General features: G+C 45.7%; 2 protein-coding genes across 6 annotated transcripts; one reads left to right on the plus strand and one right to left on the minus strand.

The window, feature by feature from the left end:
- The first annotated feature begins 7297 nt into the window (after positions 1-7297).
- On the plus strand, positions 7298-83714 carry ARHGEF25 (Rho guanine nucleotide exchange factor 25). 5 transcript variants are annotated; one of them, XM_080995459.1, is made up of 17 exons: positions 7298-7319; positions 12299-12443; positions 47744-48057; positions 52581-52658; positions 54052-54179; positions 54711-54777; positions 59808-59911; positions 60202-60271; positions 68752-68841; positions 69810-69917; positions 71186-71236; positions 72629-72706; positions 74100-74294; positions 75460-75640; positions 77508-77728; positions 80622-80726; positions 83208-83714. In XM_080995459.1, exons 2-17 carry the CDS (start codon positions 12335-12337, stop codon positions 83316-83318), a joined length of 2010 nt encoding a protein of 669 aa, XP_080851585.1. In that variant the 5' UTR covers positions 7298-7319; positions 12299-12334; the 3' UTR covers positions 83319-83714. The 5 variants fall into 5 exon arrangements, with proteins under 5 accessions (XP_080851585.1, XP_080851582.1, XP_080851584.1 ...); XM_080995456.1 differs by having other exon boundaries at positions 7317-7436; XM_080995458.1 differs by lacking the exon at positions 7298-7319 and adding an exon at positions 8275-8372.
- Positions 83715-88122: 4408 nt separating this feature from the next.
- LOC308470301 (transcription factor Sp5-like) lies at positions 88123-97097 on the minus strand. Its single transcript, XM_080993453.1, has 2 exons — positions 96931-97097; positions 88123-89877 (listed from the first exon to the last, which is right to left on the minus strand). Exon 2 carries the CDS (start codon positions 89752-89754, stop codon positions 88945-88947), a length of 810 nt encoding a protein of 269 aa, XP_080849579.1. The 5' UTR covers positions 89755-89877; positions 96931-97097; the 3' UTR covers positions 88123-88944.
- Positions 97098-130306: the final 33209 nt, after the last annotated feature.

The following is a 130306-nucleotide window of genomic DNA, read 5'->3' on the forward strand; positions in this document are numbered from 1 at the left end:
GGGAGGTTAAACTAACCCCTTTCTAGCCCCAGGAGGAGGGCAGGGATTGTTTGCACGACACACCTGCACACTGCAGCTGACACACTAATGTGTCACAGCACAGAGTTCGAGAGCACAGGAGCTGAATTAACTTTGTGGCTAAAAGGCTATGAGCAATGAATCAGAAAGTCCCTGGTTTGAATCCTCCCTTGGACATAAACTCACTTGCTGGCCTTAAGCAAACCACCTTCTCAGCCCCATCCGCTCCAACCTTACTGGGTTGTTGTAAAGCTGACATGACGTGTCAAAGTTTGAACATTAAGGGAGCCTACGACTTATTGCAACAGCTCAACTGCTACTGGTGTATTTCCTGGCGCAATTCAAAGTTATGGTTAGGCTTTATAAAGTCCTTAGGTCCAAGCTATCTGAAAGACTGTATTCCCTCATATGAACCTGCCCAGGTTTTGAGACCTTCGCAGGAGGCCCTTCTCTCCGTCCCACCACCCTCACTGGCACCCTTGGTAGGAGAACAGGAGAGGGCCTTCTCGGTGGCTGCTCCCAGATGTTGGAACTCCCTCCCTGGAGAAGCTAGACTGGCTCCCTCCTGCCCTTCCACTGGCCCTTGAAGACTTTCTTGTTCCAACAGGCTTTGGGGGACCAACTGCTCTTAATGAAAGGGCTGATGCTTGTGGTAATTATTGGTTTAGCTTTAATAGATCATACACATTTACATAGTTTTAATCAATGTCTTAACTGTTTTTGAGTTGTTGTTTTCCCCCTATGTTTTTAGCTGTTCTTAATTGTTGTCTGTAAGCTCCTTTGAGTCTCTGTCAGGGAAAAAGGCGGGATATAGATAAATAAAATCATCATCATAACCATAACAAACCTGGCAACCTCTCTTACATCCGGGATGTTGGCTCATATGATGGATGTGTGCGACCTGTATAGGTTTCACTGGTACTGTTGCTGCAGGTTTTCTCCTCGCCTGGGCTACGAAAGCCTGAGCCGCCGTCGGGAAGAGGCGCCGCTTTCCGGCCCCCGGGGTCTCACCGCCCCGTTTTGAGGCGGAACTTGAGAGGCCCGTCAGCTCAGCTGCGCTGCAGCCCCGTCCCGTCTGGAGACGCGCACCGACCGGCGGCGGAGCTGGCTGGCCGCGGCGCCTCCGGGGGACCGGGACGCGGCCGGGGCGCGCAGGGAGCCAAGCGGCGGGCAGCGCCTCCCACCCCCGCAGGCCGCCCGCCGAGGGGCGCAAGGACGTCTCCGGGCATCCTGCGCGAAGGCTCTCGGCTCCTGTTTGAGCCGGCCAGAGTTCCGTTTGAGTTGGCGGGGGAGGCCTCTTGAACCTTTCCAGCTCAGCTCCAGGTAGACAGGTAATCAAGAAGCGAGGGCGCTCCAGAGCACGTGCAGACTGCATTCCGAGTAAGGCAGCTCCCAGCTGACTTGAAAGTAAGGGCCGGGCCTTTCAGTCGGTAGGAAAAAAGAAATTCAGTACCTTAGAGGCAGAAGCTTTCCCCCCTCCCTCGAATGTCATGTGGTGGAATATTAGAGGGCGCCGAGCGTGACCATAATAGCCCCCCCCCCCCCCATTTTGCAACCCTAGTCCGAAGACAGCTTCCTTGTGGAAATGTGATATTCCAGCATAGATGTGAACTCCATCTCCCTTTTGAGATATTATCCACAGTTTTCACGCCTGGAGGAGGGTGAAATACATGTTCTTTCTCAAGACATTTCTTATAATCTGGAGTTTCAGTTAAGTGGTCTTAGGAGAGTGCATTTGCAGTTGTTGCTTTAATATATTTAGACGGTAAAGCCACTGCTGCAAATGTCTAATTGTTCAGAACATTTCAGGATTCAGAACTGTTTATGGGTTTGGGAAAATACAGAGTAGAGGATTCTTCCAAAGAAAAGCACAAAAACTCCACCATTAATTACATTCTTGAAAACCACCTCCACACCTCTGGCTTGGAAGAGTTGGCAGTGGTTACTCAGTGGCCAAGCAAAAGCACTCTACACATGCTCAGAAAGGGCATCCTAAGATTTATTGCTCTAAACGCAGCAAGCCATTGGAAAATTGCTTCGGCCTCTGCCTAGGAAGCACAAAACAAGCAGAAAATCTCTCGGACCTGTTTTTTCTGGGCACAGGACAAGAGGAAGCCTTCAGTGACCAGACTACTCAACTAGGTGCCCCAGAGATGATTATAAGGCATCTTCCTGTGCTCCTAGTAATGATTGATTGATTATATTTCTGTGCTGCTTTTCATTCAAATGAATCCCAAAGCAGCTTACAAACAGTAAATAACAATAACTTGATAAAACGTAGTAGAAAAAGATGTTATGTGAGATGCACTCTGCAGAAGCAAACTCAACTGGTTTAACACCAGGTATGCAAAGAGGACAGACACAAGGGACCTTGCGCAGGAGAGGGGAGAGATCAGTAGATTTATATTGTAGTCATCCCAGAACAGAAAGGACCAATTTGGATGGCTCTGAAAGAGGCTCAGACATAATTATGAAGGAGAAGGATCTCAATGGCTACTCAACTTTGCTCAATTATGTAGACCTGAACCTGGTATTTCAATATATTTAATGTATTAGTAGATCACTTTAATAAGGGACACAGGCTGATAGGACTTGCCGATCAGAAGGTTGGCAGTTCGAATCCCCGCGACGGGGTGAGCTCCCATTGCTCAGTCCCAGCTCCTGCCAACCTAGCAGTTTGAAAGCATGTCAAAGTGCAAGTAGATAAATAGGAACCACTCTGGCGGGAAGGTAAACGGTGTTTCCGTGCGCTGCTCTGGTTTGCCAGAAGCGGCTTAGTCATGCTGGACACATGACCTGGAAGCTGTCTGCAGACAAACGCCAGCTCCCTTGGCCTATAGAGCGAGATGAACACCGCAACCCCAGAGTTGGTCACAACTGGACCTAATGGTCAGGGGTCCCTTTACCTTTACCTTTTAGATCACTTTAATGCAGGTTACTTATGCCTTAGCTGTTAGAGTGATCCCGTAAGGCTGAATGCAGCCCACTCCTGCCTTAGAAGGTGCTCTCAATCTCAGCTCTTTAGGGTGGCATATTCAGAATAAAGTTGCTGGGTGGTGGTACACCCTGCTTAGAAGGAAAATGAGATGGGGCAGTTACCTGTGGAGAAGCAGGATATGCATTGGGGTGAAAAGACACCAGGGAGCTGTGCATGTGATGCACCTCCCATACCCTTTTCCTGCAGCTCAATCAGGCTCTTGCACAGAGGCAGTAATCTGGCCTCGCCAATCCTCTGCCTGAAATCTGACACTGCATAGATAGCTGTTCCTTCTGCAGGGCAAGCTATCTGCATTTGTAATTTCCCCAAAGTTGGAACATGGCCACTGCTGAAGCTGGTGCTGCGTTGCAGCTCTGGAGAATTTTAAAGGATCCCTTACTTAGGAAGCAGGATCCTTGCAAAGGATGCTGCTGTAAAATGTCTCCTGCGGCAGCACACTTACCATAACTGAGATCCTGTATGTCCACAACATCTCAAGGGCACTTGGCTGGAGAAAGCTGGCATAAAATACTGTACTGGATCAGAAAAGGTGGGGAATAGCGGTGTGTGGCCTTCTAAATCTTGTAGGACTGCAACTCCCAGATGCCCTGACAATGGTCAGGGATGATGGGAATTGTAGTCTAGCAACTTCTGGAGGGCTACAGGTTTACCAGCCTGGCCTTAGGGTAAGGTAAAGGTAAAGGGACCCCTGACCATTAGGTCCAGTCGTGGCCGACTCTGTTTTTTTTTTTTTTTAATGATATTTATTGAGATTTCAAAAACATAAAATTACATAAAAGACAATGAAAAATATAGGGAAAAAAATAAAAAAGAGAAAAAACATACAAAATGCAAAGTATATATAAAAAATATATAGAAAGAACACTTAGAAACAAATTTATCCTTTCGTATCTTACATTTCATTTCCTTGCTTTCCTGACCTCCTCTCACCTCCCTTTTTTGTATTCCGGTTCAATTGGTTAATTCAGCAATTCCTTTCCCTCTTTGTTTTTGTCTTAGTCCTTTAACTTAATATATTATAGCTTTAAATTCTCACCTATTAACCAGCCATTTTTTCATACACCTTTATGACATTGCTGCTAGAACCACTGAATATCATTCTAACATTCATTAATTTTACAATTTTTCTGTAAGTAGTCTTTAAATTTCTTCCAATCTTCTTCCACCGACTCTTCACCCTGGTCTCGGATTCTGCCAGTCATTTCCGCCACAGTCGTGGCCGACTCTGGGGTTGCGGTGCACATCTCGCTTTATTGGCTGAGGGAGCCGGCATACAGCTTCCGGGTCATGTGGCCAGCATGACTAAGCCGCTTCTGGCGAACCATAGCAGCGCAAGGAAACGCCGTTTACCTTCCCGCTGGAGCAGTACCTATTTATCTACTTGCACTGTGTGCTTTTGAACTGCTAGGTTGGCAGGAGCTGGGACTGAGCAACAGAAGCTCACCCCATTGCAGGGATTCGAACCACCAATCTTCTGATCGGCAAGCCCAGGACGTAAATAAGAATATGTGAGAGAGGGGTGCTGTTTTTGTGTTATTATGGTATATATCAAATTGTAAACCGCCCTCTGATCTTCAAATGAAGGGTGGTATAGAAATAATAATAATAATTAATTAATCAATCAATCAATCAATCAAATTAAGAATCCCCCCACGTGCTGGTGGCTGCAAAGGCAAGCCTGATGATTGTGGGCATCAGCCCTGCTGGATGGCTAATCCTGGGAAGCGACTGTTGTTGTCAGCAAGTGCTGTTGTTACAGGGAGAAGAGCTGGTTACTGAAGGGGGGGAAGGGGGGCAGTCTTTGTGTATTTAGCACAAGAGGCAGGCTTGGGGGTTCAGAACTGGAATGGGAGCCTTAAGGCAGGACCCGAGCTGGGCAGGGGAGAGAGGCTGCCCAGAGAGCCTTGCATGGCTGGCTGGGGTGGGGTCAGGACTTAGTGGCTGCGTGGCAAGGGAGTGGGAGAGGGTACTGCTGCTCCCATCCCTCCAGGCTCCCCCCCCCCCACTCATGGCTCATGCTCTGCATTTTGGCTCCAGAAATGTGTTTTGTCTCTCTGGAAAGTGGGAATGAAAAACTACAGGAAATGAACATCCCGCAAGGGAGGGGGGAATGGCGGGGGAGCCTCATTACCGTATTTGCAGGGCTATAGTGGGCAACAGAGGAAGGAAGCAGTACCGTAATTGCATTGCAGATGCAAAGAGGCAGGGCAGTTGCAGAAGCTGCGCCTTAGAGAGTATAGAAAAGAGAACTTTGGGTGACTTTGCACAGCGGTGAGGGCGCCCTGAGGAGGTGGGGAGGTAGGGCAAACTCCCAAAATGAGAAAAGACCACAAGAGGCAATCATTGCCATTATTAAAACCCTTTAAAGGACATCAGCAAAGAAGGCATAGTGGCCCCGATATGATAATGCTAGGGAACAGGGTGGGGTGGGGATGTGGCATATAGGTCATACATTTAAAGCACGTGCCCCACAAACAATGCTGGGAACTGTAGTTTGTTTGGGTGCTGGGAATTGTAGCTCTGTGAAGGGGTAAACTGCGGTTCCCAGAATTCTTGGTGGGCAGTGGGACGTGTTTTAAATATATGGTGTGTACACAGCCTAAATATTCCTTCTCTCTGAATGTAACACTGAGCTGAAGTTCTATGCATACTTACTTGGACCAAGCCCCATTAGCCCCTGTTGGATTTACTCCTGAGTAAACATGCACATAGATTAAAAAGAGCAACAGGGAACAAAGTGACCTACGTAATCTTGGCTGTCGCTATTCTGATGATGCAATAAATGCCCCCTGAACATAGCTGGCCCTTTTGGGTGTCATGCATCCAAGAGGTGATGTAATACATAGCATAAGGTGGTATTCTGGATGCGGGTGGAGAAAACAGATGCTTCCCACCCCCTGAAGCACATCTCAGGCTGCTCAATAGTGCACCACATCTTCTTTGCCAATCCCTTCTTGTTCTGTGCGATGGCCACCCTGAAGCTGTCGGATTGGCCTGATCTAGAAGAAAGAGAAGAGGAGACTCTTGGTCTAGACTCCTGCAATCCAGTTTGGTTTGTAGGTAGTGGATCCAGCAATTTGTTGGGCTGCTGCGAAATTGCTCTTCCATTGATTCTGGCAGAGGGGGTTTAAATGGCTGTCTGGGGCCCAACTGCAGTGCTATTTGGTGGAGGAAGTCATGGCGGACTACAATGGCTCGCTTTCCTTTCTGGGCTATACAACAGGGGAGAGGAACCTGTGGCCCAGCAGACATTGTGAGGCCCCTACTCCTAACAGCCTCAGCCAGTGATCAGGCATGATGGAGCTGTAGCCCAGCATCTTCAGGGGGGCCTCAAGTTCTCCAGGCTTGTTGTAAAAGAATGATTGCTCAGCTGCATGTGGCAACCAGCTACGTGGCCACCTGTTCTCCTGGACACATGCCCCTTGTGTCCAACGACAGGACTGAGAAGCAGCAAGACAATGCTGAGTGCATGGGTCTCAGTGCAACCTGGGCTGAATCATTAAATGCCTGGTTTTACCACCTTCTTTTTCCTCCCACCTCTGCTGCGACCCCCAATAAGCTTCATTAAATACAAACCCCCAAATTTGGGATCCCTTCCAAACCCTTCGTAGGGTTTTGTATTCAGATTGTAGGTTTTTGTAGGGTGAGCCCCATGTTTTCTGGGGCTTCCCAAACTGAGTAATTGATACTTCAAACCAGGGTTTTGTAGTTAACACCCAGAAAGCAACAATTGTCTGATTCACTTCAAACCTGTGCCAGTGTTTTGCACAAAACGGTTACAAGACCCAGAAAAGGTTTGGAGGGGATCCAAAATGTCAGGGTTTATAGTTAACTAAGCTTCCTCTGTGTTTTATTTAAGCCAGTCCCTGTGTGAGAGTCCTGTAGTTTCCTAGGGCTAGCTGGTTTGCCCCTTCTGCTGCTCCTTCCTCTACCACAGCGCTATCGATTTTTTCCCATATATAGACTGAGCTTCCAGCCATGGCTGTGCAGTCAGGCTTTGTCCATAGTGTCCTCTCTGCCCCTCCCTGTCCCTAATCCATTGCTATCTAGGAGGCTGGATCTTCCCAGTGTAAATAAGGATGATGTTAAAGAGATAAAGGACTTAGAGTCCAGGCAGGGAGGGGTGCGGCTGGAAAGCAGCAGATTGTAGCAGGGAAGTTATGGTAGCTGGAAGCGGGCTGGCTGGGAACTGGTCTTTACTTGGCTGTCCCAGCACCAGCACACAGGCAGGGTGCCCAGTCTCCTCCCAGTCTCTGTCTCCCTTCCATGCCTCTGGCTCTGAAGCCAAGGGCGGTGGGAGAAGGTGAGCGGGACCCGCTGCATCATGAAAACCCCACCACGGGCAGGGGGGCGCACGGACCAGATGCTGGGGGCAATGGGGGATATCCTGACATCGCTGGCGCTACCCAGCCAACAGTGGGTAAGGGGGAAAGAAGACTTGGCCAAGGCAGCGAGGCAAGGAAAGGGGCAGACCTGACTGCAGAGCGGAGGATGTTTGGGAGAGGCGGGAGAGGCAGGAGTTGTTTGTGGGCCAGCTCTGTTGTTGGTTGCCGTCTGCCCAGGAAGGAGTGCCGTGCTTGAGAGGCGGTTCTGCTGCCATGCTTTGACTGTGCATTTGAGGAAAGGTGGGGGGGTGGCAGGGATGGAAAACAGCTCCCCAGCAAAGCAGGCTGGTCCTGTCAGAAACCCTTTGCTCCGCACCAGACCCAGTGTGGAAGAGACTGAAACTAATATGTTGCATCTGGCCTTTTGTACAGCACCTAGCACACAGACATCCCCAAAGGAACATTCTCTACTGATCCCTTGGCTGAGGCATGTCAGGGTGCCTTGTGCTGCAGATAGACACTTCTGTTTGTTTGCTTGTTTTGAAAGTCTGCCGTTGGCCCCAGATCAAAGGTTTCCCAATCCTGCCTGCCTAGGGCCCTTTCTCAATCCTCCAGGCACCTCCAGCCCTGAGGACGAGGGAGCGAGAGCCTCTCTCTGCCTTCTGTTCTCCTTGCTTCTGACTAAGCTGAGATCCCTAGGCATTGGGGTGAGTTTTCCCATTCCCCCCCCCCCCTGTTATTTAATGATTCTTACTGGCCCCTGTGATGTGGCAATGTTCTCTCTGGGGATTTCTGTTCTGATCTTTTGCTCCAGGCTGGAGCTGTGCCTCCCCCACCCCCAGCGCTGATATCCTCAGTCTGGGATGGAAAAGTCAGCTTGTGGGGTGTGGGGTGGAGCAGTGCTGCAGGGTGGGGCAAGCACAGCTCGAGTGGAAAAGTAAAGCTTGGAAGGCTGGGCTTAAAAATATATATATTCTCTTTGGAAATCTCCAGTCTTTGCATAACTAAATGGGCTGCATTGGACGAGGCTGGTAAGTTACTGGGAGGGCTTTTCACAGCAGAGGACAGTGTTCTGTGGCCCCTGTGGGTTTTGTGCAGTACAGTGGGGTTTTTGTAGGGTTTTTCTGAATCAGTGGTGGATGGCGCTTGTTGGGCTGGAAGGTTGGGAGCCCAGCAGTTAAGTGGGGCCAGAGCCAATGGCAAGCAGTGCCAACCCATTCTTGTTTTGACCCCATTGTCCTCCCTGCTGAGTTCTACAAGGGCAATGCAGAGACTAAGGAGAAGGAAGATGTCAGGAAAGGGCCCTCCTGGTTGCAAGGAGGAAGGCAGGCAGGTGGCGGCTTAGCTGAGGGCAGACTGAGGTTGTTGGGGCACTGCCCCCTTTGCCCTGAGGGACCGGCCTCCCCTGTTCTGAACTGTCTATAGTGGGGGTTTTGGCGTTATACTGGCTGGAGAGCCCTTTAGATGTTGGGGGGGCGGTGTCACTGGGGTACTCCAGTTTCTTGGTAGATCACACTTCATGGGCATCTTGACCCATTTTTATTAATGAGGCTTTTTAAAGGGGGGAAAACCCATGCCTGTCATTGAGACATTGTTTCTTCATTGACTAAAATGTATTCTCAGTTTCAAATTGACTCTCTTTCACTTTCTGATTCACATTAATGACAGTAGCCCATGGCGTGCAGATGTCGAGCAAGAGATCACATCTATGTAATACTTTCGAAGCACCATTATACCACTCTAGCCATCCTGGAGAATCCTGGAGATTGTAGTTTGTTAGAGAGTGAGAGGTCAACGCCCTTCGAAACAAAACAGTGCCCCCTGTGGTTCTCAGGACTCCCCATTACTGTTGAAGTGATATAATCGTGATTTCAGTGCATGGTGTGGATGTGACCAGGGAGAGAGAGGAAGAAAGGAAGTACAGTAAATTCTGAAAGAGAAAAGTGCTTTCCAGTTGGCCAAGGTGATAGCTCTGGCTTCTCATTTGTGATGCAGTTTGAATAGGTAAGAAACTGCTGGTCCAGGGGTCTTCTCCAGGGACTGAGAGGGACCTCTCCTGTTCTTACATTCTCCACATACTGCAATGTTCAGGGGAAGGAGCAGCAATTACAGATTATGTCTGGCCAGTAAGCCAAGCCAACAGCTGAGGACACCTGCCCAAAGGCCCTTTCTGTATCAACAGGTGGGGGAGAACATCCTTGAAATCCACTGAGTTACTGAAGGCCACCCCCCTTAGTGGACTGCATCTTGCATGGTAGCACTTTACTAGCTCACAGAAATCTTTCCTAGCCTATTTGCACAGCCACGTCTTCCAGGTGCACTTTTGAAAATCCTTGCTGTCGCAGATGAACACACACTGGCCCATCCCCAGAGTTTATCACCATGGAATCTGTAGCGTTTTGCTGGCCAGAAAGAGAAAAGAAGTCAACTTTCTCCCCCAGGTAGTCACCTATAGGAGAACTTTTACTCACTGTGGATAACCAGATTGTGGGGAGGGGCTATTTGCAAGCCTGATGTGATGATGCAGGTGGGTGTCTTCTAGCACCTGAGTTTTGCTGGATGGGACAGTGACCCTTCAGCATGGAACATGGGGTGGAGCACATGCTTCTCTAAGGGCACGGTTGCTTTATATAGGCTTACTCACATGCCAGAACCCTGATGCCTCTCCAGCATCTTCCGCCTGAGGTGCTCACATCCACTCTGCCTAATGGTAGGGCCAGCTCAGGCTACATGGAGTAGGGTGGCAAGAAACAAAGGAGCTTCTGTAACTTTTAACAGGTGTGCAAGCATACTAACTTGTTATGCCACAGTGCTGAGAGAAACTGTATCTCCTGGGATACTTTTTCTCCACACCTCTAAAAGATAGAGGAGTCCTGTCCTCCTTCGGATCTGGTCATTCTAATCTGGAGGTGTTTGAAGGAGATGTCAAATCCCAAGAAAGAGGCCACAACAGTGAAAGGGGTACCACAGAGTCAAGTGATTAGCAATAGACTGCAGGACAGACAGAATAAACTATTCCTCCCCCCCCCCCCCCGCCCACCATGCACATTTAACTTATTGGAACTCTCTGCCACAAGGTGTGATGGCTGCTGGCTTAGATTGTCATGAATTCATAGGTGATGCAACTGTTGATGGATGTTAGCTGCAGCTTAGGGATGTGGCCTTTCAGTTGTCTTGGACTACAATTCCCAGCATCCCTGACTACTGACCACACTGGCTGGGTCCGATGGGAGTTGGAGTCCAACAAATTGGAGCCATTCCTCTCATGTTTGCACTGCTTTCACTTGAGGTTTCCACACATATTTGAGGCGAGTTAGGTGGCTGCCAGGCAGGGCCTTCTTAGTGATGGCACCTCAGTTGTGAAATTAACACTCCAGAGAGGTCCACTGGTGCTTACTTTGCTGTCCTTTTGGCACCAGGCAAAGACCTTTCCATTCTTCTAAGCCTTTTATAGATTCAGTTTTTATCCTGCTCACTGTTTAATGAAAAATATAATAAAATATTTTTGGCTGAAATCTATTTGCTCTCCTTTTACCCTCTTGTTTCTGCTCTCCTCTTATCTACCTGTAAAAACCTCTTGTATCTTCCCAGTATCTACACACCATCTTCCAGTTGCTTAGTCAAAAACCTACTCTAGGGCTCTGACTTCCTTCTCTCACTCCAAAGAGCATTATAAAACACGGAAGCCTCAGATCTGCGATTACAAACTACCCAGTCATGCCAAAAGTCCATTTTGCCTGTAAGATAAGGCTATCAATGGATGCTGGTCATTGTAGCTACGGTATATATTACCTCCAGGCAGGAGTGCCAACTTGAATAAAAGATGGGGAGGGAGGGCAGGTAAGCCCTGCCCCATATAATATAGCACAAGACACGGCACACACACACACACACACACACACACACACACACACACCATTTGAATGGTAATGCCCATCACCTTTGAGGAGAGACCCACTCAACTATTTTATTGGGGAGACCTCTGTTTGTAGGAGTTGGCTCCTGTGCCTCCAGGCTTCAGAGGACATCTGCCTCCCCCTACCAGTTGCTAGAGACTACAGGCAGGAGAGTGCTGTTGCCCTCAGGTCCTGCTTGTGGGCTTCTGGTTGGCCCTTGGGGTGTCAGAATGCCAGACCAGATGGACCAGGCCAGCTAGGTTCCAGTTCAACAGTGCTTCCTAAAGTGGCCAGATGAATGCGTCCAGGACACCCAAAAGCAGGAGTTGAAGGTAATGGCGTGCCCTTGTTGTTTATCGTCAACATTTGGTATTCAGAAGTATATTTTCTCAAAACTTGGGTGTGCCTTTTAACTTTCAAGTTAATAGCTACTGATAGGCCTCTCTCATTCAGTGGGAAAAGAGAGTTCATTCTTAATCTCTGTGGGGCAAGACCTCTTTCTCAGCTCCCCTTCCCCACTCTCATCCCAATTGGGACCATCTGCATAATGTAAAATATGGACTGGACGCCTCCTTTTGCAAGGCTCTGAGAATCCCAGCTTCCTTGTCTGCTCTGATTCTCTTAAATGTAAGATTCTAGTCCTCACAGCTGAAGATGCTTGAAAATGAGTTGGCCACAAAATAAGAAGTAGAAAAGAAATGAGACCGTCATATTTTTCAGCTGCCATTATGTCTAAAGCTGTGTAAGTTTCTCCCCTCCCCTTCCCCAGGCTCTCAGATTTTTCTCATTTGTGGGAAACAACAAACAACTTGAATAAGAATATGGTGTGATGAGTGCAATATGTCTGCCAACTGTAGCTCTGGCATCCTCTGTGCTAATGAAAATGATCTGCAGACGATGCTAATTGCCTGCATCTAAAATATGCCCATTAGTGGCTGCTCTCCAGCTTGTGATCTATATCCCAGGACCTAGGCTGATCCTCCCCATAACAAACAGCTTGCACGCATCCACCCCTAAAAACCTGAACTGTTTTCCCCCTCCCGGCCTGTGCTTAATTGCAGCTGCCAGACATCTGCTCCCAAAAGGAGGGAGCTGAGATGCAGCCCCAGGCCAGCAGCAGCGCTGAGGCATCCTCCAAGGACGACAGGGAACAGCAGCCTGTGGAAGTACAGCATGCGGCCCCTGAAGCCCAAGCCACAGAAGGAGGTGAGCATCATTGTCTCATGAATATGCTTTGTCCCGTGTTAAGCTGGCTCCCCAGCCTTTCCAGGGCTGCTGAGGGAAGGAGACAGCTTGGCCATTTCCTTTTCTCTTACCATAAGGTTGCCAGATTTTTGTCAATGAATCCGGGGACACCTTTCAACTTTAATGGATTTTGTATGGGGACTGATTTGTAAATCCGGGGACCGTCCCTGGGAAACGGGGACGTCTGGTAACCTTATCTTACCGTGCTCCAAGCCCCCGTTTATTGTGCGTTCAATACAGTTTACTGGGACGGACCTAAGCCTTCCTTTCCAATAAATGTGTGTCCCGTAGCTTGCTGCTGAAATCCTGTAAGGTTTCAAGGCGCAAATGCTTCTGCGGTTTCTTTCTTTCTTTCCACCGTGCTTGGGTTGTGCTGTGGTGCAAAAGTGCCCCTCCAGACAGCAATAACATGGTAGCACTGAGGAGGCATCACACAGCATCTAATAAAGCGGAGTGGTGCATGGACCATCCAGTGACGCACCTTCCACTAATGCACTGTGATTACATCAATGACACGTTGCTGAATACACCTGTGAAAGACCACCACTCTGGAGGGGCCTCAAGGCATGTTCCCTCATCCCAGAGCCACCAGCACTGGCGGAGGAAGGGGGGTGCGGTGGGTGCGGCCCACCCCGGGTGTCATCCCTGAGGGGGGTGACATTGGCCCCTGGGATGCTTGCCCCACCCCCGGGTGCACAGCATGTGTGCTGCTCCAGGCTTCCCTGGGGAGCTTCCTCCATGAGTGGGCCTTAATAGCAGCTGTGCATTCATTGCCATTAGCCTAGCGCTGTCTATTGTGCCTATAGCAGTGGTTCCCCAAGGCTCTTTCTAGCCCCCCTGCCTGAGCTCCTTTAAAAGGAGGTGCTGGTCTCTGACTTTTTGCAAGCATGGTGTCACAGTCTCCATCACTGGAATCAGACCCTTCCAGCCTGGTCCATCTAGCCCAGTATTGTCCACCGCGACTGACGGTCGCTCTCCAGGGTTCCAGACAGGGAATATTCCCAGCCCTTCCTGGAGGTTTGAACCTGGGAATTGGCACTGAACTGCAGCACCCCCCAAACAGATTCTTTCTGGTGGGATGCCAGATCTAAAGCTGGTCCTAGGATGGTGGGGTAACCACTCACGAAAGAGTGGTTCTTCCCTTGACATTTAGAGGATCAAGCAGAAAACCACTTGGACCCATGTTTTCTAGGCAGGGTGCAAGCGGAAGTGTGAAGGAACCCTCTCAGCCAGAGCAGGACCTTTCCTGTGTTTTGCAAACCTTGGGCCTCGTTGATCTGCAAACCTTGAGCCTAACTGGCAGGAAGGGTGGGGTATAAACCGAATGAATGAATGAATGCTAAATAAGCTGCTATTTATTGTTTGTTTGTTTTTGGTCTGAAGGGTGAGGTAAAAATGCTTGAAATAAATAGATACATGCAAGCAGCTCTTTCTGTTGGAGAAAAGCAGCTCTGGGGAGGGCAGTTTGAAGCTAAGAAGCACAAGCTGGGTGATAACTTTCCCCCTGGCTGCTTTTTCCAGAGCAGTTATTTCCCCAAAGGTCCTTTTCCCAAAAAAGGCTCCAGGCTCATGGTTATGGTAGGGGACCTGCTTTGCACCCAGAAGGTCATAGAATTAATTCCTGATCTTTTCAGGTAGGGTAAGCTCCTGTCTGAAACCTGGAAGAGCTGCTACCAGCCAGTGTGAAGCAGGGATGGGGAACCTGTGGCTCTCTGGTTGTTGCTGAACTCCCAGCTCAAGGATGGTGGGAGTTGTGGACTAACAGTATTTGGAGGGCCACAGCCCCTCCAACTCTGGTGCAGATTTCTGAGCTAGATGGGCAAATGGCTTTGATTCTGCACAAGGCATCTTCCTATGTCTTTGCAAACCGACATTTGGAATACTGCCAGGCAATAAGTGGTGGAGGTAGGGGATATCTTTCAGTTGGAAATGGCCAGCAAAGCATCCATTCAAAGCATCTGCCTCCCCAGGTTGCTTTTAAGTTCAAAGCAAAACTGATGGGCTGTTATAGACAGGTATACATATATGTAGTTTGCCACTATGGTCCAAACAAAACATGACAGTGGGAGATCTGTGCAGAAAGGAAGATTTAATATTTATTTCCCTAGTTTACAAAAACCCTCATCTCTGCTAATTGCCCTGTGGTCTAGTTGTACCCTAAATCATGTATGAATGATATTGCAGTGCATTCATCCGACTCTCAGAGCATCATTTTGGAGATTGTCTTCAAGGGATTTCCCCACATTTGTGTCTTCATAGCCTAAAAGCTACACTGTTTCCATGCTGTGGCATAAATACATGTTTTGTCAGCTTGTCCCAAGTGACCAGTCGTAATGGAAGTATGAATAAGAAAAATAATCATAGAAGTTGGCTGCAGGCTGCCCCTGGGCCAAAACTGTCTCAGTAAAGGTAACTGATCATCCTGGCAATCCAAATCCCCCTCCTGGGTCATCTGCTATGCTGTGCTGTGTTGCCTGAAATGGTTGGTACTCCTGAAAATGTAGCAAACACCATCATATTGGCAAGGGGCTTGTTGTGTGTCATGCGTTGCCATTGTGTTATTGTTGCTTTCCTATTGACTGAAGGCTAATTGAGATGATATATCGGGGAGGATTTTTATGCATCTTTTACATGCTGTGTACCACTTGAGACTGTGGAAAGAACAAATCAACAACATGGAACTGGGAAGAGGAAATGGGGACGGAGAGGAACTGGTGGCAGTGAAATGGGCAGCATGGAAGTGCAAGTGAGTTGTTCTTCCTGATAAGTGGGTGAGCCCTTATTGTAGGGATGGGGGGAAACTGTGACCCTCCTAATGTTGCTGGACTCCCTCCTCCTTGACTATTGGCCATGCTGCCTGGAGCTTATGGGAGTTGTAGTTCAATAGCATCTGAATATCCACAGGCTTCCCATTACTGCTGTGGGGTCACCAGATATAGAGTTACTCTAACCTAAAAGTTACAGAGCATAGACAACCGAGGTGAAGTTATCCCTTTCCAGATAGGGTCATAGCTGGGCCATCAGAGGAGGCTGATGGAAGGCACTCCATGCCACCAAGGCCACTTTCCTCAAGTGACAGAAGTGGAGTGTAACCCCATCCAGAACAGGTTGAGCTCCACCCAACTAGTTAGTGGCTCAGTTTTATCTGTTGGCCAGTCCATTTGTTGATCAAGATGGGGGTCTTAAGAGGCTCTTAAGCACAATCAAATGAATTCCCATACCCTGTGAACCACGGATGCATGAGGAGCAAGTCTCTGTCCTTCAACCTTGGTCCAAGAGACACAGCACAATACATGCAAGTAGAATTCGAGTGGAAGTTTGTTTGTTTGTTTGTTTGTTTGTTTGTTTGTTTGTTTGTTTGTTTGTTTAGAGTAAATCATAGGAGTGAGAGCCGATCTGGATGAGGACTGCAGTGGGGGCAGGCAAGGAACCAAAGCCTACTTATCCCTCACCGGGGTGTGATCCAGACTGGGGTCTCGTGTCTGCTGTGTACTCTTGCAAAACAACATTTCATGAACACTGACTTGTCTAGAATGGCAAAATTAGTGAACCACCTTGTGGGGGCAATTGTGTGGATGAAGCGGGTAAGCAATATAAAGGAGTTGGCATTCAAGGTCTATTGCCGTCAAGAAGTTGTTGCTGTTGTCCTTTCTATGGGACCTCTATAAACCAAGCAGCACACATAAAACAAAGTAAAAAGACACAGCAGGCTCTGCCCTCAGGATTACATTCTGAGTAAAACATCTTGTATGAGGGGGATGTTGGGAAAAGGGCAAGTTTAGAGGAAGATGAAGGGAAGAAACCATTTATTTTTTTAATGGGATTTTGTACAGTGGAAGGAACCAGACACATGCCAGAAGGGGAGAGGATGTTCTAATGGTGGCAAGCAGCAAGGGAGACAGTGTGCAGTCAAGGAATCGGGGATTTGATTCTGCCTTTATGGGGCCCAAGACTTCCAAAGGATGGAGAAGGGGCATAGAAAAATATATATTTTTTGGCCGGCTGGGGGGGATAGCTCAGCCAGTGGGAACAAGGGAATGAAGATAGAAAGAGGGAGACAAATTCAGGAAAGAGTAACTTGATCATAGCAACGAGCAGAACAAATTAGGCGAGTGGAATAATTAAAAACAGAAGCAAAAGGATTGATGGAAAAGGCAGGAAGACCAAGCAAGAGAGCAGCTGCAAGAGTCAGTTCAAGAAGGAATGGGGAGAAGGAGCGAAAGCTTCAGCTGGCTGTGGAATATTTGTTCTTAGAATAACTAGCAGCTTGCAGGATGGTTTCCATGAACAACAGGCAGGAAGGGAAAACAAGCTAGGAATACTCCAGACCCATTTACATCTCTTTAGTGATGTCTTATGTGCAGAGATGAAAATAGGAAGCTGCCTTCTGCTGAGCCATAGGCTATGGGTGAAATTCAGTGCAGCACTATGTGGGTTATGCACTCTGGGAGCAAGGTCTGCTTGTGCAACAGGATCCCCCCCCCCCCGTCCTCTTCCTCCCCACACCCTCCCAGCTCAGTATTATCTGCACTGACTGACAGTGGCTCTATGATCTCAGAAAGGGGTCTCTCCCCCAGGCCCACCTTGAGATGCCAGGGGTGTAACCTGGAACCGTTGCATGCAGAGCAGATGCTCCACCCACTTGGTTACGGACCTTCCCCAAAGTGGGTGGAGGTGGAGGCAGGCACCCTGCCTGTTCCATCTGCTTGGCAGTCAGAGAGGTGGGAACATGAGTGTTTTGCCTTCCTTGGTTCTCCAGTAAATGCCAAGTCTTACTGCTATTAACAAGTTTCTCCTCACATCTAGGGTGCCAGGGGAGGGGGGGCAGGGAAGGAAGTTCTTGTAATCCATGTGCCCTGCACATGAACCCCCAGCTAGCACAGCTGATGGTCAGGGATGATGGGGTTCGGAGTCCAACCACATCTGGAAGGTATCACATTGGCTACCCATTCACTGTTGTATGAAGTAAGCCAGACTCCAACAACCTGGATCTGGAAGAGGGCTGGTGGCCTCCAACTCTGTATTAGGGTCTTGGGGAGGAATGTTTTGTTCTGCCAAGAGCTGGGCTGGTGGCTCTGTTTCTCATCCAGAAGCAACCTTAATTGACCATTTCTGTGGCCTAAACAAGAACAAGAGTAGCCCTGCTGGCCTTAACATCCTGTTCTCACAGTGGCCAACCAGATGTCTCTATGGGAAGTCTGCAAGCAGGACATGACTGCAACAGCCCTCTGGCATTCAGAGGCAGGATGCCACAGAAACTGAAGGTAGTTCACAGCCAGCATGGCTAGTAGCCATTGATAGCCTTAACCACCTCCCTCTTTTGAAGCTATCCAAGCAGGTGGCCATCGCTTTGGGATAGCAAAGCTGCCGCCTGCTGTATTTCCAGTGAATCCATTATCTGCGGCTTTTTCTCACCCCTTCAGAAGGTTTTTGTCAAGTGGGAAGTAGAATAGCCAGCTAATTAAAAGGGCAAAGCTGAGATATTCTAATCCACTTGAGCAATAGTGATCATAGGATGATCAGAGGATGATCCCAACCCAGTCAGATGGGCAGCAAACAAATAATTGTTAATATTAGTATTAGTACATGGCAGGGTTGTTTCCACCCCCTCCCAATGTTTCAAATCTCATTTGCAGGTCTGCCTACACATCTGTGTGGTTGGATGTCCCCTGTCTGTCCACACCAGAGGGTTGAGAAGGGGTGTGGATATCTTCATATGGCTTATGTTTTCAAATCAGATCAAAGACGGTTTGTGGTAGAGGGGAAAACATATAAAAATGCAGTATTTTTCAAGAAACTACAGGATAGATGTGGATTGGGTCTAACGCCATGAGTTCACGGCTCAGTGGGAGCATGCTGGACACAGATTAAACAGGAGTGTCTGCACAGCATAAGGGTGTGATGGCATGTGTGTGGCTCAGTCCCTTTCCCCAAGGATATTCTCCTGCACCCCCAGCTTAGTATTGCTACAAACTGATTGGACTCTGTTTTCCCCATTTACCAATGCTAACCCGGTGGGCATTTTAGAAGAAAAGTGTCTTGACATATGTCCATGAAAGATTGCCACTCTCCTTCCTGCCCTGCCTCCACAGCAGATGTACCATCCACACACACACTGCTGCTCTGCTTCTTGTTTCTGCCACTCTTCTGTGCTCTTTTTATCTACTCTTCCCCAGTTGTTGCTGGACTACAGTTCCTATCATCCCTGACCATTGCTATGCTGACTGGGGCTGATGGGAGTTGGAGTCCAACAACATTTGGCAAGCAGCAGGTTGGGGAAAGCTGCCCTCTGTCTAAGCTGATTTGCCATCAGATCTTACCGTGTGTGAGAGATCCAGATCTGCAAACATTCAGCCATTCTCCTGTTCCAGTGGCATTCTGGCTGCAGCCTGGTCCTCTCCCTTGCCTCCCTCCTTTCCCTAATTAATTTAACATCCACCCAATTAATTTAACATTCATTTCCTCCTGGGAATTGTAGTTTGGAAGGGGAAGGAGGGAGATGAATAAAGCTTCTGAACAGATCATTCTTAGCACCTTCCAAGAAACCATGGCAGCTTATGTAATACAAAACCAAAATAAGTTTATGATCAGGGACATAGCATTACTAACATATAGAAGGCTTGAGGAGTGACGACTGATGAGCATATAATAAGCTCTTTGAGAATTGGAGTTTATTCACGAATCATTAGCATATAAAACCTCAGGATGGTGTATGGCTATATGTATTATATTTATATAAATCACCTGCCATATACTGTGTTAATCTTAAGGGCATATGAACATTAGAAAACTGTTTTGCTCTCTGGTTCCCCTTTCTGTTTGCTCTTACTCTCCTTTGTATCATTTATCAAAAAATATTGTTGACAATTGTAAACTTGTCTATTGATAGTGAATTGCCTTTAATTCTTTTCTGGATGTTTATATTGGAAATTAATCTTTTGCACTATTTTTTGTTGCTGCTACTGCAAATATAAACCTTGCAAATGTGGCTACAAGGTGAGGCAAGTACCTAAGACTGTCAGGGTGCTTATATCCAGAATTATAATTTATTTAACTGCATCTATACCCCACCCCATTGCCAAAAAGGCTCTCAGAGCAGCTAACAAAAATCAGTACTGAGAATGCCAACAGGCTCACAGTCTAAAAAGGCATGACACACAAGGAAAAAAGAATGGGAGGAAGGAGAGGAAAGCAAGTTCAAGCACAAGTTCATAGTTGCAGCTGAGGTCAGTGGCTGCTCTGGTTGTCTTGCCTTTCGCCAGTATCGATAGCAGTAAGAAGCAACCGTTCCTGAGATCTTAAAACCAAAGAGCCAGGCTTTGAGCTGTGCCTGAAAGCAATGCTCACAAGAAGCCTGTCCTTGTCTCCCCCAATATTTTTGGATTTACTGTGACAGAAAAGGGCCCTGGCATGCTGAGTTGGTAGAGTAGATTGTACCACATCAAATTGCAGGTGAAGGATGTCCTTTCTGAAGGCTTCCTTATCTAAGGAATTTTATCCCTGCAAGTAAAATGCACAAGGGGGGAAAGGTTCTGTCCAGACCTATTTCCTCATTTGACTGCTTGTGTAAACCAGCCCAACAAATGTGAAATTGAGTTGGGCAGGTTCAAAGTGCCCCTGGGAAGAGATTTAGCCTCTGGGCACCCCATTCTCTCAAGGCCAACACTAGCCATTGCATTGTGCTGATTCTAAGAAGCTAGGAAATGTCTTCAGGTGAATACTCAAGCAATATAAGGGCTATATGCTTCAGCTAAACTCTCTAAGGCAGGGAGAGGGAACTGGTGGACTTCAGATGTAGATGGACTATGGCTCCCATCATCCTTGACTCTTGACTAAGTTAGCTAGGGCTGATGGGATTTGGAGTCCATCCTTGGTAATGAGGGAAGTAGAATTCTGTTCCCCATACATGTTGTTAGGGGAGGGTGGTTCAGTGCATGTGGCAGGGAATGAGCTCTCACACACCCCTCTGTGTGAAAGCATGGACATGGTGGCCAAAGATGAATGAGGTTCTGTGTCTTCATATAATGAAAAGAAGAATTAACAGACCCTGCACTGGACTGGGACTGCTTTATAACGCAGCCAACATTTCAGACACTCACCAAGCACTTTTGTGCCACATTGTGGCATACACACACACTGTCATTTTAACTTCACAACAAGCCTGCAAGGTAGGTTAAGAGTTAGTGACATGCTTCCTGCTTAAGCAAGGATTTGAAGCTGGATTTTCCCAGTCTTAGTTAACAGTCTTAACCACCACCCTGACTTGGCCAATCGCCACATGTATCTGCTTCACTTGAACCTGGGGCTCATAAACGCAGCACTCCTGATTTGTGCACATCACAAAACGAATGTGTGTGTGTGTGTGTGTGTGATTGTCATGTGACTGTTTCCACATGCATTCTGTTTTCCTGCGTGGAATTGCTTTCTGCGTAGGAAACGTGGAACATTTGCAAGCAGCCCTGAGCTCCTACCCAGCACCCAATCACCCACCCTTGCGCACTGGGGACAGGAAATAGCTGCGCAAGGAGGCCACCTCAATATGGGATAGATCCTGGGGGTGGGAGTAGGTCTGCCTGGCTCTTCCCACACCTATTTATGGAACCCAGATTCTGTGTGTGTGTGTGTGTGTGTGTGTCCCCGTCTGCACGCGGAAACAAAATGCAACGGGGCTGAACCCCCGCAGCCGAAAGGCAGGAGTTGTTTGTTGCCCATTCCTGGGCATTCCCTAACTTTGTGCTTTCTGAATAGTCGCCCCCCCCCCTTTTCCCTTGTACGTGCGGAACCCCGCTTCTGATCTGTTCCTTCTCTCCTCTCTCCCCCACGCGGGCACGATCGTGGCTGCCAGCTCCTGACCCCGGCGCTGCGCCCACGGAGTCTTCCTCTCCCATCTCTGCCCCCCGCCTCCCGCTCGTCCTTACCCTTCGCTCGCCTCCAGGGTGGCGGGGGACGCAGAGAGCTCTGCCGCCCCCCGCTCGCCCGCCGTGCCCGCTGCAGGCTCCACTGCTGCAATGGCTCCGCGGGCGGGGGGTGGAGGCGGCGGCGGCGGCGGCGGTCTGGCTCTGGGAAGCTCTGGAGATCTCGGCGAAGACAGAAGGAGGGAGGCAGAGATGCTGGGGGTGGCGGCGGCGGGAGAGAAGCTGCAGAGGCTCCTCCCCGCCCTGGGCAGTTCCAGCCCAGCCCTGTTGTTCTGTCACTGAGCGCAGGGCTGCGGTGGCGGGAGTCGCCCCCTCCCGCGGGCCCCCTTCCCCGCCCGGCCCGCCGCCGCCGCGCTGCCCCTGCTCCATGGCTGGCACAGCGGGTGACAGAGCCCAGCGCGGCCGGGCGGCACCATGAGGGGCGGGAGCCAGCAAGGCTGCGCCTGCCCCCACTTGTTCCGCAAAGTCCTGGCCAAGTGCAGCTGCTGCCCCTCCCGGGCGCGAGGTGAGTGGGGTGGGGCGGGTGGTCCTGGCAGCGACGCTGCTCCCCTCCCTCTCCCTCTCCCCCGTCCACTTTCTCTGGCACGGTCAGGGCCCTGATTCTGCCCTTCCGCCTGCAGAATGCGAGCCCGCTCTCCCCTGCCCACCCCCTGGGTGGGTGCCACCTGCCGGATAACCCAGCGCTGCTTCCTGAAGTGGGCATCAGCATCAAGCAGCAGGGCATGGGCGTTGTCCTTCCTCCCTGCTGGGCAGCCTCACCTGGTGGTCCTGGCTGCTGCCATCTCTTTGGAGCCACTCTCAGGCCCCTGTGGCTGGGGCATCTTCATCTCCTGCTAGCCCCTGGCACTAAAGGGCATTTGCTTTCTATGCTGGGCATCTCTGCGGTTCATCCCTCTGCCCAGGCTCTGAGGGATGACTTTCCCCTCGTGGTGTCTCTCGTTGACATCACCCCCCCCCCTTTATACCAGCCTTCCACTTTTTGCTTCCAGTTTCTTTGCTTTCAAGCAAGGAATGGCACAACACAATGTCTGTGCGTTTGCCAAGCTCATCTTAGAGGTGCCACTCCCTTGTGGCCAGAGTTGATGGGTGCTCACAGGAAGATGGAGTGAGGTGGGGGTGGGTGGGGAGGTGCTGGGAAAAGTTTCTGGCAAGAATCAGGAACGTTTGGAAAATGGGTGGTCCTATGTCTTAGCTGCCAAATTGGGGGTTGGTGGGGATGGAGGTGAGAGAAAAAGTGAAGGGTGTTTGTGCATTCTGTGGCTTCTGGTCCTTGTTTCTGTACACAAGTGTTATTTTTAGCATATATGAATATGCATACATCATGCAGAAGAGAGCATCCCTGCTTCTGTGTGTGCATGATTGTGATTGTGTGTGCACCAAAACAGTGTATTTAGAGTTGCAGAGGTATTTGTGAATTAGAACTCTTCACGCATCTCTTTAGGAGCTGTGTGTGCATCTCTGTGTACATAGGTCTGTCTCTGTGTTCTACCATGCTTGTGGGAGGCTGTGTGCACACTGATGATGTGTGTGCATGGGTGAGAGAGTGTATGTGTGTGTGTGAGGGAGAAGAGAGATACACACACTATATGTGTGGGGGGGAGGCTGTTTGCATGTGTGTAGAAAAAGCTGAGCAGGAGGAAGGTGTGTATGTGTGTTTGTTTGTCCTTTGTGCCTGCGAATGCACATCTAACAGGCTGTGAATGGATTGGCTCCGATACCCTTTTGGTGTGCCATGCTCTGTGTGCAGGCTGGAGAGAGTGTACAGCACACTGTGCATGGACACGTTTTAAAAACAGGAGCGACGCAGATTACAAAGCACTTGGTATGTGGAGATGCCAAGCCAGCCTTCCAGGAGTTGCTGAGCAGAAGGGGGGGGGGTTATGGTGTGCTTCAGGAGCTGGCTGTTGGGTGCTGTTACTTCCCCACTGCTTGCTACTGCCTCTGTTTCCATCTGGACTTCATTGCCCAGAAAGTCTAGGTTAGGTTTGAAAGCCATTAAGATTGGTGATGGGGAAATGAAAGGGTTATGACCTGAGGAGCTGTAGTGGGGATGGAGGTGGTGTAGAGCCAGGAGCTGTATCCCTGGCATTCTAAGAGTTAAAGCTGATCTTGTATGTGTAGGTATAGAATCATGGGACTGTAGAGGTGGAAGTGACCATAGATGTCATCTAGTCCAACCCCATGCGATGCAGGAATCTTTTACCCAACGTGACCCTGAGGTTAAGGGTCTCGTGCAGTACTGAAGATAACCACAATCTCTTCTTATACATAGCTCCTTTGCTGATCCTTATGCAGAGGCATAGCTATGGGGGGCATAGCTGGGTTTTTTGCCCCGGGTAAAGCCTCCAGAGGGGCGCCATTGAGGTTCCCAGATAGTGTGTACGCAAATGCACTGGTTATGGCACTGGTTGTATCTGTGGGTTTTTTTATTTCAGTGAATCCTTTCCCCATTGATTCTCTGCTTGTGAGCATGGGCGTAGCCAGGATTTATGTTGGGGGGGCAGGACTTCAGTTAAGTATTTTTATTTATTTACTTGATTTAGGCGGAGGGCAGCTGCTCCCCTGCCCCCTCTTGGATACACCCATGCTTGCAAGTGTGGGTGGAGGATAAGCACCATCTCTTCTTACACATAACTCCTTTGCTGACCGTTATGTCTAGAAGTCCCTTCTAAAGGCTTGCAGCCTGCCATGTGGAACCTCAGGAAGTTGCAGAGGTTCTGGGCCATGTGCTTGGAAGCAGTGCAGTGCCCTGTCCATGTAGGGTCCTGTCCAGGCCTGTAAGGTCCCTCTGGATGAGAGTGCACCCCACAGCACACCTGATACTCCTCCCTTGCAAAGGAAGCTCCAGCAAAAAACCCCGCATCTGGGCCCAGTGGCAAAGGGCATCTGCTTTGCATGCAGAAGTTCCCAGGATCAGTCCCCTGCATCTCCAGGTACATTTTGGAGAGAATCCATCTAAAACCCTGGAGAGCCACTGGCACTTAGTGAGCTTGGTGGACAAATGATCTGGCACGGTATAAAGCAGCTACCTTTGTTTCTGTGAAGCTTGCCTCATGGAGAATCCTCTGAAATAATACAATTTGAACACTGGGCTTATTTTTGTGTGGAACAGAGCAAGATGCACAGTTGTATATCCATATTATATATGAATGTAAAGGTTCTGTGTCTGTGTGAATTGTGATCCTATACTTGGCTCCAGGGAGTCTTCTCATGTCTTCTGCCCAGGAAGTTCAGCGAGGTGTACATGGTTCTTCTCTCTCCCAACTTTATCCTTCCAACAGTCCTGTGAGGTAGATTAGGCAGAGAGACATAGACTTGCTCAAGCTCATTTGGTGAGCTTTGTGGCCAAGTCAGGATTTGAACCCTGGTCCCTCGGATCCTAATCCAGCACTCTTATCCATTGCACCAAAGTGGAACTTAAGTAGAATCTTATTCTGGATGCTCTTCTCCTTGGGTGTTGACTCTTGATGGGGTTGCTCCCCTCCAAAGGTAACAATGTGTGGGGAAGACAGACTAATTCTGGCACCAGTGACTTATTTGGGGGGAGTCCCACCTTAATTCTATTGTTATGCTCAGACTCTAACAGATAAACATTTGGTTGGTATTAAATGATAGTATTAAATAACTCCCAGAGAGAGGTGTGGATTTTTATTTTTTTAAGAGTGTTATATATGCTGGTAAAAGGGACCCCTGACCGCTAAGTCCAGTTGCGGACAACTCAGGGGTTGCGGCGCTCAGATCGCTTTACTGGCCAAGGGAGCTGGCGTTTGTCTGCAGACAGCTTCCGGGTCATGTGGCCAGCATGACTAAGCCGCTTCTGGCGAACCAGAGCAGTGCACGGAAACGCTGTTTACCTTCCCGCCGGAGTGGTACCTCCTATTTATCTACTTGCACTTTGATGTGCTTTCGAACTGCTAGGTTGGCAGGAGCAGGGACTGAACAACGGGAGCTCACCCCGTTGCGGGGATTCGAACCACCAAGCTTCTGGTTGGCAAGCCCAAGGCTCTGTGGTTTAGACCACAGCACCACCCGCATCCATACATGCTGATATAGTGCACCTACACCTGTAAGTAGCACTGTGATTCTTCTTATCCCAAATGTTGGGTTTGTATCTTTTCATTCATTCCCAGACGTTCTGTGGGTTTTCCTTTTCAAGTTCTCTGCTCCATTTCCACTGGCCCTCCAAGCGTTCCCAAAATTGGTTGCTGCCCGATTTCTTTGATTTGATGGGATTGGAATTGGGCCTCTTGGGTCTGATGAGCAGCTGTAATGATGGTGGCTGTGGCCCTTAGTGAAACTGGAACAGAAGCTGCGGGATCCAGGAAGCCTGACTTCTGTTCCCATCTCTGAGAGAGCAGTTGGGACTTGTGGAGAAGCAGCTGGTATTAATTTCCTCTTCCTGATTCAGAGATCAGAGATGGTTGTCCATGTCCTTTTCCCACAGTCAACTGGCAGAAGTGTCCATTGCTTCCACATTCCCAAGCCCCCTAACCATGGTAACAGATCAAGTGAGAGGCAAGCTAAGCTTCCATTGAGGAAAAAGGGGGCACTCTTATCTAGGAGCCCCCCCCCACATTTAGACCTCCTAGTATCGTTGTTGTTAAAATTTCAGAGAGAGGAGCTCTGTGTTGGGAGTGCAGGTTTGAGGAAAGAGTGCCTTTAAGCATGTGCAGTATGTCTTCTCTCAAACCTTGGGGTGATTGCAGCCAATTCCGGTGCATGTCGTGGGATCAGGGGCAAACGTGTCTGCCACAAAGACACATTTCAGCTGCACCCCTTACTTTAGAAATTAAGCGTTGTGGAAGGATGAGGGTGAGTAGGCGGGACAGACCAGCTCCTCTTGCCTGCTCCACGCCACAGGATGTTCCTTGAGAATCTGACCCTGGAATAAATCCTGGCCCCGGCCCAGGCTTCCGTGACTCACCATTCACGCTGCAGCTGGCTGCTCCGGTTACCAACAACTCCCCCAGTTTAGATATGGCTGGAGCTGCTCCCAGATTGGGCGGTGGGGAGGGGAGCACTTGATATACACTGCCCCCTTCTTTTTCTCCCCACCTCCCTGCTCCCTCACCCATGGCCTCAGCAAACATGGCATGGAAACATTTCCTGTGGTGAACGCTACAAAACGGGTGGAAAATCTGTGTGGCCTAGTGTGAGGAGGCTTCTTGGCTTGAGCCAAGCCAGGTATCGCCAGGGCTTAGATCCGGGAATTGGTCTCATGAAGAAGGCAGGGACTCTGAGCTTGTGCAGAACGTCTTTTCCTCCACATTAAGACAGCTACATGATCTGAAATAGAAGGAAGAGTTTCCAAGTCAGACAGTATCAGGTTTTTGGCAGGCCCGAGGCTTGGCATTTCTCGTTTTAGAAACTCCATTCTGGGGTGGGGTGTGTGCCTGTGTGTTTCTTCTGTCAACCCTAAATAGAGAAAGAAAAGGAACATCATTAATCAAATAATTGCGTTTTTATACCACCACCTTTCTGCCAAGGCAGCCAACATGGTCCGGCTGGATTGCAGTGAATTATCAGTCAGCACTTCTCTCTACCTCTGTGGAGTTTAATGCGTTAGAATTCAGGTTATGAGAGAACAGAAGAAGAGCCCTGCTGAATCAGGCCAAAGGCCTCTCTAGTGCATCTTTCTGCAAGAGAACAGCAGCACTCGTGTGATTTCTAGCATATTGCCTCTGGAGGTAATATAGTCACAATGACTAGTAACTATTGATAACCTTATCCTCCAGGGATTTGTTTAATCCCTTTTAAAAGGTAAAGGTACCCCTGCCCGTATGGGCCAGTCTTGCCAGACTCTAGGGTTGTGCGCTCATCTCACTCTATAGGCCGGGAGCCAGCGCTGTCCGCAGACACTTCCGGGTCACGTGGCCAGCGTGACAAGCTGCATCTGGCGAGCCAGCGCAGCACACGGAACGCCGTTTACCTTCCCGCTGGTAAGCGGTCCCTATTTATCTACTTGCACCCGGGGGGTGCTTTCGAACTGCTAAGCCATCCAAATTGGTGGCCATCACCACAGCCTGTGAATTCTTTAGTTTATGTTTGTGGTGTGAAGAAGTACTTCATTTTGTCCGTCCTGAACTTCCAAACATTTGGCTTTCCTATATTATGAGAGAGGGAGGAAAAACTTCTCCATATCTGCTTACTTCACACCATGCATAATTGTTCACCTCTATCACTCAACTTTTCCCCTTCAACTAAATAGTCCCAAATCTTATAACATTACCCCTTAGGAGAGTTGCGCCAACCACTTTATTCACTTTTGGCTGTTCTTTTCAGCTAGTATTTATTGGTTTTACTTATCTCTGGGGAAGGAGCATTGAATTGAAGTATCAGAATTGGAGTATAACTCCCTTTGCATTTTGCCAGCGAGGAGCAGACTGCCTGAGCAGGATGAAAATTCCTACTGGGCAAAGATCTGCTGATTGGAGCCAGGAGCACCTAATACTTTCTACCCAATACCACTCCTGTTTGCTCTGTGTTAACGGATTCAGAATATAACTCCCACTCACTAAGTGCCATACCTGCTGCCACAAACATGGATTAGAATCCTTACTTTGCCCCTAAGCATGCAGTGAAAATCTGGGAGAATATCCAACCCTTCCACCAGTTCTTTAGCCACTTTGAGGGTGAGTGCTGCAAGGTGGTTGCAAGGTGATAGATAACATGTTAACTAAACCTTAGTAAAGGCATAGCCAGGCTGTCACTGTTTTCAGGTGAGATTAAATCACATGCCACCCAAATTCATGCTGCACAAGTATGGTTGGTTAGGAAGTCTAGCACAGCAAACCTGTTTCCCCCAAGATCAGACTTTCTGTGATATGGAAAGTGATGGGAAAATGCGGTGGAAAATGTGATAACGCTTTCTTTGATGCAATGTCATTTAACTTTCCTGTGAACAAATCAGAATGAAAGCTCCTTAATTAGCCAAAGTTGTCTAATCTCACTAAAAAATCAGGATGAAGGCTCAATAAACACGCCATCTAGAAGCACCTTGATCTTGAGCATATGATGGCCAAGTAATCTCATTATAGGCATTTGTATCTCTCTTCCCCCTTGAACCTGTTTGTCAGGTTCAGAATCGGCCTTACTCTGTCTCCTCTCTCTACTCTGGTGGGTATCCTCCTGCCAGGCGCCCAGAAGCTTCTATAGTTCCTGTCCCAGACAAGAGTGGAGTTGGATGCTATTAGCAGTCTGGATGAAATGGAAGCAGCTCTGCTTATTACCCCACATTCCAGCCTTCCAAAACTATTGCTGTAAACAGTAAATAATTCAGGACGCTGGTCCCTTTATTTCATAGTATAAAGCAGGCTTCCTCAACCTTGGCCCTCCAGATGTTTTTGGCCTACAACTCCCATGATCCCTACCTAGCAGGACCACTGGTCAGGGATGATGGGAATTGTTGTCTCAAAACATCTGGAGGGCCGAGGTTGAGGAAGCCTGGTATAAAGGAATAACCCAGCAAAAGCTGCCATGTAATAAGGATTAATGCACAAGACCCCATTTTGCAACAGCCATCTATTTGGGTCATCATGCTGATTGTATAGTTTGTCTGATGAGTAGAAACCGCCATTTGGATTGCCACAGTGAACATGGAACTGCGATGTGATGAAGAAAGAAAGTAGCTGTAGCAAGCAGACCAGCTGTGCAATATCAGTCCTAATAAATGAAATAATAATAAATGTACCAAGTCAGACCATTGGTCCATTTAGCTCAGTATTGTATAAACTGACTGACAGCTCTCCAGGGTTTCAGACAGGACAGTCCCAACCTAACCTGGAAATGCCAGGAATTGAAACTGGGAACTTTACATACAAACCTCTCCTTCACTGGAGGTTTTTAAGCAGAGGTTGGATGGTCATCTGTCATAGATGCTTTAGTTGAGATTCCTGTTTTGCAGGAGGGATTAGACTAGATGACCCTCAGGGTTCCCTTCCAACTCTACGATTTTATGATTCTCCTGATGATCCATAGCCCTTTCCCAACCTATTTTGGTGAAGGATGGGCAAGCTTTTGAGTTTTGCTGAGCTTTGTCTAGAAGAATAGAAAGGTGACCTGTGTGTGTGTGGTTACTTCTAGCATTACTTTTTCCTTCCCTGTATTCTGAAGAGGTGTCTAGAGATCAACACAGATGAATAGGCTTTTTAAACCAGAAAATGATCTCTGAGGATGTGACTCAGGTTCGTGTCTGCCTGCCATCCTTTCAGATGGTTTGTGATACATAAGAACTGCCTTGCTCAATGAAACCAAGATCCATCTAGCCTGCTCCAAAATTCATTAGGCAGACATGTTAGGCAGATACACAAATTCTAAAGCCCCTATGAGTTGCTTTCCTTATGTGCATCTTGACCAGAATGTGAAATGCTGGTCTAACACATGGTTCTATGGAGAGAAAAAGGGTTCTTGCTAAAGCAGATTTTATAGCCATTTGAAGTTGAGAGTGCTTGAAGTTGCTCTGCCTCAAGGTAACTTACCTGGCGACCTACTCTAAACCACGAGATTCAGTGTGTGCAACTTCTGGTCTTTAACAACCTGATAGGAGCTGAGGTCTGTGGAGCATCCTTTGGACCTGGGAAGGCAGGGCTATTCTGACATGAAGGTAGAGTAGTCTACTGGTGAAGGTCCAAACTAGACATGATGTTAAATGCATAGTTGCATTTAAAATACCTAGTTCTTTCTTCTCCATCGCCCATGCAGGTGGTGTTCCTTAGTTCATTAACTAGTTTGGTTACCTTAGGGAAGCCACACTTCGTCAGACACTGCCTGCTAATCTGCAATGTGAATTGGTGCATGGTTTTTGAAACTTGAAGGCACTATATGCTGTATAAATACTAACTGTATAAATAAATTATAGTGCTGTATAAATACTAACTGTGGTTACAATAAACAGCAGGAATGGCTTTGTTTGCTGGATTTCTTTTTGCCCAGTTACTTTTCAAGATACAGGAGTGGGGCCAGTAAAATCAGGTGGCAACCCTATCAGTCTTTCCAAAGGGGCCACATATAACTATCCTGGTTTATTTCCCAGATGCCCAGGGATGATTCTGTACTGGGCAGATGAGGTCACATTAGGCTTTGGTCACAGTATGAACCAGCCAATAATCTGCACTGTAGGGGTGAAGGCTTATGTTTCCCTGAGGTCAACATTCCCCTACATTGATGCCGATGCAGCATCTGCCAGTTGACACAACTGCAAAGCAGTGTTGAAGCTGGGAAAGAGGAGAAGGAGTCAATTATGGCAGGAAAACAGATATGGCTTCAAGAAGGAAGAGGAGGAGGGCCTTAAAGTGCAACAACAAATTCTGCGGATGCATCTCAGACCCAGTTCTGATTTACAACTCCCTGAATCTTGTTGACTGTGTTTGAGTTATCCAGGAACGTGTATTGCTTCTCTGCTGATTGTGACTTATTTGAGGGGGGGTGCATGTCCCACCCCTGAGAAGATCAAGGCTGTTGAAGTTCTGAGTGGCTTTATCAGAGTATTCTGGGCATGCGTTTGTTGAATTGCAGTCTGCTCATTGGGCATTCCCTCCACCTGCAGGTAAGGCTTAAGACAGCTGTTACTTCCCTTGGGGTTTGTAATGCGGATGCAAAACCTGTGCTACCCAGAGTCCTTGTTCACATTGCAAATACCTTTAATTTGTTTTCACTTCTGTTTGAATGCTAACAGAAATAGTGCAAAAGAGGCTCCGGGGTGGTGTAATGGTTCGAGTGTTGGAATGTAACCTAGGAAACCAGGGTTTGAATCTCTTCTCAGCCATGAAGCTCACTCACTGGGTGACCTTGAGCCAGTCGCTGTCTCTCAGCCTAACCTACTTCACGGGATTGTTGTGAGGATAAACTGGGGATGAGAACACTTTGGGAGAAGAGGTGGTATATAAATGTAATAAGCAAGCAAGCAAGCAAGTACCGTATTTTTCGCTCTATAACACGCACCCGACCATAACACGCACATAGTTTTTAGAGGAGGAAAATCCATAGGCATGCCACCCGTAGGCATTTCCTCCATAACACGCACAGACATTTCCCCTTACTTTCTAGGAGGAAAAAAGTGAGTGTTATGGTGCAAAAAATATGGTAAGTTTGCTTTCATGACTAACCTGACCATAAACCATAGAGAATTCATTACCTCACACAATGTATTGTGGGCAGGGTGGGGAGCAATTTAAAGGGAAACTTGTACCATTTTGGTGGCACCTACAGTATGGGAAAGAAGGAAGGAGCCGGATCACACAACTTTAGTGAGAGGAAAATGAGCAGATGAAGAACCTACCCATTTGACACTGACATAAAAACCCCATACATACGCTATGCAGAAGAAGGAAAATCATTACCCCGCTTCTCTCTCCTCACCTCTTTCTTCCCCCCTCAACCTCACAATGCCTATGATAGCAATGTCTCCCCCCAAATGTAACTGACCTATAGATAGGACTCTACGAACTGAAAACAGAGATGTTACAAGCAGTGCTATTTTCCTAGAAAAAGAAGTGCCAGAATTCACTATGAACGGCTCCCTTGTTCTTTTGTAATGGCAATGGCATTGGTGCCCACCAGAGAGGTGCCGGAATGGAGTTATGCTAAATTCTAGCTGAAAAAAAGCTCTGGTTATATGTACCTTTGTTATCCATGAAAATCTTTCAATCAAAACAATTTTTAAAAATATTTAGTGAGGGGATTGGGCCTGCTGTTTTCTCTTATAATCATTAGGGATAAGGGCACTTCCAGACTGTTGCTATTTTCAGGTGAGATTCAATTACATACTGGCAAATTCAAGCTGCACAATTATAGTTAATTGGGAGGTCTACTTCAGCCCCCCAATTTTGCAATAAGGAAAGTGATGGGGAAATGTACTGTAAAATGTGGGATAACACTTGCTTTTGACACAACCTCAAGCTTATCCGCATCAGAACAAAATGTGGACCCAATGTCATCCTGGACGTTTCTCCTTTTAAATGCAGGGCTTTTCCTATTCTGACTTTACAGTGATTCAGTAAAAACATATTTAAAGTGTGGGAAGGTCTGGGGGAAAATTGAGATGGGGAGGATATTGTGTGGATGCCTCTTCATTAATGGGGAGACAGTTCAGTATGAATAAACATCTTCCCAAAGTACTTACAGTCTGTGCACATGTATTTGAAATACATCATGCACATCAGATTGGCACGACACTCTACCTATGAGTGTCATTCTGTTGCCTACTCATATGGGCCTTCTGTGCAGGAAATGAAGTGGCCCTCTAAGGGGACTGAAGGGATTATTCACACCGCCATTGGGTTGTTTTCTTTTGTTTTGCTGCCTGGATCCAGCTGCACTCATGGTAAATGGGTTTTCTGACCTTGATCAGAATCTACACTGCCTCAAACCTTCAAAAATGGGTTGAATGGGGCACAGGGACACAACTCCACTTGTAGCAAGTTATTCAGATACCATATTTGTGAGGAAATTGGTTTCATTCTGGCAAAAACTCTCTCTCACTCACTCTCTCTCACACACTCCAGAGTAAAGTGGTTTAATGCAAGCAGAACAATTGTGTAAATTATAACCTGTGACCCGCAAGATGTTCTGACTACCATAATCCCTGACTATGCCCATCAGGGCAGGGGCTGATGGGGGAGTTGGAGTTCAGCAAGAAGAAGATGATGATGATTAAATTAAATTTATATACTGCACTTCATCTGAGAATCACATGGCAGTTTACACTATTTAAAATGATGGGGTGGCTAAAGGATGTCAGAATATGTAATTGACATTACGCAGCCATGAGTCGGCTCTTTTACTCTTGCTTGGTTGCTTCTACCGAGAAACAATTATTATTGCCTCTCTAGCCCTATTAGTCATGGTGGAGGGCTGGCTTGCTTTTTCTTTTTAAAAGATGGACACCTGTGGGGTTTCATGGAGTTGTGGGGTATTTGCATCTTATGCGTTCTGTGTCTTTAAAAAGCTTTCCTATTCACATTTGTGATACTTGGTAGAGCGAGGGCACCTGGTGTGACTCTGAAGCTGACCTTTGTGCGCTGTTAGTGGTAATACTCTGAAGGCACATCTCCCCTGAAACTACAGTTCTCCTTACTCCTTGCTGCAATAGTAAAAGGCTTGAAACTATTGTTCAATCCATGGTGGTGGTCATGCTGCTATTATTATCAACGGATTACACAGTGCTTTGTATGTGCAAAGAATTTTGCAGTCTTCATCTGTTTTGCCTTCTCAACATATTTGCGAGGTGAGTTGCAATTATTCCCAGATGGAAAAAACTGAGGTTTGGGGACAGGGGGGTGGGGCAGGAGCGTCTTTGCCAAAGGCTGCTTAGCTGGTCTGTGACTGAGCAGGGATTTGAGCGGGTGTCTTTATTCCTCCTCCCTAACCACTAGACCACACAGGTTTTTTGCCTACTACTCTGTGGCTGTGACTTTCAACCTTTCCATATGTAGGAGTGTCAGCATGGGGTCTTCTCTCAGTTCTTTTTTTTATATTCTTCCCTGCTCTATCTGAAATTATAAATCTTTGCTGTTTCCATCTTTCCCCTTCCCACCACCTTATTTTCTCCCTTTCTGCCCCACTATTTCCTTTTTGTATCTGTGGCCAATGGCACATTGGTCAGGTCACAAAACTCCACAGCTGAAGATCAGTGTCCTATGAGATCCCATAGATACAGAGGATATCTATTCTATTCTGAGTTTTCATCCCTCTCTGAGGAGAAAAAGGGCTACTGCTGATTATGCATTTTAATTCATTTAAATGCATGCAAATTTAAAATGACACACTGTTTTGCAAGGAGGCAGAGCTGAAAAGAATGGTTTTTTAAAAATCCTTGCTTAGTAACTCCCTAATTCTGTGGGTGGGTTGTCTAGTCTATGTAGTGCAATGGATTAAGGATATTCTGATTTAAAGACGGCTGACAATCTTATAGTGAAATTTTGGCATATATGGTGAAGACAGACACAATAGAAAACAAAGACTTGTGAATTCCTCAGCTGTGGGGGCAAGTCCAGCTTCCACCAGGCTTTACAATTTGAACTATTGTATAAAAGATATATATCATTATAACAATTGCTGTTTCAGCCATCTATCTATCCCCCCTTCCATTTATATGTTCATCTGTAATTTCATACTTAAACATCATATTTCTGTGATAGTATTCAAATTGATATGTCAAAAACAATTGTACTAAATTACTATAAACCAGGCATAGTGAACAAGGGGTGTTTTGTGATATTGTAGGTCAATCAGTACAATCCACAGCTGGCTTCTGCTGTAAAAACTTGCTCCCCTTGAGTTTAGAACTTAATGTGCTGAGCCTGCTTGAAAATTGGTTCCATTGCTGTGCAAATGTTACACCTATAGAACAGTTATTGTTTCACTTGCTGAAGGTGTGTCCAAAACAGCATAGTCTGCAGCAAAAGAAGGAAAAATGAATTGCAGGTGAATCCACATCATACCTTTTGATCTATTTGAATGCCACTTCCTTTTGTTATTGTTGTTTACGCATTTATTTATTTTTGTACAGTTAACCTGGGAAGAATGGTAACACTCTTCTCTCCCCCCCCCCCGGTCATTTTCCATCCCTCTCTTCGGTGATCAGAGTGTTCTTCTATTTATTTATTTTTAAGAGATGATTGCACCCATTCAGTGCCAGATCCACTTTTTTGTGTGTGTTTGCTTTGGCAAGATGCTCTTCTGAGGCTCCCTTCCAACAGAGAGAGGATGTGTAGGAAATGTGGATTTGTACTGGTACACTGAGAGAACACCTCCACTACAGACTTAATTAACGAGATTTAAAAGAAATTCCCTAGGAAGTAAATTTGTGAGTGGGACTAGGAATCTCAGTAGCATCACTAAAATACAGTTCCCAGGATTCTTGGGGGGAAGCCCAAGATGCTTAAAATGCTATACAACTAATAAATTTTTTTAAAGTAAATATGTTCTGAGGGACAAAAGGGACATGAAACAGGGCAGGTGGGGTGGGTTTGGATGCACCCCAAGGAGTTATACGCCTGACCCTTTACTCTCAAGAGGTTGCCTCAAACTGAGTCACACCAATAGTCCATCTGGCCCAGTATTGTCTGCTCTGACTGGTAATCCCTGTCAAGATTTCAGACAAGGAGGTTTTCCCAGCCCTGTCTTCTGGGGATTGAAGTTGCCTGTGAAGATGCTGTTCCACTGAGCTGCCTCTCACATTGCTAGGCTTGTCATACCAGTTTTTACCACACACCTTCATACACGGTTTCCCCTATCCTCACAGCTACTCTTGCTGTTTGACACATGACCATAGCTCAGTGTAACGGCTCATCCAGACTTCCTTTTGTGTCATGTTTATAGGCACAGGTCTGCACTTTAAAGCTCAGTGTCTGAGCCCTAGACCCCCCCTCCTTTTTGCCACGAAACAATTCTGCGGTAAAACCTGAACGGCCATTTGTTCAAATTCAGCATTAAAGGTAAAGGTAAAGGACCCCTGATGGTTAAGTCCAGTCGCAGACGACTTTGGGGTTGCGGCACTCATCTCACTTTACAGGCCGAGAGAGCCAGAGTTTGTCCAGGTCATGTGGCCAGCATGACTAAGCCGCTTCTGGCGCAATGGAACACCAAAACCAGAGCAGCTCATGGAAACGCCGTTTACCTTCCCGCTGGAGCGGTACCTATTTATTTACTTGCACGTTTTGTCATGCTTTTGAACTACTAGGTTGGCAGGAGCAGGGACTGAGCAACGGGAGCTCACCCCTTCTGATCGGCAAGCCCAAGAGGCTCAGTGGTTTAGACCACAGCGCCACCCGCGTCCCGGATCAGTGTTAAAGAGCAAAGAAAAAAGCACTTTGACACTGACCAGGAGAGCCCAGTGTGAGGCAAAAGATAAATGTGGGTGAGCCCATGGAGAATGTGCTGTGCAAACAGAAGGTCCAATTGCTGGCATCTTCATTTTAAGAGAATTTCAGGCAGCAGAACTTGGAAATGCCCTCCTCTGCCCAAGAGCTTGGAGAAGAATCTGCGTCTGAAAGACATACTGGACTAGACAGGCCAAAGGTCTGACTCAGGGGTCTTCCAGATGGGTCTTTGTTGCAGGGTCAGTGCTGCTCATGCATGCAGGGTGGTGATGGTGAAGTTGGAGTCTTTGTTGGTAGCATCCACACAATACAAACAACATCAAACGCCAGCCTGTAATCTCCTGCTCTCTAATTTAATATGGATTTACCCTTTCTGTGGAAATTCCAGCAAATTTTTAATAAATCAGTTGCCAGCTACATGTTTCCAACATCTGTTTATAATATTAAGTTCCTGTCCAGAAACACCAACACTCTGTAAGTTCTGTAAGTGGGTCTCTTTTTGGGGCCTAATTCTTAGGTTGTCCCTGCAAATATCTAACCCGCTTGTCTATTTTTCACTGTAATAATGCAAGATATTCCCTCCACCTCATTAAAATAAACATATCTAATGAGGAAAGTGATGATGGCATGGTCCTGCTGGCTGTGGGAGGGACCTTATGTTAATCTCTCCACTGTTTTCCCTGGAGTGAATCTTCAGACTTAGAGTTCCCTTTTAGTATCCTCCTGCTATCCTGGCTCTAGTGTGTGGCCTTGCCATCCATCCTTGCTGGGTTGTGTCTTCTCTCCTCACAACCCCTTTGCCCCTTTGATATAAGAGTCTAGAGGGGGTGGGGAAGAATCTGTTTACCTGAGTTTCTTTTCACTTCTGGGGTATAAACGATTTTTTTCTGGCCATATTGCCTTTGGAGCATAGTTTGGGGTGAGGCCTTGTCTTGGAGGTTCACACAGATCATATAATTGTAAGGGACCATGAGGGCTAGTCCAGCTTTGCTGCTCTTCAATTTTAATTGAAATTTGATGAAGATTGTAAACAAAATTAATGATTCTTTGTATTTTTATTTACTTCATGAGCCACCCTGGGTTCTCTGGGAAGGACAGCGATCCATCAGATTTCTTAAGGGGTTACTTGGAGAGGAACAGGAGTTTCTGGCCTGCAACTAGATTGATTGTTGCCCATGATCATTCATCACTTCTCCTCTCAGAAATGGCCCATGTGCCTGAGGCAGACAATCCAAATTATTCCCCACCCAGTGGTAAAAAAACAAAACAACCGACAATTGACAATTTGCTTTTCTTTTATTGGTAGCTTAAAGTCTTCTGCCTGAGGCAAGTTGCCTCATTCTGTCTTATTTATATATGCTGTTTATATAGTAACATTTCAGGCTGACCTCTCAAAGAATTGTACATAAAATCATAGGATTGTAGAGTTGGAAGGGATCTTGAGGGTCATCCAGTTCAACCCCCTGCAATGCAGGAATCTGAGTGGAAGCATCCATGACAGATGGACATCTAGGCTCTGCTAAGAACCTCCAAGGAAGGAAAGTCCACTGCCTTCTGAGGGAGTCTGTCCCCCTGTCGAACCGCTCTTATCATCAGAAAATAAAATTATTTACAGTGATGAGCATCAACTAAAAATGTATACATACATTAAAACCAAAAAGGCAAAGGATTGCTTGCCTCAAATAAGCTATATCTGCTTTTTCTTCCCTCGGGGCAAGATAATGGTGAGAGTTAACATATATGAGGTAGGGTTGGCCTTTACCACTTCAACTCATGCTGTTTTTATAATTGCTATTTATTTGTTTGTTTACTGTTTTTACAGTGCAATTCTCTACATGTTTACTAAGAAGTAAGACCCATTGAGTTTCATGGGATTTAGAGTGGCCAGGTGTCCTACTTTATGAAAGCCAGTCCTCTATTTTGAAGACCTCTCTTTAAAGGTGTCTTCTGTTTGAGGGCTGCCCAACCAAGTCTGTTTTACAGATAAAGAGCCATAACAAGGGAGAGCAGGGGCGCTGAAGTTGCCCATCAACAGCATCACCTGGTCAGCAGACTCAGAAGCTGAACGGATCACCTGGTGTCTTCCTCACTATGGTGAGATGTTCTGAACTCTATTGAAATTTTAGCAATTATTTCAAAATTTGCACCTGTACATAGAACCATGTGCAAATTTTATGTAAAATGATGCCCTCTTTCCCCCTCTTTTTTTTGGGGTGATGCAAATTTTTTTTGGGGGGGGGGGACTTCCTCTCAGGTAGGTGTGTATAGGGCTGCAGCCTTGGAGACTGAGGATCTCTCACTGTAGCTGTTCAGCCAGAGTTCTTGCACAGCATCTTAAGATACAGGAAGGAAAAGCTTTGCAAAACCAACAAGCCTGTTCCCTCCTCCCCCTACACCAGTAGCAATTCTTGACAATGATCTTGTGAATCCCTCCCCCCCCCCCATGGGCATAGTCAAGGAGGGGTGGGGGACAGCTGCCCCCCATCAAGTAAATCAGTAAAAAATACTTAACTAACTGAGGTCCCTGCCCCATAAAGTCTGCCCCCTAACATAAATCCTGGCTACACCCATGCCCCCCTTTCCTTTTTGATATTGGGTGCACACATCTCTTTTCCATGTTCAGTAACAGAAATAAAAGAAGGGGGAACTCTAAAGGCAATTTCCCTGCTACCCTGGCAGCAGAAGCCTTGCAGCAAGACTGGCCACACACACACACACACACACACACACACACCTTCCCCATTGTATAGGACTGGATCTGGACACTGTTACTCCAGTCTTTAGAATGAAATACATTTCTTTCATGATCTGAGTAGAAACACCTTATGGTGGCAAGGAGATTAAAGAGCTTTACGAATATACCAGTCTGCACAATGTCTTCTTGAGTACGCAGCCTTGGCGAACGCTTTCAAGAGGTTGTAGGAAGGAGGAGGATGGAGCATACAGTGAGAGCTTGAGATAAAATAATTATTCTTGATTTCATTACTGGGGGGAAAGGGCACAATCCACATGGCACTCCTTCTGTATGCCTATGCATTTCCGTGAACTTCCACAGCAGAACCTCCCAGTGAATTGGGCCCTGCATTAAACTGCAAACCTGTATACTTCAGGGGGGATATGGTTTAGAAAATACGAGTCTGCCTGCCATTAATGCTACAGTTTCCCAGAGGCATAAAGTTGACATTTTGTGGTTTTTAAGAATTTTAAGATAAAAATCTCATATCTTAATCATAATGTTTTCAGCAGTCTGGGATTGATGATCTAAGAGCTGGCTGGATAGCTACATTCATGTTGCCAGATGTCCCTCATATTAGATTAATGCCTCTTATTCTTGAATACAGTGGTACCTTGGTTTTCGAACGTCTCCGTTGACAAACGTTTCGGTTTTCGAACGCCGTAAACCCAGAAGTAAATGCTTTGGTTTCTGAACATGCTTTGGAAGTCGAACCAGAAATGCGGCTTCTGTATTGAGTTTTCCGTATTACATTTTCCATTTTGAGGCTTCCATACTGAGATTTCTGTTTTTGAACGTTTCATAACTCAAGCGGTCTTCCGGAATGGATTACATTTGAAAACCAAGGTACCACTGTATTATAATCCCCTGGAACAAAATGGAAGTGCCTTAACATTTGTCCAGAAAGTAGCGATAGAATCTCTTGTCACCATTCACCATTCATCTAGTGCTCTTGGTTTACTGCTGTATCTTACAAACTGGAATGGAGGAAAGTGTCCTGTGGAAAGGGGGTGCATTTCCCCTTGGAATCTCCCATCTCCAATAGAAACCCTGTAGTACTGTTGTTGTTGTTTAGTCATTTAGTCGTGTCCGACTCTTCTTGACCCCATGGACCAGAGCATGCCAGGCACTCCTGTCTTCCCTGTAGTACTACCTTCTAAGCTACTTAAACCTTTGTGGGTCAGGCAGTTCCCAGCTTGGAGATGCTTTGATAAGGCGGTGAAAGCACATATTTGAATGGCTGAGGCTCATGAAGCTAATGTCAGAGCCATGTCAGAGCAGGCCAAAGGCCCATCTTGTCCAGCACTCTGTTCTCGCAGTGGCCAACCAGATGGCCGTGGGAAGCTCACAAGCAGAATCTGAGCACATCACCACTCTTCCCACTTGTGGTTCCTAGCAACACAGGTACTCAGAGGCTGTATAGAATCACAAAATTGTAGAGTTGGAAGGAAGCACGTGGGTCATGTAGTCTAACCTCCTGCAATGCAGGAATTTTTTTTGCCCAACATAGGGCTCAAACCCACAACCCTGAGATTAAGAGTCTTGTGCTGTACCAACTGAACATACTGCCTCCAGCACTGGCTAGTAGCCACTGATAGCTTTCTCTTCCACAAATTTGTCTAGAGGCAAAGGAACTTCTCTCTGTAAAATGTGGCAAATGTATTTAATGGGTCCTGCATCCTCTTCCCACAGTGGCATCCAGATACCTTTGGGAAACCCAGAACCGAGCAGGGCATGAGCCCAAAGCCCTCTCCTGATGTTCTTCTCCAGCACACTGCCTCCGATACTAGTCTAGTACACAGCCATTGTGGCTAGCATCCATGAACAGCTTCAGCCACCAATGAATTTGTCAAAGATTCATGGAGGAGTTCTCAAGTCCATAAGTTATTTTGTCCTATAAGACAGACGCTCAGTCCTGCTTGGAAAGCACACCCAATAAGTAAGAAGGCCCTGCTGTCCAATCCCAGTTATGGTCTTGGTTTGTTATGGAGCAGGCGAAAGGAGAGACAGAAAGACCCTTTCCACATGCTTACGAGTTTTTCTGTTCCATTATTTCCCATGTTCTAGGGGCTGAGCCTGATGCTGAAAAATGGGCTCTGGAGCCCTGCCATAGTCAGCTCTGGGCTCAGATTAAGCCCATCTCAGAACCCTCCCTGGGTGCCGTTTTTGATACTGACTGAAAATAGAATGTGGAAAAATTTCCCTGCTGGGTGGTTGTACCGCCTGAGGGAACTGTTGTCTTTAGAAATCCCTGAAAAATTGGTGCTGAATAGAGGGAGAAAATGTCTTTTTAAAATAATAATAAAAAAGCCTTTGAGTTCTGAGGCTCTCCTTCCCCCCACGTGGCTGCACCCACCAGTACATTCAACTCATGAAAAACAGATGGTGGATGGCGCAGCCACAGCTACGCAGCCCTTGCCAAGGAACGTGCCGTGCACATTCCTCCTCCGCCAATATTAGGCTGTTGCCCCATCGGCGCCCATGGAACTAGGGGGTGGAGGTGGGGAGGGAAAGCAGCAGAGGGACATTAGCTTGGTTAGCGTGCAGCTAAGGGCGGCCTTCTCTTGTGGCACAAATCTTGTCTGAACGTGGCCATTTACCCCTTGTTTGCTATATTTCAGAGTGTGTGGTGCTCCTGTGATACTTCTAGCCAATTTTTTTTTAGAGAGGCCAGTAAGAATCAGATTGCAGGAGATGGTGCATTTACAGACAACTTGTACAAACAGTTGTGACTTGTCGAGCTCAGCACCCGCTTTACACACACTAGTCACATATTGTGCCCAAATATGTAGCAACTTGTTCTTTTTTATATAATGCTAGGCCTGGTCAAGGTTAGTGCTGGCATTAGACAGGGTAAGCCTAAGGTGGGGAGCTATTTAATGGTGAAAAAGCAGCTAATGTTGTTGATGATTTAGTGTACAGTGGTATCTCGGGTTACATACGCTTCAGGTTACATACGCTTCAGATTACAGACTCCGCTAACCCAGAAATAGTGCTTCATTTTTTAAATTTTTTTTTTAAATAAAGTTTTTTATTGATACAACTAGAAAAAAGGGGAAAAAACACAAATACCAAATTACACACAAGAATAACCATAGACACATAATTTTCTTGGCAAACAATAAAACATCTATTGGTCTTAACACTAAAGACCCAACCTCCCGTCTATTCCATATTTCAAATTCATATTACTTATTGCCATTACACACTTTAATCATAATTAAACTTATTCTTAATAAATCTAATTTCTTATATCTACCTTGCAACTATTACTGAAGTTCCTCGAATGCTGCAACAGAATTTAAACTACTATATTTATTTTTCCGATATTCTTTGAAAACCTCCCATTTTGAAACAAATTCCTGTTTTGATTTATTCTTTATTTTTTCTGATAAACCATCTAAATCGGCATATTCTGTCAGCTTTTGAATCCAATCTTGTATAGAGAAATAGTGCTTCAGGTTAAGAACTTTGCTTCAGGATGAGAACAGAAATCGTGCTCTGGTGGCGCGGCGACAGCAGGAGGCCCCATTAGCTAAAGTGGTGCTTCAGGTTAAGAATAGTTTCAGGTTAAGAACGGACCTTCGGAATGAATTAAGTACTTAACCTGAGGTACCACTGTATTATTTATTTTTATCACAGTGCAGAGTGCCATTTGGACTTTCTGCCTCAGGCACCAAAATATCTTGGGCTGATGCTGCTTAGTGAGCTTCTGGAGGACTGCCTTTGGCTTGATGAGCTCCTGAAGTTCTGCAAGCCTGAATAACCGTTGCCCCAAGGTCACTGGGTGTCTCAAGGTGCTAGCTGTAAACAAAGCTCTCTTATAGTTGTGGACTGGACTCGCACAGGAATCTTAGGGATAGCGTCCTCCACTGCACCTGAGAGCAGCAGACACAGCTCTGGCCTCTGACGAAAGAGTACTCTCAGGTGGCTGACACCAATGCCTGGAGCATCTTCTACCTGAGATGGTCAGCTCTGTCTGCCTAATGGTAGGGCTGGTCTTCCCACATCCTGTGGTCCCACACTGCCTAATCCACCCCGGTAATTAAAAACAAATGAAGAAAAAGCATAGGCATATCTGTGCAGTGCAACTTTTGACCTGGTTTTTATGTAATGCTGAGCTGAATTATGGTGTACTATGAGTGCAATAAAATAAAAAAATTCCTTCCAGTTGCATCTTAGAGACCAATAAGTTTGTTATTGCTATGAGCTTTCGTGTGCATGCACACTTACTGGAAGGAATTTTTTTTATTTTGTTTCGACTACGGCAGACCAACACCTACCTGTCACTATGAGTGCAATAGTGTGCAGATGCTCAGAGAGAAGATGGCAGCTAATTTACTCTTCCTCCAGTCTTTCTGTTGCAGTGCTGCTGTGACCTAAGCCATGGTTTGGCTTGCTGTAGTTTTCAATCCCCAGCTCAGTGTTTGTCCCACAAGCTGTAACTGTTTGTTTGTTTGTTTGCTTGCTTGCTTGTTTGCTTGCTTGCTTGCTTGCTTGCTTGCTTGCCTACCCATCTGACTGGGTTACCCCAGCCACTCTAGGCGGTCTCCAACAAATTAAAACACAATAGGACACCAAACATTAAAAACTTCCCTGGATGAAGGTTTGTTCTATGGCTTACTGCTCACGGTTTGTCTTGAAGAGACAAACCACGAGCCCCAATTCAGAAAACACACTAAATCATGGCTTCACTCATAGCAGCAAGAGTACCAGAGGGAGGAGCAACACGGCAGCGATCTCACTGGGAGGCTACACAGTTTAAACTAAGCCATGGGTTGGCTGGGTGTTATGTGCAAACTGGGCCCATGTATAACGTGTAGTTTGACCCTTTGTTTGGGGGCTTTGTTTTCTATTGTGTTTTTACTATTTTTTGTTGGGAGCTGCCCAACGTCACCGGGGCAACCCAGTCAGATGGGAAGAATTGTTTGTTTGTTTGTACCTCCTCCAAAATACTGCATGTGCTACACTCCAACATGAGCTGTGAATTAAGTTTAGCTGTGATAGATCCAATTTTGAGAAAGAAGTAGTTAAACCTAGTGCTCTAGTTGAGAGTACAGAGAGTGGCTACACATACTCTTTCCAGGTGTCATTTTAGACTGCCGGCATGCTTGGGTCTTGTGTTAGCTAGTCTTTTTGATATTTTCTTAAAGAGCCTGGAACTAGAAATTGTGTGCTTGTAATAAACAAGCAGGATGAGGCTGGGTGGAGGTCTAGAGTCCCATCCCTACTCAGGTGGCTGGTCTGTTTCTGGGCTGACCTGCTACAGATTGCAGATGGGGAGTTTTGGGTGACTGAATGTTCCTGCAGACAAAATAATTCTCTCTACATAGATTTTTTTTTAAAAAAAACCCACTATCTCCACATAGAAATTTAGAGTGTTGGAGTGGTGTTGGTGATGGAGACTAGCTTTCTGTGTGGTGGGAATTTTTTATGTGGAGGAGTATTCAGTCTAAAGCACTTTAGCCCAGATGCAGGTTTGCCACCTGAGTGGGAAGTTGGCCTAAGACTTTGGGAGAATGAGGTAGCAGGCTGCAGAGAAGGCATTGTTTGCTGCACTTTGCAGGTGCTAATTGGTTATTTTTAAGCCTAGCAATTGGTCCTAGCAATGTCATAGACATATGTACTGCTGGCCAGTTGCCATAGCGACATCCCTCACACTGTCATGTCAGTTTCCAAGGTGGGGTCAGGTGCCTGTGGCTTGACACATCTTGGGTTCCTGATGCAGGCAGTTATTTCAGGAGGAGGTGTCATCCCGCTGCATTGCATTATTGCCTCCTGCCGGGCGCTTGCTAGGCTGTTCCTGCAGAGTTCCTCTGGGGGAGCATGGCTGCCCTTTCCTCACCCATGCCTGCTGCCTGCTTCGCTTACGCGGACATCTTTCTGCACTTGCCCACCTGCATGCATCCATGCCCATCTTTCTAGGCACATGGGGCCACTTCACAAGACCATACAGAAAATAGGCTAAAGGCAAACTTCTGCTGTTGAAGTTAAGCAGATCTGGCCCTCTTAAGTTAGTTAGATGGGACACTGACTTGGACCCACATCTGAGCCACTACTACATATGATAAGAGGGTTAGTTTGCATCTTCCTGTTGATCATTTCATGACTGCAACATCAAGTTGTTGATTTGCATGTGCAAACAGGCAATCTCAGACCCATCAGAACATTACTGGCAACATTCATGGAAGTTCATTCACAAATTTGGTACGGTTAAGTGAGAGAGTCTCTGAGTAGGACCAGGGAGACCCGGGTTCAGATCTTTCCTTGGCCACGCAGCCCACTGGGTGATCTCCTCTCTCAGCCTGACCTATCTCAACAAGGTTGTTGTGAGGCTAAGATGGAAAGAAGAGAAGTGTATACAGAAGTATATGCACTCCTGGTGGCAGGATGGGATCAAAGTGTAATAAATGGATTAAGCTGCCAGTCATCAGTGCCTGGGTTGTGTGTGTGCGTGTGTGCGCGTGCGCAACACTCATTTTTCTTAAATCTGATGACTGGTAGCTGAATGTGGGAACTGATTCTGTATAAAAGCCTTGCATTGTGAGATGATGTTGTGAAATGAAAGTTTCATCTGTGGATAGTGTATCTGTGACGGTCCCATTCACAAGTAGCTCGTTGATGGGGCAACTGCCAAATAATTACTAAATTGTACCCCAAGCATATAATAATGAAGTGTAGAGAAATGCCAAGTGGGGCACATGCATATGTGAAGTAGGTATAACCTCTTTGGAGGAAGAGCAAAGTGTCTGCATGATGTTAAACCGTAAGTAGGTATCTTGAGATGTGAGCTGCTTGAATCTGCTGTCATAGATCTTTATGCCTGTGTTGTGTTTCTCCAGCTTACACCGCCATTTTCTAATACAACTGCTTTCCTCTCACCAAATTTTTAAGGCCATTTGCTATGTTTATCACAGCTTTCAAGTGAACATAACCCTGCAATTTCCAGCTTTTCATTCTAAATGTTGAGATTGGGCATTACCATTTTCTAACAGCGCCTGAGTGACACTAATATATGCTTTTGACCACTTCCAAACTGTGTTGACGTTGTTCCAACTGAGTTTGCAAAGGAGATGGATGCAGAGCTGACCTCGTAACCTGATCAGGCATCATGTGTATAAGAACCCAAAAGGTCATGCCCCGTAACAGTGCAGGTGTGGAGCTTAGCAAAGTTTAGCGATGTTCAGTTGCAACAAGGGGAGTGCAAGGTGATGTCTTCTTAATAAAGTGTTAATGGCTCTGAAGGAGGTAAGCTTAGCTGCTGAAGGAGCCATGTGGGGTTTTGCCCTGTGAATAGTGGTGAATTGAGAGAAGCAGAAACCACCCACCTACTTCCCATGTGCATTCCAATAGGTCTCTACAAAGTGGAGAAATTCATTTTAGCAGGGTGGAGGGTGGGAACCATCAAAAGTGATGTAATTCTGTTCACTTCTGTACTCACTTTGAATGCTCACACTGATAGGGCAGAGGCTGTAAGCTCCAGCAGCTATTTGAAAACGCAGAGCAGGTCTCACAGGCCAGGGCTATGATCTGGAGAGGCACACAGTACAGCAATCTTGGGGGGGGGGGGTGTATTGGATTGTTTGCTTGATTTTGTTCTAGTTTTTATCATGTATTTGTGCTTTTATATTGTATTTATTTGTTTGTTGTGAACTGCTCCGAGATCTGTGGATGAAGGGCAGTATGCATATTTAATAAATAATAATTTGCTGAAGCTAAGGGGGTCTGGGTCTGATCAGTGCCTTGATTTAGAAATACCAGGGGCTTGAATCTGGGAGTTTCTGCCTGCAAATAATGTCATCACTGAGCTCTGGCCTGCTCCTTCTAACACCTTGGATTTCAGGTGGAGCAGTTCAGGTCAATGGGGCCCTCCAAGCCTCTCTAATGCAGCCCTCAGGACTCCCCCCAGGTCACACTTGCCCCATGTCCTCCTATGGACCCTCTTCAGTTGCTTTTGCATGTCCAGAATTGTCAGGATGCTGTCAGCGGCTCCCAGCTGGTTGCCCAGGAAAGTATAAGATAAGAAAAAGTTTCTTACATTCCTTTTTTATTTCAGTCTTTACAGAGAGAGGCTATAGAACCCAGCTCTTGGTTAATGGCATTGTCCCTAGTGAATGAGGTGTCCTCATTCATCATGCTCATCATCTCCTCTACGGGTGCTGCTACCTGCCCTCTGTCTTTGAGCTCTTTGCTCTCCTACTTTTAAGGCTCAGCGGGTTCTGGGAGATGGAGGGTCTGGAATGTTTTCGATGATATGTCAGCCAGGTGTTGCTCTGGCTCTCCCATGGTTTCCCAGCTTTCCCCCTCATCTGCCTCTGAGCTGTGACCTCCCTCAAACCCCTGTCTATCTTGTCTTCCTCCTCCTCCATGGAAGGGTCAGGATGGGGAGGTCACCTCCACCATTCCTCCTCCGCCCAGTCCCTGACAGAATGTGCCATTGAACTGTAATGACAACCAGGCTTGCCTGGTTGGAGTGAGATGGGTATGGAGAGTGTAGCTTACTGTGCAAGGTTAAGAGTTGCATCCATTCCTCTACCCAGGTTTTGCCTCTTGCACGTGGCCCTTGAGGGCTGCAAAGTGTTCCGTTCCCCTGCCTTGTGCATGCATTTGAGTGACCTTTTCTTAAATTGGGAGGAAGGGTTTCCAGACCAAAGGGTGTGCCTTCCTCCCGGAAGGCCTCTTTCCCCTTTAGGAAGCAAGCACGGCCTCTGTGCCTCCAGATTTGTGTGTGCTTTGAGAACGTCACAAAATCAGTCCATGTACTCACTGGTTGTGCCTGTCCTCTCCCTGCAGATCCTTACTCCATCGCAGGCAGCGATGGCAGCATCTCTGCCTCCGTGGCTTCCATCCAGCCGCAGGCATCCAGCAGCTCAGCTCCCAGCTCCCCTGCCTCCCGCCACTCGGTCAGCACCCTCAAGAAATGGCTGACCAACCCCGTGCGCAAGCTAAGTGCCGGCGGGCTACCTCGGGGCGAACGCCCACTCAGGAAACAAGAGGGCCGGGCTCGGCGGCACGGGCGCCAGGAAGATCGCAAGAGCATTGACTTGGGCCTTCTGGGGCAAGCAGAGGGGCCCTTTGCTGTCCCGCTGCAGGAGTCGGTAGGCACGGTGAGAGCAGAGAAATGCCTGTCTTGCCATGAGCTAGAAGCTGTCTTGTTTTCCCTTCTGGACTAGCTAGCCACAAGCCCCCTGCAGATGAGTTTAGGCAACTGAGACAGAAACATGCCAGAAGCAGGGGGGCTAACATCCTACGCAGGTATGCCCATAGAGCAGTGTCCATCAGCTTCCACCAAACTAGCCATGCTGTCTGATGGGAGTGGCAGGCAAAAACATCTGGAGGGTGTGCTAGGTTGGCAGAGGCTGTTGCAAAGCAAACAGAGCACCTCTCTGTGGTGCAGTGGGTCAGTGTCTCTGGCCATTAAGCAGAAGGTTTGTGGTTCAAGCCCACCCGGGGCTGTGGGCAGGTTTCCTGCATTGCAGGGCGCTGGGCCAGAGGACCTTTGTGCTGCCTTCCAGCTCTGCAATTCTATGATATCAGTTGGACAAGTAAGCCAAGCCATGTGATGTAAGAGAAGACCACCAACAACCCCCCTCCATAATCTGCCCAGGGGAGCAGGGGGGAGGAAAATTGCAAATCCAAATGTGGTCATTGGTGAAATCCTGAACACGAGCAGAACTCATTGACGACACCCATCACTGAATTGTCCCAAGGAATATGTAAAATGACAGATCTCTGTGCCATCCAGCATTCTTGCTTCATTGCGGCTTTTCTTTATGTCCGCAAGAGGTTTGGAAAAATAAACCTCTAATATATTGTGTATGTGTGAGTGAAGGAGAAGGTGTGGGTTTCTCCTTTCTCATCCTAGCAGGTAACTACTGAAGCACCAGAGCTAAAGTACTTTCCCCTGCATGAATCTCCCCTGGTTACTAATTCTCCTCTGCAATTTCAATCTGTACCGGTTCTCTTCACCCCTCTCCTGCAGAGAGGTCGCTGAATTTCATTTTAATATGGAACCAGGCTGGGGAATGTGGAGGTCTGTCCTGTGAAGCTTGGTTGGCACTGTGTACCTGGCAGCAGCACTTAGCTCTGGCACTGCAAATCAGGGGTTGTCAACTTGGTGCCCCCCAGATAATGGGAGTTGTACCGCACAACATCTGGATGGCACCACGTTGACTAGCCCTGCTGTAGACGGAGTTGTAGGGGGAACAGGAGGGGGAGCCAAAGGTCCATAGTGCCGATAAGACCCTTTGCTGTTTGTGGGCTGAAAAAACAATCTCTCTTCCTCTCCCCCATTTTGTAAGTTGCTCATCTCTGTGCTGTGATAGAGCATATGGGTGTCCTCTGACATACTGTATCTTTGAAGCACACCCTTTCCCCCAAAGAATTCTGGGCAGTGTAGTTTGCCTCTTGCAGAGTTGCAGTTCCCAGCAACCCTGAGCAACCTACAGTTTTGAGGGAAAGAACGTGCTTCAAATATAAAGGGTTTGTGTGTGTCGCAGCCACAGCCTGATTTCTTTCCTGACACCAGATGGGGGAAAAACAAAAAATGTTTCTGGGCCCATCTGAAAGTGCTTTCTAGTGATATCCTCATCCAAAACAATAAATTAATCCAAAGGATTGCCTTTTCTAATACGAGCCTACCAGTTTAAGGAGATCTTAAACGGAAGCCAACAGTCCCTGAAATATCTGGTTGGAAGCAAGGTGAGGGCCTTTCTGGTAGCTGCACCCAAGCTTTGGAAATTCCTAAGGGAAGCCTGCCTGAACACCTTATTTTGTCTCCCCCTCCCAGTATAAATTCCATTTTTAACCCTTTTGTTAAGGGTTTTAATTTTGTTGGAAGCTGGTTGTTTTTATCAGGTTCCTTTGGGTGACATTTAGAAATCTCTGCTTCTGTTGGGGTTTTCTTTGGGGGGGGGGTGTAGATTTTCAAGGTGTTGGTTTTTTATTTCATTGTTTTACCTGATAGTTATTGGACTCTTTTTGAGCAAAGTGAGGATATAAATCAGAACACCCATATGCAAACCCGAAACACCCTATTTTTTCCGTTTTTGACAAAAATTGTCTAAGTTTACATGACTGGTGCCTGTTCCATTTCCTTGTTCTCACCCCCCATTGTGCCTTTTTGCTTTAAAACCAAACACCATTGAGATACTTAAAATCCCAAATAATGGAAAGAGAATAGATGGTGCATAATTAAGCAGTTGCACTTGATTTACATAATTCTGATTGAAGGATTTAAGTATCCCAGTGGGAAATTTTGGATTTTTAAAGAATACTGGAGGAGGCAGAATAAACAGTCCTGATTACTCTTAAAGGCTAATATTGCTTTATTCTTGCTGCATTAGGGTCAAACTACCCAAGGGGAGGGTTTAACCCCTCCCATGCTTCTGCCAGGACATTTTGCCCCTCTGCAGGGCTTACTTCAAGCTGTCAAACACAGTGGGGGGTGGGAAAAAATTAAAAATGGTCAGGGAGGGGCATTTACAGGGGTTAATTGGTGGGTAGGGGGAAACATGCCTTGCCCACCCACCAGCCGTCCCCTGCCAATTTCCCTACCCCTGTATATAGGCAAAGGAAAACACTGAATAATAATAATAATAATAATAATAATAATAATATTTATACCCCGCCTTTCTGGCTGGGTTTCCCCAGACACTCTGAGTGGCTTTCAACAAAATATTAAAATACAATAGTCTTTCAAACATTAAAAGCTTCCCTGAACATGGCTGCCTTCATATGTCTTCTAAAAGTCTAGTAGTTGTTTTTCTCTTTGACATCTGGTGGGAGGGCGTTCCACAGGGCGGGTGCTACTACTGAGAAGGCCCTCTGCTTGGTTCCCTGAAACTTGGCTTCTCACAACAAGGGAACCGCCAGAAGGCCCTCAGCGCTGGACCTCAGTGTCCGGGCAAAACGATGGGGGTGGAGACGCTCCTTCAGGTATACTGGACCGAGACCATTTAGGGCTTTAAAGGTCAGCACCAATACTTAGAATTGTGCTTGGAAACTTACTGGGAGCCAGTGTAGGTCTTTCAAAACCGGTGTTATGTGGTCTCGGCGACCGCTCCCAGTCACCAGTCTAGCTGCCGCATTCTGGATTAGTTGTAGTTTCCGGGTCACCTTCAAAGGTAGCCCCACATAGAGTGCATTGCAGTAGTCCTAGCAAGAGATAACTAGAGCATGCATCACTCTGGCGAGACAGTCCACGGGCAGGTAGGGTCTCATCCTGCAAACCAGATGGAGCTGGTAAACAGCTGCCCTGGACACAGAATTGACCTGCACCTCCATGGATAGCTGCACAATTAGGATCCTTGTGCACTGGCCTTCAGAAGGCGAGGGGCTGTTCAAATTTTGCTATACACATTTGTGGAAAGGTGCTAACAGAGGGAACACTAGTTTGATTTGTAAGTAGTACGGACTGGCAAATGCTTGCAGTGGTGGCTGGTCCAGCAGAGCGGGAGAGTCACTGCTGCACCAACCTCACTTTGCTCCTAGCACTTGTCTGCCTTTTTACTTCTTCCAAAGAGTGGCACTGGCTGTTAGCTTCCTCCTCCTTAGGGCTCATCCAGACTTCCCTTCTTGCTAGGCTTCTACGTCTGAGCTTCAAAGTTCCATATCCGAGCAGTTTTTGTTGTTGTCGTCGTTCTGGTCCTTTCCCTGGGAAAACCCATGTTTACCACTGAATCAGAGCAAACAACAATCATAGTTTGCTCTGATTCAGCGGTAAAATGGATTCCCGGGTTTTCTCCGGGAAAGCGCAGGGTAAAAATAAAAAAAAGCTGCTCAGAAATGGATCTTTGAAGCAGAGACCTGTGCCTGGATAAAGTAAAGGTAAAGGGACCCCTGACCATTAGGTCCAGTCGTGGCCGACTCTGGGGTTGCAGCACTCATTTCGCTTTATTGGCCGAGGCAGCTGGCGTACAGCTTCCGGGTCATGTGGCCAGCATGACTAAGCCGCTTCTGGCGAACCAGAGCAGCGTGCAGAAATGCCGTTTACCTTCCTGCTGGAGCAGTACCTATTTAGCTACTTGCACTTTGAAGTGTTTTCGAACTGCTAGGTTGGCAGGAGTTGGGACCAAGCAACGGGAGCTCACCCTGTCGCGGGGATTCGAACCGCCGACCTTCTGATCGGCAAGTCCTAGGCTCTGTGGTTTAACCCACAGCACCACCCACGTCTGGCACAAAAGAAAGTGCCACACTCCCGTTTGCCCCTTGCCTAGAGCAGGTCCAAGGGGTTTTCCGCTTGACCCACACTTTCTAGGAACAGGTCTGAGTGACTCTCCGCCCCCCCCGCCCCCCAAACAGCAGGACCTGAGGAAGCATGGATGAGCCCCTGGTCCCAGTATTGGTTCCTGCACAACTGAGCAAGAGAGAAGAATGGGGAGAAAATGAGAATTATGTAGTTGGCTCTGCCTGTCATTGGCTCTGGCACCTCCCACTGTTGGCTTCCATGCCTTCTGCCCTAACAGTACGAACAGGGAATTTGTATGGCAGGTTCTAGCAATGCAGTTCTCATAGGATGACTGATGATTTGGACAGGGATGGCGGGGGGGGGGGGGGGAGAATCCCTGTGGCCCCCAGAAGGCTGAGCTGCGCTGCCACTCTTGTCTAACATTCTTCCCTTGCATTACAGGATAGCACTGCTCATCTCCCAGACCTTTCCCTGTTCTCCAGCCAGCTAGAAGGGGATGGCTCAGGAAAACGCACCCAGGTGAGCTTCAGGGTGATGGATGGGAGCAAAGTAAGAGGCAACGTTGTCTTGCACCAGGTTGAGGGGGCAACAATCCCCCCTCTTCTCCATGGGACCCCAGAGAGGCCTACAGTAGCTATGTGTCCTACTTTACAGAGAACAGTCCTCTATTTTGAAGGTGGGGGGCAGTCCTATATTTGAAAATGTTCTCTTTCTGAGGGCTTCCCAGTCCATGTCTAATTTAAGGGCAAAAGACCATAAAAGGGGCGAAAGTAGAGGCCTTGAAGTTGCTCATCAAATGTTATCAGCTCCTGGTCAGCAGACTTCAGCAGACACAACCAACGATTTTGCTCTTGCCCCACTTCTTTCCCAGGCAAATGCCAGACCAGAAAAATCCCAAATTGCTGTTTGCTGTGGTTGAATGCTAAAGAGTGGTTTTGGGGGGTGGGGGTGGGGAGAGCAGCAAACAAGAGGAAGTGTGGAGAGGGGCACACAAGTCACTTTATGTCTTCCCTGCCGTGGTGAGATGGACTGTATTTCCACAAACAATTTCATGCAGATTGGTGTCCCTTTTTTGTGACGCAAATCATTTGGGGGGCTGGGCTGTGTCTGTGCAATGCATAGCTGGCCATCCTAGAACATGCCCGTCAAAGCACCAGATTGTTTTAATGCCAGCAAAAATAGCAAGATGGAAAATGCTTCAGGTTCCAACAGAAACTGATTAGAAATAAAACAACTGTGGAATGTGGTGCAGTTAATGAAAATGACTTTTTTGAGTATGACTCGGAAAAGAGGATGATATCAAGTAAATATGAAAACAAATGGCATGTGTTTATAAATTTTTGGAATTGATTTTAGGATTATGAAGACACATTGCTTGGTTCCTTCACGGTTCTGTAAATGAATTTGAATGGTTTGTTTCTTTCCAATGTAGAGGCAGTATATAGGGCTACATAGCTGTCATAGATAGATAGATAGATAGATAGATAGATAGATAGATAGATATAGGCATTTTGAATTAAAAAAAAAACCAATGAGAATATGTTTAGGTGAATGTCATTTGATTTGTGGTTTATTTGAAATGTTTTCCTCCAAAATTAGTTTTCAGCTCTATTTCAGCACTTACCGGTAATCAGTCACTCATTTCCAAAAGCAGGGTATCTGCTCCAAATTGGAGAAGTGTTCCAGAATCTATGATGGACATTCTTTCCTTCCCCTGGTCTTTCAGAGCCTGATGTGTTGTGAGTGAGCTTAGGGGAAATAGAAGATCCTGCTACACCTTCTTGGCCCACACAATATATTTTGTGTCTCATCATGGGTCCCCAGTGCCCCTTTCCCCAGTTAATCCACCCAATGTGATATGTTGTAAGATGTTATGGGCTCTTCTCCCCCCCCCCCCTTTCTCTCACGGCAGGGCCCTGACTCTTCTCTGCTCCTTGGTGACCCTCCAAACCCCGAGCCCACTTCACAACCTCCTATGCCACCCCCAGCCTCTGAGGAAGAGGAAGAGGAGGAGAGGCTCAGTGCCTTAGAAAAGAGTATGTAAGTGATTTCTCTTGTGCACCGACTTCCAGGCAGCAGTGGGAAGGGCAGGGGGAGGAGCAGCCTCTGCTGGGGAGAGCAGATGCACAGACCTGGTGGGTACCAAAACCCACCCACAAACGCAGGCACTATTTCACAAGTTTAGCAGATTCAGGGCCTTGGCGGCAAGTATGTTGAACACATGCCCCATAAAAGGTAGGCAGCTGTGTGCCTCATTTTTCCACTGCACACATTCTGTCTTTGTGGAGTGGCCCCTGGCTGTCTGCATATTCATGCCTAAAAATGTATTGAGTATGAAGGGTGAACCATGGCTGCGTAATGTTGTTCTGGTGGTATGCCTGCTGCCTCTGTAACATGTTGAGCAGCTTGCTGGCAGGGGCCTTCCTGTGGGTCATGCATGGGCCTGTGTTGAGGAGGCTGGCAGCGCGCCTGTGGCATTGAAAAGGGAGATTGGAGGGGGAAATGGAGGGGAAGGGGGTCACACAGTGAGGTTCCTTCCCCTTAGACATTGCTACTTCCTCTCCCCTGCAGGTTTGTTCTCAGGGAGTTGATTGAGACTGAGAAGATGTACGTGGAGGACCTGGGCCAGATTGTGGAGGTGCCAACATCCACTCCATTTTAGGCACTGATTCCCCTCTGTCCACCAACGGGGCCGTCTCCAGATTTTTGTGGGACCTTGGGCAAGAACCTGCTTGTCTTCCAGTGAGAGAGCACACTGCTTGCTGCTCACCTCTGTGTTTCTTGATCCGACCTCCCTGTTGTTGTCCTAGGAACCTAGGAAGGAAAGGTGGATAAAGAATCAGGCTCAGTCCCAAGAGCCCACAGTGGGCTTCCCATGGACCCAAGGCCCCTAGGCTGCTGGCTCTTGCCACATCCCACCAGTCTGTTCCATATGCTGGTATTTTAGTAGTTTTATGCCCCACCCTGTCAGAAAGAAATAAGAGTGTTTCCACCCCTGCCCACACAGTGTTCCTTCTGGTATCCAAAACCACTGCCTTCTGTGAGCAGAAATCTCCCCGCTTTTCACACACTGCTGCCCGAATGACTTTTGCCTGGCAGCAACATTGACCACAGACAATGTTAAGCAGGGTTTAATCTGAAAAAAGTACCAGTATTTGGACCCCAGTAAGGATCTCAGGCTTCTTGTTCTTCCTTTTTTGTTTTAAAAACAAGGGAAGATCAGTGTGGCATTTAACTAAGTTTTCTTCAGTGTATACTAAGGGGACCTAACTAAGGGCTCATCCACACTCAATTTTGTCTCATGATTTCTAGTCACAAATTGTAGAAATTATTTCCATAACTTGATTTTACATGGATAAATAGCCCCCCTTATTTGAGCTGAACTTGCTGTCAATCAATAACAATGATGAAAGATAAAATATTTTTATTGAAAGATGTTCCAGTAGCACCTTAAAGACCAACTAAGTATAAGCTTTCTAGGTATGAGCTTTCGTGTGTATACACACTTCTTCAGATACTCTGAAGCAGACGTCTCTTCAACCTTATAACTGTTGATGACTGTTAATGATGGCAGTTGATTCCACAGTGAAGGGCAAGGGATTTTTTAAAGGGATAGATGACCAAAATTAGCTTTAGCATGTATAATGGGACATGAATCCCATATCTCTACTCAGACCAGGTCTTTCCATAGTTTTTAGTATGGTAATGAGTTGTAATTCAGCAACTTCTCTTTCAAGTGTATGTCTAAAATTCTTTTGCAATAAGACAGCTACTTTGAGATCTTGTCTAGAATGTCCTGGGAGACTGAAGTGTTATCCTATTGTTTTCTCTGTTTTATGATTCCTGGTGTCAGAAAAAATGGAAAAACAAAAAAGTTCTAATCTTTACAATCTGACACCAGGAATAATAAAACAGAGAAGTTTGACTCATTATGTGTAGCTAAACACACAAGAGGAAGCTATCAGCAGGTTGGAAGAACTGCAGGGTTTGCAAGAAGTTCAAAAAATATTCAGGGAGAAGAAACTTAGAGAGGGGGTTGTAAAAAAAAAAAAGATGAATGAGGACTGGACATACTCTTTGGGCATTGAATATTGACTGGCTGACAGTTGGGGTAAGACGGCAAACTGATGGGGAAACAGGAATGGAATATCCCTAGAAGTGGCCTGGCCGGCTGGCACCCTAAACATCCCATTGCACATCCCACTTGTGAATTCAAATACTGAACTAGCTCTTTCATTGCTTCGGCTAACTAAACTAGTCAGCTTTCTGTTCTGACTTCAAGATCTCTTTCCTAGGTGGCTTCAATCAATTTAGACCTCATTTCTGTATGGGTTTTAGGTTCTTCATAATTTTTCAGCTTCTTAAATTGCATTTTCGTTTGTTGCCGAGTTTCTTTCAGAACTTTCCAAAATTGCTTTGGAGTTCACTATCCTTAACAATTTTCCACCTAGGCCGCTTAACTCTTTACCCCCCAGTGCCACAGAAGTTTAAAACAAGACATCAGCTCTGGTTCTTATACGGATCTTTTGGACACTCCTCTGTTTCCATCACTCTATTGTGACAACTGTTCCTACATCTATTCCTGGTGATTGCCTTTTAATCAGTTACCAACCCATAGAAGGGTCCATCCATCTTGACTGCTAAATATCCTTAAAAACCTTTGATAAAAGTATTTGCCCAATCTCTTTCTGAAAAGCCAAAGATACAAATCTCCACTGGCCTACCTGTATATACAGAGAATGAGAGAGATGTTTGCTGATGATTTCATAGAATTCCAAAAGATTGGTGAGGCAAAACTTCCCCTTGCAAAAGCCCTGTTTATACTTCATTTCCTAAATTTTTATTTACTCATTCGTTTTAAAAACTGGATGAGGAGAGAAGCAGGGAAACCTCTCCAAGAAAGAGTGTGAGACTCCTTAATGTGCTTTTGGGGTGGGGTGGGAGGGGGGAGGTTGTCCTCAGTCCAGGCTTATGATCAGTTGGGGGTCTGGGGTCCAAGGGCAGGAGCCTAGTGTTCTGGAGGAGGCTGTGAATGCTCTGAGGATTAAAGGTGGGGGGTGACTTCCTTAGCAAGCATTGGTCTTATGTTCACAGTGTTGTGTGAACCGGGGTCCTCTAATGCAACAGAACCCCCTCTTCTTTTCCCACATCCCTCCAAAATCTGCTTCGGAAGGCCCTCCAACCCTCTGGAGCAGATTTTGAAGGGGCTGCAGGGAAAAGGAGGGGGAAGTTGCATTGTCCAAGTGGAAGTCTTGTTATGCAAGCAGAAAGTAGCATTGGAGACACCCTCTGTATTTCACTGTTCTAGCCTTAGTCGAATCCCTGCGACGGGGTGAGCTCCCATTGTTCAGTCCCAGCTCCTGCCCACCTAGCAGTTCAAAAGCACGTCAAAGTGCAAGTAGATAAATAGGTACCGCTCCGGCGGGAAGGTAAACAGTGTTTCCGTGCGCTGCTCTGGTTCGCCAGAAGTGGCTTAGTCCTGCTGGCCACATGACCCGGAAGCTGTACGCCGGCTGCCTCGGCCAATAAAGCGAAATGAGCGCCGCAACCCCAGAGTCGGCCACGACTGGACTTAACGGTCAGGGGTACCTTTAGCCTTAATAACGCTTTCCAGCAGTGTACCTGGGACAGGGCTGCCGTTTCCTGCATCTTCCCTTCCTCCCTAGTTCCTTTTTAAAAAACTAGAAAGATATTGACAGCCTTCCAAGTCCTCTCTGTAAGGAGGCTAATATAATAGTTCAGCAGTTCTTCATCTGTTCTTTAAGAACTATTGGATGAATGCCACCTGGCCGGAAAACCTTGTTCCTTCTTAATGTTTTCACTTGGTTCTAAGACAGACTGATTCAGCCTTGATAACCCTTCCAGCATGTTTTGAAGACTGAAGCAAACAATTCCTTCTGTTTCTCTGCAATTTCTCCGTCTTCCGAAAAGGTCTTGTTTTGCTTCCTTGCCATATAAAGGTCCCCCTGCCTCTTTCTGGTTTTCTGCTTCTGACACCTTTAAAGAAATAATGTATTGATATCTTCAGCAGTTTGTGCTTGAAGTTCCTTTTTGTCTCTTGCCACATTGTACATCTATGTCTTGGTTTGCTCATTTGTGCTCCTCCTTCATCTGGGCAACTGTTCCTCCTTTAATGAAAATAGTTTTGCCTTTTATAGTCTCTTTGGCTCTGCTGTTTGACTGTGTTGGATTACTGTTGAGCTTGTTTGTGCTTTTTTGCTCATCCGTGGTACATATTTTATTTGAGCCTTTATTGTTACATATTTAATATGACTTGCTATGTCAACCTTATTTTTCCATTTTGAGCATGCCTGTTCTCAAAATCAGGCCACCAGCCATTTCAACCATTTCTGCCACCTAGTTAAGGTCCTGGTTAAGCCATCTCAAATTATGCAAAAACTCAAGATTCCCCACCCCCAGCCTGTAAGCAAAAACATAGTGGTGCTAAGACGGGGGGGGGGGGAGGGGGGAGGAACCAATGCCAGTCAATGTGAAATGGGGAGAATAACTACTGCACTCTAGTACATTGATTTAGATTAAAATAATTTGTTGCAAGCTCATTCTAATTCAATTGCCAAAATAAATGCAACGTGCCAACCACAATGTCCACGAGACAGAAAAATTAATGCCCTGTGCTCACCAATTTGTTCTCAAGCTAGGAAAATCAGAGTCCAACTCGCCAGCATAGGAAATACATGCAACCACGGTCAACTGGAGCAAAATTACTGCTTTAACTGAAAAGTGAAGAAATACTGGCTGCCCATTGGTCAGTACAAGGAGATGGGGGAAAGGTAGCAGGACGGCACTGCTTCCCTGGCTTGTCAATCATCCCAGCACTTTTTTTCTTTCTAGAGTTGGCCAAAATACTGGAAGGCAGGAGCAGTTTTGCTTTTTACTCACCACGTTGGTAGAATTCTGCCTCCACTCTTTCCCCTATATCTCCATAAATAAAAGGGCTGGAGACTTTTTTAAAAAAAGAGGGGGAAGATGCTGAAAATTCAGGGAAGAGCCCTTGGATAGGGCTCATCCACACAGGAGCATAATGTTGCTAAGGACCTGAGATACTGGGGTTCAGAACAAATAATGCAAATTGAGCAGCTTTAAATTGGATTTCCCTAATACATCTTGGGTGCCAATTTGGGATTCAATTGCATCTAATGCAGTGGCCCTCTTTTCAGCTCTGCAAGGCAGTGGTTTTTCAAGTGTTCAACTTTTTTGTGGTCAGACACCTGATGGGGTTGCAGAAGAGTTGGGAGGGTGTGTTCTAGGCTAGGCTCTCTGTGCAGGGTGCTGCTCCATCACCCTTTCTTGTGGACTGGATGCACCAAAGGTCTTCTGCAGCTGTTCAGGTCAGGTGGGAAATCTGGTTAATGGCAAGCTGTCTGTTGGGGAAGCCTATCTGCCATTTCTGTGGTGCTCCTTGAGGAATCCCTGATCAGCTTCTGAAGAATGCCAGGGTTCCCCTGAGCACAGTTGGAAAGCCATTGCCAAGGGTAATGTGGCTGCTTCCTCAGCGCTTCACACCAGGGTCCTGTCCATCTTCTGCGCTCTTCTGGGCACTAACTTAGCCCAGACACATTCCCCTTCATGCCACCACCCTAGCTCTGCCTCCCTGGCCTTAAAGAGGAGGCAGGCAGCCTTCTCTACCTGCTCTTCTGACTTCTGCAGGGCTATATGGCAACCATGAGTGCCCGTGGTATCCCAGAAGACATGAAGGGCAAGGACAAGATAATCTTTGGGAACATCCACCAGATCTATGACTGGCACAAAGAGTAAGTAAGCACCCATTCCTGGGTGCAGGTCATGCACTGGCTGTGGAAACCTCACAATGGGGCCGGAACGGGATGTGGCAAGGGATGCCTTTTGCTGACGGCTGGTAGCGACTCCTCTTGGATTACCTTGCCCAGGTGCTTGTGGCCAGTGTGGAACAGACAAGATGAGGGGGAGCAGCAGTGGTCCACCATCATTGAGAATTGGTGGATGAGGAGGGATGGTTGGGAAGCAAGATAACTTGTCCTGCAGATCTCACACTCTTTCTGTTCCCTCTTATCCCTGATCCCAGTTATTTACTCAAGCAGCTGGAGAAGTGTCTGGAGGACCCTGATCTTCTGGCTGAACTGTTCATAAAGCACGTGAGTCCCTGGCTTTGCTAAATAAGAACAGAAGAGCAGCCGAGCTGAGCCACAATGGGTGGTGGATAGATGGACAGGGCTCCGTGATATTCTAGGCACAGGAGGTGACAGTGGTATCAATCCTTTGTTGTTTATCCCATATGCATGTTGCCTTTGAACACAGGGGCTTTTCATTGGGCTAGAAGCACTGTAAGCTGTTGGCAGACTTCTGCCTTTACCTCTAGAATTGTTTGTGATACAAACCCAGATTCGAAATGAAACGATAACTTGATAACTACAAAATAATGAAGGGGAGGTTTGTTGTGAAGGGAAAAGCTGCTTACCTTTTTGTTAATTAGGTGATTGCTAATTGGTCCAAAACAAGTCAACAAAATTGTGCAGCTTACTAGGCTGTAGCATAATAAGGTCAAGGCAGTTTGACTGAAAAATTCTATACTTTTTTTCTTGAATGAGATAGAGAAGAAGGATGCACACTGGTTTTTTAAAAAAAGTTTTAAAAATGACATCATCATCAACAATCCTGACATGGAGGAGCATTATTGTGTGAGAACAGATAGCCTTGTACTATTATTATTTGTAAAGTGCTACCTGGTGAATAATTTCAAATTCCAGGAGGCCCCCCTAACCATTCCCTCCTTGATTTTATATTGTGTTTATTAGTGCTTTGCCTAGAAATGAGATGCTCCCATTGCCATCACCTGCATTTTCCTAGATCTTCTGGCTCTATTTTGTCATAGAATCATAGAATCATAGAGTTGGAAGAGACCACAAGGGCCATCGAGTCCAACCCCCTGCCAAGCAGGAAACACCATCAGAGCAGACTTCCGGTCGGCGCCATCGGTTAATGGCGGATTTCCCTCCGAGCTCCGGAGGGGGTCTGCTTTACAAGTTCGGGTCCTGTCGCTACGGCAAAGCGGGGACCCTCAAAAATTACAGGCGCGGAAGCCTGTGAACAAGGAGGCTCGGTGGGCACCATCGCGCCCCCCCGAAATCGCAAGGGAGCCTTTTTAAAGGCTCCGGAACGGCAGCGGGGGGAGAAGCGGTGCTGAGAGCCGCTACCCAGCTTGTAAAGCGAAGCCGCATCGCCATAGCCGGAGAGCGCCGATTCCTTCCTGAAAATTGGATTACAAAGTAAAACCAGTGAGTAAGACTGACTTAATTGGGATTTACAATTATCTTTTTGAAATTTGGCTGAAAACGGGATTGGCTAAAGTAAGGAAGTCAGCCTTTCCCGGACTGCATAAGGATAAAGCAAAGAAGGATTAAAAGCTGCAACCATTGAGAGATCGCAAAGAGTGAAGAGAACCAGACATAAACTGTGAATTTTCCCCCTTTTGGTAGGCAGGAGCAAAAGGGGGAGGAATTTGGAATTAGAACCTGCCAGAAAAAGATTTTAAAACTTTTTATCGCTGTGTCAAATACCCCTGAAACGGACTGCCGGGGCAAAGGAACCTGGAGAGAGAGAACTGTCAGTGAGCTGTCATTTAGATTATTACATTGTTTCAAACTACTCAGCTCAGGAGAGACATTAAATTACTGGTTTGTTGAACTCTGAAAATATAAGAACTGTTACAATTGACTATTGGGAAACCTCAGGGGAATTTTGGACTGTAAGACATTTTGTGTAGCTTTGGAAACTTTGTTCCCCTAGAGGACACTTTGATAACTGTTGCAAATTGGGCTGTAACTATTAAGGCAGTGGAAATTTCCCTTGAAAAACAACTAACAGCTGCGAGAGTGACCTTGGCTAGGCATGAGTGGTGCATCAGAAGAGACAACAACCAGGTCTGGGAGACAATACAAAACAAAATCTTCACAGCGAAGAATTTCAGTCCCAGGCATCCCAGTGGCACCAGCTGCAACTGGTCAGACAAGAACAACAATGTCATCAGATCCTGTAACACAAGCTTTGGTTAAAATAAATGAGTCTTTGGAATCTTTGACAAAGCAGGGGGCGGAAAATAGTAGAAAATTGACAGAACTCTCAATCAAACTTGATCAGAATACACAAAGTGTGAATGAATTAGGGAAAAGGGTGACATCTAATACAGAATCTATTAATAAAATATTAGAGGACTCTGCTAATATACGTAAAATCGCAGAAGAAGCCAAAGTCTCTGCTGATGAGGCTAAAGTCTCGGCGGATGCTACACAGGAAAAAATTGTACCAGTTTGCAAAAAGCTAGAAGATCATACATTGGCCCTGTCTATGCTTGAATTGGAGAGGAGAAGTAGAAACTTAAGACTACGAGCGGTGCCTGAAAGTGAAGGAGACAACTTGGCGAACTTCCTTTCTAAAGAATTTTCTGATTTTTGGCAACAGGAGTTAGAGAAGGAAGAAATTAAAATAGTCACTGCTTTTAGACTGGGAAGAGCACAAGGCAGGAAGAAGCCAAGGGATTGCCTAATAACATTAAGATCAAGAGAGGAAAGAGAAAAAATATTGAGCCTGCATTTTCAAAGAACACTCGAGATTGAAAAGTCTTTTGTGGAGATCTTTAAAGATATCCCAAAGGAAATTCTAGACGCAAGAACATACTATAAAGAATTGGTCGGATTGCTGAAGAAGAACGAAGTACCTTTCAGGTGGGAATTCCCGCAAGGCCTATCTTTCAAATTCAAAGGTAGGAAAATAAGGATAAGATCAGTAGAAGATCGAGATCAATTTTTAAATCACTACAGGGAAGACCTTCTGAAAGGAACAGTCGGAGAGGAAATAACATCAGAAACGAAAGACGCAACAGACATTTTAAACCTGACGTTTGGACTGAAATCACCGACAGAAGAAGAACAACTACTCGGAGCGACAGGAGGTAAATAGCTTCAGGATGGCCCTGCAACTTCTAAGCTGGAATTGTAATGGACTCAATCTTCCGCGAAGGAGGAAAAACATATTCCATTTATTGAAAAAAGAGCAGTTGGACATAATTTGTTTACAGGAAACTCATATAACAAGATTGCATAGGAAATTACTCGTCAATAAGAGATTAGGCCAAGAATTTATTTCATCGGATAAAGTTAAGAAAAGAGGAGTGGTAATCTATGCAAAAGAAAAATTTTCCCCAAAGTTTATATTTAAAGATGAACAAGGAAGATATTTGGCAATTGAAGTGCAAATTCAAGGTGAAAAATTTTTGATACTAGGGATCTATGCACCTAATGAAGGGAAGTCAGAATTTTTTAAGAAGCTGCATGAGACATTGTTGGACTATTTGGATTACAAATTAATTATGATGGGAGATATGAACGGAGTGGTATCTACAAATATGGATAAAGCACAAAGACAGGTAATTACCAGAGATGGGAGACTACCAAAGACTTTCTTTGAAATGACTGAAAATATGGACTTGATTGATATATGGAGAACAAGGAACCCTCTCGAGAGAGAGGGAACCTTCTTCTCTGAAGCAATGATGACCTGGACCAGAATCGATCAAATTTGGATTACTAGTGGGTTGGCTCCAAAGATTAAGAAAGTGGAAATCTGTCCAAAGACTTGCTCCGACCATAACGCCGTGAAGATGGAGATGAAATTTACAGTAACTGGTCAATTCAGATGGAGGATGAATGACAACCTATTTCGAGACGAGGAGATCCATAGAAAGGCCCAAAAAACTTTAAAGGACTATTTTGAAATAAATCTAAAAACTGATGTAGAAAAAAGAGTGATATGGGACGCAAGCAAAGCAGTGATGCGAGGATTTTTAATTCAACAAAATTCAGTAAAAAAGAGAAAGCAAAATGAGAAGAAGGATAAGATCTTGGAAAAGATAAAAGAAGGAGAGAAGAAATTGAGATCAAAACCAAAGTCCCAGGAGATTCTGAGAGAGATTAAGTTATACCAGACACAATATATGGAATTGATGAATCAAGAGATTGAATGGAAGATAAAACAAATGAGACAAAAGACTTTTGAATCAGCAGATAAATGTGGTAAGCTTCTGGCTTGGCAACTGAAGAAAAGACAGAAACTAAATACAGTTACAAGTCTAGAAGTGGATGGAAAGAATATTTCTAAACCTAACGAGATAAGAAACTGTTTTTTGAGTTATTTTAAAAAGCTATATTCACAAGGACCGCAGAAGAAGATATAGACGAATTCCTTAAAAAGTATGGACTACAAAAAATCTCCTACCAAAGTAAGGTGGATCTAAACCAGAGAATAACAGATCAAGAGATAGAGAGTGCCATTCAAAATATGCAACTGGGCAAATCTCCAGGACCAGATGGACTGACTTCCAGATACTATAAAGCTTTGAAGGAGTGGTTGGTACAACCATTAAAGGAAGTCTGTAATGAGATCTTGGAGGGGAAAAGGGCACCAGAATCGTGGAAAGAAGCGTATATTACACTCATACCAAAGACAGAGACTGAAAAGACTCAACTTAAGAACTACCGCCCAATATCATTACTTAATGTGGATTATAAAATTTTTGCAGACATTCTGGCAAAAAGACTGAAAAGAGTGTTGATGGAGAAGATTCATAAGGACCAAGCAGGCTTTCTCCCAAAAAGGCATTTATCAGATAATGTGAGGAACATAATAGACATTCTGGAATTATTAGAGGTGAATATAAACACTAAAGCAGTTCTGATCTTTGTGGACGCGGAGAAAGCCTTTGACAATATTTCTTGGAGTTTTATGAAAAAGAATCTTCATGGGATGGGGGTAGGCCAAGGATTTGAGAATGGTATGGGTGCCATATACGCTGAACAAAAGGCTAAGTTGATTGTAAATAATGTGATAACTGAAGAATTTAAAATAGAAAAAGGGACACGACAGGGGTGCCCAATTTCCCCTTTACTTTTTATTTCTGTTCTGGAGGTGTTGCTTAATATGATTAGAGATGACCAGCAGGTTAAAGGTGTACAGGTCGGAGCCAAACATTACAAGTTAAGGGCCTTTGCAGATGACTTAGTACTTACTTTACAAGAGCCAGACACTAGTACAAAAAGGGTGTTGGAGCTAATTCAAGAATTTGGTCAGGTGGCCGGATTTAAATTGAATAAACAAAAGACTAAAGTTTTGGAAAAAAATTTGACAGTCATGGAAAGGGAGAAGTTCCTGAATGAAACAGGTTTGACAGTGGTAAAGAAGGTGAAATACCTAGGGGTCTATTTGACATCTAAGAATTCGAACTTGTATAAAGACAATTATGAAAAATGTTGGTCGGAAATTAAAAAAGATCTAGAAATATGGTCAAATTTGAGATTGTCAATGTTAGGCCGAATTGCAGCTATTAAGATGAATGTATTGCCTAGAATGTTATTTTTGTTCCAAACATTACAAATTCTGGACAAGATAGATTGTTTCAAGAGGTGGCAGAAGGATATCTCGAAATTTGTCTGGCAGGGCAAAAAGCCCAGAATAAAATTTAAAATACTGACGGATGCAAAAGAAAGAGGGGGGTTTGCCCTGCCGGACTTAAAACTGTATTATGAAGCAGCAGCATTTTGCTGGCTGAAAGAATGGATGCTCCTCGAGAATACAGATATCTTGGACTTAGAAGGTTTTAATAATACATTTGGTTGGCATGCATATCTATGGTATGATAAAATTAAGGTGCATAGGGCCTTTAAAAACCATATTGTCAGGAAAGCATTATATAACGTTTGGATAAGATATAAAGATTTGTTGGAAAGTAAAACCCCTAGATGGTTGTCACCTTTAGAGGCTACAGCGCTGAAAAAGCTTAATATGGAAGCTGAATGGCTAAAGTATTGGGAAATTTTGGAACAAGATGGAGATAAATTGAAGTTACAGAGCTATGAGAAATTGAAACCCAAGGTTCGAGATTGGCTCCATTATTATCAAATAATGGAGGTACATAAACAAGACAGGAAAATTGGATTCCAGGTGGAGAAATCAAAATTAGAAATTGAACTGTTAGAATCCAATACTAAGAATTTGTCAAAAATGTATAATCTGCTGCTGAAATGGAATACACAAGATGAAATAGTTAAATCAGCTATGATTAAGTGGGCACAGGACATTGGTCATAACATTATGTTTGCTGACTGGGAATGGTTGTGGAACACTGGTATAAAATTTACGGCATGTAATGCCTTAAAGGAAAATATTATGAAAATGATCTATAGGTGGTACATGACCCCAGTCAAGCTAGCAAAAATTTATCATTTGCCTGATAATAAGTGTTGGAAGTGTAAAGAAACGGAAGGTACTTTTTATCATCTTTGGTGGACGTGCCCGAAGATTAAGGCTTTCTGGGAAATGATATATAATGAAATGAAAAAGGTACTTAAATGTACTTTTCCTAAGAAACCAGAGGCCTTTCTCTTGGGCATTGTCGGCCAATTGGGGTCAAAGAAAGATAGAAATTTCTTTATGTATGCTACGACAGCAGCAAGAATACTCATCGCAAAGTATTGGAAGACAGAAGAATTACCCACCTTGGAAGAGTGGCAGATGAAGGTAATAGACTATATGACACTGGCTGAGATGACTGGCAGAATCCGTGAGCAGGGGAAAGAGACGGCGGAAGAAGATTGGAAGAAATTTAAAATTTACCTTAAGAACTATTATAAAATTGAGGAATGTTAAAATGTCGAGGTTTGGAGAAAGAAAAGGAGATTACAGTGACATAAGATTAAGTTGAAGAAAAGAATAAGAAAAAATATATTTGATAAAATTAATTAGAATTTGCTGAAATAAATTTTGGAAATTGGGATGTAGGAAGGGGAGGTTTGGGGGAGTCCGAGAAGAGAGGGACATGAAAAAAAGGTTATGAAATCTTACATGTTTGTATGTCTTTTTTTATTTGTTTGTATTGTTTAAAATTATTCTGTAAAACCAATAAAAATTCTTACAAAAAAAAAAAAAAAAAAAGGAAACACCATCAGAGCACTCCTGACATATGGTTGTCAAGCCTCTGCTTAAAGACCTCCAAAGAAGGAGACTCCACCACACTCCTTGGCAGCAAATTCCACTGCCGACCAGCTCTTACTGTCAGGAAGTTCTTCCTAATGTTTAGGTGGAATCTTCTTTCTTGTAGTTTGGATCCATTGCTCCATGTCCGCTTCTCTGGAGCAGCAGAAAACAACCTTTCTCCCTCCTCTATGTGACATCCCTTTATATATTTGAACATGGCTATCATATCACCCCTTAACCTCCTCTTCTCCAGGCTAAACATGCCCAGCTCCCTTAGCCATTCCTCATAAGGCATCGTTTCCAGGCCTTTGACCATTTTGGTTGCCCTCCTCTGGACCCGTTCCAGTTTGTCAGTGTCCTTCTTGAACTGTGGTGCCCAGAACTGGACACAGTACTCCAGGTGAGGTCTGACCAGAGCAGAATACAATGGCACTATTACTTCCCTTGATCTAGATGCTATACTCCTATTGATGCAGCCCAGAATTGCATTGGCTTTTTTAGCTGCCGCGTCACACTGTTGGCTCATGTCAAGTTTGTGGTCAACCAAGACTCCTAGATCCTTTTCACATGTACTGCTCTCAAGCCAGGTGTGCCTCTCATTTTTTTTGCCCAAGTGCAATACTTTACATTTCTCCCTGTTAAAATTCATCTTGTTTGTTTTTGCCCAGTTCTCTAATCTGTCAAGGTCGTTTTGAAGTGTGATCCTGTCCTCTGGGGTGTTAGCCACCCCTCCCAGTTTGGTGTCATCTGCAAATTTGATCAGGATGCCCTTGAGTCCATCATCCAAGTCGTTGATAAAGATGTTGAATAAGACCAGGCCCAAGACAGAACCCTGTGGCATCCCACTAGTCACTCTTCTCCAGGATGAAGAGGAACCATTGATGAGCACCCTTTGGGTTCGGTCAGTCAGCCAGTTACAAATCCACTGAGTGTCAAACTTGGATGAAGTGGACTCTAGCCTATGAAAGTTTATTATGCCATATTTGTCAGTCTGCTAAGGTGCCCTAAGAGTCTTCATTGGTTCTGAGGCAACAGATTTAACAGGGCTGCCTCCGCTGGAAATTATTCATATGTAAGAATAAATATTGCTGTTGGAAGGTTGCTTAAAAAAACAACAACCTATTTAAGAGATGACTTCACACATCTAACAAAATAGACTCTAGCCATGGAAAGCTTTTCCCAAAATAAATTTGCAGTACTATCCTTACAGCAGAACCCTTCAACACGGTGTGCTCCTTGGAGGTGACTGCCCTAGTAAGTATTCTTAGGATGGCAGCCTTGCTAGCCTTTTAAGATACTGCAGGGCTCTGCATTAATTCTTGTAAATAAGTCATAGTCATGCATATCCAGATAAGTAGATATGAAGTGTACCTGTTTTGCACTTGGAGTACCTGCATCCTGTGGTAAGATGAAGCACTCATCAGAGCGACTGACTCCTTTAAAGTGATCCTTACCAGTGTTGCTGAGCAGGGATTTGAACCTGCCTCTTTGACATACCCTCCCCAGAGTCAAGTCGCTGTGCCAGCCAAGACTACACACTTTAGATTTTGCCCCAAGTATTCTGCTGAATTGTTCCCCTGTTGTTTTTCAGGAGCGCCGTTTGCACATGTACGTTGTTTACTGTCAGAACAAACCCAAATCTGAGCATATTGTGTCCGAGTTCATTGACAACTACTTTGAGGTAAGGGGCCATGTGATTTGCCACAGCTTTGTTGTCTGTGCTTGCTTTGTCCTTGACTGCATACATGCGATACCTTCAGAGTGCGTTTGAAGCACATTCTTACCCTTCAAAGAATTCTGGGAACTGTAATTTATCCCTCACAGTGTTGTAGTTCCTGGCAAACCACAGCACCCAGAATTCTTTGAAGGGGGAAATGTGCTTTGAACATTCTTTGAAGGTATAGTCTCTCTCCTGCTAGAATCCGCCTGCCTCCTTCTTTTCTTCACTGCCCCCTGCGCCACCCAGGGCTCGTTCATTTCAAGCTGTACTCCGAACACGAGTAAAGATGCAAAATTGCCTTTTCTCTATTGGATTATTGGGCCAATAATGGCTCCTCTTTTTGGCAGCGGGTGTCTCTCAAAGGGTCAGATAGAGGTCTTTCTAAGTCTTGCTACTTGAGATCATTTTATATTATTATTATTATATTACATTCATATACCAGCCAGGGATCAAACCGTCAGCGTACAAGCAGTTGCATAGGAGTTGTGCAGTGGTCCAGTGGGTGGGGACCACCCTGGGTGTCATCACTGAGGGGGGTGACAAAATGGCAAAAATATGTGGTTTTGGAAAAATACCTTTAAAGCACATTTTGTCCCCTAAAAGAATTATGGGCACTGCAGTTTACCCCTTTCAGAGTTAAAGTTCCCAGAAAACCTTATCAAACTGCAGTGCTCAGAATCCTTTGAAGGGGTGTGTACGCTTTAAATATACTTTAAAGTTACAGTGTGTGCACAGCCTAGTGAGACTTTTGACGCATAGGATAAGGGGAAGGGATCTGAGGTCTTCCTGAGAAGATGAGTGGGATGCTTTGGGAGAAACAGGAAGATCTGGAGGTGTCCTGATGGAGTGGACAGGGATTTAATAGGCAGGATGCTTGATCTCCCACACAGATCCACAGGATCCGATCTGCTTTGTTCTCTCCTTTCCAGGAACTGAAGCAGGAACTGGGGCACCGCTTACAGCTCAATGACTTGCTCATCAAACCCGTACAGCGGATCATGAAATACCAGCTGCTGCTCAAGGTGCTAACGTGGGAGGTGGAGTGTTGCTTTCCAAATCTAAGGCAAATGTGGGGGGGGGGGGGGTGAGACCAACAAGTTCCTGACCTGTAGCTAAGGAGAGACAGCAGCCAATATGTCTTCTGCTGGGTATGATATCTATAGCAGTCTTTGGCAGTGTGGACAAGTGCAGAACAGTGGTCTGTTTAATAATAATACCTTTATTGTCAATGTACAACCTGTGTACCATGAAATTAACCAAGCCTCCCTCCCTCCCCCCCCCCCCGCACAAACACTCAATCTCATTGCACTCTGTGTGCTTGTTGCACAACACACCAACCCCGAAAGTCAGTTGCACTATATTATTTTCTGTTTTAAGGGAGAGATCCTGCAGCCTCATGTCACCTGCAGGACAGCAAAACAGTCCCAATGTCACAAAAGGAGTAGCTGGGGTCTCTGTTGGCTGCCTAGCGCCACCTGATGGGTAATGGTTGTATTTGCCTCCAGAGCTGGAACCAGGGTTAGGGCAGCTTCCAATTTACATTATAGCTGTCATATGGAGGCACTTGGTGGCTACAGTTCCTTGCAGAGTCCCACTTGCTCCCCATTTCCCCAAGCAATGAAAGGTTTGAAAGATAGCACTGCTGGGTTTAGTTCCCTTTGGAAGAAGAGAGCTCTTGAGACTTAAGGTTGTATCCAAAGTTGTCCATGCACAAGTGGGACAGACTCCTGCTTGCTTCCTCTGCCCCTTCCATGCATTCCCCACACCCCCAAATATGTTCTGGAAGATTGGGGGACAGGTTTAGGGGGCATTGGGGGCTGTAGTGGGAGGAGGAGGGTAAGGTGAAGTCCTGATGTGCAAGCAGAAGTCAGCTTATGCATAATACCTGCTGTATTTACAAATATGCAAGGAGGGCATCAGTGAAGGCAGGTGTATTCCTATAAGCAGACAGCAGTCTGAACCATTTGTTTCATAAGAACATAAGAGCCTGAAGCTGCTTCAAGCCAACGATCCATCTAGTCCAGCATCCTGTTGTCACAGTGGCCAACCAGAGGCCTGTGGGAAACCTGCAAGCAGGATCCAAGCGCAAGAGCAACACTCTCTCCTCCTGTGGTTTCCAGCATTGCTGTCTCCAACTGTAGAGACAAAGCATAGCCGTCATGGCTGATAGCCATCTCGGCTGGGGGGCAGCACTGCCTCCGGGGGAGCAGGTGGCACTTGGAGTTGGTTGCATGGCTTGGCTCCGGTGGAATCCCACTCCTACCACTAAAGAATGCACTTGTTCATTTCCTCTTTTCCCTCCCAGGATTTCCTGAAATACTATGGCAAAGCTGGCAAGGACACAGAACAGCTGGAGGTAGGATCCGGAGGCACTTGCAGCTGTTGCTCCCCAGTCCCACCCTTATGTGTGGACTGGATGTTATTACGCTGCTGCTTTCCTTCTTTCTTTCTTTCTTTCTTTCTTATTTTTATTGAATTTTACAAGAAAATAAAAGAAAAGAAACAAAAAACAATGCATAACACTGTAAACACATTTATAGACATGTTTTCCAAATTGCAAACTAAAAAAGAAAATACTTTTCATAGCCAATAATATTACCAAATTCATGCTTCAAACATTACAATATATAAATCTTAGTTAAAATATTATAAAAGACTTCCACTGCATTCACCGCACGTCTCTTAGTTATCTTGCTCGCCTTTACATCTGTTCTTCAATCATTTCTCTTCCTTAGATTCTTTCATAATCAGTCAAATCTTTATGTTCTCTATATTCTTCACAAGGTTAGTCTAGGCACAACCAAATTTTCATATTTGAACCCTGCTTGTATAAATATTCGTTTAAGCGTTCCCATTGTTTCTGAATTATAATTTTTGATTTATGCCTTATTAAATCCATCAATTTTGCTAACTCCAGGTACTCACATGGTTTACTCAACCATTCCCCTTTTGTTGGGATATAATTTCTTTTCCAGTGACGGGCTACCAATGTTCTCGCTGCTGCTGTTGTTGCTGCATACAGAAAGATGTTAATTTTGTCTTTAGGGATATCCTTACTCAAGATTCCTAATAAATATGCTCCTGCCTTTTTGATATATGATACTTTTATCAATTTTTTAAACTCTTCATGAATCATCTCCCAAAATTTTTTGATCTCTGGACATGTCCACCACATAGGGTATAGAGTGCCTTTCATTCTATTACATCTCCAACATTTATTACTATCTATTTATTTTTGCTAGTCTGTCTGGTGCCATATACCCTCTGTGGTGCATCTTCATATAATTCTCTCTTAATGAATAGCAGGCTGTAAAATTTATATATATTTTCCAAAACCTTTGATTATCTTCATAATCAATTGTATACCCTAAATCCCGTTTCCACTTTAGCATATTCTCTCCTTTGACTTTCAAATCAGGATCTGCAGAACTGTCCCACGAGGGTTACTACATGGTATGGGCATATTTTCATTCTGGGTCTGCCTTGAGAGACGGAGCAGAGGCTTCATTATGTTCCTGAGACTGCACTCATAGCTGACAGGGGTCTTGAATCCATATCTCATCATAGTGTCTGCATGGAACTATGGCCCGTCAGTCTAAAGGGGGCAGGTTGTCCAGTGTTTTTTCACATGTCCTGCATCTCCTGGGTTTAATGACACTGGCGCTGCTCGCCATGGGTGCACAGCCAGCCAGTCACCGGGCTATTCTGGTCCACCGCTTTCACCCGACTGCTTTCCTTTGCCTTTCAGAGAGCTGTGGAGGTGATGTGTTTTGTTCCTAAGCGCTGCAATGACATGATGAATGTGGGGCGTCTCCAGGGCTTTGAGGTAGGCCCTGGGAATCAATGTCTGGCTTGGAGATTCTACAGATCCCGTGGGAGCTAGGCTCTTAGCCCTGATTTTCCAATCAACTCTACTGCAGAAGGCACCTTAATTTTTTGCAGTGGGGGCTGTTCAAGGAAGAGAACCTTATAATTCCTCTTCAACCAGGCCTTGACCTGATTCTATGGCCTTTTAAATGTGTCTGTGGGAGAGGGGGTTATTGTTTTATTTTTGTTTTAACTATTTATTTTGTGCTTCTATCCTGTATTTTAATCTTGTGAACTGCCCTGAGATCTTCGGATAAAAGGCAGTATAATAATAATAATAATAATAATAATAATAATAACAACAACAACAACCGGCATTTTAAAATGAGGGTCCTCCACCTCTGTGTATGTTGATCTGGGAATCGTGAGCTTAAAATATAGGAACAAGTGGGTAGAAAAGGGAGAGGTAATTGAAAAAATTAGGTCTCAGGGCCTATCACATGTTGAATTTTTCAGCTTTCAAATTCCAAAAATGAGGGGTACTGAAAAGTTGGAAACATGACTTGGAAATTCAAAAGATATTTTGGTTAAATTAATATAGTTTTGTTTAGTAATGAAAATGTGTGTAAAATTGCATAGAAATTTTTAAAAACAATTGCCAAGTACTTGCATTTGTTTGTTTGTTTGTTTGTTTGTTTGTTTGTTAATGATTAAGCATTACCTGACATTTTCAGAAGAAGAAGAAGAAGAAAAATTAAAAATTATTTGGCTTTCTGAAAACAGTGTATGTGCATCTTCATTAAGCATAGAAGTTTCAAGCCAAATGTTGTCCAATCACAAAAATTATAGCAGATTTGAATTCCTCACACCCAGAAACATATTTTTAAGGCCCCTCACTGAAGCAATTTGCCCTAATCCACACCCCCTTGTCCCACTGCTCTGTCCTGAGGAAAACTGCTCTTTTGTTGTTTCCTTTGGATTGCTGTTTGTCCTGATTTAAAGCTAAAGAGTGTCTTTCCCTGGGAAAGGAGTGGAGCAAGGGGGAGACCACTTGGCCCCCTCCTTTCTAGGCAGAGGTGTGGACAAGCCCTCAGACATGTTGTGAAATATGTGGCACAGCCCTTCCTGGGAATACACTGCTTTAAATGTAAGTGAATATTTCGGTGCTGCCTCAGATCTAAAAGAACCCAAACCCCTCTGCATATAGAAAGTTGCCAAGTAAAGAAGAAGGGTTCTAAGCTTCTCCTTGACAGGTTAGTTTTCTACAGGCAGGCAGTTTTTGAGATGGGTCAGAATTCAAAGGTGCAGCCCGTCATCTGCAAGTGGTAATTCTGAGTCTTCTGCTCTAAGAACAGGGCAGTTTTGTGCCTTCTCCCCAGCTGAGTAACTAGGATCTGCCCTCTCCTCTCCAGGGGAAACTGACTGCGCAGGGGAAGCTGCTGCAACAGAACACCTTCTGGGTGACGGAGCAGGCGGGCGGGATCCTGGCCCGGGGCCGTGAGCGGCGCATCTTTCTCTTTGAGCAGATTGTCATCCTGAGCGAGACCCTGGAGCGACGGCGTGGTCCGTATGCCGCTCCAACTTATGCCTTCAAGAGCAGCATCAAGGTATTTCAGGGCTAACAGCAGAGAACCTAGGCAAGCCTGTATCCCCGTACCTATCGCTGTTTACCCCCTGTTTCTGCGGTTGTACCATGCATCTGCAGAATGTAATTGTGAGCACTGAATTTGGCATCCTGAGAGTCTATGCATGTGTATAAAATTTTATATGGCTAGAAATTGCGAGTGAAATTCAACTTGGTGCGCTATTGCACACGTTCTGTCTGTGTAAGCGTTTCAGCTTGTGAGACAGAACAACCCCCTTTTCTCCCCCAGTGCACTGTTCTGGGGGTTCTTCTGGCTCCCCTCCTCAGAGCCGATTTAGGGGTGCACGCAAGGGGAGGGAGGAGGCCCATTGCAAAAGCCCTTGCACAGGGCTTCCACTGATGGGCTCATTAGGTGAATCCTGCCTTATATAAATGTACAGTGGTGCCCCGCAAGACAAATGCCTCGCAAGACGGAAAACCTGCTAGACGAAAGGGTTTTCCGTTTTTCGATGCGCTTCGCAGGACGAATTTCCCTACGGGCTTGCTTCGCAAGACGAAAATGTCTTGCGAGTCTTGAGATTTTTTTCGCTTCCCCCCCCCTTTTTCTAAGCCGCTAAGCCGCTAATAGCCGCTAAACTGCTAATAGCGCTAATCCGCTAATAGGGTTGCTTCGCAAGACGAAAAAACCGCTAGACGAAGAGACTGGCGGAACGGATTAATTTCGTCTTGCGAGGCACCACTGTATAGCCTTATGGCTGTGAAGATAGGATTGAAATGTGTGGGCATTGCTTGGCGTAATCTCGGGAGCAGAGAGCAGGGGTAGTGCAAAGCAAGGAAATATGGAAATTAGCTGGCTTTGCATTCTTTGTTCAGGTTTCGGAATGTAGCTTTTCTTGGCACAAGAATATAGCCTGGGCTTGGTGTGTAGAACGTTGATCTTTGTTTAAAGCACAGAGATTACACAGCCTTGGTTATATCCAGAGAACCACAGAATTTCTAGGACTATGAATGTGCAGATGTACCCAAATCTGTTTTATAAATAAATAAATAAATAAATAAATAAATAAAGGCTCTTCCTTTTGCTTGACTGCCAGGCCCTCCCTGTTTGTCCATTTTATTGCTAATAACTTCTTCTTTTTCTTGCTTTTGAATGGCCATTTCCTATCCACTATCCATCTCAATGCCAGGTCAGCTGTTTGGGCCTGGAGCCCTGTGTGGATAATGATCCCTGCAAATTTGCACTGATCTCTCGTGGCGCAGAACGGGGCACCATCCGTTACGTACTGCAGGCAGCAACGTCAGAGATTGCCCAGGCCTGGGTGGCTGACATCAGCCTCATCTTGGAGACACAACGTGACTTCCTCAATGGTAGGGGCTTCAAAGAGATGGTCTGTTCCTAACTCTCTCAGGCACCCACTGCCCTTTAAACCACACCCAGCCTTCTTCAAGGAGTGATTCCTCAATATTTCTTCCTTCATTTTCCTCACTCCTGGTCTGGATGGAATATGAAAGCTAAGATGTTTCCACAATGCTTTGCAGAAGTATAGGAAACTTCAGCTGGCTTCTAGATGGTGGCGCGGGGGCAGGGGGAATAGACAATTTTCAAAGAGTAATTTGAATTAGAGGCTACTGCCTTTCAGTGAGTTTAGTTTGGTTCTTTCTGAGTGAAAGAAATGACCTAGCAATAGGTTTGTTTGAGTTTGTTTTAAGTTATTTCTAATTCAACTTCTATCAGAATTGATCCAAAGTACAAAAAAAGAATATTTAAAGTGATAAACACCCCAATTCCATGCCACCATATCATATCAGCAGGAATAAAACCATAAATAAGGGCCCTGATATTTATTAAGCATTCATCCTGATTTGCTTGCACAAAGCTTATGCGGAGGTTAGGTTACATTTAGCTTCTATTGAGTATTCATTCTGATTATTTGTGTGTGGGGGGGTGTTAAATGTCAAGGACCCTTCATTGGAGCACTTTAATCCACTTTAAATGGTGCAAACCTACAGTTCTGGTATGCAATTGAATCACTCCTGCAAAATCAGTAGGAATGTTCATTAAAAAGGTCATCTGGAGGTACAATCCATTCTATCTCTGTCTGTCTCTTTCTATATACCAGCCCCCGACCCCCAGCTCTAATATTACATTACCATCTTCTCATGTATGTGCAAGTCAGGCCTTAATTGTGCAATCAAGTGATGTACACGCATGTCTCAACTAGCCATACATTTTTACTTCAAGCACAAGCTGTCCTTTGGCCTTTGTGAATCGAGCCAACGCACAACTTTGGAAGGGTGGGGTGAGTCCCAAAGTAGATGGCAGAGCTGAAGTGGACTGTACGACTTCAGACTTCCAGTAAGCAGGAGGTCACATTTTTTAACCCTTTCTCAAATAAAAAGCTGAGAGATTTGTATTCTAAATCTTTCTCTCTGATTTGCTGTGTTGAGAAAAGGTAGTGTGTGTCCCCCCACACACACACATAGGGGGAGCAATCAAAAATAGGATTCCCACCCTTCAGTTTGAATTCAGATAGTAAAGATATCTACCCTGCCATTTTGCATAATGTGCAGATCAGTTCTGAATGACTCTTAACTTAAATGCATGGACCATGTCTAGGAAACCTTTCTTCCATCAAGGGCCGTGTTCCCCTAGGGGAAATCTGTTGGAGACCACATGCCAGTGTGGGCAGGGGCAGAGCCACCCCCCCCTCTTTCTTAAGATATTCACTGCCCCATAATCTCTCAAAAGAGAGAAATAAGCGTGTGGGGTAGTGATGATATTAAGAAATGGGAGTTGGGGGAGGGTGTTTGTGCATGGGATGGTGTTGCTCTTTAGAGCTGCAGTGCATCCTGGTGTGGTCTGTAGCCCCTCATCTGCTTGCTGGGCTTCCTCCTGTCCCTATCGTGCAGTTTCCAGGAGCTGCTGTCTTCTGGCACCTCAGGCACATTGAAGTGGTGGCTCCTGATCCAGCACCCCTCTCCTGCTTTTCGCACCAGAAGGATGAGGGCGCTTGAGACACCTTTTGACAGTGGCTTTTGAGCATTGGAAGCTGCTTGAAGCGCACCTGCGCAGGCGGGGCTGTGGGACTTCACCCAGTGGTTCCTGCATCACTCCCCTGAGGAGTCTTTTTTTCCTTTCTTGCAGAAGATTATGTTTCACTAATGGATTTCAGAGCGTTTTGTGTTTCCAGTGCGTGACCCTGCAGTTCATTGCCCCTTTCTGTTTCCTTGCCAGCACTGCAGTCGCCCATAGAGTACCAGCGCCGAGAGAGCAAAACCCATAGCCTAGGACGCATTGGAGTCCCGCATCACTCACTGCCCGGTGGACCCAGCCGGCCCTGCTCCTCCGTCTCCATGGACCAGAGCAAGGGATCCAGCCTCCAGCCCCACAACGCCTCTCTCCCCTCCCTCTACCTTCCGGGCCCAGGCCAGCCTGAGCAACAGGCCTATGTTGAGGTAAGGTAGGAAGGTCTTAAACGGAAGATCCCTGTTGAATTAACAGCTTTGTGAGGTTTGGCTGGCACAGGTGAAGTTCCTGTTCTAGCTTTGGAATGAAAGGGGCTAGTAATTGGCAAGAGGAATTTGAAATTCAGTTCAGTGCTTACATTTGTTAAACCTCATTAACACATGTATAGTTTGCAAGAGTTACATGAAGCAGAAAATGAAAACAATCATTTGTCATTAAAACAATCCACCATGTGTGCTGGCTTGAGATTGCATTGTACACATACTGTCACAGAGACAAAGGGAGGTTATCTTTCCCACACAATTCATATCAGTATTGTCTAACAAAATTTCATTTAAAAAAAATGCCCAAGGGGAGATGTTCCAAAAATGTAGGCATTTAACCTCATCAGAACACAATAAGAGCCTGCAGGATCAGGCCAGCAGCCAACCTAGACCAACATCCTAAGGGCCAGTCAGAGGGCTGTGGGAAGCCTACGGGCAGAACCTGAGCACACCAGCCACTCTTCCCTTCTTGCCGTTTCCACCAACTAGTATTCAAAAGCATTACTGCATCTGAGAACCTCCTTGTTAACAGCTGCTCAACAAAAAATGAGAAATTGGAGCTCAATGCTCAGTTAGTATTTTAGTCTCATTTGTAAGCCGTCCCCCAAATATTTATATCAAGGGGCAGTGTAGATAGCTTTAAGAATAAGAAGTAAAGAAGTAAATAAATGAGACATGTTTTCCTGTTTGGGACAAAATCTTGGGGTCTATTAAACTAGAGGATATTGACCTCATCCCATGCAGATGGATTTTCTCCTTGTACCCTTTCATTGATTAATCCAGCGTGGTAACAGCTAATGGATTGGAATCATCCGCTTGCTGCAGAAGCATGTGTTGAGCAACTCCAACTGTAAGTGTTAAGTTGGGGCGAACATATCAGACGACACAGCGATTCTTCCAAAGCAGCTCTTTATTTGCAAGCTGGAACTGAGGAGCTCAGTCAGCCTGCTTATATAGAGCTCCAGAACAATTGTAACTGTTGCAACTTTCTAAAACTATCCAATCACTGAACGTCACTTTCGATCCTTCATTTGCATACAAACTATCCAATCACTGAACGTCACTTTCGATCCTTCATTTGCATACAAACTATCCAATCACTGAACGTCACTTTCGATCCTTCATTTGCATAATTATCTACAGTATCCCCCTGCTGGCCCAGGGTGAGAACTTCAGTACATAACAGTAAGAATATAATTGTGAGTGTGCTTAAGGGATGTTAGGGAGTGTGTGGTCTCTGTTAAGTGAGCTTATGCAACACAGTGTGTCACAGTTCCCCAAAGTGGAGACCAGGCTACTGGCCCTTCCGCTGCCACCAGGCAGAAGTCTTTATTTTTCTGGTTGCCTCCACCAAACAATCTAAGCTCACCTGGGTTTCAAAAAGAACACACTTAGGTAGTGTGTGGCTTGGCTTTTAAGCATAGGGTGGGCAAGAGACCACAAGGCTTTGTGAAAGAGGTTTAAATGTTCACTAAAAAAGAAGGTTTTAACATCTGAATGGTTATGTACACACAAAACAATCACCAAAGCAACCTGAGTCTGGACATCATCTGTTGCCAAGAGTAATGGGGTGGGAGGGAATTGGGTCTAGGGCCTCTGTTCTGAAACTTCAAACTAGGCAGCAGGTATTCAGGAAAAGAGGGACAGAGGAGGGGACTGTTGAGTTCCCCTTGGGTGACTAACTGGAGAGCAGCCAGGGAGACTGCTAACTCTTTCCCAGACTGCCTGGGTGAGATGACGTCGTCATCATCTCACCTGCCAGACCCTCCAGATGGACAGGTGTGCTGCTAACCATTCCTCCCAGCATCATGGTCTCAGCCAGGCTGGTTCTGTGGCTTGCTCTGTTGCCGAGGTGATGGGTGAGAGAGGTAGAACTGGAGCCAGGCAAGAGAGAAGACATGTCTGCTGCTGATAAACAAAGCCTTTAATATCCAGTCCATAGATACTTGCATGCATGCATGTGAGGATATTCACACACTCCTCCAAACATGTTGCAGGGAAGGGGAGGGTAGAGGAAATTCAGAGTAGGTTTGTTACTCATAGACATAAGCAAGCTTCCCCCATTCTGAAACCATCCAAATATCGTTTGTGTTCATTAATCACTGCCAATATCATAATCATTTTTCTTCTTGTTACATTGACTGCCTCTCCTTCAATTTCCCTCTGTTTTAATTTTTCATGATAACTGTTGGAGTCATCTATCTGCTAAATAACCGTTCAGTAGTTATTGTTTTTTTCCTTGGTTATATTGTATTATTTCTGATGAGGATTATCTGTTGTTGTGATTTTTAAAAATGTTAATCACTAAAACCTATAGCAAGTGGGGAGGAAAGACGAGGAGCCCAAAGTAGTGAGCACTGTTCTGTGAAGACAGTGGTGAAGACAAGAGTGCTGATTTCTGTTCTCAGATATGAGTTGGAGGAGGAGGTAGGAATGAGTGCTATGCTGTTTTAGGAGGCTTCAGGACTCTACAGGTTTCTGATTCCAGATTAGATGAAAAGGAGATCAGACTGATCTCTAATAGAGGCAGAGAGAGACACACACAAGAGATTTGCAAGAGGATGCCTATCTGTTTTCTTTTTTGGGAAATTAGATGACTTCATTTGATGAACTGGATTGCCAGAATCCCTTCCGGGTCAGGGGTCTTGTGAAACTATGACGTTTGCATGGCGTGCTTTCAATGTGAGATGTTGTTTGACTTCAGCTATGCACAAGTTGAGAGTTGACAAGCTATGCACACTTTCTCACATAATATGACACCAAACTGAGAGCACCCATCTGTGCTGGAATGTTGTCTTCTCCCCACCCAGATTAAACCCACTTTGCTTTCTGCCCCCAGCCATCTCGCAGCCAAAGCTCTCCAGGGCCTGGACCAGGTCACCTACCTTCCGATGGCTCCCAGGTGCATCTCTCCAATTCCTCCCAGCAGGAGTCCCTGCACACAGTGAGTTTTGGTAGGGCAGAGGAAGTGTTCCTTTTAATCTGAGTAAGGATTCAACGTTCACAGTTGACATAACGATAATGATTCAGGTTCTGTTGCCCGTGGCCTTACTCATTCTTTCCATCAGGATTTAACTTTCATTGGGACTGACATTTTACACACACACACACACACACACACACGTGTCCCCACCACCTGACCACATGTTGCCACCGTGCCACAGAAGCCTAGGAAAAAATGCAGAATCTGGCACAGGTTGCAGAATTCAAAGCTTCTGCCTATAGTGGCCTTCCCAGTGAGAAACCACTGACATTCTTCCAAAAGAATCCCAGGGTTCCCCAAAACACAGTCTGAAATTCATTGCTGTGTTAGTAGAGTACGTCCCCATCTCTTGCCTTGTTTACCATTGCTGATGCATTCATATGCCAGTAATTTTATTTCTGGAAAGCTTTTTGATGCTGTGCTTTCCTTCCCACAAGAGATTTTGAAAGCCTGCCATATACACTTTTCTTCCTTCCATTTACCTGCAATCTGCTCCACTCTCAGGCTGAGAACATGGGCAGACATTGCCTAATGAGCTGTCTTATGCTCTTATCTTTGGTTTTGCTTTAGAGCAGAAATGAGGAAACTGTGGCTCTTGAGAAGGCTGTTGGACTGCAACTCCCACCGTCTCTGATCATTGGCTTTGCTGGCTGGGGCTGATGGGAATGTAAGAGCATAAGACAGGCATAGGCAAACTCAGCCCTCCAGATGTTTGAGGCTACAATTCCCTGACCACTGGTCCTGTTAGCGAGGGATGATGGGAGTTGTAGTCCCAAAACATCTGGAGGGCAGAGTTTGCCTATGCCTGTCATAAGATGAGCCCTGCTTGATCGTACCAAGGGTCCTTCTAGCCCAGCATCCTGTAGTCACAGCCAATCAGGAACCTATGGGAAACGCATAAGCTGATCTAAGTGCAACAACATCCCCACCTGTGCTTCCGAGATACCAGGTACTGGTATCCCGAGGTGTACAATCTTCGACACTGAAGCTGTCATGCCTAGTAGCCATTAAGACCCTTATTGCCTGTGATGGAGGTGGAGTCCAACACATCTGAAGGACCACAGGTTCCTCATCCCTGATTGAGAGTAAGTATATATGGGCAAATTTGTTATACACAACTGATCTAGCCATAGCTATTAGCTAAAAGGAACTTCTGTGTATGTAGGACATTGCTTCTCAAAGGCTGTGGCACAAGGAGAGGATGGCAAGCATGACAGGAAGATTCAAGGAGAACAAAATAAACATTTCATTATAGCATAGTATCAAAAAAAATTTTTTGCAATATGTGGATACATATATTTCCAAAATGAGAGCAAGAGCATAAAGTGATACTGAGAACAATCATAGTTGTGATCTACAATCGCCGTCCCAGTGTATTTCTTATCAATAAAAAAAATGGTGTGGTGCAAGAAAATTTCTATTCTGAAAGTGTGATCCAAAGAAAAAAAAGGCTGAAAATCACTGATGTAGGAGATGAATTGAGGATTAAATCTGTAGATTAAAAGTTAAATTTTGTATTCCACATATGTGGGAGACATACAAAAAGTGGGCTGTCAAGCCATTTAGCTAAGTAAAACACGTACTGCATACATTTTTGCAGTTTACTAAAGTTTAGGAATTGGGCAATTACAGCTTTTTGTCCCTTTTATTTGAGGTTTGCTGACCTCCCCTTCTTCAACTCTGCTGCAGAGAATGAACCACATAATTTAGTAAGATAAACAATTACATTTCAATGCAGGCAGCAGATACAATACAGGTAATAAAACTTATCAGGTACAAAATACAAAAGTTGGCTTCTGTAGGCTGCATCTGTCTGGACCTCCCAGATACACATTTGAACATGGTAGAAAGAGTGTCTTCTCAGAGACAGGATGAAGTATAAAAGATTATCTCCGTGGTTACAGAATTCCAGCCAGAGGAGGCAAGGAAGGTAAGCACACAGAGGGTCCTCTCTAGGAAATTTAAGTGCACTCTTTGTGTACTAGCTCTGTCTTGTCTAGCAAAACATGCATTTGTGATTTGGCTGCAAACCCCACACTGTGGACAGAGGCAGAATACCAGAATATCTCTGAACACTAGATCTAAGTGTTGGCAACAACAGGAAAAGTCATCACCTTCATTCCCTGCCTTGCGTGTTTCAAAGAGGCATCATGTTGGCTGCTGCTGAGACACAGAATGTTGGATTTGATGCACCTTGGCCTGATCCAGCAAGGCAGTACTTAAGATGATTAATTTGCATAATTTATGCAGAATGCAGCTTTTCGCAGCACAGAATTGGATTACCCCGTAGTAGATATATTGAACCAAAGTATTACACTGTCTTACCTGTTGATAAGATAAAAGCCAATGGGTGTGCAGTGGCAGGAGCTCTGCGGTGGGAGTCTTGCAAAATACGTCTCAGGAACCTTTCCAGAGTTTTCATTGTTCCTCTGTCCCTGACAGGCCCCAAGTGATGACGACGCCAGGCCGCTGCTCCCTGATCCTGAAGTCCCGGAAATCAGTTTCCCTCAAGGCTGTGCTCAACTTGCCCAACTTGATGAGGATGAGCTGTGACTCTTGGACTGTGAGAAAGCCCCTGTCAGACCAGTGGGGTGGGGGCTTTGACTGATCTAACTAGCTCTTCCCTCTTCTCCTCCTACCCTCCCTCCTTCTGCTGTCTCCAAGGGAAAGAGAGACACAGCAGCAGCATGGTGCAAACTCTTGCTGCCCTCTGGTCCTGCTCTGTTTGCCCAAACACCCCCTCATCCTATGAAAGGGGCGCAGAACCCCCACATTGGGACCAGAGAGTGCCGCTGGTGGCCCTTCCCTTTTCTCCAGACCCCTGTATATGCATGCTGTGGGGCTGTACGGGCTTCAGGTCGGAGCTCTTGGACGAGGGAGTTGGATTGTGTGAATTGAGAATTTTATTTTGTTTGTTGTAATAATAAAGATTTTAGTTAAAACAAACAAGGAGACAAATTGCTTCAGGACACCTCTGTCTTCTTGCAGGCTCTTCCATGAGTAACTTGTGCACCATGTGCTAGATCCCCTTCTCTTGGCCTTGCACTTTATTTAGGGCAAACCTTGTTGGCCAGTTTCACAACATCTTCCTTTACACTGCTTCCCCTCCTAGCACTGAAGAGATATACACAGAGAGAGAGTGTGTACACACATGCATATACATACACATATATCTGTAATTAGAAATGAAAAATGGCCCTTAGCCTCTGACACATGAAGAAGGGAACCACCTTTATTAGCAGTTTTAGAATCTTGCCCAAGAGTGTTTTCCCCCACTCTGTTTTTTGAAACAATGGGCTAGCCTAAGGAAGTTAGACCCAGTTCAAAGTTTACTTTTGAACTCACAATAAGTGACAAGATACATATGTGATACTGCCAAGTTGTGAACATTGCAGGTACATTTTAAATGGCTGGTTGGTTAAACACAGAAGCAGACACCCTTTCCCAGTTGCTGCTTCATGTTTACTGTGGAATAGTCCAGCTACTTTAAGCTTGTGTTTGCTGTTCACAGTTGATGACTTAAATTTTGCCATTTGTACATTTTTGCCCAACTTCTGAAAATACGAATCTGTATTGTGTGGTACATGTGTTTGGCTGCGTGCAGCCTTGGCATTATTATAATTATATTTAACCTATCCCAGATAATTCACAAAGTGCAAGAGAAGGAAGCACATTTGAAGGTGAAGGTGAAGATCAATTCTCATGGGCAAATGTGGTGTTAAGGAAAAATATTAGGAAGTAGTGTGTGTGTGTTTATACACGCATGTGCATCAGTGCAGATGAAGCTTAAGTAGGCAAGTCTTCTCTTCTGCATGCACAAACACTGTGGTAATAACCAGGGACCATTATTTGGTGCTTGTACCCCCAAGCAACACTTTCTCCACAACAGTTGTTTGAGACAGCGTAAAAGACCAGATCTAGGGCTAGAAGCTTGATCCAAGCCAAAAGCCTCCTTGTGGTTCCTTCAGTTTCAGCAGACGCTGCCCCCAGGTTCTCAAGTTATACTTTGAAACCAAAAGGACTAAACACCTTTAAAAATGTTTGTGGGATGGCGACTTGTGTGGAGTATAGGAAAGCCTACAAAAGACACACAGCGCTGCCTCCGAATATATCTGACATCCAGATTCAGGTTACTAGCTTGATTCCAACTATCCTTTTGCCATTCCTGTCCATTTTTGCCCCTCACTGGAACCTGATTTGGGCTCACAAGGCAGGTCAGCATGTTTTGTTACTACACTGGTTTTGCATTTTCATTCTGAAGGAGAGGCAGTTGACGGTTTTCAGCCTCAGTGCCAAAATATTCAGTACGTTGACACCACTGGCTGTTCTACTTCAAGCAGAAAAATGTTTTGGGATGATCCTGCTAAGGGACTTCTCTGTTATCTCCCATTAACATCAGAACAGACATCAAGAAAGACTCCCAAATCTGGGCAATCCCATTGTGCTGTTTGTCTGCTAATAGGATTTGGCTTTACCTGACAGAGGAAAGGGTCAGGAAGAATGGCTTCTTCCATCAACTCCCTTCTTTTTAACAAGAGTCAGAAGTGCAGAGATGCAAATGAATGAAGCTCGGCTCTTTTACACATCAAAGGCAGCTCGGCCTATTTTAACAAAGGAGGATCTGCTCAGATGATGCTGATGGTGTTACAGACCTGCCTGTGAAGTCTGCAGCAAGAAACACAAAAAACTATTTTCAATTAAGCAGTTTTGCACTTCTTTCCTGCACTTGGAAAGTAGAACCTTCCTTGGCTACAATGGCTGATTGGCTTATTTTGCACAGCCCTACACAAATAATGAGAGGTCAAAAGCTCTGCCATGAGAAAAATACTCAAAAGTGTGCTAGGGTGAGGTGGTGGTTTCAGAGTGTACTACCACATCTGGCTGAACATGTTTTTGAATGTTCCTTGTTTAAAGTACTACCTGCAAATAGCAACTTAGCACTTTAGGCAGGAAAAATTAGCATTACTGCTACCCCTAGGTGTGCTTGTTTACTTTTAAAAAGATGTTTTTAAAAACTGGAGGGGTATTTAAAAACATGGCACCCACATGCACTCTGGTAGATGTCTCTTATAAGATGTTACAGAGAGGCAAAATGGGGGCTGAGGAAGGCATGGTGTACTGCCCACTGACCTCAGGCAACATGATGCCTCTTTCTGTAATGTTGTAGAGAGCACCTGCATTAAAGGATTAATGCGTGGGTCTTCCTGTCTTCTTTTTGGCTCTACGAAGAAACAGACTGTCACTCTGTAGTCTTCTTCATTATCTTTGTTTTCTCTTGGGACCAAACTAGATAGGTGGGGAAATCGTGCGTATGTTGAATATGTGTTTGTGCTGTTGACATAGAAAGGCGGAGGAAATTCAGAGCAGGAAAATCAGAAATACTCGTTACACCAGCATTGGGCGGGGGAGGGAGCCAAATGTGCCCCTCCCCCACCTCTGTAGCCTTAATTCGTTTCCCACCTGCCTGGGTCCCTTCAGGTGTCAGGAGCTGGCTGAGAGGAAACTGCTTAGAACGGAGGAAAGGAAAAGGATGGGGGGAGGAGATTGTGCTTCCATTTTGTGTTGAAGCTTAGCCCCCACCCTCACCTGTGTCCAGCCCAAAACATTTTGCCACCTGAGGCAGAGCAGCAACCACTGCGCCTCCCCTAATGTCAAAAGGTGTCTAGTGCCAAGTCTGACCAAGTTGTTTTGTCACCCGAGGCAGAAAAGCCCTCAAGCTCCTCTCCCGGGGGGTTAAAATTCAATAATTACATTAAAGAGTTGACCATTTGCTACCCTTTTATGACATTCAAATTTAGCTGCCTGAGGCAGATGCCCCTCACCCCTTGCTTTACATGTGAATGGGCCCAGGCATGTGATGGGATTGTGGCATCTACAGTGGCATTTGCTGGCTTCATAATTTTAGGCTTTGGTTCCTCCTGTGTGGCATCCAGGAGAAACAAGATTCACATCAGGATATGATGTTTTGGTTAGAACAGCAAAAAAGGAAAAGAAGCAAAAGACCAGATTATGAGTAAGGGATGGGGATGCCCAACCCTGTAACCCTAGGGTTGCCATGTGTCTGGGATTTCCTGGACATGTCCTCTTTTGGGGGTCCAACATGCCCATTGGCAGACTTTTACATTTAACAGGAAATGTCCGGGTTTGGGGTTTTGTTTTGTTTTTTGGGGGGGGACACATGCGCGCTCAGGAGGGCGACGTTGACCTGCTGTGCCCTGGAAGCAGAAGTGCCGTGTGAAGCCAGAGGAGAGCGCATGGGAGGTCTGCAGCGACTGCCCTCTGGAACAAGGCCTTCTGCAGTGAAGATCAGGTAGGAGCTGGGATCCTGCCACTGCCTTCAGCCTGGTACTAGCGTTGCTGCCGCCAAGCCCACACCCCTCTTTCCCCGACACAGGCTGGCAGTGGCCACTTCAGTTTCCAGAGAGTGGTGTGCAAGTTCTGCCACATACAATGGAACTTCACAGAAGACACAATTTAAGTCACCCTGAAATAAGATATTTGAGCCCTCCAAATCATTTACCCATATATGGGCACAGAAAATAGTAAGTCTAGCTGAAGGGCAACACATGGAGATCTGCATCCATCATCACAATGCATCCCTATTATTGTTTTATAGCAGTGTGTTCCCAAACTTAGGTCTCCAGCTGTTTTTGGACTACAGTTCCCATGTTCCCAGACCACTGGCCCTGCTAGCTAGGGATGATGGGAGTTGTAGTCCAAAAACAGCTGGAGACCCAAGTTTGGGAACACACTGTTGTATAGTATAATTATGAGGCCATTGCATTATCTTAGAAGGGGGCACAGATGTTGAGGAGGCACAGCTATGACTGTTATGAAGGGAGCCTGCACTTCTGAATCTGCCACTTTGCTACTGGGAGGGAGCTTGTATATGCATGCATTTTTACATGGGTGTGCAGTAGCAGAGTCGGGTGGGGTGGATGCACTTACCTGGCTTCCTGGTAGTGACTTTGCTGCTCCTTACAGGAAGGGAGAGTGGGAGGGGAAAGGCAGTGCACGAAGGTTGGTGCTGTGCAAAGGAACTGGCAGAAGTGCCGCATTAGCCTCAGTGCAGACACACAGTGCCCACCTCCCCACCACCTTGTCCTTCCCCCACACTCTAGCCTTTCTAGAACTTCACCCAACTGCATCTATCATGATTAATAAAGTCAGGAACCAGCATCAGGTTCTGCCGCCCCCCACTTGCTCATTCCCCTCCACCCTGTGCACACTGGGGATCTTGGGTGTTTAAATCAGACTTTCCCATTTTCTCTGAAATGAGGAACTGTGATTGAATGTCAGTTTACAAAGCAGGATATTATATATAATCATCATATGGGGTGAGGGAGAACACTGAGTCATGAAAATCCCCACCTGCTGTCCGAAGTGTACAGTCCAGGAACCTCAACTGTGTGCATGAACTACACCTTGTAGTGAAAAACAAAGCATGGGAACCATGTGGTATGGAAAGAGGACTGCAAAAACCATTCAAGGTCCCAGATACCAGCATTGCATGTTTTGAAGCAAGGATCTGGTTTGTAGGAGAGAGGCCAACACAAAGTTGGGGAAATATTTCAAATTCCCATGGATCAATATCAAGTGTTTATAGACATAGGGGATATTCCCCCCAGTGCTGTGCTGTGCTGTGAATAATATGCATTTGGTGGTGAGAGAAGGTGATATGGGGATCAAGGCTAGTTGAAGACTACTGCTTCTGGATGAACTGTGTCCACCTGTGCTGGTATGTGGCTTGCATAGAACAAGCATGCTGAATTGAGTTCAACCCCCTCGTCAGTACCGGCATGAAGATAGGAGTCTGCATTCACCTGTAGCTTTGTAGATACGGATGTGGGCAGGTAGGCTTTCTCCAGCATTTCAATGCATGCATTTGAAGAGGGGATTCTAAGCCAGTGAGAGTGCATTTCAACGCTTCTGGTTTAAATTGATTTAACTCCCTTTTCCAATGGAATGTCAGGGCCCAAGAATCCACAGCATCTCACCAAGCTACAGTTCCTGTGATCCTTTGGGCGGGGGGACTGGCTCAGGAGGTGAATAGGCTGGCAGTGCCGCCGACTGGGACAGGGAGTGAAATTAGCTCAGGAGCACCTCAGTCTTCTCATTGCTTCCTTGAACCCACCGCCACCCTTTGGGCTCCATTTCTGTCCCCTCCATCCCCTCAGCATCACTCCTGCTTGATGCCCACTGCTGCCGCCACCATGGCCATGCCCCGCATTCGCTTTCCTTGGTGGGTCTTGACATGCTTTGCTAGGTGGTCGCTGCGCATAAACCTCTTGGGGCACAGCTGGCAGCCGAAGCGCTTCTCGCCTGTGTGCGTCCGAAGGTGCCTCTGCAGCTCATCCGAGCGGGTGAAACTTTTCCCACAGTAGAGCCAGGAGCAGATGAAGGGGCGTTCGCCCGCGTGCCAGCGGAGGTGGGCCTTCAGGTGGGACGTTTTGCCATAGACCTTGCCACAGCCTGGCAGGTGGCAGATGTGTTGCTTCTTTCTGCCTGGCTCCTCGCTGGCTCCATTCACTGCCTGGCAGTTGGGGCACTTGCAGCGGCGGCAGCGGCGAGTGGTACCCAGGAGCCCCTTGGGAGTGCCCTGCAGGAGAGCAGCAAGAGGGGGCTGGGGGCTTAGGACCAGCGGCCGGCCCAGAGAGAAGTTGCCTGGTTGCTGCAGGCTCCACCAAGGGCCATCATCCGTGGAGGTGGTTCCTGGAGGAGGAGCTGGGCCCAAAGGCCGGGGCCCTTGCAAAAAGCTAGAGAAGTCCTGGGCCTCTGGGAAGGCATAAGAGTGTGGCACTGTGGGTGCCAGCATCTTGACAGGCGACAGCTCAAAGGAGTAGGTGGGCTCAGCTGGCGGAGTCAGGGGCAGTTCATGGGCAGAACCACTGCTGGCTGGCCCTTGCCCGTGGTAGGGAACCTTGGGCAGCCCAAAAGCCATGGTTGTGTGTGAGCCTGATGGGACCTCATTGCTCCAGAGTTGGAACATCCCCACAGATTCATAAGCTCCTGAACTGCTTGCTGATAAATGGGGAGCAGTGGGCACTGCTGCAAAAGTCAAGCTGGGGTGGCAGGCAGTGGCGTCCTCTGGGGAGGAGTTGCAGGTCCAGCCCTGAAGCAGAGAGAAGGAAAAAGGACTGAGCAACAACACTGACTTCAATAATCCCTAATTCCTAAAACATAATCATTCTGGGCCCTAAACCCTGCTCAAGTAGACTACCTCATCTCCTATAAATGTCTCTTTGTTCCTGTTAGAACAATTGGTAACTGCATTCTCTCTCTCTCTCTCTCTCTCTCTCACACACACACACACACAGAGAGAGAGAGAGAGAGAGAGAGAGAGAGAGAGAGAGAGAGAGAGAGATCTCCACTGCTTCAGGAGTGCTATGTGACATTGAGCTTCACTGTTACTTGCATTAGCTGTCAGAAGAAAGGAGTTGTCAAGCTCCAGGCTTTGTTCAGCAGCTGCTACAACAGGAACTGTGACTGGGCAATCGTTCCTGACCCTCACCTGCCCATATGGGGCAAAGCAGATACTGAGCAGATGCACCACTAAGGCAAGGCACCTGGGAATATTCTTAGAACATAATACAGATGTTCGTGTACCACAGGTGGCAGGGGACTGGTTTCAGAAGTGCAACCAGTTCATAAGTGTGCAATTCGCTTTTGGTACTGGCTCTCGTACAGGAATATGTCTACAAACAAAAGCTGTTCTAGAGTAGTACCTTTCCTTAGGATCAGCCAAAAATGTTACCAAGTAAATGAACAAGCTTTCGAGTTCTCCCGAATCTTCTTCAGGCTGGAGGCCAATCAAACAATCAAAATAGAGAAGAAGTACAGCATCAATAAAATGCTTTGGATGTCTTACAAAAAGAAAAAAGAAAAATCCACAGAAAAAAACAATTGTACAGAACGTATTAAAAAAAATACAAAATACAATTAAAACAAAACAAAAAACATAAGGAAAAGCTGCAATGTAAAACTTCCTAGCAGAGCTTGGAAGAAAATGATGACCACAGAACTTCTCCTGTGTGCTATAATAATAATGTCACAGGCTGCACTCTTTGGAGTTTTAACACAATGCCCTACTCTCCCTCCCCTCCCTCCCTCCCTCCCTCCCTCAGTGCCCCCACCAATTTGGGCTAATATCCAGTCTGAATAAGAGTTTTGGAGAACTCCAAATGTTTCTGATGACTTTTTGGTATTTTGACCAGACCTTATAAAGGTATTGCCCTACAGTAGATTTGGGATTTTTGCTACTGGACCAACACAGCTATCTACAATTTTTGTATTTTTACAACTAGTATTTCTGATTATTACCAGAATGTTACTTCCAGCGGATTCTTACAACTGTGTTTCAGGTTAAATTTTCATAACTCCACAGACATTCCTCCCTGCAAGTTTATATGGGAACAAAGGGTTACTATTTCACTTGCACTATCTGGAGCCAGAAAATCTTCCCAGCGCCTTCCTCTCCTAAACAGAAGCACATGAAGCCACCTTATGCACAGTCAGTCCCTTGGTCTATGGAGCTCAGTGCTGCCTACACTGACTGGCAGTGGCTCGCCAGGGTTTCGGGCAGGAGTCTTTTCCCAGCCATACCTGGAGACATAACCTGGAACTTTTTGCATGCAAGGCAGGTTCTCCAACTCTAAATTACCCTTTCTGTTAAAAAGTAAATTAGCCACAAAGCAAAGAGATGAGCAGATATAAATGAGGGAGAGGAAAAGGTGACTTCTGTTTCCCTCTGTGTTTTGGAAGCTTTCAAATTTCCAAACTGGCTGTGCTCAAACTACCTTTCATGCTGTGGGGGATCAAGGCTGGTCAAAGACATTTTGCTGCCTGAGGTGAAAGAGCAAATGGCACCCGTCTCCCAACATCCAAAAGTCAAGACACATTGTACCCAAGGCCGGTCACGTTAGTCTGGCACGTGAGACTGACTCCCCCCCCATCTCTCCCCTCCTCCCCAATGATTCAGCAAGCTGGACAGTGCTAGCCCAAGACAGTTTTCTACCTGAAGTGGCACCAAATGACCCCCCCCCCCACCTCTCTGTACCAGGGCCAACACGTTTTGAAGTCTTGCTGCCCACATCCAGGCACCAATTCCTGCTGTTCATCTCCCATCACTGCACGGGGTTACAGATTTCTATTAGAAGGTGCTGGTGACACTGCTAAATGGCACAACCCCCTTTAACCATGTGAACTATATAATTTTGTGAACTCTTTCCATGTTTTGATACATACATATATACATATATATTAATGTATTTAAAAAAATAAATAATAAAAGACAGAACTGTTCTCTGCTCTATCCACTGGAGTTCAGGAGTCCCCGGGAAATACAGAAAAAAGGCATTTCTAAAATAATATCCCGCAATTCTGTGAACTTTTTGCATTTTGGAGAAGTTTTTGTTTTAAATTTTTTATGTGATTTCCCCTCCCTCTGACAAGTTTACAGCTCGCCTGATTCATTTTCCAAAAAAGTGATGGACACGATCCCTTACTGTAGCGTGGCTATACCATTTATGGGTTGCATACTTCTCTATTACTTTTGAATGTGGGACAGCCCTGCAAATCCAGAAAGGCTGGACTTTCTTAAAGCGTATTTTGGCTGATCATCCAAAGAAGACCTAGATCTCTCTTTTTAAAAAAACTGGTTTGGGGAGAAGCACTACCCACTCATAAGGAGCCAAAAGCAGTATTTTGTCCATATGATAACCAAAGGGCTTGTGTCCATGACTGAGTTTATTTCATTTGTGCAAAAAAATGTTAAGATGCTTTCACACACATACAAAAGCCCCACTGTAACAACAGCAAACTGTCCATTTTTCAAAATTGTGTTTTTTGTCAACATGAGGGATCAAAGCGGTCAGCTGGTTTTTCTGCACTGGGCACCAAAAGGGGAGACTGAGAGGAGATATGATAGCCATCTTCAAATATCTCAAGGTCACATGGAAGATCATAGAATTGTAGAATTGTAAGGGACCCCAAGGGTCATCTAGTCCAACCTCCTGCAATGCAGCAATCTCAGATAAAGCATCCAGGACATATGGCCATCCAACCTCTTCTTAAAAGCCCTCAAAGAAGGAGAGCCCACAACCTGCCAAGGGAGACCGTTCCACTGTCAAACAGCTCTTACCTTCAGAAAGTTCTTCCTGATGTTTAGTCAGAATCTCCTGTCTTGTAACTTGAAGGCATTAGTTCAAGTCCTACCATCCAGAGCAGGAGAAAACAAGCTTGCTCCATTTTCTTTGTGATAGCCCTTGAGATATTTGAGGATGGCTATCATATCTCCTCTCAGTCTGCTTTTTCCCCAGGCTAAACATACCCAGCTCCTTCAACCTTTCCTCATAAGGCTTGGTTTCCGGGTCCTTGATCATCTTGGTTGCCCTCCTCTGCACACGTTCCAGCTTGTGTACATGTTTCAACCTCCTTCTTAAATTGTGTTGCTCAGAATTGGACACAGTATTCCAGGTGTCGTTTGACCAAGGCAGAATCGAGTGGCACTATTATTTTCCTTGATCTGGACACTATACTTCTGTTGATGAAGCCTAGAATAGCATTAGCTTTTTTTGCTGCTGCATCACACTGTTGGCTCATGCTAAGATGGAGCAAGCTTGTTTTCTCCTACTCTGCAGGGTAGGACCCAAACCAATGGCTTTAAGTTACAAGAAAGGAGATTCCAACGAAACAACAGGAATAACTTTCTCACAGTAAGAGCTGTTCGACAGCAAAATAGACTCTCTCAGGAGGCGGCAGAGTCTCCTTCCTTGGAGGGTTTTAAGCAGAGGTTGGATGGGCATTTGTCATTTGAGATTCCTGCATTGCAGGGGGCTGGACTAGATGACTCTCAGGGTCACTTCCAACTCTAGAATTCTATGATTCTATGATCTTGATTGAGCCTTATTTAGAAGGGACTTACAGTAGAGACCCTGAGGACAACTACAAAGTATTTAACATAGATTCCTCCTTCCTCCTTTTTGTTTCTTATCCCTCAGATCTGCAAGGAGATAGTTAAGTATTCACTGCCTATCATCAGCCTCATGTTAGAACATCAGCAAAATCCTTTCCCTGTGGAACTGCTGTTCTTTAGTTAGCACAGGAATAATCATCTGCCAGAAGGTTGAGATTATATGCACAAAAGAACTCTCTGTGCAGACAAAACCAACAATCCATTCTAGTGGTCAACTAGGTGCTCCTGAAAAATTAATGCCCGGGGCAAGCTAGAGACAGGGGTCGCCAAAGTGGTGCCCTCCAGCTGTTTGGAGGGCCACACGATACCCACCCTTCCCCTGTTGCTTATCTGACAATTACAGGCACACCCTGAAAACAATATTAATGTTACAATTCCTAATGCACACTTACTATGAAGTAAGCTTCATTGAATTCAAGCAGACTTATTTCTGAGGGAACTCCAGGAGGGAATATTAACAGGATTACTTTGCCCACTCATTGTTCTGGAAGCTGATTGAGGAAACATGTATCTTTCCAAATGTTTAGGTGGAGTGTGTCTCACATCTTAATCTGGTGGGGGGGACCTTTTTCGTAGCGCTGGTATCAAAAGTTTGATATAGAATGGCACAGAACTTGGATCTGTCTTGGCAGGGATTCAAAGACTTTGATGCAAGAAGACAGTATCAGTCATGTAAGAAGTGAATATACCCAATTACTACTATTGAGCCTAACAAAGGAGCTTATCCCTAGAAGGCAGGCAGATTTTAATATTGAGCCTAACAGCAGCAGGCAGAGTTGCAGCAACCAAGTCAGAAATGAATAAACAACTGTCAGTGTATGTGGATTGAGTCCCAGTTTTCCTGGGAGTAAGTTCCAATGGAGGGATTTTTCCTGAGCAAATGTATATTGGAAATTGGGCTTCCTTCCTGGGTATACATGTATAGGATTGTGCTGTAGGAGTGCAGTTGCAAATAAACTTACATTTTCAGTTTGGAAGTGGAAAGTGTTCCATGCCTCTACTGTCAAAGCTGCTTCTAGCAGCTCTCAGAAAACAGAATTTATCTCCCAGAAACAACATTTATTCATTTAAAGGTGGTGCCACCCTCTCCAAAATAAGTTAAAGGCTACTTCCCTGAGCAGACACCCCTCCCCCCCCAAAAAACCAGGAACTTGTTTTCTTATTAGGTACATCCATTATACTGGGCTGCAGGGCACTAGGAAGTTCCTTCTGCTAAGAATGCATCTGGCGGCTTTTTGAGACAAGCATTATATTTTATCTCAGTCCCCATCTCCAATATGGAGGTAATATAATGCTATTAGTATAATAATTAATATACGTAATAATGCCTTACAGGCCTATTGTCAAGATAACTGAGATAATGCATTTAAGCACTTTCTCAGAAGTGTGAAATAAATTATTATTATTATTATTATTATTATTATTATTATTATTATTATTAATAGACCTTTAGCTGCACACAGTTTAATGAGCTTGATCCAAGCATGAAAAAAATGACTGTCCACCCTCACAGGAACATAGGAAGGTCTTATAACAGAGCTCAGGCTATTTGCCCATCTAGCCTAGTATTTTCTCCCAGCTTGGTGTCCTCCCATCACCTCTGACCATTGACTGTGCTGCCTGCGATTGATGGGAGCTGAAGTCCCAACAACATCTGGAGAGTGCCAGGTTGGGGGAGGCTGGTCTACTCCTGCCTAGTCTGGCTGGCAGCAACTCTCCATCACTTGCTATCAAATCCTTGCTACCTGGACTTTCTGCAAGCAAAGCAGAAAGCAGATCATGGTACTAAGCTACGTGTGATAATAAAATTATCGAGAGACACCTTGTTTTCTTTTATACTGTAGAGACTGTGTATAAACAGTTCATACCGTTCTGACCTCACAAAAGAAAACAGATAAAGCAGTATCTGCATTAGAACATTTTTAAAAAATAAAAGCAAATATTGGGACACAATCAATATTTATGATACATCACAATAAATAGGAATGGTTTTGATTATCATCTGTCCAAAGATTGCTATATTGGGTCCCAAATTGAGCAAATATTTTAAAATGTTGCCTGAATTCAAGACATTATTTTCCTACCTTTAAGCTAAACATTATACATCAAATTTAACCATTTTAATTTCTAGGTTTTTGATAACCACTCACACATAGTAGGGAGGCTTGCACTTTCCAATTCTTGTGGAACCAAGATCCTAAATGAAACCACAAAAGTAAAAACCAGCTTTACTGGTGGTCTGCTACCCTGTCCTTCCAAATATCCCAACAAAATCACTGCAGAGTCCAAAGGTAAAGTATCCCCCTGTTTGTTTTGTCTAAATCCTCAGTTGCCTCACCCCAGGACCAGTGTATTTTGATGTAAGATAGGCACACATTTCTGAATCTACACTTATCCTTCAGAGTGATTGACAGGCTATTCCTTGAAATGGGAATGTGGTTTTGGTGTGAGAAGCTTATGATCAGGGGAAGTTTAAGTGATTTCGAAAGCAAGAGTCCTTGAGGTTAAATGCATGGCGGATCCTGCAGTAGGGTCTGACTGGATGCTTTTCAGATCCCTTGCAGCCCTGGGAGTTTTGATTCCACAGATTCCAGGAATGAGCCACCTTGCGATTCTGCATAGCAAAGAGTTCTGTGCAATTGCAAAGTTTACACACCAATAATAACCAAATAAACCTACCACCTCCCCTGTTTTGGAATTTTTTAAGAGAATGCCAAATCAGAGCTATACCAGTCCTGACCAATAAGATTATAGTTGTTATTTAGTTTGTTTCTGCTCCCCCCCCCCCGCATGCCCCTTGTTATGCTCCTTTGAGCGTCTCAACATTATCATAATCGGAGAGCCACAAGCATTTTAATCACAACGAAACTTCTGTACCTCTTCCATACTAAAATCTCTTTATTTTATTGCCACTCTTGAGAGTGCAGTCCTCTGTACACTTTTTTGAGAGTAAGTTTCACTGATCTCAATGGAATTTATTTCTGAAGAGGCTGCAATTTCTCCTCCCACTCCTAGCTGATTCCACTTGTGCTCTTTCACAACTGCTTGTCAGGCAGAAAAATCAACAGGTGAAGCTTTCCCCACTGCTTCACCTTTGTGCAGAGAGCATCATCACCTGTTGGATTCCTGCACTCAGTCAACCAGCCAACCAATGCGGCTACTCTTCCCCGCCCCCTCGCAGACTCTCCTTACCTGCAAGGAGGAGTGTGTGATGTCCGAGTTCTGCAAAGACAGTTTCCATCAGGGGTCACCCGAAACTATCCATGAAGGGAGCGCAGGGTCTTCCGATAGAGGTGGGAAAACAGCCCGCTTCTTCCTCTCTCTGAAATTCCTCTTTTTCTCCTCCGTCTACATCTTTTTCCTCCTGTGATCATACTCCAATCCCCTGCCTCCCCCCTTTCCTTTCCTTTTTGTTTTTTTGTTTTTTTGGCTTCCCTTCAGCCTATCAGGAGTGGCGATTGGAGGCGCCTTTGAAGTCGGGGAGCGAACCAATCATTAAAATAGATTGAATGATTTCAAAGAGGGGCCTGGCTAGATCTCCTTTAAGTGCCGGGCTCCCCCGCTGGGGTGCTTGTTATGGATGCAAAAGGGGTTGATTGGGCTGGTGCGATCAAGATAGCGGAGCTTTCTCTTTTTATCTCTTTAAAGGTACAGGGCAAGGGGAGCGGGACGGGGAGGAGAGAAGGGGCAAACCAGAGGCAGGTACGCGATTCCTAAATGCAACCACTTACGCGTTCGGTACAGCGCGGCTTTCGCATGTTAAGACGGCCCGTGTGCCCATCGCTGTGGAAATCAGCACATGGGCGCCCCCAGGGCAGGACTGAGGAGCAGAAGTCCAGGGCCCCACTCAGCAAAATGAGCAGGAGGGCCCCCAAACTGCAGCAGGGCTGCGCTTGGCACATTTGTAAAGCAAGTGAAGTCAACATGTACAGAGGCGGATTTAGGGGAGCACGAAGGGTTTGGTCGCACTGGGTGCACGGGGAGGCTGCAACTGTGATTTAGAACAGAGCGCGAAAGGCGGAGGGGTGCTGAATTTTGGTGTCGCACAGGGTGCCACTGAAATTTGAGAGCCCAAGATCCGCCACTGAATACGCAATACCATCCAAAGTGTGGAAGCTAATATCATTAAGACCAGAGTCTCAACTTGCCCAACAGAAGCAATGAGTGAAGAAGTGGAATTGGGAAAGATCTGGTTAGCTCTGCTGGGGCCATGCCTGATCTCCAAGAGTCGAGGGGCCCCGTTTGTACCAGCCCTATGTGTGCGTGCGCTTAAACCTGGTTTGACTCCTGCATATAAAGTCCATGCCCTCCACAAATGAGGATGCAAGAGCCTAAACATATTTGGATGTGCACACAAAGACTTTAGACAAATGGCACCCTTGAATGCAGGAGGGCAGGGCTTTTGGGAGTTAACTTACCATGAATGCATTTCTCCACAGAGGAATGCATGAACACATCACATCCCCAGTGAGTGAATGCAAAGAGGGGTGGTGAGGGTTTAATGGTAGGCCTCAAATCTTCAAACATCTCCTCCAGTTCATCAGCCAATAGTCACTAAAACTCTCCATTGAAACTGGTCAAGGAAATGCTTTGGACAACTTCTCCAGACCAGCATCAACTGTCTGGCATTGGCCGTAGCATTAGCTAGAGCAGGGGCGCCCAAACTTTTTTTCAAAGAGGGCCAGATTTGATGAAGTGAACATGTGTGACCAAAACATGCCAACCAGAGCTTTTTTTTAGGACTGAAGTTGTTGAGCTTTTTTAAGGATTTGACCCCCAATAAATAAACTGCCACAGGGCCAGATTAGGCCCCCAAAGTGGACTTTGGACATGCCTGAGCTAGAGTGAGGCAGTGGCCTCAGGTGGTTGATTTGGGGTTTCGTGAAAGGACAGCAAACTCTTATAATTTGCTATGGTTATACTTTTAGTCCCAGAGAGGAAGAGTCACGTTTGGGGGTTTTTCCTCAGGTGTCAAAATAATGTGACTGGCCTTGGGTGCTTCTGCAGCTTGACTGTGAGAGAAAGAGCAGCAAAATATCTAGGGACAGTTCTGGCTGCTGTCAGTACCAGGACTCGCCCACCCATGAGGCAAGGTGAGGCAGCAGAATCCACAGAGCAGCAAAACTGGCCTTCAGGGAATGCATTGCTGCTGTTGCGGCAGCAGCGACAGCTGCGGTGTGCTCCTTTGGGGCCACTCCTGTCGCCTCTACAGTGGCCTCTTGGCCAATAGGGGGCACTGCTGGTCCCCTTCCATCTTTGTTCCAGGTGTAGATCTTTATCCTTCCCTTGTTCCTGGTGTAGATCTTCATTCACCCCTTCTTCCCCGGCAGTGGGGGATGCCATTTTGTGGCTTGCCTCAGGTGTCAAAATGTCTTGGGCCAGCCCTGGTCAGTACCATAGACCACAAGTTTAGGATCCTGCAACCCTCTTCCACTGAATTTGAGCCAGTCAATAGTAATGGCCTAAATGTAGGAGGAGCAGGGAAGGTAGCTTTATGTGGTACCCGTCCTACCCTTGCCACTGTTCCATTCCACCCCTGCAGAATGTGTGGGGTTTTGATAACTCCCATCTCTGGCACTTCCAGGTATTGGTGGTAGACTCCTGCCTAAAGCCCCTGAGAGCCGCTGCCAGCCAGTGTAGATAATACTGAATGGGTAGTCCAATGGTCAGACTTTGAATAAGGCAGATTCCAATTTTCCTAACCCATCTTCAGCCCAAGCCATAAAAACTGGCAGAGGAATTGAAGATGGGCATTGCCCTCTTGATTTCAAGACAGTGGTTCTCAAAGGTGTGGCAGGAGAGGATGGCCACAGTGGCAGGAAGATTCAAGGACAACCAAAGAAACATTTACACATTTCAGTAGAGTAGAGTAGAGTACAGTGGTACCTCGGGTTACAGACGCTTCAGGTTACAGATGCTTCAGGTTACAGACTCCACTAACCCAGAAATAGTACCTCGGGTTAAGAACTTTGCTTCAGGATGAGAACAGAAATTGTGCTCTGGTGGTGCGGCAGCAGCGGGAGGCCCCCTTAGCTAAAGTGGTGCTTCAGGTTAAGAACAGTTTCAGGTTAAGAACGGACCTCCAGAACGAATTAAGTTCTTAACCCGAGGTACCACTGTATCTCTCTATCTATCTCTCTATATATATTTAATATATAACCTGAAACAATACCCCCCCCCTCTTTTCAAGAGCATTGGCTATTCTTCTACAGTTCTCCACAACGTATTGGTGTGGACAGGGATTTTCGACTCTGATAGATATGAAAGATCAGAAAACAGAAAGGCTTCTTTGTGTTGGTGAGGAAATGAGAGTTTGTTTGTCTCAAAATTAGACCTGATATAAATGAGATTACACGGCAAAAACAAGCTCACACCTCTTACTGAGTCTGTATACATACTTCAGGTACATACGTAAGAGGCTCCCTTATAATGACATAATTACATTCATGTTCTCTGCGGCCTCCAATGATTCATGTTCTTATATAGCTGCATTGTTTGATACTTTCTGGATGTCTCATGTTCATATTATAAAGTAGTTGTGTTCTGTGCTCTAAATCAAGCAGTGTTAGGAGTTGTTTCTTTTTGTTTTCCAATGTCTTATCAATCTTATCAATACAAATTCAGTGTGGCACGAGCAAATTTTTATTGTGAAAGTGTGGCCCAACGGGAAAAAAGTTTGGGAACCACTGTGTCAAGAGGTAGCATTGGTAGAAGACAGCAGTCTGAAAGCAGTAGCCTCCAGCTGGCTAGGACTGGGAGTTTGGGAGGCAATTGGCCCACACAGACCAAAACCATAACAAAGACTGGAACAGTTTGGGCCCAGGCACCCTCCAATCCCCACTTCCACTTTTGGAAGAAAGGGGACATAGGGAGTCCAAAGTGTTCAAAATCTAGATTACAAACTCATTAGGACTGGGACTTCTCTTTCCTACTTGCCTTTTTCTTGTTTATCGAAACAAAATAAAAAAATTCCTTCCAGTAGCACCTTAGAGACCAACTAAGTTTGTTATTGGTATGAGCTTTCATGTGCAAGCACACTTCTTCAGGTACTTGTTTATGTTACTCTGTAAGGCACCATGTGTAATAGTAATAGTAATAATAATAATAATAATAATAATAATAGTGATAATAGCAACAATGTCTAAAAGAAAATTATCAGGTCCCTTACCGAGAAGGAAGCCATGGCAATTAGCTATTTAAGTTTCTAGCACGACTAAGGACTGCCACAGGCAGACTTTTTGCAGATACAGGGTACCATACTTTGGCAAAAGGCAAGGACAAACCTAGAAAGCAGCATGCTTGCTCCATGACGTAATACAGGGATGGGGATCCTGTGACTCTCCAGATATTTTTGGACTCCTACTCCCATCAGCCCCAGCCACCGTGACCAAGAATTAGTCAGGGAAGCTGGGAGTTGTAGTCAAACATCTGGAGGGCCACACGGTCATCACCCCTGGTGTAACATCACCTATCCTTCTTTCTCAAGCTTTTCAAACAGTTGCTATTCTTATTGTTTGCTTGTTTTGCTGCTTTGCTTTTTGGTTAAATATCTCTGAAGGGACATTACCTGCGCTACTGGAGGAGCACATAGCTCTCAGTTCTTCTCTGTGTTGATTTCTCCCTCTTTCAAACCAACAGACCTCTCAACCAAAAAATATACCTGTATTTTGCCCTTGCCCTATTTAACTTTTTGAGCTTTAACAAGAATGTTGGATCCTGTTCTGCCAGTGCCAATCTTATAAGCCAATTGTTGCTGCACCACCAACTATCTTATCTGGGGGCACCCTGACACAGAGCAGCTTAGGATGGTGCCAGACGGTATCTGCTGGCTTGAGACGGAGATGGATGGATATCCAGGTGGCATGTTATGGTAGGAGGACAAATAGGTCAGGCAGTGCCTGGTGGGTGGGATGAATTGGCAGAAAGCTCACCTAGACTTACCAGTGAGAGGAAGCTGTCCACCATTCCCTTCCCTTTGGTGGTTTATCAGTCTCACCTCCCCAACAGTATTCATGGATGAGATCTCAAAGCATTAGCTGAATTAATCAATCTATTGGCTGGGCTCAATCTTAATTGTTAAAATTTAGCAAGCAATGGTGCATTTCTTGATTTTTCTTTGTTTGACTTTGGTGTGGTAACATAGGGAAAGAAAAAACAAAAAGTAAAACTGCCCTTTCTTCCAAACTACATGAATAGTAGCTTTTGCTTATTTAATTGTAAGTTATCTTCCATTTCAATATATCTAAAATGCACCTATATTGTAGTTTTGGTAACCACAAGTTTAACTATTAACTGGCTAAAAGGCAGATTATTAATCAACAAAACATTATTTTTGCCCTAATTTGGCTCGGCGGTATGTACAATTGATATACATGCACTGCAAAGCCACAATCAATCACAGCCTCCTCTGTGCATACACAGAGTGAACATAACCATCAATGCTTTTCCAACGGAATAATCCAAACATCCTGCACAGAAATAACTTCCATGTAAGATTTTTAGCCAGCTTTCAAAATAAAATATTTTCTCAAGGTGGCATACAATGCCTGATAAATTTACCTAAAAACACACACAATAATTTGTTATGCATTAGCAGTCCCAGGCTGATTCTAACTACTGTACACTACACTGACTAACGAAAGTTCAATACACGTGTGTCTGTAGAAGCTCTGGGAGAGTAGACTTTTTTGGCTTTTTAAAAAACCATGTACTAATTTTAGGTGTTTGTGTGTTCATCAATCTGACCTAGACCTGGGAGAGGAACCCAGCAACTCAAATAAGTTCTGAACCTGGTGGGTAGGTGAGAATGGAATCAGGGTCACCCCCAAAGCACAAGGGCCAAGGCCTAGCTGTGGGGCAAGAGATTTCATGGGGTTGGGGAAAGAACCAAGCTTTGTATGGCAGTTCAAAGGGATGCACTGTTGTTTGCACTTCAAAGAACCCAGCTGGGACCATGCAGGGAGCCAGGAAATGATGCAGAGCAATTAACAAATGTGTTACAATGGGGTAGATTAAAGAGTGCTCTCATGTGGCAACCACACACATAGATTTAGGTAGACTGGAACTGCAATACACCAGTGCAAACACCACCAGTGTATTAACGAAGGGAGCTCTGCCATTCAGATGTTGAGAACAACTAAATATGACTACACTGGTATGCATCGTAACAGCTGAGAAGCATGAAACATTACTGCATATACAGTGGTATAGCACTCCCACAATTAGCCAGGATTATATATTTGGATGCTCACACATGGAAGTTATTTCTGTACAGGAACTTGTATGATGGTTTACAGCCAAGGGAATGCAGTCCTCAAAAGAATAAAAGTTCCACAGCACAGTTTTGGTCAACCCTATGGCAAGTTACTAATCACCACAGATATGTAACTGAAGACTGGACAAAGTCCAACATTTTACCAATTTGGAACCTTTATAGTGTAGAAGGAATGGTAGCAAAAGCCATTTAAGGGAGAGCTAATATTCATTAGAGAGCCTTGAAAAATTCAGTCTTGGTATGTGTACAGGAGTGTGAATTTGTTGTCTCTGATATTGTACATCATTCTAAGGCTGGGATCAGCCAAAAAAATCCTTGGGGGATGGGGGAGGCCCACTTCTTAGCATTTCTTGAAGTGACTTTCCTTCCAAACTGCTCACTGGTTGTGGTTCTAAGGGCTTAAAGTTCCATTTGCTTTAATCAATAGATAGTGCAAATGTAAAACCTACATAATCCCCATTACAAAGATTTCTTATCTGCTTTCAGTTCCACATTAACCATGATCACAGGGTGGTGCAAAGCTTCCCACCAGTCATGGAGATAGCAGAGCCTTTGCAAGTCACCAGTAGCCACATGGCCTTAACATAACCTGTGCAGGCAAAAGCAGCCTAGGACATCTGGAGACTGCATATTGTAAGTAAGGCTTTCAGATTTCAAATTCTGTCTATGAGTCGCCCAACCACAGAGTTGATATCGAATGCAGTATTCATTGTGTGGCCTCACAGACTAAAGAAGAAATGTATGTGCTGTATAGATGCAAATTTAGAAGTAATAATTTCTAAAATAGAAATATAATATACTGGTATCTCAACAGAGTGTGGGTGATGCTGTGGGTTAAACCACAGAGCCTAGGGCTTGCCGATCAAAAGGTCGGCGGTTTGAATCCCCACAACAGGGTGAGCTCCCGTTGCTCGGTCCCTGCTCCTGCCAACCTAGCAGTTCGAAAGCACGTCAAAGTGCAAGTAGATAAATAGGTACCGCTCCAGCGGGAAGGTAAACGGCGTTTCCGTGCGCTGCTCTGGTTCGCCAGAAGCGGCTTAGTCATGCTGGCCACATGACCCGGAAGCTGTATGCTGGCTCCCTCAGCCAATAAAGCAAGATGAGCACTGCAACCCCAGAGTCGGCCACGACTGGACCTAATGGTCAGGGTTCCCTTTACCTTTACAACAGGGTGTGGAAGACTGCAACTTATGTGCCTGGTCAGTCTAGGGGGTTGTTGATTTGAGTGGTCAAGAAATGCCATGGTGCATCTGCAGCAGCACAACTAGATGCCTTCAACTGCCCCAGCAGGAACAAAACATGTCTCCCCCATATCAGTCTCTACAGCCATAGCAGGAGCTGCAACAGTCCAACAGCTTGACCTCACCCCCAAAGGTCTCCCAAGATAGATGGATGCCAACCAACCAACATGCATCACCAAAATAGAGGCCCAAAGAGGCCACTCATTTGCAAACCCAAATTTATATGTATCGATGCAAAATTAAAAATGATTACTACAGTTTAAATATAAATGCAATATGTCTGCATCATAGTGGATAAGACTGGGACCAGGTAACTTACCGGTAAATGCCAGTTCATGGGGAACTTCAAAGCTCCTGTTCTTCCTTCTTCAGGGTACTGCCCTTCGTTCTTATCTTTAAAATCAACTTGGACCAGACAGTCCATCAGACACAGAACAGTCCTGTCCAAGAACCCATCAAACAGAAGATTGTAAAGTAGGACACATTAACACCCTAAAGTCTTTATGCTTGGATTTTGAGAAAGCAGCCTATAAGTGTCAGCTTTCCACAATTTTCAAGTAATCTCGGTATGTTTCTATACTAAATTTTAGACTACTGTCTGCTGTGGAAGATGTGGAAACTGTTAGGTTTCACAACCCTGGGGAAAAAAACCCTTTACAACTCTGAGTGTTTGAGTGAGGCAGGTTCTCTCACACACAAATCTATACACACACGTATGAAACTTGGTTGGAAGTGAGGAGGCCAGGAATCCATGGAGAGTTAGGAGCAGAGGGCATCTACTTTTGAAGGTTTGAGGCCTCTTGCTCTGCTGAGGGCCACGTCTCCCCCTGTAACTTGGGAAGCACCAGGCCCTTATCCTTTCCCTGGTGCAGAAAGTTCTTTGCCAGAGTGAAATTTCACCCACTGAGTCCCAAACCAGCTGCCCAGAGCCGTCTCTGAAACCCAGCGATTCGCAGGAAGTTCTCCTTAGGAGGAAAAACAACTAGCATCTTTGACTCAGGGGGGACAGGCTGTTCCCCTGGCTAGCTTCCGTTTCATCTTGTCTCCCGCCATGCGGATGACGGAAATTGAAGGAAGCAGCCAAGCGGTTCGGATGCAGCCGTACAAAGGCCTGCAAGCCCCACGTGGATACCCAATGACTTGTCCAATTTGCTCGTGCCATGTAGGCCTGGCTTTGAAGACACCTGCTTAGCATAACACGGCGCTCGGCATCTGAGCAGCATCTGTTGCCAGTCCCACGCCATTCAATTAGGGGGGAAAAACAAGGCAGGGAGGCGGGCAACCCCCTCTCTCTGTATTAAGTTGATGCCTTGGGCGGAGGTGTTGGGAGGGGAACATCAGAAAAAAGTGAACACTTCTGGAATGGGACGGCAGCACCTGTTGAAACTCTGACCTCTCTAGGATTTAACATGCACCCAGTTTTTCCTGGGATTCTGAACGAGGAGTTGTACTCACTGCTTCCTCATATGGCTGCACCAGCCCCTTCCTCTTGCTCTCCTTCTCCCCCTGGCCACAACCCTTCTTCCTTGGGGATTTCACCCAGGGCCACAGCCTTCCTTCCTTCCATGGATTTTCTCTTTCAATTTATCACAGTCTTCCTTTACTTGGTGACCTTCAAATACTTTGGACTACAACCCCCATTAGCCACAGCCAGCATGGGCAATGGTTAGGGATGGTGGGAGTTGTAGTCCAAGACTTAGGAAATGCACCAGGTTGGGGGAAGTCTGATCTAAAAGCTGTTTTACTCATCTCTGACCACGTTGCTTCTTTTATTATTTATTTATTTATTTTGTTTAAAATAGTTATTTATTTCTAAAGATTTTCTTGGTTTACAGAAGTACACACTCTGTCTCTTTTTTCAAGTCGTACAGTCTTTTTTACAGATCAGTTACATTTGTTGATATTAGTGTTGAGTACAGTACAGTGGTACCTTGGGTTAAGTACTTAATTCATTCTGGAGGTCAGTTCTTAACCTGAAACTGTTCTTAACCTGAAGCACCACTTTAGCTAATGGGGCCTCCTGCTGCCGCTGCGCCGTCGGATCACGATTTCTGTTCTTATCCTGAAGCAAAGTTCTTAACCTGAAGTACTATTTCTGGGTTAGCGGAGTCTGTAACCTGAAGCATATGTAACCCGAGGTACCACTGTATAAGGTCAGGAAGAAGCCAGATCGATTCATATGCTGTTGGCGGGTTCTTGCTGGACTGTGTATGTGATAAAGGGGAGCCATACTGGGGTGAAGGCGTCCTCTTCTATTTGGTTTGTTGGGGTATTAGGCCAGGGATGTGAGTATTGGCATGCTCTGGTGCCACCATTATGTTAGTTATTTGTCGGATTTTAGCCTGTTTTGCTGATTGCTGTATTGGGGTGGGGGGTGTTGTTTTAGTGCGTGTGAGTTTGCCTTTATCTGTTTTCCTTTTATTTTACCTGTGTATTTTGTTTGTTGTGTTCCTGTGTTAAGGAAGGGGATGGAGAGGTTGAGGGGGAGGTGGGTTCTATTTTTGGTTGTGTGCTTATTTGTGTGTGTGTGTGTAGTCATTGAAGTGAGGGGGGAATGGGGGGAATGGAGCGAATGAAGGAGTGTCATCTGGGTTGGTCTATGGAGGGGTGGGGTGGGAGGGATCTCTGTGGATAGCAAGGGAGGAGAAAAAAGGGGGTGTCGCTTTTTTAAGGAAATGGACATGAAGTAGTAAAACCGTGAGAGGAAAGCAGGGGGGGGATTACTTCTGGGCATATGCAGACTACCTTGCCTTCATTGCTAAGAACTTGTGGACTGTCCCTACACTCCTACAATTAAGGACCAGTGTGAATGGCAGGGCTTTCAGACAAGTCTGGGATGTGGCCCTCTGGCACTGCCCCAGTTTCCGTCATTCATACCTCTCTATACCTGCTCATTTCCAACACACGCCTCATCCTTGGACTTGATATTTTGTCCTAACCAAGTTGTTCTAGATTGCATCGCACTCCGTACACCTCACTTTTTCATACCTGGCTCCTATAAGCCCCATGTCTGTATCGACTGTTCCAACCTTTAACACTCGCCTTTCTCTGAGCGATAGGAAACCCAGAACAACATTTGCAGCAGGAAATTCCATTTGGAGAAAAGAACAGGGGCACCTTAACAGTCTGTTTGTGCGTTTACAAATGTACAGTGGTACCTTGGGTTAAGCACTTAATTCGTTCTGGAGGTCCGTTCTTAACCTGAAACTGTTCTTAACTTGAAGCACCACTTTAGCTAATGGGGCCTCCCGCTGCCACTGCAGCGTGATTTCTGTTCTCATCTTGAAGCAAAGTTCTTAACCTGAGGTACTATTTCTGGGTGAGCGGAGTCTGTAACCTGAAGCATATGTAACTTGAGGTACCACTGTATAGGTTCAGCAGGTGTTATAGGGGCCCAGAAACAGGTACACAGGAAATGCTAGGTGCACAACAGGTACTGCTTCTGTTCTGTTCTGCCCTCCTATCCTGGCTGACTCTGCACTGCAGCATTCAAAGCTGCCTTCTCACTGCCCCGATTAGTAAACATTTTGACTTCAAAAGTCACTAGCTCCACTTCCCGGGCATGCTCTGGCTGTGGTCCTGTACCCTGTACGAGTCCCAGGGGACTCGTAGTATGTCGCTCCTGTATCTTTAAGAGCAAACCTTGATGTCCCAGCCCCACCCCTCCTCTCTTGGGTGGGTGCAGTTTTCTCCTTAATGCAGTTAGAGCTAGTTAGGGAGCTTTAAAGGTAAAAGGGACCCCTGACCAATAGGTCCAGTCGTGACCGACTCTGGGGTTGCAGTGCTCACCTCACTTTATTGGCCGAGGCAGCCGGCGTACAGCTTCCGGGTCATGTGGCCAGCACGACTAAGCCGCTTCTGGTGAATCAGAGCAGCACACGGAAATGCCATTTACCTTCCCGCCGGAGCAGTACCTATTTATCTACTTGCACTTTGACGTGCTTTCGAACTGCTAGGTTGGCAGGAGCAGGGACCAAGCAACGGGAGCTCACCCCATTGCAGGGATTCGAACCGCTGACCTTCTGATCAGCAAGTCCTAGGCTCTGTGGTTTAACCCACAGTGCCACCCGCGTCCCTCAGGGAGCTTTAGTCTCTTTGTATAGTCCATGCTGCCGTATTTTTTTATATGTTTGTTTGTTCCTAAATAAAAGGAGGTCCTTGAAGCTGGCTTGCCTGCTTCTTGGCTTCATGGCAAATCACTTGCAAGATCATCTCACATTGTGAGTGCTGTCCTCTTTACTCATAGAGAAGGAGAAGCCACAGGTTCCGCCCTCGGGCCAAGATTATTATAATTATTACAATATTCAGAGCACCAGAATTGGGTGCACCTTATGGGGCTGAAGGTTGGCTAAAGGTTTCTCCATCTGGCACTGAGGCAAGAAACTGTTAGTGAAGACCTCTGCTTAGTTGAGCAGAGAGAGTTCTTGGAGCCCTGGCGGGGCCTGTAAGGACAGAGGACAGTCCTCTGCTTGGACGTGTCCACTGTTTGTCTGGTCCAAGTATGCTTTAAAAATAAAGATCCACAAGGAGGGAGAACAAAGGCCTTGAAGTTGACCATCAACAGTTAGCAGCACCCGGGCAGCAAGACCAAGCAGGCCTGCAGGTCACCTGGTCAAACCAAATGGTAAGATTACAGTAATAATTATTATGTTGATGTTCCCCTGTTGGATAGGGACCAGTTTTGAGGATACACAAAGGTCCTGCTTTTGTATACTGTAAATCAGTATGTCCCTGTGGAGTAAGCAGCTCTCCCCGCAATACAGAGTGATCCTAACAGGAGCAAAGCCTTGTCAAGCAGGAAATGTAGCCAATGCAATGCTAATGTACTAATATCTCCCTTCTCAAGTTGAGCCAGGCACTGAAAGCAGCTTCCAGGGCCCAGCCCTGGTGAGCCTTGGCACAAATTAAGGCCTGCTCATTTCCTTTGGTCCCTGCGCCCCCCTGAGGAGCAGCTCATTAGCAGATTAAGAGAAGCAGCCTCTCAGGGACACCGTGGAAGTGTCCTCTACAGAATCGGCCCTGAAATGGCTCTAAGAGGGTGGCGGCTGCATGAATAATAGATCTGGGGTGCACACAGCAGGGGGGGCAGGGTGGCCATGAATTATGCTGTCTGGCTTGACTTGTGTGCTGCTGCTCATTAGCAGAGTTGGGGGGTCTGTTGGGCTCGCTGCTCCGAATGGAGTCCTGATCCCACTAGTTTCCTCTCCCCCAACAGCCCCCTGAATATAACGGTCTCAAGGTCTTCCTCTGAAATCACCCACTGCTCCACACAAGGGTGGTCTAACAAGAAGGATCCAGTCTCTGGAGACCCCATTCCCAGGCTCCCTCCCAAAGTATCTCTTGATTGTTTCATTGGGGGTGGGGGAATTACAGGGAAAGAAGCAGATCAGTATGTCTTGGCCTGATGAAGTCAGGACCGAAGCTGGAGGAGGCAGGAGGGTGGGTGGGTTCAGGTTAACAATACTACCCTTTGGGTGAAGCACGAGGGCACAGCCAGGAGAGATAACGCTTGGGGAAACCTGTAAGGATCAGATCCCAGCCTCGCAAAGCAGCACGGGGCAGGATGAGTAGCACATCTCCCAGAAAAATGCACCCAGGGAGGTTGTCCTGGCAGCCCCCCCCCCAAGTGCCATCCATCAGCCTTAGGGACTCAATTTCAGATTTGTGTAAGATTTACTCCGTAGCCTTTTCTTCTGAAGATATCACACAAGGCAGAGGAGGTTTAGCATCAGTTTTCCTTCTCCTGGATGGGCTGCCTTCCCAGGCAGATGAGCCCCATCTGCCCCTTGCTTCCCTCAACAGCATGTGCAGAAACCGCTGTTGGACCCTGTGCCTGGACCATTGGACCCACTATTGGTCTCATGCTCAATCCACCAGAGCATGTCTTCGCATGCAGGCTAAGTTCCTAACTCACTGAGAGTTTGAGACCCAACAGCTACCTCTCACCTGGTTTAGCCAGCCAGTCAAAGCCATTCCCAGGATGTGCCCACTGTTGCACGCTGACAGCTTCTAGGAGCCAGAGGTGAGAGCTGAGTGCAGAGTGGGGACCAAAGGTGGACAAGCTACCCCAGAAGGAGCATGACGTGTCCCCCACCAGAGGTACTACCCCTCCCCTAACACCCCATGCACCCTATGATGTGCTAAATAAGATGTACTAAATGTCAGCTCTGCTGCCCTCTCTTGAATAGAGCTGGTTTTCCTTACACCAGTCAGTGCAAACCTGTGTGCAGATGGCAACAGTTCCCATGGCTGACTCTGAGCACTATAGTGCTGGATTTAAGTAAAGAATTAGGGAAGGTGTCACAACAAACAGGAATAAATTACCACACAATGTGTGTGCCTGCACATGACAGTAAGGGTTGCTTGGTCACAATCCTGAGAGCAGGTAAGTAAGTACACATCCTGTGCACACATGTGATAGTAACAGCACAACACAGCTCATCCCTCCACAGTGCAGTCAGTTCCTGAGTCCTAGAAAACAGGTTGCATCTCTTCCTCTTTGTCAATTAATACCAGTGCCTGCTCATCCCCGGCTGGGGGCAGGGACTCAATCTTCCATGTCTAATTTTGTAAGAGTGGCAACATAGGAAATACCTCTGACAATGTAGATCTTCAGTATTGGCTAAGGAAGCAGGCAGTGTGCAAATTCCTTTCAATGCTACAGGTGTTTTCTTCTGCCTGTTCCCTCTGTGCCAGGGAGGTGCAACTTGGGGGTCTTCTGATGTTGATCTCCAACTCCCATCTGCACTAGCCAGCATGTCAGGGATGGTGGGACATGTGGCTCTGCATACCTGAAGGAGCGTCTCCGCCCCCATCTTTCAGCCTGGACACTGAGGTCCACCTCCAAGGGCCTTCTGGCGGCTCCCTCACTGCGAGAAGTGAAGTTACAGGGAACCAGGCAGGGGACCTTCTTGGCAGTGGTGTCCACCTGTGGATTGCCGTCTCATCAGATGTCAAGGAAATAACCAATTACACAATTTCCCAAAGACATCTGAAGGCAGTTGTGTATCGGGGAAGTTTTTATTGTTCGATGCTTGGTTGTGTTTTTATATTATTTGGAAGCCACGGCTGAGTGCCTGGGGCAACCCAGTCAGCTGTGCGAGGTATAAATAATTTTTATTCTTATTCCAACATCTGAAGGCCCAGAGGGGTCCCATCCCTGTTTTGCACCTTCATGTGAATATTGAATTGACATTCAGCAAGTCAGTTCACATAAACTCCTCCTCCCGTCAATCTTGGGAGCAGTTCTCAGTTTGTACAAAGAGCCTTTAAAAACATGTTTTCATTTGTCTCCTGCCCTCCTCCCCCAGTTTCCTATTCACACATACAATTTGGATTTAAGTGGCAGTAGAAGTAAATACCTCAGCTTTTAATGGGACAAGTATTTCATTAATGAATATAAGTACCTTACTGTGTTAATGTACTGGGTGAGTGCTCACAGTGAAGGTGTTGTGTTGATGTCCACTACTGAATGTGTTTTGCATACTTTACCCATTCATTGCCTAGGTGTATGTGGTTTCTGACAGAATAGTTTCATACAGTGTTCAGGAGTGCTTAAGGATCCTAGCCTAATGCCTGTATCAGGTTACGGAACTAATAGCTATCCTTGTGGAGGATGCTGTCAGAAACAAGGCATCCATCTTCTGATCTTCCCAGCTGAATAGAAGGTGACAGAGAGAACTCCTGCTTCCTGTAACAAGCATGTAGATTAGAACCTAATTAACATCCTTCTATGATCTTTGCCAAGTGTAAATGGCTCTCCCAGGCTAGATCAATGACCTCTTTGCCAGTAGCAATGGACCATCAAATTCAGAGCCCCTCCTTTTGTGTACTGCTTAGCTAATCTGCAGGCTACCTAGAGCTCTGGCACCTAGAGTTTTTTGTTTGTTAAGAGTTGTAATTCTGTTACTTGTGAGTTCCCAGTGGAAATTATTTTGGGGTCTTTGAAATGTAAATCTTTAATTTCTGCTGGGCATCCCAGATCTGCTAAGAAACTACAGCAATGGCATTCAGCAACCATAAAGTGCTTTTGAGCATTCAGAGCTATTCATATATTCACTGTCTCAGTTCTTTAAAGGCTGATATTAATATCATCTCCAAATTGTTAGGTGAAGGGCAGAAGCCAAGTGAATGGTGAATTGCCAATGTTTGCTTACCTAGTGAGTTCATTGCCTTGAGGTCAGGTGAGATTTCTCAAATCACCACACTGCTCACAGTCATTTATTTATTTAAGGCATTTTTATACTGCTTAATCATTCTCGTTCCTAAGAAGAGTCCATAAAAAGAAACCAGGCTTAGAATAAAACAATAAAAGCTTAGCTTTTCCTGCTCCTCACAGATGTTTCCCACTTTTCCTGTTGCCACCAAATCACCCTTTGGGGGCAGGTGTAGTAGCCTTGGTGAACGCCACTTGCAGACTCTGCCTTCTCAATAGCATCTCCACAGGGACATGTGCTACTGGCCTTCAACAAGTGATAAATCCTTGCAAAGAATTCTCAACGTGGTATTCAAAGGCAAGGAGCAAATGGAATTCATCCAGAAAAATGGGAAATTGGTATGGATTGGACTTAGGGTCTCATTGCTAATGAAGAAATGGATCTGGACAAATGACTCTCTTTTAAAAGAGACAGTGTTTCCACCAGCTATGCAACCTGAGGAAGGCAGCTGTGGCGCCATAGTAGAGAATTGGATCAATTTCGAGATGTGCAGCATAAACCTTAACTGGATTTGTCAGAAGGAATCTGTACTCATTTGAGTATCTTCAGGTGTACCCATTCATAATTTGCTGCATACTCCTGTTTAGACATCTTTTTTTACAAACTGAAAAACCTCAAGGCCTTCTTGGTGGCTGCTCCCAGACTTGGAACTCCCTCTGTAGAGAAGTCAGAGTGGCTCCCTCCTTGTTGTCCTTCTGTGTCACAGGTTAATGAAACTGGTAGGAGAAGACTTTCTGGTTCCTACAGGCTTTGGGGGAACTGACTGTTTTTGAAGAAAGGGCTAGTGCTGTGCTGTTTTTATTGGAATTATTTGTATGGTTTTAATAGATTTATATAGGTATATATGTAGCTTTAATTCTACGTAGTTGTTGTAATCATCATCATCATACATGTTTAATTGTTTTTAATGGTTGTTCTTCTTCTGTGTTTTTGGCTTTTCTTATTTTTCTCTGTGACCTGCCTTGAGTCCCTGTTAAGGAAAAAGGTGGGGTATAAATAAATATATAACAACAAAAGCCTGCTGGAATAAAGACAGCATTTGTCGTGTGCCTGAAGCTTGGGAAGGAGGGGATCTGTCTCAGTGGTACACCAGCCCCTCGCCCAGACTACTACAAAAAGTTTGACTCATGCCTTTCTAGTTGCGCTGGTCTTTGGCTTGTCTCTTACATTGCTAGAGGTCATTGATCGTATACATGCACCACCCTGGCCTGAGGGCAACTGAAGGATGGCAAAAGCCCAGTTTCCCATCTGTTTGGGTAAAACTGAATCTTAACTGCAAAACTGCAACTCTTCTTACTGTACTTGTTTATAGACCTCCCCCCAAAAATTATCCCTGAACTTATGGGAAAGTAATATCTGGGATGTAGCAATGTCTGAGCATCTCACCAGGCACACTTAAAGGCAAAACGAATAGAGAAACCTTACAAGAATCATGGATGTTAAGTACATTAATGACAAAAATCAAGACATTCTTATACATAAAGTAATATGTTTAAAGGTTGAATGTGTATGTCTAGAAACAATGGATAAAACAAACACCATTAGATGTACTGCTGGATCAGTGTTTAGTGGTTATTGCATTTGTTTGTTTAAAAATCAATAATTTGTTGTTATTGTTGTTGTTGTTAATATTTTTTGTACCCCACCCATCGGACTGGGTTGCCGCAGCCACTGTGGGTGGCTTCCAACAGAATATAAAAAAAAACACAACAGATGAATTAAGAGGCTCAATGCTATCACTTGTGAATTGAATCCAGACAAATGATATTTGTTAGCTGCCTTACCAATGCCAAGAGATCTGTGTTCTCAACAACTGTTTTATGATACCACTGTTAACTGGGTACTTATTACTGTCTATACTTTTCCGCATTTCATTTCCCCAGCTCCCCCCCCCCCCCGACCCTAACCATGTGCCTGTATCAGGGTAATGCTTCATGCGTCAGATAACGTGGACTGTAATCCACAAAAGCTAATGCAGTAATGAATACGTTAGACTTTAAGATTCCACAATACTGCTTGTTATTCTTCTACAAAGGTAACCCAGGGTTTGTGCCCTAGCTTTAGTGAACACATTGCCACCAAGAAAAGTTTAGTTTCAGCAAAGTTTGCAATCATGTTGCTTTATTTTCTTAGCCTATGTGAGAGTCCGTGTGCTGTAGAAGTAAAAAAAAGGGACAAATACGTCTTGCAAACATGGTAATTACCTGGTTTGTGTCTTAGGGTCTCTCCTTGTGGCTTACAATGAGAGGCCAATGACAGTGAAATACCCAAGCATAGAGATATATTTACACTTCACTTACTTATTTTCAGTGCTCCTGTATGTAACCTGTGGCCCTTGTAGGAGACAAGTGAGAGTGTGAGTGAGAACTCAAAGTTCAGCCCTGCTTTCATCACAGCCCTGTGGCACTTGTGACTCTGCTGGTGAGTTGTATAGCTGCATGCTGTTCAGGCTTCTTTCTTTGCACTGTGCATACCCTGCACAAGCTGTGCGTTGTGTTGTACTGGTGCATTGTGTAGGTTTGTGTTGGTTAGTTTTGTGTCCAGATGGTTGCAAGCTACAAAGTGCAACATTCGGAGTAGCCCCTTTATGGACTTACTAGGAGCTAATAAACTGCACATTACAACCTTTTGAAATGTACAGCTTGTGCACCTGAGCTGTGTGTTGTTATGTTTGGTACCATTCAGATATGTGCTGCATAGTCGTCCATTTTGTGTGTGTGTGTGTGTGTGTGTGAGAGAGAGAGAGAGAGAGAGAGAGAGAGAGAGTATGTATGTGAATACTACATATGCATGCAGAGTATTTTATTTTTTTAGGTGGTAGGGAGTTTCATTCCTACAAATTATGTGGCTGTGTGTTGTGAAGTTGCGCACTCTGCGGCGCAGTGTGTTAGGGTCCCCTATGGCATGCTTTCCTGCTTCACACCATATGCCCCCATGTCCCCCCTTGGCTCCCTGCGGCTTTCCACAGCCTGTTCCCCCTGCAGGGTGAGCGCTGATGATACTGGCACCTTTTCAGTTCGGAAAGTGATGAAAAATCAAACATGGAAATGAAGACGCCTGTGTTTGCAGATCAAAGGGCCCGAATTTACCTTTTGCTTCACTTGATCTTCAAACCCAGCCTGAATCAAAGCTGCCCAAGGGGAGCCAGCAGACAGGGCGCATATGGGGAGCAGGGGGTGGGGAGAAGACGAGGGTGGAGAGAGAAATCTCTGTCTACATTTGCTTCATAAAAAGGGGAGTTTTGGAAGTTTATCAAACTCATACCACTTCCACCCAGCCCAGGCACTGCGCCTGCTCCTCCAAGCCCTGAACACTCAGTGCTGGTCAGACCACCTGTCAAGCACCCAAGGCCGTTAGCTTTCTATTGATGGTTTGTGCCCTGATCTAAGATACCACCAGTGGTATCACCACCATTACGCTGTTGCCAAACGAGCAAAGGGAAAAGCCATATTCCCACCATCACCCCATTGAAAACAATCACACACCTATGTATACATACCTTTTCTGCTGGGGCCACTCCTTGCTCTCCCCAAACCTTCTGGAATCCACCCCTTGACTCAGGGAACTCAAGCCCCACTAAAGTGCCAGATTGCTAACTTAAAGAGTTTAAGGTTTGGCGGGGGGGGGGGGGTAAGTGGGTAAGGCAAAGAAAGCAAGACTTGTGCAGCCTCCCCCACCAAGTTGCTTGCCTCCTCTTTTTTTTTGGCTACTGGTGGTGGGCCCCAGCCAGGTCTGAAAAGTTGGGAGACTTGTGGCTTTGCAGTGTTGAAGCTGGTTCAGGCAGGCCTGCCAATCACTTGAAAAGTCCAGCAGCAAGCGAAATATTGCATGTGGGAATGGGTGGGAGCCCCACTTTACCCAGTGGCATTGACTTCTCTATGGGGCTGCACTTTGAGTAGCATAGAGGATGAGGCTCCTGCTGTATATTTTAGTAATGGTCTAGAGCAGGGGTAGGCAACCTAAGGCCCGTGGGCCGGATGCGGCCCAGTCGCCTTTTCAATCCGGCCCACGGACGCTCCGGGAATCAGTGTGTTTCTACATGAGTAGAATGTGTGCTTTTATTCAAAATGCATTTTTGGGTTATTTGTCAGGCCTGCCTGGTGTTTTTACATGAGTAGAATGTGTCCTTTTATTTAAAATGCATCTCTGGGTTATTTGTAGGGCACAGGAATTTATTCATTCCCCTCCCCCCAAAAAAATATAGTCCGGCCCACCAAATGGTCTGAGGGTCGGTGGACTGGCCCACAGCTGAAAAAGGTTGCGTGGTTTTCAACCAGTGTGTCGTGGCACCCTGGGATGCCTTGAATAATTTTTCAGGGGTGCCACTGGCAACACTGGCCTCTGTCCCTCTTTCCTTCCCTCCCTCCCTCCTCTGATGCCTCTCAAAGTCTTGCACAGCTGTTTGTTGCATCTCTGCCTCTCAAAGTCTTGCACAGCTGTTTGTTGCAGCAGCCCTGGCTACAAGCTCTGCAAGGGAATGGTGCCTCTGGGACTCCCAAGGAGATGGGAGAGGAGGCTGTGGGGTCCTCTCTGCAAGGGAGGGTGTTCGAAAAAGGGTGAGAGGCTGCCAGCTCTGCAGGCAAGGGGGGACATAACTGGGCTCCTGAGCCCCCAGGGGTGCCACAGAAATAATGTAGTTGGTTAAAGGAGCCGTGGACTCAAAAAAGGCTGAAAACCTCTGGTCTAGAGGCAGGAGTTTTAATGCTACATTTTGTCATGTAAGAACACCACAGGAGGTGACGAAATGGTGTACCTGCTGGCTGCCCAAATATCCTTCTGCTTAGGAACAAGATGCCTGTCCTTTGGCACTTGCCACTGCATTAAAGTGTCACCTTTCTCTGTATCTGAAAATTAGGTGCTTTGTTTGCTTGATGTACAATTCTCTGTACCCTGATAGGCCTGCACACATCTCCCGCGTCAGAGAGTTGGTCCCCAGAAAAATCCTGTGGCTAATTGATGTCAGTGGCACGCTGTCTCCTGCAGGAGGTGCTGCAACCCAGCTCTCAGGAGGCTTTGTTCACAGGGCAGCTTCGATGGAGGTGGCGCAGTTCACTCTCTGGGATTGCAGCACACACAGAATGATGCTCCTCTTATAACGTGCATGGCTAAGAACCCGAAAGCAATGCTGGACTTGGATGAAATTGCTGAGAGGAGTGATGGGAGATTTTATTAATGGAGTGAAATTAGGACAAGATAAACCATTTGTTATGCTTAACAATAGCACTCTCCCTAAAGAATATACAATACGCATAGAGAATGCATACATTCATATATATGCATTATCTGTCGAGCTGTTGTTTTTTAAAAAAGTTTTATTTTGTAAACCACTCTAGTTTTTTTTATAAAGAACAATACGGTATATAAGTTGAATCGATGATTCAGTGAGTGAATAAATAATCTCAGTAATGGACTGCTGGAAGGCCATGGACTGCTTATCTATTACCTGCCTTTGCTGCTCAGTGGGTAGAGCATGAGACTCTTAATCTAAGGGTTGTGGGTTCGAGCCCCATGTTGGGCAAAGGATTCCTGCATTGAAGGGGATTGGACTAGGAGACCCTTTTGGTCCCTTCCAACTCTACAAGTCTATTATTCTATTATTCCTTTCGACAACCTTGTAAGGTAGGACTGCTTATCACTGTCTGTGTATTACAGGGAATGTGGGAAGAGTCTTGACAGATACTAGCTTGCTTAATGGTGTGGGAGCAGCTCAGCTGAGAGTCGAAGTGTGGATTCTTTCATGGCTCTTAATCAAAGCACTAAGTTTATTGTTTGTAGTATGTCTTTCTTTCATAGAGCTTACAGTGGTGTTTTTAGCCTCACAATAAACTGAGCAGTAGGCTCAGCAATAGTTTGTGGAATGTACACATGATGCATACAAACCATTATCGATCTGCACTTTTCATTTGAGCGCTAAAACATTATTTCTGCTTCTCAGATGTGTTTGCGTATGACTCTTTTCCAAGTACATAACTGAAGAAGTGGAATATTCAGCAAACTCTTTTTTTGCAGCTGCTGTAACCCCTCTTGATCACAGGATATAGATTCTGGAGAAATAGAAATAATGTTTTCAAGCTTGAATGAACAGGACAAATGGACAATAAAATACTTATGGTAATATTTCACAACACTGGTCAACAACAAATTTGTTGTCTGCATTTTTTCAGTTGATTTAGGACGAATCTGATGCGCTGAATCCCAAAATCACATTGTTTTTGCTCAATCAGGTCAAGTTTTTGAGCTATGGCCACATGTCGTTTTTTTACGTTTTTGTTCACATGTACGCTTGTGTGGAGCATTTTAGAAGAAGTTGGTGGGGGTAAAATGCCATGTCGAATAATTGTTTTGATTGAAAATGATTATTTTAATGACAAGAAGTATTCAGGTCTGATAGTTCTGGGTGATTATGTCGAAAAGGGATCAGTTTGAAGTCATAAAACCTAGAAATCTTCCATAAATTGGTGTGGCTGGGATCAACAGAAAGAACCAGAGCAGCCTCAAGTATCCTGATCTTCAATCAGCATGTCGTCCTGTAGCTCATTGTGATGAAATTCCAGTGCCTATCTTCGGAGAACTTCCTGACATTAGTGACGAAGATGCCTCCAGTGTTGAAGGACATGAAGAAGAAGAAGTGGTTCTTGAAGATGATGCTCCACATCCATTTTCCCAAAAGGAGTTGATCTGGTTCGCGACCTCAGCTTGTCAAAGGACTCTGCCGAACTGTTGGCATCCAGATTGAAGGGAAAAAACCTCCTCTCTGACAGTGCTCGCATCAGCTTCTTCTGCAACAGGCATCAAGAGTACCTTCGTTTTTTCTCGGAAGAGAAGGACTTGGTGTACTGTGCAGATATTGCACAGCTTCTGCTCAAGCTTGGAGTGCCACAGTACGATCCCAAAGATTGGAGACTGTTCATTGACAGCAGCAAGCGATCACTGAAATGTGTTCTGCTACACAACGGCAACCAGTTTGCCTCTATACCCCTGGCTCACTCGACTACACTGAAGGAGAACTATAAAGCGGTGAAGTATGTGCTGGAGAAATTGGTTATGATCAGCATAAGTGGTTTATTTGTGTTGACCTGAAGATGGTGAACTTTTTGTTGGGACAACAGTCTGGCTTCACCAAGTACCCATGTTTTCTGTGCATGTGAGATAGTAGGGACCGTGCTCAGCATTACACGAAGAAGGACTGGCCTGTGCGGGAGGAATTGGTGCCTTGCAAAAAGAGGAACGTCATCAATGACCCTCTGGTGGACAGAGACAGAATACTCTTCCCACCGCTGCACATCAAGCTTGGCTTAATCAAGCAGTTCACCAAGGCTCTGGACAAGGATGGTGACTGCTTCACTTACTTGTGCCAGGCTTTTCCAGGATTGACCATGGAGAAGTTGAAAGCTGGCATCTTTGACGGTCCTCAGATCCATCAGCTCATCAGAGATCCAGAGTTCAGAAAGTCAATGAACGAAGTGGAACTGGAAGCATGGAAGGCATTTGTTTTGGTAGTGAAGAACTTTCTTGGCAACAATAAGACCAGAAACTACGCATAACTTGTCAACAACATGCTGACTGCTTTCAGAAACCTGGGCTGCAACATGAGCGTCAAGATGCACTACCTATTTTCACATATGGACCGGTTTCCTGAGAACCTGGGTTCAATGAGTGATGAGCAGGGGGAAAGATTCCATCAGGACATGAAAGAGATGGAGACCAGGTATCAGGGTCGCTGGGACGCAGTCATGATGGCTGACTATTGTTGGACTCTGAAGAGATACCTCCCTGCCGCTGAGCATGCCAGGAGTTCCAAGAAACGGAAGTTCAAGCCCTGAAGTTTGAAAAATGGTGAAGCAACATGCAATTTACGTGTACTTACCTTTATCAATGCCCACCATTCAGTTTACAGTAAACCTGACCTGATGGGGAGAAACGGATGCCATTTCCTGATTCAGCAGTGCAAAAATACCCTAAATCAGTTGTAGAAATCTAGACAACATTCAAAAAGTAAAAAATTGTTGCCCAGTGTAATTTTTGTGTGCAGCAGCTTAGGTTATGTATATATGGTAGATTAGGCAGCCCATGCTGAATGGAAGCCTTGCTGAAGTGTAATTATCTGACAGTGACAGTGACCCTTTTGGCACTGGCAGCAGGTGGCTTTTCCTCCCCTTCAAAAGTTTCTCCCATTTCAGAATTGGAGGCCTGACAGCTCTGATTGGCTGTGGGGGCAAAAGGAGGGAGAGGGGCCCAGCTCAATTCAAGCCATCATCTGGCACTGGATATTTTTACATACAAGGCACAACGTGAGTAAAAGCCAATTCCCCTTACTAGTTTCCCCCTTTTAATACAATATAAACCAGTTGATATGACTTTCATATATATACAAAAACAAGGACAAACAAGTGTTCCAAGATATATGTTTTTGTCTAGTCAGCATACGGTTCTTGCCTTTATGGGATCCATAGGAGTGTTCATCTGAGATTGTCCAATTCAACATCCTAAGACGTACCATATTTTTTGCTGTATAACACGCACCTGACCATAACACGCACATAGTTTTTAGAGGAGGAAAACAAGGGAAAAAAATTCTGAATGAAACAGTGGATGGATGTATCATTTTTGTGCTTCATGCTGTGGCCACAGACATGTGATTTGACGGTGAGTTTGGGGTAGCCCAATGCAAAAATCCTGAGAATCCATGTGGATCTGTGCTTTGTAACCACGTTTTTGCACCATTGCAGCCCCAGGCAACAGTGGGTGCATGATTTTTTTGGTGCAGGCTGTAGCCATGGACATGTAATGTGATCTGATGGTGAATTTGGGGTGACCCAATGCAAAGATCCTGAGGATCTGTGTGGATCCATGCTTTGCAACCACGTTTTAAGTGGGGAGGGAAGGAAAAACACAGAAGGGACAAGGAGCACGAGAGGGGTGTGCGGAGAAGCAGCTGGCTAACAATGCAGGAGAGGGGTTTAACGGGAGGGAGGAAAGGAAGGCAAAAGTTTCCTCCCACCCACCCAAGCCAGCCCTCTCTCTCTCTCTCTCTCTCTCTCTCTCTCTCCCACCTGCATGTTTTCCGGCTGCCTGTGAGTCCCTAGAATGCTGGACGCAGCAGCAGCAGCACCAGAGCACGGAGAGGAGGAGGTGGTGGCTGTCGGCTGCGCTCCTAGCCAACAGAACCTGAGCCAGGTGGGCTGGAGCCTGCGCACAGTGTGACTAGGAAGGAATTAGAAGGAAGGACTCAATCCTTTCCTTTCCCCTCTGCTTGCCAGGAGGGCAGGGGATTTCCCTGCTATTTGTTGCGTTTGAGCAAACACAGCAACCGAAAACAGAAGAGGGTGGGCAGTAAGACCCTGAGGCAGAATGCAGGAAAGCAGCAGCTTCCTCTCTGCAGCCTTCCCTCCTCCACGTGATCTGATTTTTGCCTGATTTTTGCCTCTGCACTCGGGCCAGTCGGCTCCAGGGACCACACATTCGCTCAATAACACGCACAGACATTTCCCCTTACTTTTTAGGAGAAAAAATGTGTGTGTTATAGAGAGAAAAATACAGTAATTGTGACACGACAAACGGTTGTTTACTGTTGCATCTGAATGTGCATACCACTGATGAACCAGTTATGGCTGTTGCTCTGTTTAAAGAAGCTGTTGTGCCTTGGAGGTGGCAGATGTGAGTGAATTTAGGAATATGGCTGCTGAGCAGATGGAAAACAAAAGCAGGAAAAAGCAGCAGTAAACCACGGTTTGCCTGCTGTACGTTGGCAAGGTCAAGCCATAACGTCTGTTTTTAATTATGGTTTGGCATGATGCTTGAAATGAACTACGCTAATCATAGGAAGTAAGGTGTTGTTCCTGTTCCTTCCCTTGGTTTGTGTGACTAAATATGGGCTTTTCTGTTGTGATAGTGATGGTGGCACAGGGCCATGGCTCACCTCCTACCCTGGCATTCTCTCCCTTTTGGAATTTCATGCTTAAGTTTCTTTTAGGAATCAAAATCCAAATTACTCTATCAGATGTAGGATAATCTCCCCCTGAAAAAACAAAACAAAACCCACTTTGAGGCAGGTCTCCTGGCTCTCCTTGCTGGCAAACTCAAATGCTTGAATATTCATGGGGGGAAAGAGAAGGCAACCAGGAACTGCAGCTGTAAATCTTTTGATGTGGCCATGGGGAAGAGCTCAGAACTACCTGGGGTCTTGTAGGAAATGTGGACAGTCTTCTGTCCTTGAGAATGGCCATTCAGTAGCACACACGTGACCTTTCCCCAGAGTGAGTAACCCTCCCCGGCTGCTGTTGTGCTTACTGTTGCAGCAAAGCTTGTAAATTGACTTGACCGTGACAAGCACAAATCTCCCAAGCAGATTCAAAACTTGGGACACCCAATGTATAAGACAGCCTGCAGAACTTGGGACCCTCTTGGTGGCCCTCCTCTGCACACATTCCAGCTTGTCAATATCCTTCTTAAATTGTGGTGCCCAGAACGACACAGGACTCCAGTCAACTTCTGATCAAGGCAGAATACTTCCCTTGATCAGGACACTAGACTTCTGTTGACGCAGCTTAGAATAGCATTAGCTTTTCTTTGCTGCTGCATCACACTGTTGGCTCATGTTAAGTTTGTGGTCCACTGAGGCACCTAGATCCTTGTCACACGTACTACTGGCAATCTAGGTGTTCCCCATCATATATGTTCATCTGGTTCTTCCTGCCTAAGTGCAGAACCTGACATTTGTCCCTACTGAAAATCATTTTGTTAGTTTGGGCCTAGTTCTCCAATCTATTAAGGTCATATTGAATCCTGATTTTGTCTGCTGTGGCATTAGCTACCCCTCCCAGTTTGGTGTCATCTGCAAATTTGATGATCATCCTCTCAGTTCCTTCATCCAAGTCGTTTATAAAGAGCTTTGGCCTGCCTGACATTCACCCTGCAACTATTGGCTTCTTCCTTTGTGATTTTTCCTTTCTTCCATTTCTTATACAGTCTGGTTCTGGGAGGCAGGAGGCAAGACACAGAGATGAGTCAAGCTGGTGAAGAGTCGCAGGTATCCCCCCCTCCTGCTGTGACAGGCTTCCCCCCACCCCACCCTCCAGAACTAGAAAAGGAGAAAGGGACTGAAACAGGTGGAGCAGCAACAGGCTGCCTGCAGCAGGGGTCAGCAACCTTTTTCAGTTGTGGGCCGGTCCACTGTCCCTCAGACCTGGGGGGCGGCGGACTATATGGGGGGGGGGTTTGAAATGAATGAATTCCTATGCCCCACAAATAACCCAGAGATGCATTTTAAATAAAAGGATACATTCTACTCATGTAAAAACACGCTGATTCCTGGAGCATCCGTGGGCCAGATTGAGAAGGCGATTGGGCCGCATCTGGCCCATGGGCCTTAGGTTGCCTACCCCTGCAGGCGCACAGTCTCTTATTGCTTGGAAAAAGAACTGGAGAGGAAGATGCATAGAGGGCTGGGGTCTTTCAGTCTCGGCAACTGAGTTCATAGAGTAAGACCTACAGGGAATGAGCTGCTGTGCTTATTAGGCTAGACACCCAGCCAAGTCTGTGAAGATAGGTTTGGTTTTTTTTACTAATAAAGTATTTCCAACTTTGGATGGTGGGATTTACTGGCTAGCTTGCTCTGTGACAACAGACATGCACCTCACCTCTCCCCTACTTCAGACATCACTGGTCCTCCTCTCCCATCATCCCTGCTGCCCATGGACCCTGCTGGCCGGAGATGTTGGGAGTTAGAATCCAACAGCATCTAGGCTGCTCTTGCTACAGTAGATTCTCTGCTCTCTCTGCCATCCTGTTTCCTTAATGAAGGCAGCTGGGGGGGGGGTGGAGATGCTAATAAAACTAATGTGAATAACAAAACAATGGTAAGCAAAAGGGGGGAAATCAGAAACAGGAGTCTTGGATGGCTGACAACCACATACTGGGCAAGAACCGCAGGGAATGGATCTTGGCACCAGGTCTCCTTTGTGAAATTCCCCATGGCATCCCTGTTGTTTCTTTTGGAAGACAAAATGCTGAACGGAGTGGCCCGCTAGTGTAATCCAGCAGGGCAGTTTTTTAATCTTCTGGTGAGCTCTTTGTTTTTTTCTTTTCGCAAATATTTTTTTATTGTGCACATTAAGCAAATTTGGGGACAGGGTGGCTCCAGTTAGGACAGGAGGACAAGAACCCCTCAGAATTTGTATCAAAGTTGCTCCTCGCTTAAGAGTACCAGTAATCCTGTTTCCGTCAGCTGGGCTGTCAAGAAATATTTGATGATGAGCTGACCTCTGATTGACAGGCCTGTTATATGTACATATATGTGTACTTATATGTACATAGAAGTGTGTATATTGTGTGGAAAAAGGGGTCATGGCTCACTTTCCCTGCTTTGCTGAGCAACCACTGAGGCAGGAAATCCTTGCCGGGGATAGCTGAGATAGAGGCAGCTGAGTGGAACGGGCCAACTGAAGAGTCAAGCTAGCAATGAAGAGCAAAGAGGGATCGTTGCTGAGGTTTCTGGGAAATCCAGGTCAAGGGGTAACGGGTGGGAAACACTTTACTTGACAAAAGATACTGAGTGCCTTTAGCTCCACTTTCCCTGAAGGCTGACGTTCCCCTTCTGTGTGATAGGTTGCTGACTTTTCTGCCAGCTTCTGTGCTTGTGCCCTTTACCTGCAGCAATGTGCAGGTGATAATGCTCACCTCCTTTGCTGATGTGAAGAGCTTCATCCACTGTTTAAGGCCACAGCTACAGAACTAAAATATCTGCAGCTGCAGCACATTGGAGTTAGCAGCATAACCTTTTTATTGAGCATTCATGCTGATTTGGTTGTGGGGCTTTTGTTCATCCTGCACTTTTCAATGCCCTTTCCTGTCACTTTCCTTACAGCAGAAAGTCCCCTTTAAAAGAAAAGGAAAGCAGAGCACTTCCATATATTTTAATTGTGCCTGATGCTGTTGAATTATGGTGCTGGAGGAGACTCTTGAGAGTCCCATGGACTGCAAGAAGATCAAACCTCTCCATTCTGAAGGAAATCAGCCCTGAGTGCTCACTGGAAGGACAGATCCTGAAGCTGAGGCTCCAATACTTTGGCCACCTCATGAGAAGAGAAGACTCCCTGGAAAAGACCCTGATGTTGGGAAAGATGGAGGGCACAAGGAGAAGGGGATGACAGAGGACGAGATGGTGGGACAGTGTTCTCGAAGCTACCAGTATGAGTTTGACCAAACTGCGGGAGGCAGTGGAAGACAGAAGTGCCTGGCGTGCTCTGGTCCAGGGGGTCACGAAGAGTCGGACACGACTAAAGGACTAAACAACAACAACAATTTAATTTAATTAATCTAATTTAATTAATGCCTAAAATTACAAGATGTGTTTGATTCCCTCCTGCAAAATACTGACAGTGTGGAGACAGTCATAGAGTAAGTGACAGAAAGGAGAAGGACTTATGGGAAGAGCCAGATCAACTCTGGGAAAAGCCCAGAGCTGCAGAAGCAAGCAGTCCATCCTTACAGCCTGCTAATCACATGCCATGACTCAGCAGGTATCTAGAGCAGCCTTTCCCCAGCCTGGCATCTTCCAGATGTTGCTGGACTCCCATCAGTCCTATCCAGTATGGCCAGTGGGCAGGCAGGGTAGAACTTGTGTCAGCCACAACATCTGGAGAGCAGGATGCTGGGGAAGACTGAAGGCCAGAAACAAAAATTCAAAATGACATGAATTCAACCATGTATATAAGTTTTGATGGATGCAATAATGGAATACTGAATGGTATAGTTTTTGTAAAATATGCAGGGATTTATGATTTGTAAAATGAACCATGGAAAGAGAAGAAGGGAAGTCATTGATACCTTAAGGATGCAAAATTAGTATTTTAAATTGTAAAACAGAAATCTCTCTCTCTCTCTCTCTCTCTCTCTCTCTCTCTCTCTCTCCCTCTCAAAACGACACACCCAGCCACAAAAATGACACCACATTTTAATTTTTCTCTCAGAACAGCTAAGCATTCTGTATATGAACTTTTGCATGAATTTCCGTACTTCTGCACATTTTTGCAAGCAATTTCCCCGAATGTTTTGGTATATTTACTAATATCTGCTGCTTTCATTTTATATAGACCTTTTTGTGCATATCATTTGGTTGGAGAACAGCATTACAAGATTTGGAGCCGTGTGGATTTTGAAACATAGCTGTGTTTTGGTTCAAATACTGTTCCAGGGAGTGTGAACCAGAGACTTTCATGTTACCATGTTCTCCATCCCTCGGTGGGAGGGAGGGGAATTAAATGCAAAAAAGAGCAAACAGTTATTACTACCTGAATGCAAAATAATTACAGTATTTAACATGGCAGAATTAGGGGAACATCCTGGCTTTGGTGTGCTAATTAACACATGTAGTGCAATTTAAAAAAAGGAAGATTGATTTGCTGATGACAATTCTTCTGATGACTGTGCTACGGGAGCAATTTAGCCTGTACTGCAACACACTTAGCATAACAGTTAATCCAGCCCTGGCCATGTCTAAAGATCCTTTTCATTGCACAGGCTACTTTCTGCTCCTTGCCCTCTCCTCCTTTTTCCATCTTGCTGCTTTTCAGCTGAAGAGCTCTTGTGACGCAGGAACCAGTTCCAGCAAGGCCTTCAAGGGCTACTTTGGTTGGGGTTGCTCAGGCCATCAATTTGCTCCTCTGTTAGCTGGGATTGCTTTACCCTGCTCCACACAGATCAACGCAGTGGTTTTAAAGGGGCACGATTCTTCATCCACTGCAAGAATGGCTTTGCCCCATTGATAAAAATAAGTAAACCCAAAATAAACAAATTGATTGTCGTGCCAAGGATTTGGTTCTGTCTGGCAGTGATCTAGTACATGCTACTTTTTGGATGGCTAAAGGGTTCCCCTCTGCCATATTTGCAGCCTGGCAGACTGAGCAGGGCTTGGGGAGCGCTTTGTACAGTCATAGAATGGTAGAGTTGGAAGGGACCCTGAGGATCATCAAGTCCAACCCCTTCCAATGCCAGAACATGCAGCTGTCCCTTACGGGGATCGAACCTGCAACCTTAGCATTCACACTCATGAGGGCATGCCTTATTTCTGTACTATTTGCACCTATTGTAAGACCAGGCGTGCATAATTATTCCCCCCCCCCAATGTGCTTTTGTCCAATGAAGTCACACTGGGATATCGCAGAGTTGCTCTTGGTTTGGCTTCCTGCAATGCAGGGCTTGTGCCGCTGCAACAGCAATGGGAGGGAAGTTGTTAAACGGAAATAATTAAATGGAAATAACTGTACATAGGCTTTGTTTCCCCACAATGGGTGATCAAAGGCCCACAGGCACCACCCGGCCCTCCGCACCTCTCCCTCTCCTGCTCTGGAACATCAGGAAATGGGAGGAGTGGTTGCAATGTACTTGGAGCCGGGGGCCACCATTGCACTGCATGGAACCACTCTCTGCATTGAGCTATGGAAGCCTTTCTCCATGGGCAGCACATGGTGCTTTATGGAGGGCAGGGAAATGGATTTCAGTGGCCCTGGCCACCGATAAGCCATATTGCCAATACAGTGGTACCTCTGGATGCGAACGGGATCCATTCCGGAGCCCCGTTCGCATCTTGAAGTGAACGCAACCCGTGTCTGCGCGGGTCGCGATTCGCCACTTCCGCCCATGCATGTGACGTCATTTTGAGCGTCTGCGCATGTGTGAGCAGCAAAACCCGGAAGTAACGCGTTCCGTTATTTCTGGGTCGCCGCAGAGCGCAACCTGAAAACGCTCAATCCGAAGCTACTTCAGCCCAAGGTATAACTGTAGCTGCTAGCTGACAGGAGCAAGCCAGAAGAGCAATTTCAACACAGAACGATTTGGTGCTAACTCTTTATTAGCAAAAACAGGATCTGCACAGGAGCCTCAGGCCTAATGAGCACAGCATCTCATCCCCAGTAGGTCCCTATGAAGCAGTTGCTGAGGCTGAATGTCCCTGCCTCCCCACAGCTGCCTAAGCCCCCTCCTCTCCAGGGTTTGTGCCAAGCAATCGGAGACTGAGTCTATATGTCACCAATCTCTCCTCCACCCTTTTCATGTCTCTTCTGGTTCTGGGAGACAAGGAGGGAGGGGAGCCCATCTCAGCAGAAGGGGAGACGTCTCTGCCTCTTCACCAGTCAGATTCATCTCTGCCTCATGGCCACCCTCCTCTCCTGCTTCAGCTTCTGCCTCTGATTCTGGACTCTCTGCCACAGACTCCCCCTGCTCACTAAGCTCTGTTACCTCTTCGGCTTCCGACACCTCGTCTTCCCAGTCTTCTCCCTGTGACCACTCATTGCCATCTTCCTGGGCTCTGAGCCTTCTTCCCCTAACTGGTTCCTCTCACCATTCCTCTGTGTCCAGCCTGTCTGTGACACTAGCCTCAGGCGGTGGATTGAATGGTAGCAGAATCAGTTGATGGGGTGACAGGGACCAATTTCAAAAGAAAGAAATCGGTTGCCAAATCTCCATTCCCTATGGTAGGTGCCATACCCAGGGCTGTAAGCCACAAAGAGAACTAAGGTTACGTGGAATGGGCAGGTTACATGTTTGTTTGTTTTTGTTTTTTTAATAATTTTTTATTAAGGTTTTAAACAAAGAAAAAAGAAAAACAACACACACAAAAAACAATACAAAACTTAACAATAAAAACATAAAACATAACAATTAAAAACAAACTCTCTTTTCCATTTCCAATTTTAAATTACTTATTTTCTGGACTTCCTCATACCTCCCTCTTTTGTATTCCAATCCACATTATTTGTCCAGCAGTTTCTTTTCCACTTTTTTATCCCAATCTTTAATTTAATAAAATGTTAAAATATATAACTTCAACCTTTTTAAACCTAATCCTTACTCTTAATGTCATATAGCTTTAAATTTTTCCCTTTTATTATCAAATTTCCATTTCTTTAGACATCTTTAATCTTAATCTTTAATCTTAATCTATCCTTAACTTTAACCTGTACAGCTAGAAACCACTTATTTTCAATCCAACATCACTCTAACATTCCTTAATTTTGCAGTGTTTCTGAAGATAGTCTTTGAATTTCTTCCAGTCTTCCTCCATCGACTCTTCTCCCTGGTCACGGATTCTGCCAGTCATTTCCGCCAATTCCATATAGTCCATAAGTTTCATCTGCCATTCCTCCAGCGTGGGAAGTTCTTGTGTCTTCCAATACTTTGCGATGAGTATTCTTGCTGCTGTTGTTGCATACATAAAGAAAGTTCTATCCTTTTTTAACACCATTTGGCCCACTATGCCCAGGAGAAAGGCCTCTGGTTTCTTGGGGAAGGTATACTTAAATACCTTTTTTAATTCATTATATATCATTTCCCAGAAAGCCTTAATCTTTGGGCACGTCCACCAAAGGTGAAAAAATGTACCTTCAGTTTCTTTACATTTCCAACATTTGTTATCGGGCAAGTGATAGATTTTCGCAAGCTTGACTGGGGTTATGTACCACCTGTATATCATTTTCATAATATTCTCTCTTAAGGCATTACATGCCGTAAATTTCATACCTGTGGTCGGGCAGGTTACATGTTTGAAGCAGCGGTGTAGAGGTTAGAGCAGAGTTTCCCAAACCTGGGTCTCCCAACTGTTTTTGGACTACAACCGTCAAGAACAGTGATCAGGGATGATGGGAACTGTCGTTCAAAACAGCTGGAGAGCATTTGGCTGGGACCTGGGGAAGCCTTTTGCGACAGTCATTACAAATGGAAAGCTTAAAATGGGACTGGCGAACCTGCAGCCCTCCAGACATTGATGCGATGTGACATTTCTGCGATGAAAATAGGGATGTTCTATTTAATAATAATAATAATAATAATAATAATACCCA

This window comes from Podarcis pityusensis (assembly GCF_964106645.2).
Source record: "Podarcis pityusensis genome assembly, chromosome: 2".
NCBI lineage: Eukaryota > Metazoa > Chordata > Lepidosauria > Squamata > Lacertidae > Podarcis > Podarcis pityusensis.

Excerpts from the sequence above, each read along its gene's own strand:
- LOC308470301 (XM_080993453.1), bottom strand. The coding sequence starts at position 89,754 with ATGTTCCAACTCTGGAGCAATGAGGTCCCATCAGGCTCACACACAACC.
- ARHGEF25 (XM_080995456.1), top strand. The coding sequence starts at position 7,341 with ATGAAAACCCCACCACGGGCAGGGGGGCGCACGGACCAGATGCTGGGG. Across the intron at positions 48,058-52,580 it reads TGCAGGAGTCGGTAGGCACG|GATAGCACTGCTCATCTCCC; the intron begins GTGAGAGCAGAG and ends CTTGCATTACAG. Across the intron at positions 77,729-80,621 it reads AGCAACAGGCCTATGTTGAG|CCATCTCGCAGCCAAAGCTC; the intron begins GTAAGGTAGGAA and ends TTCTGCCCCCAG.